The sequence below is a fragment of the Helianthus annuus genome, chromosome 16 (assembly GCF_002127325.2).
Source record: "Helianthus annuus cultivar XRQ/B chromosome 16, HanXRQr2.0-SUNRISE, whole genome shotgun sequence".
Taxonomy (NCBI): Eukaryota; Viridiplantae; Streptophyta; class Magnoliopsida; order Asterales; family Asteraceae; genus Helianthus; species Helianthus annuus.
The window spans coordinates 124,725,128-124,869,306 of NC_035448.2; the positions used below are offsets into that span (position 1 = coordinate 124,725,128).

General features: G+C 38.9%; 7 protein-coding genes and 2 non-coding genes across 10 annotated transcripts; 4 read left to right on the forward strand and 5 right to left on the reverse strand.

Annotated features, from left to right (window-relative positions):
• Window positions 1-17,393: 17,393 nt before the first annotated feature.
• On the reverse strand, window positions 17,394-38,595 carry LOC110919553. The gene is made up of 6 exons (XM_035985498.1): window positions 37,849-38,595; window positions 37,348-37,674; window positions 36,988-37,176; window positions 19,308-20,782; window positions 18,431-19,176; window positions 17,394-18,331 (listed from the first exon to the last, which is right to left on the reverse strand). Exons 1-6 carry the CDS (start codon window positions 38,593-38,595, stop codon window positions 17,394-17,396), a joined length of 4,422 nt encoding a protein of 1,473 aa, XP_035841391.1.
• A 15,455-nt stretch (window positions 38,596-54,050) lies between these two features.
• On the forward strand, window positions 54,051-58,762 carry LOC110917550 (BTB/POZ domain-containing protein NPY2). 2 transcript variants are annotated; one of them, XM_022162076.2, is made up of 6 exons: window positions 54,051-54,502; window positions 54,716-54,817; window positions 56,123-56,293; window positions 56,479-56,548; window positions 56,638-57,828; window positions 57,908-58,762. In XM_022162076.2, exons 3-6 carry the CDS (start codon window positions 56,235-56,237, stop codon window positions 58,463-58,465), a joined length of 1,878 nt encoding a protein of 625 aa, XP_022017768.1. In that variant the 5' UTR covers window positions 54,051-54,502; window positions 54,716-54,817; window positions 56,123-56,234; the 3' UTR covers window positions 58,466-58,762. The 2 variants fall into 2 exon arrangements, with proteins under 2 accessions (XP_022017768.1, XP_022017769.1); XM_022162077.2 differs by having other exon boundaries at window positions 54,061-54,502; window positions 54,796-54,817.
• Window positions 58,763-59,962: 1,200 nt separating this feature from the next.
• LOC110916472 lies at window positions 59,963-62,996 on the reverse strand. Its single transcript, XM_022161203.2, has 5 exons — window positions 62,731-62,996; window positions 61,948-62,106; window positions 61,694-61,866; window positions 60,277-61,603; window positions 59,963-60,185 (listed from the first exon to the last, which is right to left on the reverse strand). The coding sequence occupies exons 1-5, from the start codon at window positions 62,842-62,844 to the stop codon at window positions 60,123-60,125; spliced, it is 1,836 nt and encodes a 611-aa protein (XP_022016895.1). The 5' UTR covers window positions 62,845-62,996; the 3' UTR covers window positions 59,963-60,122.
• Window positions 62,997-98,915: 35,919 nt separating this feature from the next.
• Window positions 98,916-99,443, forward strand: LOC110919554. Its single transcript, XM_022163822.1, has one exon. The coding sequence runs from the start codon at window positions 98,916-98,918 to the stop codon at window positions 99,441-99,443; it is 528 nt and encodes a 175-aa protein (XP_022019514.1).
• Window positions 99,444-104,834: 5,391 nt separating this feature from the next.
• Window positions 104,835-105,629, reverse strand: LOC110919555. The gene has a single exon (XM_022163823.1). It carries the CDS (start codon window positions 105,627-105,629, stop codon window positions 104,835-104,837), a length of 795 nt encoding a protein of 264 aa, XP_022019515.1.
• A 6,057-nt stretch (window positions 105,630-111,686) lies between these two features.
• LOC118488552 lies at window positions 111,687-111,793 on the reverse strand. The gene has a single exon (XR_004885096.1). It is a non-coding gene; the product is annotated as a small nucleolar RNA R71 (small nucleolar RNA).
• A 5,070-nt stretch (window positions 111,794-116,863) lies between these two features.
• On the reverse strand, window positions 116,864-117,436 carry LOC110919556. Its single transcript, XM_022163824.1, has one exon. The coding sequence runs from the start codon at window positions 117,434-117,436 to the stop codon at window positions 116,864-116,866; it is 573 nt and encodes a 190-aa protein (XP_022019516.1).
• Window positions 117,437-129,636: 12,200 nt separating this feature from the next.
• Window positions 129,637-129,743, forward strand: LOC118488637. Its single transcript, XR_004885181.1, has one exon. It is a non-coding gene; the product is annotated as a small nucleolar RNA R71 (small nucleolar RNA).
• An 11,969-nt stretch (window positions 129,744-141,712) lies between these two features.
• On the forward strand, window positions 141,713-142,945 carry LOC110915899. Its single transcript, XM_022160644.2, has 2 exons — window positions 141,713-141,847; window positions 142,165-142,945. Exons 1-2 carry the CDS (start codon window positions 141,801-141,803, stop codon window positions 142,448-142,450), a joined length of 333 nt encoding a protein of 110 aa, XP_022016336.1. The 5' UTR covers window positions 141,713-141,800; the 3' UTR covers window positions 142,451-142,945.
• The last annotated feature ends 1,234 nt before the right edge of the window (window positions 142,946-144,179 follow it).

A 144,179-nucleotide genomic window follows, 5' to 3' on the forward strand; every position in this document is an offset into this window, starting at 1 on the left:
TTCATTTGAAAGACCCTGGCGTTGGTCTTTTTCCCTTCCTCAGCTTTCTTTGCCAGTTTTGGGCAGTTGGTCTTGATATGCCCTTTTTCATTGCAACTATAGCAAGTTGCATCTTTTAGCTTTTTGCAATCAAGGGTCTTGTGCTCAGAGGACTTGCAAATTCCACATGCCTTCAGCTGGGATTGGGATTTCTGCTCATACCTGCACCTCCCAAAATGGTGCTTCTTGCAAATCTTGCACTTGGGTCTATCACCCGATTGTTGATCACCTTTCTTAGATCCTGACCCCTTTTGTGATCCTGATTTCCCTTATGCTTCTTGCTCGACCGACGTGAATTATCATCTTCACGTTTCCTTTTCTCCGCATCTGTATTTCTCAGTGATCTCTGTCTCACTGCGTCCAGTGTGAGGGACAGAGATATATCAGCTGCGGATCTAAATGTAGCGGGCCGAGAGGCCTTCACGCTTGCTTTTATTTATGGGGCCAAACCCCCAATGAAACATGCGATTCTCTTGGGCCTTGACATAGTATTAAAACTTGTGAGATAAGCCTGGCAATCCAGGTTCTTCATGACCAGAGATAGAAAGTCAGACTCTATCTTTTCAACCTCATGCTGAGGGCAGAAATTTTCTTTGATAAGAGCAACAAATTGTTCCCAAGACATGTTGTACAATGGAACTTTTCCCAAAGCTTGAATCCATGATCTCCACCATGCTAAGGCTTCACCCTTAAATGACTGGGATACAAACTTTACAATGTCCCTTTCAGCACAACCACTAATGTCCACAACAGTGTCCATTTCATCCAGCCAAGTCATGCAATCCACAGCGCCCTTCTCCCCAGTAAAATCTCGGGGCTTGCATGAAATAAAGTACTTGTACATGCATCCTTTAGCGCGAGGTGCATTATCGAACACTATCTTCTTGGGTTGAACATTGTTCTCATTTGAAGAATGTCGATCATCATCTTTCTTAGATTTAGGCTGGAAAGAGGGTGGTTTGCTATGAGCCTCGGAATGGGTTTTAGGCTTGGAATGTGGTGTAGACAGGGTTCTACTTTGGGTCTCAGAGGACTCATTGTTCTGCCTATCCAAAGCTTTTGTGATAGCATTATCTACTAGCGCTTGTAGCTCCGCACCAGTTAACTGTATTCTAGTGTTATAGTGGTTTTCACCAGATGACTATTGACTTCATCCGACCCAGCCATGTAGCTTCAATTACTACATATAGGAATAATGGGCAAGGTTTTATTTAGAAGCTTTTACAGTATTTTATATTCTATTAACCATGGTTTTAAATTGCCATTTTAGGTTAATTTGCTACAATTTTAGGATCTTTATTATTACCCTAAATTTTAAATTAATAAATAGCACATAAGGCCTAGTCACAAGGACAATTTAATCTAATTATAAACCAGGATTTTACAGTATCCAGGTATTTAGGTTTGAACCACAGTTCATCACATTTTCTTGACAGGGAGTCGTAAGCTACCACTGTCCTTAGTCCCAGAGGACATTTAATTATTGCCCACAGGCACTTCGTCCACAAGGGGCGGTTATATAATTAAGGGGATTTAAATTAACCCTTTTTAAAGGATGGCCTGTGTGACTTTGACAATTCACAGTTTGCCAAGAATGCTAACATACTTACAGATGTTAATAAGAATTGGAATCTTTTGTGTGGTTTCTACCATTCTTGGCCAGGTCTGCAACGACACATTGGCTAGGTTTTACCTCTAAGATTCTTTTAATAATTAACGTAGAATAGTCCTAGATTGAGATGTTATTATGGATCTTAATCTAATTATGGAACTACCATCTTGGCCTTGCTTTATGATAACATATGGCTAGGTCTTGTCCTTTTTAGATTTTTACCATTTTATTATAATGATAGATCTTGTAATTATTTTCATTTATTTTATGTTTCATGCACATAATTAATAATAAATAAAATGAAAATTTAAATTAAACATCTCATAAATAATTTTTCAAACAAGTACATTTTGCCTTAAACGGGACTTCTACAAAAGACATGCCCACGCAGGGGCGAAACAAACAACAAACCCACGTAGGGGTCAACAAAAGACATGCCTACGCAGGGGTAGAGTACAAAAAGACAAGCCCACGCAGGGGCTGAATACTGAAGCAAAAGTCCACGCAGGGACTTAATTACAACTAAATAAAATAAATAACAAAAGGTTTTCAATGACCCCTTCTCTTGGAGTTCCCTTTGATCAAGTCTGACAACCCCTTGAAGAAGCCTCGAGTGTTACTGCGCTCGGTTTGAATCTCCCGTTCACATCGGTCCAATCTTTCAAGGACCTCTTGCTGGCGCTCTGGCGGGATCAATTGTGGCTGCGGCGGCTGATACAGAGGTTGAGGAGGTGGCGGACGCTGGTATCCATAAGTTGGGTAACCAGTGGTCCACAGACCACCATAAGGTTCCTCTGGGTAACGAGCGTTGTAGTCCCATGCCTCCTGGTATGGGTCCACATTGGCATAGTCATAATGGGTATGAGCTGGCTGCTCAAAAGGGTTATACGCCGCTGAACCGGCGTATGCAGGGATTGGGTTATCAAAACCCAATGGTGGCGCCATAGGCACAGAGTTGATCTCTGGGATGGGGTTTGATGGACCCCCCATCTGTGGGTCTTCTTCTTCTTGGAGTGGCGGATAATGACTGCCACTCGAGGGCTGAGGAGTGCTGATGCAGACTCCTCCTTGCACGGACATCCATGCGTTTGACCTTCTCCGCCTCGGTGGCTCCGGAGGCGCTTGCTGTTCCACTGGTGGTGGTGGTGGCGGAGTGACTGCCAGGAATCGAGAATCCTCGGAAGGATCCTGCTGCTGTTGCGGCTGCTGGTGCTGCTGGTAAGGGGACGAGTGGTGAGAGGGAGTGAAATACCAGTCAAACTGCCTTAACCTCGCCTCGTAGCTGTCAGGACCACGGTAAGGTGATCCATGAAAAGATGACCCATCGGAGATTTCGATGGGGTGGTTCGGGGTCCCAGTGGCAGGCTCCATGGGATCCGTATCTTCATCCATGTCATTCTCACCCGAGAAGTGATCCTCGGGTCCTAGTGGGTTAAAACCCACGGGTTCTTGAATAAAATTAGCCGGGTTGAACCGGCTTTGGAAAGCAGGGGTAGGGTCACCAAAGGAATGGTGCGAGTTTGACCGCTGCAACGGTATGAAGGAAGGCGGAGGGTTGTCGGGCTCGTTTTCGGATTGCGGCCCGAAAGAATGCAAATAGGACGGTGAGGAACTTAAGGAGACTGATCGCCTCCCGGGTTCAACATAAACCCTCCACGGCTCCTGGGGGCTAGTGCTCATTGTGATAGATGGGGTACGCCGGTGTGAAGGCCCGGCTTCATGGTCATGGCCCGTAACTGGGCCCTTGCCTCTTCCTCTCAAAAACCTTGGCGGCATTCTTACATGTAAGCATGGTTAAGATAACAACCAACATATATAGAAATAAAAGACCAAATAAAACAAAAACAAAACAGAGTTTGTCCTATGTTCTTTGTCTAGACTCGGAACTCGAGGAATGTGCAATTTGTGCACTGAGATTAAACACAAAAGGCTAGTGTCTAATTCACTCAGTGTTGGCTCTGATACCAACCTGTCACACCCCTAATTTCCACGTGTCACCGGTGGGCCCAGTGGGGGAGTATCGTGACGTAATTGATGTCATCATAGTCAAATAACACAAATTATAATGCAGAGCGGAAGCAAAAAGATAGATTTATTCCAACCAAATGATTATTGTAATATTTAAGTGTCACAATGTAGTTGAAATAGATCCACAGGCGGATCAAAATAAAAAGGAGAATTGTTCAACAGATTTATTGCATCCAAGCTTGCGAAACTCTAAACGATGCTAAGGAGAGGCCAGCCTATTACGTGTAGAACCTGCACTTAATCTTTTTGGGCAAAATACGTCAGTTTACACTGGTAAATACAATTTAACTGACTCATTTTGAAAACGTTTTAAAAATTGATTTGAATGCACATTGCACAAAACTTTTTATAACTTGGGATAATTAATCAAATTTAAACTTGTAAAAGAATTACATGTTTGTTATGCGTTTAGTCGCCCGGTTCGTGCCGGGTTTAAGATTAATAGACACACCACTTAGTATAAATCCGCGGCGGGAAACCAACGGTTATACCTTAATAAATATGGATACATTATCGGGTGTACGCCTACACCCGCGTGTCATGGTCGTGGCCATTTCATGAATGATGCCAAGGATATCCGGGACATGGTCATTAAACTCCCAAAGGCGTAAAACGAACAAAACAAATTTTTAAACGGGTCATCTTGATAATACTTAACCACTAATCGATTAAGGTCAAATGCCCGACCAAGCGGTATTTTATATACCGTACCCCAAGCCCGTATAAGGGAAAATAAGTTAAAAGTATTTACATGAGCAAGTACAAACCACAACAAGAAAGTGCAAGTTTCTTTTACTGGATCTCCTATTCTGGAACGAAGGTTTATAATAACCTATTAGAATCCTAACGGGTCTTTAAATTAGCCTAAGCTTAGACCGGTTAGTTTCAAGAATTAATACGGTTTAATCGCATGGAAGGCGAAAACCGGTTCAGAATGTGGTTTTCGACTCGACAAGCTTGCATGCTTGTTTAATATGGGCAACTTAAACACATTCTGGGTTTTGAGACAAAAATGATATGGTTTTGACCCGTTTTGGCTAATATGTGTAAACTAGTTACATAAGCCGATCCGAACGCGAAAATCGGTAACGAGTAACCATAATAATTATATACAAGTTCCTTGAGTTAATATGCACTAAATATGTTGTGATATCAGTAAGATATGTCCTATTATGCCCAAAATAATTTTAAACTCAAATTATGCCTCATAAGGGCATTTTGGTCATTTTTAAAAGGGTATAAAAGAGTTAACTAGTAACCTGAGTTACATATCTGAATAAATAAGTAATTATACTTAATTTATTATGTTATAACAGTAGGATATCATATGCATGTGAATTTTATTAATTATAACCATCCTATGCACCGAAAGGGCATTTTGGTAATCTCACATAAGCTTAAAAGGACAAAACTGGAAACCTGAGTTTAAAACTTTAGTTTACTGTTATAATATAAAAATTCACTGAATATATCAGTAAGGTATCAACCTTTATACATATAAACTAGTTTTGATACATACTATGTCGTAAAAATGCCTAAAAAGGCGATTTGGAGCCATTTCCGGGTTTTGTATAAAAAGCTGATATTTTTAATATTCCAGAAGGCTCAACATAATTATTTTAACATAATAAATCAGTAGAAAAAGGTTTGAGGTCAAAAGGATTTATAAAACTCATTTTATAGCCAAAAAGGGTAAAACCGGCAATAACCGAAATAAGCTTAAAACTCTAAGTTATGCTCCGCCTAAAAATAAATAAAAATCTCCAAAAATCCCAAAATATTATTATATATCAGTGGGTATAAAGTTTGGTATTAAAATTTGGGTTTAGATAGGCTATATGCTAATTATGCTAATTAATTACTAAGGAAGCTTCTAATTACGCTAATAAGCATAACTCTTAATTATACCTCAAACTGACGTCAAATTTTGGGTATAAGTTTATAATTCAGTAACTAAGATATCTACACTTTTACATTTTCAAAAATCATATTTTAAGGTCATTTGGGCATAATGGTCAACATATGAGCATTTAACGGAAACTTGCATAATAATTAGACAACTAGTGAACCAAGCCGTATAATCACAGAGGGTTATACTAACATGTAACTAGGTCCAAAAGAAGCTTTAAGGCAATCCTAAACTTGGCCTAAACGGGTCAGAACTGAAAGTCAAAGCGAAAGTCAAACTATGCGACTTTCGGTTCCAAACCGGGTCTAAACTGAAAATTGTCGAGTTGAACATGTTTAGACATGTTCTTGCATTAATTACCAAGTTATATTAATGATCAAACAAGTTGCATATATCCTACATTGCTAATTATGTATTAATTTGAAATTAAGCATCCTGTTGACTTTTTAAAGTAAGCTTTGACTCGACAATTTGCATAGTTAGAGTGGGAATCTGGGAATCCCTATCAAGGGTTCGTTACCCACATAATTACCTACTTATAGATATTTTTAATTCGAGATTTGACTGAGTAATTATTGTTTAATCTCGAAGTCAAACCTTAATTATGACGGTTTGACTTTTAGCTAAATAACTAAGCTAAAATGAATTAAAGAGGATTAGGAACACTTACAAGAGTCCTAAATGAGATTAGGGACCTAAGGGAAATTTAGTTGCTGTCCAGAGATGCTCCAAGATGCTTGAACAAAAATGCAAGTGAGCAAGTACAAATGTTCACATCTACAAGCTCTAATATAGTGAACCTTATTGTCCAAAATCATGCCAAGATAGTCTAGGATGGTTACAAGATCACCCCAGGTGTCCCTAAGGCGCTATATACTGCCTATCATGCCCCTTATTTCGAAAACCATGATAATAAGGCGGTGCAACAGGCTGAACAGGCAGCTGTCCATTTTCTGCTGTCAGCGACAGGCTTACTGTTAGGATCGGAGGCTCTCATGATTGTGTTTGTTTGTATAAATTGATCATTCAGCGAATATAAAACAGTGAAAAGTGCAGCGGAAATGAATACAAACTTTGTAAACACAATCCAAAGAAGAGAATAGTGTGATAAACAATTGCTTCACATCAAGTCAAATGATTGAATTACAAAGCAAATGATTACAAGCATGCTTACAATACTAAGATCCCCCTCAGCCTGATACTCCAAGGTTGGTTGCACAAGATGAAAGGATTGGACTGGAGAAGAAGAATCTACTCAGTCAATCAAATGTAACAGTACAAGGTACTGTTACATTTATAGGCAGTCCAAACCACTGATGCATCACAACTGACGTCACCATGAAAGTGGCATCTAACAAACTAACAACCTGTAACTACTGACTGGTACAAACCTTGCTTACTAAACAACTGATTACAAGATACAAGTTAAACTGCTACTGTTGAATATGCTGTTGATACTAAGCCGCTGTTGTGGTTTGGCAGTGGTTCACCTTTGGTTGATCAGGCCTTTGGTTCAACAGTGCTTGTCTTCGACAGGGCTTTGGACTTCAGTAGTATTTTAAGACATCAGTAGATTGGACATCAGTGCTTTGTCTCCAGCAGTCTTTAGGAATTAGCAATTGTTGTAGATCAACATTTGTTGTAGAATATCAGTACTTTGAGTTGCATCAGATGTTGGAGCCACTGTCAAGGGGAAAGTTTACAGTAAACCGCTGCTTATAATGAATCCACTGTTTTGAACCAGTTTTGGCTTTACATCATCTGTTCCTCTGTAGGGTTCAATCCCAACAATCTCCCCCTGGAACAGATGATGCCAAAACACTTCATTATTCCGGATCTTTATTTCTTATCAATAATTCCCTGACTTGTCCTTTGAATTGTAATTCAAAGTTCATGGAATCTGTGTCATCCTCATCCCTGCACAGTGTAAGCTCAAGGAGATCTTACAAATCTTCAACATTCAGGCCAAGTGTTGTTTCCCTTGATATATGCTTCACTTCACCATTGGACCTGAGCAAAGTCAATACGTGGGTCTTTTGATCAGACATCCACTTTAGTATTTTTGAGTCCAGTGGGTTTTTTGGGAGAGGTTTATTTGAATGATGAGTTTGGAGAATGATGCCTGGTAATGACAACTTTGAGCAGTGTCTTGAGATTTTGCTGTTTCTTGTAGTTCTGCTCTAAGTGTCTGAAGAACCATTTTTATGATATATTTCTCTAAAGCTTGGTCTTCTTTTGGTATTTCTGCATCCATCTGCTTTGTTTCCTTCTTTGATAAAGGATGGTCGCAGGTGGTGTTTGTGATGATGATGATGATGTTTTAGATGTGGCAGTGGTTGATTTAGTAGGGATGGCAGTGGTTGTGGTGTGTGTTAATGGTGGAGGTGGAGGTGCAAGTGATTTTGTGGGAACATGAGTTGTGGTTGAAATAGTAACTGGCTTAGTTTTAGAAGCTGTGGTGGTTGATTGCCTTGTTTTTCTAACAGGACTCTTCTTTAATGAAGTACCAACCTCTTCTTTTTCTTTTTGCAGAACTATCTTTTTCTCAACCAAAGCTCTGCTCTCATCCTTTACCCCTTTTAATATCAGCTGTGGTTTTGAGACCAGCTGAATTGACTTGATTTTGAACGATCCTCATTTGTGTATCTTCATCATCTGCTTGAAATTTCAGGGTTTCATCACCTCCCTTTTCCTTTTCTTTGACAGATGTTTCAGCAAAAGTTACTGAGAGATTTTCCTCAGAGTCATTTTCTCCCCCTTTTTGGCATCATCAACTCTTTCGAAGATAAGTGCAGGGGTTGAAATAAATTCCATAGCTCATTTGCAGCAGGTGCTTGTGGTGGAGCAAGTGCTTGAGTTGGAACAGCACTGGGTTGCACCATTTGTACTTTCAACAACTGACGCAGCATTTCTTAGATTTCTGCAACAGAGGTATCCAGTTTCTCAATTCTATCCGTCAATTCTAGGTACCTTAAACCATCACACAATTTAATGGGATCATCTGATTTCCCATTAGCAGTGGTTTTATCAGTGGTTGAGGTAGGGAGTGTACTCCAAACATTAACCACTGATGCCCCTTTTTCTTGGTACTGGGGTCTTCTTCCTTCAACACTTGACAACCTTTTGATGTTGCCAGTGGTCAAAACAGATCCACTGGTGGATGTCAGAGGTGCTATAGAAGGAATTGCCTCCAAGGAAGTCTTATTGATGTAACCACTGTCCAAATGCAAACCAGTGGGTTCAGCACTTGTAGTAGCTGCTTCACTTGAACTACCACCAAGAGTTACTCGTAACTCAAGGGGTGTAACCTCCTCAATTGTTGCTGGGATAGCAGAGGTATAAGCATCAGGCTCAGTCACTTGTTGTAGTATACTCTCAATGATAGGTGGTTGAGATGAACTGATTTATGTCTGAGTTATATCCAAAGCATGCAACAAGGTCATTATTGATGATGGTATTTGTGAAATGATGATGGGAGTTGAAAGTGAATTTGCCCCGGGCAGTGGACTGTGGATGATGAAATCAAGTGATACCAGAGCATCATAATTTGGTGTCCCTGTCTTTACAACCTGTTCTTTTTTGAGAAGAAGCAGGAGGAGTTTGAGGCATGGGTTGAGACCTTTCTACCATCTGCTGTGAGGAAGTAGCAGCAGTGGTTTCTAGTGACTTTTGTGTTGTCATTGGCAGTTGCTCTGGGAACTCATCTTCTAGAGTTGCCTTTATTGTAGGTTTAGGGGGGGGGGCTTTTGAATTTTCTTTAGTTTTGGTCTTTTGGTGGATTTAGGTGTGGGTTTCACAACAGTTGTTTTGCTGTTGTGATCACCTTGAGCAGTGGGCTCAGCAGCAGATACCTGAGGAGCAGTGGTAGCTGCTAAAATCTGCTCAGGCACCTCTGCTTTTGTTTTGGAAATTTTTGATAGCCTTGTGAATGTTTTAGGTGTAAGGCCATTTATTTGAAAAAGTGATAATGGCAACTGATGCACACAACTGTTGAATAACATCTGTCCACGTGTAACCTCTGTTGTAAATCAGTGTTTTGCACAAGTAGAGGATACACTTTGGCAGTGGATAGATTTTACTATTTAACAGAGTTTTAATGCCATCAGTGCTTTGAACAGACTTTGAGGATTTATTGAAAAATTCAATTTTAAACTATTTTTAAGGTTATTTTTGATTTTCTGAAAACATTTTGACGCTATTTACACATGGAGCACAAGATAACTTGCTTTGATCCATGTTTAGCATTCCAATCCTAGAGATGAAGTTTTCAAAGGTAGATGTATCAAATTCATTGGTTTGTACATCTGCCAACTGATCTTTAGGATGGACATGATGCAGAGAAATCAAACCTTTTTTTATAGCAATCCCCCACAAAGTGGTGTCTGATGTCAAGTGATGATGGATGAATGAGATACTGGATTTTGGTCAAACACTGTTTGTTCATCAGTGGATGAGCTTTAACAGCTGTTTTGTACATCTGCTGCTCTGATGATGGAAGTGATTTTAGTATCACGTCCAACATCTGTTGATGGTGAATGTGAGTTACCTGCAGAATCAAATTCTTGACAAACACATTTTAGATGCTAATTTATCAGAATTAATCACATCAACAGGGTTAACAAGGATTTTTAATGTAGAAAAATTTATGGCCCTTGCATTCAGTTTTTACCACTTATCTATTTCAAGTTTTGAACACTTCTATAGATTTTGACAGTGGTTGAGTATCCCAGATGATTATCACATTTAGCTTTGATCACCCATTTTGTGTTTTAATATTCCTTTTGAGAACTTAGAGTAAAACATGAGCAACCAGATGTTTGAAATTTGTTAGCAATCAACTTTGATATGAGATGGAAACTTGAGCTTGAAATGTCCCTAACTATTTCATCATCTCCTTTTGATTCATTATCAAGGAATATATCACCCTATGCAAAAATAAAAGGATTCTATATCCCAACAGGTGATTGAACTTTTGCTATCAAAAACAAGTAAAAGTGCAAAGTATATCATTCTTAAGGAAAAATAAAGAATGATATATCATGTTTTATTTGAAGAAAACTTTACAGAGAAAAAGAGTAAAAGTTTTCTGATAATAAAACCAATTTGATCTGATGTGTCTCAAGAGTTAAAGTAACTTCGAATAAGGTCAGATCATTTCATTCTCAAGCTTAGGACAATGGTCAGTGGTTTGAACCAAAGTCTTGTAACCACTGTTTGGTACCATTTCCTTGTCAGTTGATTGTTACCATGAGGAGCCCGTTCACCAAGGTTTTGAAAGTTCTTTGTGAACCTTATTACCATGTGAATAATTTATGAGAAATTTGGCCTATTCCTCTTTATTGAAAAATATCTGGAGATACTTTTGTTTCCTGAACTTCCCTGATTCAGTGATTGAGCATGGTTGATTGATGACATTATGTTTGACCAAAAATGCAGATCTATTTTTGGTTTTCCTTTTGTAGGATTAACCTGTGGACTCTTAAGTGTTTTGGGTTTATACTCTTTTCTTTTGAATTCAAAAGTTATGAGATAAACACACTTTTGAGTTTTTGTAATTTTTCTTCTTTCCCTTTTTACCCTTTCCGTTGAAGAGTATTGAAACTTTTACTAGAAGGTTTTCAAGGAAAGAATACTCAATCCAAAATCATTTTCAGCAATGTTTTGAGAGATTTGGACATTTTTGCACTTGCTTATCCCAAATTCCACATTACTCATGATCTGGATATTTTGACTACTGATTTTCTTAATGTATTTTTAACATAGTTGACTTTTGGTCCTTTTAGAGGATTTTCAACCTGTTTTTCAATACATAAGATCTAAAATAGCTAAAGTTTTAATTTTCCTCTTTTTATGCTAACAAAAACACTAATGTTATCATCCGAACATAGATTTTCATTGACATGAGGTAAACACCTTAGCAGCAGTCATGATAAAAACATCACAACTTCATAACAACAATTGAAATCAATTTTGTAAAATAAAGAGTTTACACCATAGTTATCAGACATTTTTTCAGATCTGAGCACTATAGGTGTTTTATGCATGATATCACTTGTTATGTGAAGTTTGTGTGTCATATGACATCTTGGTTGTTTTACAGAGTGTCTGATCCATCATTTTGAACATGATTTCTTGTTGCTCTGTTTTTCAACTAAATACAATCAACCTTAGTATCAATGAATTTTGAGCTGAACTGTTATGTCAAATTGATAGTTAGATCGAATTTGACTGTCCAGGCTCTGATACCAATTGTTAGGATCGGAGGCTCTCATGATTGTGTTTGTTTGTATAAATTGATCATTCAGAGAATATAAAACAGTGAAAAGTGCAGCGGAAATGAATACAAACTTTGTAAACACAATCCAAAGAAGAGAATAGTGTGATAAACAATTGCTTCACATCAAGTTAAATGATTCAATTACAAAGCAAATGATTACAAGCATGCTTACAATACTAAGCTCCCCCTCAGCCTGATACTCCAAGGTTGGTTGCACAAGATGAAAGGATAGGACTGGAGAAGAAGAATCTACTCAGTCAATCAAATGTAACAGTACAAGGTACTGTTACATTTATAGGCAGTCCAAACCACTGATGCATCACAGCTGACGTCACCATGAAAGTGACATCTAACAAAGTAACAACCTGTAACTACTGACTGGTACAAACCTTGCTTACTAAACAACTGATTACAAGATACAAGTTAAACTGCTGCTGTTGAATCTATTGTTGATACTAGCCGCTGTTGTGGTTGGGCAGTGGTTCACCTTTGTTTGATCAGGCCTTTGGTTCAACAGTGCTTGTCTTCGACAGGGCTTTGGACTTCAGTAGTATTTTGAGACATCAGTAGATTGGACATCAGTGCTTTGTCTCCAGCAGTCTTTAGGAATCAGCAATTGTTGTAGGTCAACATTTGTTGTAGAATATCAGTACTTTGAGTTGCATCAGATGTTGGAGCCACTGTCAAGGGGAAAGTTTAGAGTAAACCGCTGCTTATGATGAATCCACTGTTTTGAACCAGTTTTGGCTTTACATCATCTGTTCCTCTGTAGGGTTCAATCCCAACACTTACGGACCGTAAGCCTAAGCTCTTGTGGTCCGTAGGCAGCTCTTACGGATCGTATGCTTGAACGGTTGCGGTCCGTAACCGACCCTTGCTGAAATCGCCCAGATAGGCACCTGACGGACCGTAAGCTTAAAGCCATACGGTCCGTAACCGATGGCCAGAAGCCAAAAATTTTGCAAACTTTAAGCTTTGACCATGCATCTTTTTCCAATTCCGAATCTCATGCATTTCCTTTCAGTTGTGGGACCTATTACTCAGGCCCTTGCATGCCTTGCATGATCTTTCATGTTTTGGCTCCTTGTGGCAAGTTCAAATGACGGAAATTCCAAGAATTCATCTTGAATTCTCTTAAGGGTTGGAGATGAATAATAATTTCAAATGAAATTCTTTTAATTCAGATTTTATTTGCCAAAGGTTGTAGCAACCAATTTATAGAATCCTACCTTCCATAAAAATGGAATTTTATTTATCTTAGACACACTCCGGCTAACATATCAGATGTTTATCAGAACGATTTTATGGATCTTGAGATTTATGATTTGGGTCGCTCAGAGGTGTTTTAATAACATGTCGCCCTTGGGTCGTTCAGAGGTATTTTAATAACATGGCGCCCTTTTTAAATCCTACCATACATCTTTATTTGATCCGGGTTTCTGACACATTTGTCTCACATGACACGTGTCTTTATTTTATTGGACATGAATTTTCGAGGTGTTACAGTTAGGAGGTTAGATGTCACTTTCATGGTGACGTCATCCAAGATGCTTCAGTGGTTTGCTCGTGCCTATAAATAGAACAGTACCCTGTACTGTTCTATTAGCTCTTTCACCACTTGTCTTCCTGTACGAACAAATACTGTGAGCTCAGGCTGAGGGGGAGTTTGTGATACATGATTGCATTGTAATTAAAGCTTGAAATAAATTCAATCATTGGTTCTATGTTAAAATGTGTGTTGAAAGCATTTCTCCTATTTTGATTATGTATGAAAGTTTGTTTCCATTTATATTCCGTTGCACTTGTTCTTATTCATCTTCTTAAATTATCAAACAAAACACAATCATAAGAAACTCAGATCCTAACAGAGTTGTTCAAAATATAGTTTTAAACAACAAGGCTTTGCATCCTATATCTCACTTAAGGATGAGATATATGGATCAAACCCTTTAAAACGGATGACATCGCTATCTTGACAACCATATTCTTCCTGATAACCATTGCACCAAGATCCACTCAATTCCCTGAAATACATGTAAGTTTAAAAACGTCAACAAAAGTTGGTGAATTCATGTGTTTTGAGTTCGTATCAAATGAATCTTAAAAACATTTGAAAGTTCGTTATGTAAAAGTGTGGTATGTAAAACGTCTATGAAATCGTTGACCATAATGTTTTGCAAGGACAATAATATGTGTGACAACATAGGAACCACTCAATCCTTGATGATTTAGCACGGATTCACTTCGGCTGGGACACAAAAGCACTACATGCGGCCACACGGACCCATGAGTGGGGCTCGCCAGTATCCAATAGATCTACCCCTCTTGTTCCTTGGTCTATAAAGGTAAAATGGTGCTTAAGTTCCACCCTATTCGCACATGATCTAGTTGTTCCATTCCTTAGCTTAACCATACCATCGTAACATGTATTTCCCCCCGAGAGTTGTAAAACCGAAAACGTTTAAAAGAAAAGGGGGACATGAACTCACAGTATTGCATCCGTAGAAAGTGAGTGCTAGCAAAGCGGGGTATCCAAATTCGCGTGACAATCTATAAGTGTTCTAACTCATTAGACACTTAGGTCTCTACTAGACCATGTACGCGTTGCTCATCTTGAACATTGTTAAGTTTGTATTTATTATTTGTTTGGAACCCTCGTGTATTGTTAATATGTTGGCATTTTTTTGTATGTTCATTCGTTAGTATATCAATCTATCTATCTATCTATCTATCTATCTATCTATCTATCTATCTATCTATCTATCTATCTATCTATCTATCTATCTATCTATCTATCTATCTATCTATCTATCTATCTATCTATCTATCTATCTATCTATCTATCTATCTATCTATCTAATCTATCTATCTATCTATCTATCTATCTATCTATCTATCTATCTATCTATCTATCTATCTATCTATCTATCTATCTATCTATCTATCTTGTATTCAGTTTGTGTATGAACTGGCCTCGCCCTTCATGAGTATTCGTGCCTAGCACGAGTTTGAGTGGGCCTAGCCCATGAGTGTCTTTGTGCCTTGCACAATTAAGAATGGGCCTAGTCCATTTGAGTCTCCGTGTTCCACACGGTGTAAGTGGGCCTAGCCCATAAGCGTCTCTGTGTCGCGAACAGGCGTAAGTTCGTTATGAGTTATATATATCCTTCAAATGTATATTTTAAGTATAGTGAACCTCATTCACATGTATAAGTATGTTTGGTTCGATTGTATATATTTGTTTCACAAACATATATGTATATCTTTCCTAGATATAATAGTTAAAAATATTTATTTTTAACATCATATTACAATTGATGTACATGTATAATGTCCTTTGTATGTGTACACTCCAACAAGTGTATTTGTGTACATTACTACGTACTTGCGTATTTATACGTATACGTATACCATATATATACTTTACTTGTATATTTTATTGTCAGTATTTATGTCATATTTATACGTATTTGTGTACATGCACATTCTTGTATTCTTGCAATTTCTCCAAGTGTATTAGTGTACGGATTTATACATATTAGTATACTTGTATACTTATGTATTCACACTTAGTGAATATTTATTTTATACTTTCCGGAAATTAGAAGTGTTATATATATTTTCAAAGGTCTAAAAATATATTATTTTTAGAGTTCGTCGTAGTAACTGTTAATATATATTTTTGTATCGAGAGTGCCCAAGTGCTGTCGGTGAGTTATACACGTTCCTCGTCGTGACAATATGGCGATCGTTGTTGGTGACGATGTATTTAATTTATTACCGAACTTGTTTAGTGTCGGTTTAGTATATATATATATATATATATATATATATATATATATATGGGTTGGGCTATATAGAAAACCCTAAAAATTTTAAGAAACCCTAGAAAACCCAACCTCCCGACATTTTTTTTTGAAAAAAATAACACATGTAATATACATGTTTTTAAGAGTTTTGGGCCAAAAAAAACAAAAAAGCGCCGAAGGAATTTTTTTTAAAAAAATAAACAAGTTTCAGCATTTTTTGTCTAACACATGTTAGTCACAAAAGTTGCTGAAATTTGTTTATTTTAAAAAAAATTCCTTCGGCGCTTTTTTGTTTTTTTTGGCCCAAAACTCTTAAAAACATGTATATTACATGTGTTATTTTTTTCAAAAAAAAATGTTGTGAGGTTGGGTTTTTTTTCACAATTTTTTTTCAATTTTTTTTATAAAAATCGCTGGTTTTTATATATGAAAAAAAACTTTTTTTCAAAAAAAAAATTGTAGTACACATGTGTAATAATACACATGTGTAGTACACAAACACATGTGTAGTATTACACATGTGCACTACACAATTTTTTTTTTTTTGAAAATTTTTTTTATATAAAAAAACCTGCGAAAATTATTATGCAAAAAAAAAATTGGGTATGTTTTTTGGCTTTTTTAATTAGTTTTCGAGTTTTCACAATAACTAGTGGTTTTCATTTGAACCTTCCCCAATATATATATATATATATATATATATATATATATATATATATATATATATATATATATATATATATATATGTAACGGTGTAGGATCAGTTTTGACCTCTCGAGTGAGTCAATCAGAGCTAGTGCTTACTGAAAATGTGGTTTTCAGCATGATACAAAGAAAAACGCAACAGAAAGGAGTAGAAACAGAAGATTCACACTTAAAATACTTTTTCTTCACTTTATAACGCTTGTCGTACGGACAGCAATTCGACGTTGAGTTCTCGAAGACGTTACAAATGAAGACTACTACAGGGGTATATATAGGGATCCTGGTCCGCTCATGTGACATGTCCACAAAAGCGGTCCAGACAACTAAGCTGGTTCGCTTTTGCGGACACATGCCACAAAAGCGGACCTACAACATGAAATTCATAAATTTACACTTTTACCCCCTATACTATCACAAAATGACCTATCTGGACCCTATACATTAAACTAGCATTACAAAGACGCAGGCTTTAGACATTGTGCATCAACAAACTCCCCCTTGGATGAAGCCGCAGTCTTTGTCTTGAATGTAGGTCTTCAGATAGCTTTGAATTTCTCTTCCTTTGGTTTTGGCTTTCTGCTCAGAGCAACTCTGATCTTCTCATTCTTGATCTTCCTCGCCTTTTCCTCCTTTTCTTGTTCCTTCATAAACTTTCCTCTATTTTCTTCCATCTTTTGATTTTCACGTTCACGTTCACGCTTTGATTTCTTCCTCATCTTCTCTTCTAAAGACCACCACGAGGATTTCCACTTGTTTTCAGAGATGATTCCTTTCTGAATACACAGTGATACAACACGTTGGAACTGAAGAGCTTGCTCTTTATCTGCTGGAGAGAAGCGAATCTTGTGAATGAATAGACATTCAATATCTTTCGCTGAACAATTAACTAACCACATCGGGTCGTAAACATGAATATCCCTCAGCTCTCCACCAGCTCTGTATGTGATTATAGCTTCAGTCGTTCTGCAACTGTACACCCAGTCAATAAAGCCTTTATAAAAATCCTGTTCCATTTATGGCATCGGAATTGTCTTCATTGTACGTGGAGGTTTCACATTCAGAATGACTTCTACAGCTCCAGTTTCCGGATCAATTCTCTGAACACGTCTTGGACGATGAGGCTTCCACTTTCGAAACGACTTCAATTGTTCATACTTGATGTAGCCCCACATCGCGGTATCATTCTGTCTCACCTTGTACTCCAAGACCCTCACTTTTGCTAATTCATCAACGTCCCACCACGGTAGTGACATTATATCATATAAATGTGCAAAATACTGGACGCCATATTCTCTTCTAATAGCATAAGCGTTGACCTGTGGAAGAAAACCCCAACTAATAATATCGCCAAGCGAAACATTTCTATCACGTTGGAAGAACTTCAGCGGCCTCTTGAATTTTCTTTCATGAGAATCTTTAAACCATTTAGAACGATCAATTTCTTCAGCTTTCGATTGATCTTCTTTATCAGCATTAGATTGATCTTTCTGCTCAGCTTCTTTCCTCAAACATTCAAACACATTATCATTCACTGCTTCAGTCACTTTCTGACATAATTCATCTCTATTTTCAGCAGCAAAGAACTCCATTAACGTTGGAAGTTTAGAAGTATCTTCAGAAACCTCTTCATTATCCGAACACTCTTCAACCTCAACTCTATCGTAGATATCAGCATCCTCAACATAATCATACTTATAGTCTTGCTGTTTATTGATATCAAACGATTCCAAATCAGCTTCAAGATCAATTGGAATCTCGGGATTTACATCTTTTAACATTTCCCTATACACATCTAAACGTAAGAACAAAGGTTCATGATGTTCTACAATCTGAGTCTTACTCGACTCCCCCTTTCTCTCAGCTTCACCACTTTCTTCATTGACTGTGTCGTTTAGCAGATCTTCAACGACTTTTTCATTTGAAGTTTCAGTTACTCTAACACCTGAACCTCCTGCAGCGTCATCATCATCATCACCTTTAGAACTGTGACTGCTCGCAGAATAAACAAACTCATCCTCATCATCATCTTCATCATCCTCTTCATCTTCACCACCAATTAACTTAGGCGTTGGTGATTCTTCTTCGACTATACCAGGAACTGCAGATATAGGCTCAGGATTATCTATTACCATTGAAGGTACAATAGACATTACAGAACTTCCTTCCACCCCTTTACCCTTATCTTTCATCTGCCTTTCTAATTCTGCTTTACGTTCTGCACGAAGGTCTTCTAACTTCAACTCTTCATATTTCTGTTCCACTGATGTCTCTAGCATACTTTCCACAACTCTATTCAGCATGTAGAACTTATGTTCATGTAGCGCTTTAGCAGCCATAAGTTCTTTATTCTTCAACTTATAGTACTCATTTTCACTTTCTCGACGATTCTTCTCTTCTTCTAATTCAGACACTCGAACTTTCAGAACGTCGATTTCTGTCTGATCAACTTCAATTTTCAGTGTCAACACTTTGTTTTCACCCTCCAACCTCTGCACCTTACCAGCAAGAGTTTTTTCTCTATCAGCAATCTTTTTGCATTCAGCCGCCAACTTTTTATTTTCTGCTATCACATCATCAATTCTCTTTTCCAATTTCAATACTTGAGAATTGTTTGCAAAGTCGAAATCAACGTGTAGCAGATTATCTTGTGGTATCGGAAGGCCTCTACTTGAAGAACCAGGTTGTGCTTGGGTGAGTGGAGGTGTGCCAAAGAGATCTTGTGAAGAATAATATGGTTGATGTGGAGGTGGTGTTGATTGAAACAGAGGAGATGGTTGTCGTTGTGGAGTAGGCTGTCTGAGTGGTGTTAGTGTGATGGAGGAGTAGGTTATCTTGGTGATTGTTGTGGTGTTGGTTGTCTGGGAGGAGATTGATGTATTGGAGATTGTGGAGGTGTTGGTTGACGTGGAGGTGTAGAGTGTGTTTGCCTGATCTTCTGAGGGCGCTTCGACACTTTGATCTTTGGTGTAGTTCTCTTTCGACTAGTAGCTTTCTTTTTACCCTTCGGAGAAGATTGTGACACTGAAACATGCTCCGGAGAGGGTTCATAAGGTGCATCTTCTTTCTCTTCCCTCTTTCTCTTTCTAATCAACCTCTCTTGTTCTACTTCTTCTCTCATTCGTCTTTCACGTTCTTTTGCATCAATCACTTCATAATCAGACGAACTAGAAGAACTAGTAGTATCTTTATCAACGTCGTCACCTTCAACATCATCTAACTCCTTCTCTTTTTCATTTTGAACATCAGAAGTACCCGTTTCCACAACATTATCAACAAAATACGCTTCTGTTGTAAACAAATCTGTCTCAATTACAATGTTTTCAGCTCCAGTCGTCTCTTGTTCATTTTCAACATTCAACTCAGGAATTTCTTCATCAGATTCATCAACTAACATTGTTTGCTTTTTCTTCTTTTGTATCTTCTTCGGTTTTGACGAAGAACCTTCACCTTCAGCTACAGGAGTTGCAAATCTACGTCTACGCCCCGACTCCTTTACATACCACTCGTTCTTGGTTAGTTTGAAACTCTGAAGTATTTTCAACTCTACAGCATACAACGCCTCTTTCATTTCTTCTTGATTTCTCCAATTCTGATGATTTTCCGGATCAGGATCCACATAATTCGCATCTCTAAGCAATCCAAAGTTTTCAATCACTAGATCAGGCTCTGGATGATTAGGATGATACTTGACCAGATTCTTTAAAGTGTTGTTAGACATGTGAGCTTGAACAAGAAGATCACCCTTAATGTTTCTATCAATTCTAGGGTATGCACGATCAATCATCATTTGTACAAAACGCGGATATCTCCAGGTTCTAACATCCGACGTGAGATTCTCCACCATATAATGAAAAACTATGTGCGAAAAATTGTATTTCTTATTCAACACCAACGCTGTTAACATGTTCATTTGGTAATCTCTCATCTGATCGAAACTGCCCTTTGTGTGGCTCAATGAAATCAGAATACAATGGATCAAGAACTTGAAAGATTTTTGAAATTTCGACTTCAAATAGTTTCCGGTGTTCAAAGTATTTCTGTATCCTAAACGCAGCATACAACCCTTCACCATACGTTCCGAAAATCTTGTGGGGTAGTTGGCCTCATCAGGAAAATTCATAACTTCACGAACTAAGGCTTCAGTCACCAAAATTGTCTCCAACTTTCCATCCACTTCCACTACTGATGATATCACCTTGCTTTCCTCATCATACTTTGCGTTTGTCCAAAATCGACTAATATGTGATCTATACAATGGTCTTTGGTCAATCATTGCTTTCTTCACTGGAATACGATTCATATAATCCAAAATGCTGCTGAACTCTGACAATAAAGGACATTTCTCCACATCTAAATCAATAAAACTGTTGTGTACTGGATCAAATAACACGTTTGGCGATGCCTGCACAACAACAGCAGAAATCAAGACTTAGAAAAATTTTATATGTTTATTACTGACTAAAAAGCGAACCTGCATGATACATTAAAAGCGAACCAACACTTCACAACCCTATAGGCGAACCACTATAGTGACTAAAAAGCGAACCTACTTAGAAAATGCACAAAAAGCGAACCATCCCTGGCCAAATAAGCGAATCAACATTTTACTGTCTTAAAAGCGGACCTGATATGGTACACATGAGCGGTCCTGAAAGATGTCATAAGAGCGGACCTAAAATGATTCTTATAAGCGGTCCTACAGATGACTTATGAGCGGTCCTGAACTACATGACTGTAAAAGCGGTTCTACAAGGTGTACATAAGAGCGGTCCTAATGGTGAATGTCCACAAAAGCGGTCCTACTACAACACTTGTAAAAACTGCTAAAAACCTAAAATGGATTACAGAAACACAATCTACACAGAATTCCGAGACTAAGGGTGTCTTTGATTTCTACAAACCATGCCTAAATCACCCTAGATCTGAGATTGAAACTATGCATTGCCGACAACACTCATCAATCGCTCAAATCTTAGCAATTAACACACAATACTATACTCGGAATCATCAGACGACACAACTACACTATTCTATTCAATCAAACATGACAGTTAAAAGCTCAAAAAGCGATTCGATTATGCAATCATACTAACAGACATGTTTTTAACATAAAAGAACTAAGATTAAGAGAGGACTTACCTTGCCCATGATGTAATGAACTAGATTCTATCAAGAACAAGTGAAAATCGGGCTCAAACAGCAATGAATCACAATGAACACAGAGGATCGCTCGAAATCGCCTCAGAGAGATTGACGTATAAGCGGTCTGGAAATGGCAACAAAAGCGAACCCCTGTTTTATTTATATGAGGTCTGGACCGCTTATACGACATGTTCTCATAAGCGGACCGGCATGTTACTTTGACAAATAAGCGAACCGATGGTGACAAAAGAGCAAACCTGTTTCTTATTTTTCAAAAATTCATTTTTAAATCATTTTTCCAACTTTTTCGATTTCACACGCTGACCCAGTTGACCAAGTCCAAGTTAATGACCTTGGACAGCTGTTTGACCTACCAAGTCCAAGTTAATGGCCCTGGTTGATCAGTTTTATGAAGTACTCTGTCATTTGTTTTAAAATCAGTTCAAACTAATGAACTTTTCGACATTTCAAACATTTGCACATTTTATCTTTTAAACATCATACTAGATCTTTGTTTGCAATCACAGCTTACCCAACCCTCATCAGGCACTAACATAATCTGCACACGGGCTTTGAACTTCCAATCCCCAATATCAGTTGTCGAAACTAAAATGAGAAAAGAAAATCTTTTTGGGTTTAAAGCTGTACAAACTGAAATATATACACACAATGTTTTTTCGAGCGTGTTAGGGGATCATATCAGCTGCCGACAGAACACAAGCACCGTTAAGCTTATTTCATTTTAACCATTTAAACAATTCGTGTTGATTGTCGGTATATTGATCCATTTTAAATTCTTGCAAAACTTTCAATCTGTTCAGGATATGTGATTAATGTTTTAGAGACTTAAACGTTAACGTGTGTTCCCACCTCAGTATATACTCCCGTATCCGGAAGTATTCAGTCTTACAGGTGAATATACCACGGCTGATATCTGTTGGGGGTAGATGCGAAACCGTGAGAGCTCAAGTCAGAACTTCCGTTCAGCATAGAGATGACGGTTCGACTTTTCGGTGGGTCCCCTTTAGAGGATCTTTTGCATTTCAACAGCAGCGACTATCAATTTTATTGTTTCATCAGCATGCTGAGGGTGAGGCTTATGTTTCAAAGCTTTTTGCGTAAAGTATTATCCGGGGACTAGGTCAGTATTTCCATACAGCAGAAGTCCCGGGATAATACCCCAGATATCACCGAGCATAAAGACCTAGTATCTCAGAATACGGGACCTTTCAAACAGGATTTCAGGGGTTACCTATATATCCTGGAGGTGTTCCCCACGAAAACGCAAGTTAAATTTAGTTTATATCCCAAACTGATCTACTAATTCTGTAAGAACCTACCGGCACATCTTTAGCGAGACTGCTTAATTGCATTTAAACATTACATATCTTTAGCGTACTGTGCCCGTCTAGCTGATGTACTATCATTTCCCCTATATTACACAGCTCTTTTTGGCATTTTTAATGTTTTTGGATTTTTATGATTTTATCATGTTTTTGTATTTTTCTGCGAATATCTCCCCCTAAAACTAAAACATATTTTTGTGTTTTTGTTTTTAACGAAAAGCAGGAAATACAACTATACAAACAAAAATTGACAACTCGATACGGTTCAAGTCAGATCGCCGCCCAATTCGGCTTCACACTCGATAACCCTCCCAGATTGCAGATTTTTCATCCCATTTAACCTTAAAAGATAATAAAATCTCTTTTTATCAAACGGTTTCGTGTAAAAATCAGCTTTCTGATCATCGGTGCCCACATGTTCAATCCGTATTAATTTCTTTTCATGACAATCTCGAATAAAATGGTGACGGATTTCAATGTGTTTTGTTTTCGAATGGTGAATCGGATTTTTAGTAACATTTATGGCCGCTTCATTGTCCACAAATATCGGTGTATCCAAGAATTGCAGACCGAAGTCGCGCATCTGCTGTTAGATCTAGAGGATCTGCGAGCAACAGCTAGAGGCTGAGATGTACTCAGCCTCGCACGTGGAGAGCGCGACTGCAGTTTGCTTCTTGCACTGCCAGGTAACGAGCCGAGTTCCAAAGAACTGGCATCCAGCAGTGGTGGACTTTGCATTCTGCTTACAGCTACCAAAATCTGAATCAGCGAAACTGTCACACCCCCAAAATCCACCTGCGGAGTATCACCGCTTGGGAGCGTGACTGACCAGGATCAAGCCACCAATCATATTGAACATGTAATTAATATTAAGTAAAATAAATGTAAACCATCCATCCAATACGATAGGTGTTCAAAACATAACCATAGTTTCAAAGTGTAGCGGAAGCATAGTAAATAATCCAACAATAGTTAATAGTTTTAAATGTCATAATAGTTCAACATAGAAACCACGATCCTTGTCCACAACGACCCGCTTCTCCAGTGCAAGCTCCAAGTACCTAACGATCTGCAAGGCATGTAACAGAATGATCAACAAACTAGTTGAGCGAGTTCACAGTAAGTAAGTGCGTAACAGTAAGTAACGGGTGGCTCTACTGGGCCAATAGTAAGTTATACAGGTGGGGGCTTCCCATGTTATGTGACCACTAGACTATTCGTATCAACTACTCGTATCATCCCTGTTCTTCATCCGAGAACAGTAGCGCGTATGGGGTGTGCGTAGGTTTTACGCACGTATCCTTCACAACCGAGGATAGAAGTAAGTAATGCGTACACGTAGGTTTTACGTGCGTGCCTGACATCCGAGGCAGTAATTGGCATATGACCACGTAGGTGTTATCCTAACCTACGGAACCGTCCTGACATCCGAGGACCATGGTAGGTGATAGTCTAGGAAAAGCATATATACGTTCTTAGTCAATGGTAACCTTTATCCCATTCCCACGACCCGGGAATCCCATGCCTTAGTAGGAGTGTGAACTCACCTTGGTTTGCTCGGTATGCTAGGTTATGCACTCACAAGTAATTAATCAAGTCCTATTGTATGCACGTATAACAAATCAGTTCATGTTCGAAATGATACGCTAGTAATCTAATATCACATAGTGCTTGATAGCCAATATCATGTATCAATCATGTATCACGTAACAGTTAACCCATTCATACAATTCACGTAATTCATATGAACATTTACAGGATCATGCACCTCTCAAAAACTCAGGCAAGTATGGGGGGGGCCTCCCTGTTCAAAACTCGGATGGTACATGTAATCATCATACAACCTCAGACATATAATCAACATATAAATTCGGGCATGGTTGATCATGTTTTAAACTTGGTCCAATATATATTCATTAAACTCGGTCCAACATAGGGTCATTAAACTCGGTCCACTATCTAACCATTAAACTCGGACCAAGTGTATTTATCAAACTCGGACAAGCATTCCAAGTGATTAAAGTCGGACAATATCAAACATTATATCCGGACCAAAAAGGATCCATTAAACTCGGACCATAAGCAATACATATACTCGGACCAACATTTAAAACAATTATGCTCGGACCATTATAATACATATACTCGGATATTAAGTTAAACTCGGGGGAGGGTCTCCTTCATTAAACTCGGACAAGGGAGCTCCTTGTCCACAAACTCGGACCATTAGGTCTTTAAACAAAGTCGGACACCTAAGGGGGTTTAAACTCGGACCTAGGGTGTGTGTTCATTAAATTCGGACCAAGCATATCAAGATTAAACTCGGTCAAACATGTAAACCTTAAAATCGGACAAACACTTAAAGTCGGACCATGTGAGTTTACTTAAACTCGGTCCATTCATTCATCAAATAAACTCAGGCAGAATTTCATAAACGCTCGGACTAACATATCAGATCAACCTCAGACAAATCAAATGGCAATTGGAACAGTTACACTTTCACATTCAACAGTTACGTTCTTATTGTTCATATGATCTAGGACCCTAATTCATGTATACAGAGTGTAGGTTTCATGAGCAGTCAATTAACGATTACAAAAATCATTCGGTGAACAATCTCATTGCTAATCATTCATCATATCATAATAATCAACCTCAATTGAAAACACAGAACCATCATATGATAAACTAGGGTTTACAAGAAATACAAGAATCAATGATTAATAACAATCAAACAATCATAAGAAATGCTTAAACAATTACCTTGATTCGATTCTAGATGGATTGGTAATCAACTTGATGCAAAATCCAAGAATAATAAGAAGATGGTTGTAGAGAGGATTAGAGGAGATGAAAGTACGTGTTTTGGTTTCTTGTGATGATTAGAGAATGATTAGGGAATGGAATTAGGGTTATTAGTTGTTAAAGTTTCACTATCAACCCTAAGCACCCTTAAGTAATATTTATTACAGTTTCAACACCACATTCCATTATTTGACAAATCCCTCACAAGTAGCACATAACCATGCATAATCACACAATACCATTCGTTGTATCAAAACGTATATCATTCCATAGCAAATAATTGTGCAAATAATCAATTAATAACACAAGAACGTGCAATAAATGCAAAATAGAAATCTTAGAAATTCGAGTTGTCACATTATCCCCAACTTAAAAGAAATTTCGTCCCGAAATTTGGTACGCACTCACTGAGGAAGCTAGGTAAGTTACATCGTTCACTGGTTTTCCTGGGGTGTCACATCATCCCCCCGTTGATTTGGAATTTCGTCCCGAAATTCAGTAGTAGTAGCTTCAGCCTCAGTAGTGGATGTATTGGTTTCGAATAACTGGGGGTACTTTTCTTTCATTTGATCTTCGCGTTCCCAGGTATACTCTGGACCACGCTGGGAGTTCCAACGAACTCGAACAAGAGGGATTCTCTTGTGTTTGAGGACCTTAACATCCCGGTCCGTGATTTCAATTGGTTCCTCGACGAACTGCAACCGCTCGTCGATAGTGAGTTCCTTAAAAGGAATGATGAGGGTTTCATCTGATAAGCACTTCTTTAAGTTCGACACATGAAAGACATTGTGAACTGCTCCGAGTTCAGCTGGTAAGTTCAACCTGTAGGCTACTTTGCCAATCTTTTCTAAGATTTCGAATGGTCCGACGTACCGCGGATTCAGTTTGCCCCTTTTGCCAAAACGTACCACACCCTTCCAGGGTGAGACTTTCAATAATACCCGGTCCCCGACCTGAAATTCCACAGGCTTTCTACGCTTGTCCGCGTAGGCTTTCTGACGGTCGCGTGCTGCCGCCATGCGTTGTCGTATCTGTGCTATCTTTTCTGTGGCGTCCACTACAATCTCTGGACCCGTAATTTGACTATCCCCCACCTCTGCCCAACAGAGAGGTGACCGGCATTTACGTCCGTACAATGCCTCGAATGGAGCGGCTTGAATGCTGGTATGGTAACTGTTATTGTACGAAAACTCCACCAATGGGAGGTGTTTTTCCCAGCCGTTGCCGAAATCGATAACGCATGCCCTAAGCATGTCTTCAAGTGTTTGAATCGTTCGCTCAGACTGCCCATCCGTCTGAGGATGATATGCTGTGCTCATGTCTAATCGTGAGCCGAAGGATTTATGCATTGCTTGCCATAGCTCGGACGTGAATCGTGCATCGCGATCCGAAATAATAGAGGTGGGCACTCCGTGCCTCGAAACAACTTCCTTAAGATAGACGTCTGCGAGAGTGGAGAACTTGTCCGTTTCCTTAATCGGCAGGAAGTGTGCAGACTTGGTGAGTCGATCAACTATGACCCATATTGTATCGTTCCCACGCTGAGATCTAGGTAAGCCTGTAACAAAATCCATGGAAATTTCTTCCCATTTCCATTGCGGTATCTTAGGCTGCTGAATTAGACCAGCTGGTTTCTGATATTCAACCTTGACTCTCGCACAGGTCAAGCACTTGCCAACATAGGTGGCGATGTGGGCTTTCATACTTGGCCACCAGTATGTTGTTTTGATATCGTGGTACATTTTATCCGACCCTGGATGTACCGAATAGCGAGACTTGTGAGCTTCATCCATCACAAGTTCGCGTAGACCGCCATAAAGTGGGACCCAAATACGCCCCGTTACATAGTAGGCGCCGTCTGCCTTCTGTTCCATTTGTTGTCGTGAGCCGCGTAGGGCTTCAGCCTTGACGTTTTCGGGCTTCAGTGCTTCTATCTGAGCAGCTCGGATCTGTGCAGGAAGACTGGACTGAATAGTAAGCTGTAGTGCTCGCACGCGCTTAGGTAGAGTGTCTTTCCGACTGAGGGCGTCGGCCACAACATTGGCCTTGCCTGGATGATACTTGATGGCGCATTCGTAGTCGTTCAGTAGTTCAACCCATCTCCGTTGACGCATATTCAAATCCTTTTGCTTAAGGATATGCTCGAGACTCCTGTGATCGGTGTAAATTGTGCACTTGGTACCGTACAGGTAGTGTCGCCATATCTTAAGCGCGAAAACAACAGCTCCCAGCTCTAAGTCGTGCGTCGTGTAGTTCCGTTCATGAACCTTGAGTTGACGAGAGGCGTAGGCAATAACTTTATCCCGCTGCATCAATACACAACCAAGCCCCTGTATCGATGCGTCACAGTAAACCACGAAGTCATCTGTGCCCTCTGGCAATGAGAGAATAGGTGCGCTGCAAAGCCTATCCTTTAAGTACTGAAAAGCAGTTTCCTGCGTATTACCCCATCTGTAAACGACACCTTTCTGTGTTAGCATAGTAAGCGGCTGCGCGATCTTGGAGAAGTCTTTGATAAACCGCCTGTAGTACCCTGCCAAACCCAAAAATTGGCGTATTTCTGTTGGTGTACGCGGTGCTGGCCAATCCCTGATCGAATCTACCTTGGATGGATCGACATGAATCCCATCCTTGTTCACCACATGGCCTAAGAAATGGACTTCACGAAGCCAGAAGTCGCATTTTGAAAACTTTGCGTACAGTTGCTCCTTTCGAAGAAGTTCCAAGATAAGACGTAAGTGCTGCTCGTGTTCTTCCTGACTCTTTGAGTAGATTAGAATGTCGTCTATGAAGACAATAACGAACTTGTCAAGATAAGGTTTGCACACCCTGTTCATAAGATCCATGAAGACTGCAGGCGCGTTCGTAAGCCCGAATGGCATGACCAGAAACTCGTAATGACCGTAGCGAGTTCTGAAAGCGGTTTTGGAGACGTCCTCATCCCGGACTCTCAGCTGATGATAACCTGACCTCAAGTCTATCTTGGAGTAATAACACGACCCTTGCAACTGATCGAATAAGTCATCTATGCGCGGAAGAGGATAACGGTTCTTCACCGTCACCTTATTGAGTTCACGGTAGTCGATGCACATTCTAAACGTACCGTCTTTCTTCTTTACAAATAACACTGGAGCTCCCCAAGGCGAAGAGCTTGGACGAATAAATCCCTTTTCCAAGAGCTCTTGCAGTTGCTTCGACAGTTCTTTCAGTTCGGTTGGAGCTAAACGATACGGTGCACGAGCTATAGGTGCTGCTCCAGGAGCCAACTCAACCTGAAACTCGACTTGACGATGAGGCGGTAAACCGGGTAAATCTTCAGGAAACACTTGAGGAAAATCACGCACAACTGGTATATCCTCCAGCTTCTTTACCTTTGCTGATGCGTCAGTGACAAGTGCCAGAATGGCAGTATGTCCCTTTCGTAAACATTTCTGCGCCTTTAAGAAAGAGATGATGCCAACCACAGCACCACTCTTGTCACCTTGAACTTCGAGGGGTTCTTGACTGGAGCGAGGAATACGAATAACTTTTTCTTTGCATAAGATCTCCGCGTGATGTTGGGATAACCAATCCATACCGATGACGACGTCGAAACTACCCAAAACTATGGGTATAAGATCAATTGAGAAAGTCTGACCCGCTAGAACAATACTACAACCCTTGACTACATGAGCGGCTTCTACACTTTTACCATTGGCTAGTTCTACGACGTGTTTGGTGTCTAGGGGTGTTGGTGTACGTTTTAACAATTTACTCATTTTCAAGGACATATAACTTGTATCAGCACCCGAATCAAATAAGACAGTAACGTAAATATCGTCGAGAAGGAACTTACCCATAACCACATTGGGATCATTCACTGCATCTCCCCGACCTAGCACAAAAGCACGACCCCGAGCTTCGTTGCCATTGTTGTTGTTGTTTCCCCCGTTATTGTTGTTATTGTTCCCGTTGCCCTGATTGTTGTTGTTGTTGTTCTGGTTCCTGTTTAGCTGAGGGCAGTGTCTCTTGATGTGACCTTCAGCACCACAATTATAGCACCCCTTGTTGCCCTGTTGCTGATTCTGCTGTGCCGGTGGCTGCTGCTGATTCTGATTCGCAGGACGAGGGCTTCTACAGTCTTTGGCCTCGTGACCCATCTTGAGGCATCTTTGACAACGGCCCCTGTTACACTGGCCGCTGTGGTGCCTGTTGCAGTTGTTACACTTTGGGAGGTTTCCGCGATATCCACCCTGCCTGTGGCTACCTGACGACTACTGGTTAGGGCTTTGATAGTTGCCAGTCTTTCGCTGCTGATTCTGGGACTGAACCGAAACTGATGCTTTGCTTGAATCCCCCTCCCATTTCCTCTTGTTGTCATTGAGGGTAACGGGAGTAGCTGAAGGAGTGACTGTAGCAGTAGCGCTGACGCGCTTAGGCAGTTTATTCTGATCCACTGCCTGATCGGTGATGCGATGAGCGAGACGCTGGATTTCCTGGATGTTGTCGAGGTTAGCCGAGGTAACGTAGCTCTGTATTTCTGGTGCCAAACCTTTGAGATATAACTCAATACGCTTGTATGGAGGGTCCACCATAGTTGGACATAACACAGCCAACTCATTTGATCTCTTGGTGTAAGCTTCGATTTCCGAACCAACCATTTTCAGGTTATACAACTCGTCTTCCAACTTGTGAATGTCTTCTCTAGTGCAGTATTCCCTCTTAATCAGTTCTTTGAAATCATTCCAGGGTGTGGCGTTAGCAGCTGCCAACCCTAAGATCTGCACTTGTGCGTTCCACCAAGTGAGCGCAATCCCTTCAAGTGTGCCAGTGGCGAACTTCACCCTGCGAGCCTCAGGGCATTCACACATCTCGAAAACTGACTCGAGCTTTTCAAACCAGTGGAGGAGTCCAACTGCTCCCTCCGTGCCACTGAACGTGTTAGGATGACAATCCATGAAATTCTTGAAGGTGCACACAGGTTGTTGCTGAGCGGGTTGACCTATTGTGTACGAATAGGGCAAAGTTAAATACGAGCGTTAATGTAGGATCTAAAGACCCTAGTATGAGTCTATACTGCAGGATATACTACCTGCTTGAGCGGCTGCAACTGCCGCAGCAATGAGAGCCTCTAGCTGGGCTTGAGTCATGTTAATTCGTGCGGCCATTGATCTTCACATCAAAGACAACATAAGTGAGAAAAGTTCGCGAATAGTGCGATGACAGAAGAGTGTAAGCACGTAAGTGTTCTCAAGCAATAACAAGTAGTGAGCAAAGTAATGTAAGCATACTACGAGCAAAGTTCTATGCAGTTCTAGCAAGCAGGTAACAAACATAAACCTTATTACCTAGGATGTCGAGTCTTGCACGTGGAGCGAAGCGTCGTTGTGGATCGTTGAGAGCACTGTTCTGGTTATAGTCTGGTTTTAATAAAAACGTTTTTCCATATTAAAACCAAGTTCTCTATAACCAATGGCTCTGATACCAATCTGTCACACCCCCAAAATCCACCTGCGGAGTATCACCGCTTGGGAGCGTGACTGACCAGGATCAAGCCACCAATCATATTGAACATGTAATTAATATTAAGTAAAATAAATGTAAACCATCCATCCAATACGATAGGTGTTCAAAACATAACCATAGTTTCAAAGTGTAGCGGAAGCATAGTAAATAATCCAACAATAGTTAATAGTTTTAAATGTCATAATAGTTCAACATAGAAACCACGATCCTTGTCCACAACGACCCGCTTCTCCAGTGCAAGCTCCAAGTACCTAACGATCTGCAAGGCATGTAACAGAATGATCAACAAACTAGTTGAGCGAGTTCACAGTAAGTAAGTGCGTAACAGTAAGTAACGGGTGGCTCTACTGGGCCAATAGTAAGTTATACAGGTGGGGGCTTCCCATGTTATGTGACCACTAGACTATTCGTATCAACTACTCGTATCATCCCTGTTCTTCATCCGAGAACAGTAGCGCGTATGGGGTGTGCGTAGGTTTTACGCACGTATCCTTCACAACCGAGGATAGAAGTAAGTAATGCGTACACGTAGGTTTTACGTGTGTGCCTGACATCCGAGGCAGTAATTGGCATATGACCACGTAGGTGTTATCCTAACCTACGGAACCGTCCTGACATCCGAGGACCATGGTAGGTGATAGTCTAGGAAAAGCATATATACGTTCTTAGTCAATGGTAACCTTTATCCCATTCCCACGACCCGGGAATCCCATGCCTTAGTAGGAGTGTGAACTCACCTTGGTTTGCTCGGTATGCTAGGTTATGCACTCACAAGTAATTAATCAAGTCCTATTGTATGCACGTATAACAAATCAGTTCATGTTCGAAATGATACGCTAGTAATCTAATATCACATAGTGCTTGATAGCCAATATCATGTATCAATCATGTATCACGTAACAGTTAACCCATTCATACAATTCACGTAATTCATATGAACATTTACAGGATCATGCACCTCTCAAAAACTCAGGCAAGTATGGGGGGGGGGGGGCCTCCCTGTTCAAAACTCGGATGGTACATGTAATCATCATACAACCTCAGACATATAATCAACATATAAATTCGGGCATGGTTGATCATGTTTTAAACTTGGTCCAATATATATTCATTAAACTCGGTCCAACATAGGGTCATTAAACTCGGTCCACTATCTAACCATTAAACTCGGACCAAGTGTATTTATCAAACTCGGACAAGCATTCCAAGTGATTAAAGTCGGACAATATCAAACATTATATCCGGACCAAAAAGGATCCATTAAACTCGGACCATAAGCAATACATATACTCGGACCAACATTTAAAACAATTATGCTCGGACCATTATAATACATATACTCGGACATTAAGTTAAACTCGGGGGAGGGTCTCCTTCATTAAACTCGGACAAGGGAGCTCCTTGTCCACAAACTCGGACCATTAGGTCTTTAAACAAAGTCGGACACCTAAGGGGGTTTAAACTCGGACCTAGGGTGTGTGTTCATTAAATTCGGACCAAGCATATCAAGATTAAACTCGGTCAAACATGTAAACATTAAACTCGGACAAACACTTAAAGTCGGACCATGTGAGTTTACTTAAACTCGGTCCATTCATTCATCAAATAAACTCAGGCAGAATTTCATAAACGCTCGGACTAACATATCAGATCAACCTCAGACAAATCAAATGGCAATTGGAACAGTTACACTTTCACATTCAACAGTTACGTTCTTATTGTTCATATGATCTAGGACCCTAATTCATGTATACAGAGTGTAGGTTTCATGAGCAGTCAATTAACGATTACAAAAATCATTCGGTGAACAATCTCATTGCTAATCATTCATCATATCATAATAATCAACCTCAATTGAAAACACAGAACCATCATATGATAAACTAGGGTTTACAAGAAATACAAGAATCAATGATTAATAACAATCAAACAATCATAAGAAATGCTTAAACAATTACCTTGATTCGATTCTAGATGGATTGGTAATCAACTTGATGCAAAATCCAAGAATAATAAGAAGATGGTTGTAGAGAGGATTAGAGGAGATGAAAGTACGTGTTTTGGTTTCTTGTGATGATTAGAGAATGATTAGGGAATGGAATTAGGGTTATTAGTTGTTAAAGTTTCACTATCAACCCTAAGCACCCTTAAGTAATATTTATTACAGTTTCAACACCACATTCCATTATTTGACAAATCCCTCACAAGTAGCACATAACCATGCATAATCACACAATACCATTCGTTGTATCAAAACGTATATCATTCCATAGCAAATAATTGTGCAAATAATCAATTAATAACACAAGAACGTGCAATAAATGCAAAATAGAAATCTTAGAAATTCGAGTTGTCACAGAAACCGGATAAGGTAAAATCACCCGAACGAGGGTACCACAAGCCGATGCTTGGGCAACCCTTCAAATACCGTAAGATGCGTTTGACGATCGTCAGGTGTGATTGCTTCGGATTCGACTGATATCGTGCACACAGACATGTCGGGTACATGATGTCGGGACGGGAAGCTGTGAGATACATTAAAGACCCAATGATCGATCGGTATAACGTTTCATCCATCTTCACTCCCTGTTCATCCGGACAAATATCGTGGTTCTGTGCGAGGGGGGTTGATGCAGGACTGCAATCTGTCATATCAAACTTATCGAGCACGTCCTTTACATACTTTGATTGGTGAATGAAGATTCTGTCGGGCATTTGTTCTACTTGCAACCCGAGGAAGAACTTCATCTCCCCCATTGAACTCATTTCAAATTTCTTCTTCATTACTCTCTCAAACTCTTTACACAAATCGTCGTTGGTGGAACCAAAAATAATGTCATCAACATAGATCTACACGATCAGCAAGTGGCCTGCTTCTTCTTTTATGAACAAGGTGCTGTCTACTGTTCCTCTTGTGAACCCGTTGTCCAGCAAGTAGGTCGAGAGAGTCTCGTACCAGGCTCTCGGGGCCTGGTGTAGACCGTATAATGCTTTATCCAGTAAGTACACCTTATCTTTGTTTAGTGGATCTGCAAACCCCGGTGGTTGCCCCACGTAAACTTCTTCTCGAATCTTGCCATACAGAAATGCAGATTTAACATCGAGTTGATAGACTTTGAAATCTTTCCAGGATGCAAAGGCAAGAAAGATACGAATAGCTTCAAGCCTTGCGACCGGCGCGTAAACCTCTTCATAGTCTATACCTTCCTGTTGACTGAAGCCTTGAACCACTAGACGTGCTTTGTTCCTCACCACGACTCCTCTATCGTCACGTTTACATTTAAACACCCATTTTGTCTTTATCAACTTCTGATTCTTCGGCAGATCGACCAGTCTCCAGACACCCAGTTTCTCAAATTGTTGCAGCTCTTCCTGCATTGCATTAACCCAGCTGTTTTCGGTCAACGCTTCTTTGTAAGTCCTGGGCTCTATCTGCGAAATAAAACATTTGAATGAGACTTCTTTCTGCATATCAGCAATATCTGAATAAAAACATGTAAAAGCTTGGTCTATCTGATTTCTTGTTTTGACACCACTCTGTAAATCGCCGATAATTTGTTCTGAAGGATGGTAAGACAGTGTCCGTGGCATCACACTATCAGGCACCACAACTTCCGATTCCAGATTTGATATGTCAAGATCAACGATTTGATCAACAGCCTCCTCTGATGTCTCATTTGGTTCTTCGTCAAAGGTAGGAGCGGGTTCCTCCTCTGAGTCGTCAGAAACATCAAATGATGGAGCTGGTTCCTCTGGTACCTCTGGCAGTATATGAACTGTTCCACTCGGTCCTGCTTCATCATCGTGAGTACCCACGGTGGGCGTAGGAACATCTAGCGGTCTAGATTCCGGCTCTTGCAACTGACTTTGCTGATACAAGTACATGAGAGCAAGTTCCTCCTCACTCGGCTCGGACGGCAGATGAAACGATTCCCAGAGTTTGTCGTAGTCAAATAGGAATCTTTGTCCGGGAAGTTGTTGCGACGGCGTGTGCTTTTGACAATCCACATGATGGACCTGAATCACCTTCCCCAGACACGGTACAAACACCCTTTTTAACGGGCTGGCATAACCTACGAAAAATCCTTCATTCGCTTTTGCTCCGAATTTACCATCAGCATCTATGAAAGTACACGGAGAGCCAAAAGGTTCCAAGAACTCAAGATTTGGCTTATAGCGATGTAGCAGCTCGAAACAAGTCTTTTTATGTTTCTTCACTGTCAGGACTCTATTCAATGTATAGCAAGCTGCTGACACTGCTTCACTCCAGAAGAAAATCGGAAGCTTTGAATCTGCCAACATAGTACGCGCGGTCTCGATCAGGGTTCTATTCTTTCGTTCAGCCACACCGTTTTGCTGCGGTGTGTACGGCGCACTGAATTCATGTAGTATCCCCTTCTCGTTACAGAACTCGTACATTTTGTTATTCTTGAACTCCGTTCCGTTATCACTCCGAATTCTTCTGATCGGCAGCTTGTACACTGTTTCCATCTTTTTGAATAAAACCATCAAAGCATCGAATGTTTCATCCTTCTTTTCTAAACAAACAACCCATGAAAACCTTGTGTAATCATCCGTAACCACCAAACAATAAGAATCTCCACTAATGCTTTTGACGTTAACCGGCCCAAAGAGATCCATATGCAATCTCTCGAGAGGTAACCGGATAGTGTTGAGCATCTTTAGCGGATGAGACTTCCGTACCTGTTTACCTTTCTTACAAGCAACACAATCGTCAGGTAAATGAAAATTCTTAACATTCACACCTTCTACTAAATCGTTGTGTACAAGAAAATTCATTTTACGAACGTGTATATGACCCATTTTTCTGTGCCACATAATTGACTCTTTCTCAGTTGCTTTAGATTTTGTCACAAAACATTGTTTTTGAGGAGTTGTTGGTGTTGCAGTGCTCATATCTAAAATGTAAAGATCATTAACCCTAGGAGCACGCAACAGCACTAACTCATCAGGGACTTTAAACCCTGGTTTTAAAACCAAACATTCTGTTTTTGTAAAATGTACGCTAAAATCTTTGTCGCAAATTTGTGAAATACTTAACAAATTGTTCGTCAATTCAACAATATAATTCACTTTGTCAAAAGATATGATGTCGTTTGTGAGCTTTCCCTGACCAACAATCCTGCCACCTTGGTTACCAGCAAATCCAACGTAGCTTCCATTAATTGATTTGACATCATATAATAGAGCTAAGGATCCCGTCATATCCCTCGACGCTCCGCTGTCCATTATCCACCTGGATAGCACAGACTTGGGCAGCTCCTGCAATCAGCACACAAACACATCAGTTAAACAATGATGCCCCTGACTTTTTAGCTTCTGACACTGTACCAAAAACTACATTGCATTTCTCACTTGTTTTTGCAAAGTTAAATGTGACATTTGACTCAATTTCCTTTTTATCTTGTTTCACTTTGTTATGAAGTTTGGGAAATTCCGACAAAAACTGATCAATTTCAGACTCAAACACAACAACATCATCTTTCACAAAATGTGACTCATTTTTCAACACACTTTCCATCTTTTTGATCTCACCAGATGGTTTAGATTTCGCGACCCATGACTGATTTTCAAAAGTTTTTGCTTTAGGGTAAAATTTCGAAGTCTTGGGAGATTTAGAAGACTTGCCAAACTCAAAAATCGATTTTGGCTTATCCTCCGGCTTCAATTTTTCACCCCGTTTAAGAATTCGGATCGGTGAAACCAACACTTGTTTATCTCTTGCAACTACCGGTGATTTTGATCGAGGTTTTTGAATGATTTGTTTTGAAACATTTTTGTTTTCAACCTTAGGTTTTTCAACCTTCTGTTTATTAACAGCTTTTACCACAACCGGTTTTTCAATCACTTTCTTACACTGCTTCGCCACATGGCCAACTTCATTGCAGCGATAACACACACGCTTATCATATTCTACAAAAGTGGTTGTGACAGTTTCCACTTTTAGCTTTTGCGCTGCATTGAAGTCGTTCATGGCCTTTTGACTAAAGATATAATCTTTTTCAATTTCAGTGCTAGGACCAGCGACAAACACATCATCCATCCTATCTTTTGGCTTGACCAACTTCTTAGTCATTTTCTTCTCAAAACCAAGACCTTTATTCTTTAACTGAACTTTCTTATTTTGGTTTTTACCCACCCCCTCTACCTTTTCTGGACTAGTAGGACGTGACGAACCAACTGACTTATTCAGTTTTGAAAAGAAATCATTTTTCTTTAACTCATTTACGCTCAGCTCAATCAGCTTAAACATTTTCTGAACATTCTCAAATTTAACATTCTGAATCGGAAACTCGGTGTTGGAGTAAAGTTTGTCAGATCCAACCATAGTGTAAACCACCATAATTGAATCATCATCCGCACTTTTATCCGTTTTTGTCAAATAACGATCTAAAAAGTTTCCGTCCTCCTCAGAATCACTACCGGACTCCACTGATTTTGCCTTCTCAGATTTCTCACTATCCTCGTCCAACACCTGATCAATAACATTTTTGATTACCTGGGATTCGTTGTCAGTGTCAGACGCAGTGAAAGTGATATCAATGTTATCAGGTAAATCATTCTCAAGTGTTTTTAATTTGATGTTTAATGCAGCTTCCACCCCATCTGGATATTTCTGTGTATAATGATTCCACATTGGGGGTGGAACACTGTTGTAGACAGGTGAAGCATGTGGATGTTGTGGCACTATTTGTTCTAACACATACGATGATGCCACATAACTCGTCAATTTCTGATCAATTCTATCATTTTCAATTTTAGTCAACTCAAGCTCTTTTCTCAAAGATGCGATCGTATCTAAATGAAAGTTGACTTCTCGTTGTTTATCAAATAAAGTTGATTGTGCCAACTTTGTTGCTTTATCATTTTCAAGACTCTCTTTTTGGATCATTTTTATTGACCTAGACAATGTGTCGTAAGCCTCTTTTACTTGCTCTAAGTCAAACTTCACCAAATCTGTATGTTGTTTTAATTCCTGATACTTGGTGTCTTTTTCAAGACACCCCGTCCATGGTTGTGAACAACTTAGACACGCTGTATCGGGGATTGAAACTTTTTCAACTATAATCTCATCCTCACAAACAATTTTACCAACAAGATTTGACTCCAACTCAGACGACTTGACCACGTTGACCTCTATTACTCCAGTTTCCTCTCCTAGACCTGACATCTTATCAACTGACTCCTGGAAATCTGTGTCTACCTCTTTCAACTTGCTCATCAATGCTTTATCTGCAATCTCCTTTAGAGCTTCTTCAGTCATCACTTTGGAAACGTCGATCACCTCCTCAACTGCTTCTTTCTCAGCTTCAAATCTCGGACACGTTCCGGTTCTTGGCTCTTCAAAATAATCTGCAAAAGAATCAAAGACGTTAGGAGGCAAAATAGATTTCATTGTATAAACAAATTCCTCCTGCCGTGATTAAAAGTTGAGAACTTCAGTCACAGATTCCTCAGCTTTTGCAGAACTATCTGTAGAAACCTCTTTGACAACCTCTGGAACCACCTGATCAGCAACTTCCATAACCTCTTCGATCACAATTTCAGTAACAGAATCAACAATTTTGGTAACTACTTCCTGAACCACCTCAGAATCAGACTCAACTACACTCTCAGAAACTACTTCACTGACATTCTCAGTAACCACTTCATCGCTAACCTTCGACTCTGCAACTGTCTCGGTAATTTCAACTACCTCAGCCATCATTGCTCGATCATCCTTTCCTGGAACATACTTGTCCCAACTAAACCCAGACGCAACTTTTTCATCATCTTGGTTTACGATAAGTGCCTTCTCTGGTTTGTTTTCAATCTGAGGTCTCTGAACAGCAGATTGTTGATTTGGGCGGTGATATATAGCCTGTCTGTAATAATCATTGGTGAACGGGTTCTGATGATTCTGCACTTCACGATTCGGACACTCACGCTTGAAATGACCTCGTTCTTTGCACTTAAAACAAGTCACCTTTGACTTATCGAACCCTCATTTCTGATCAGGACCTGACAGACTACTTCTACCCGTGATTTCCATAAAGCGTTTTGCTCTTCTAACCAGACTCGCCATGCACCACTTTATATCTATCAGTTCCAGTTCTTCCGGATCGATCTGATCGTAATCCTCTTTAGTCATATCGGGATTACCGATCCTACCAGCGACCAAACCTTCATAAGCTTCCAAAACTGATGCCAGTAACGCGATGTGCTGCTTGGCTGCATTCTCGGTGATTTCATTCCCATTCTTGATGTTAACTGCAATATTACACTGCACACCGGACACAAATGTCTGTTGATTTGACCCTGTAGAACTTTGAGGAGAATTCTGCTCTGAGACTTTAACATTTGGCTCGTAGTTGGCAAATGGAGTCGACTGACTCGACTGATAGGCATTTGGAGCAGCAGATGAAGTGTTGTCTGCACTAAACCCGGTTTGAATCTTCGGACTCTGAACATTAGAAGCTGCCGGATTGTTCTTGTAGTATAAAGACACATCCTGTGGCATATTCGCTGAATTCATCTTCTTGATTTTTACCAACTCCAACTCATGAGCTTCAATTTTCTCTATAAACACGCTCAAACTATAGTTCACGAAATCTGAACTATTTTTCAACATCATCAAGTACGTTCCCCATTCCTCATAGGGAAGCGCATCACATAACTTGTCTATCCACTCCTCATTCGTCTTTTCGATATTCAACCTTCTCATCTCTACCACCAAGTGACAATACCTCTCGATAAGCTACTTTGTCGATTCGCCTTAAATTCCCGTGAATATATCAAATTCTTTCTTTATCAGTGCTTTCTTACTCTTGATCATCGATGCACTGCCTTTGAATTTCTGTTCCAAAGCTTGCCATATCGACTGTGCACTATCATCATGTTGTAGCAGAACTAGAATATCCTCTTTTATCGCTTGCTGCAGAATACTAACCATCTTCTTTTCTGCTTTGAACTCGACCTGTTCCGCCTCTGTAAGACTTGCAATGGTCTTCAACATATTCAACCCGTCTACCGGAGGAACATACTTTCTTTCGATTTTTATCCAGCACTCTAGATGGTTTGCCTGCACCCAGTTTTTGAATCTCCCGGACCATCCTGAATATTCATCCAAACTCATCAACTTAGGAGGTTTCTGCATCATTCCAAGCTCGTTTTCCAGATTCACATTTTGAATGATGCTAGCAGGACTCTGAGTAACTCCTCCACTACCCGCAAACATGTTGTAAAAATATTGGCTTTCCATTTTTAGTCGTAACGGAAAAAAAATTTCAAACAGTCTGAATGAGCGAACCACAATAGTTGAATAAGCGAACCACAATGGCTGAATAAGCGAACCACAACTGTAACTAAGAGCGATCCACAAATTACCCTAAGAGCGAACCAGAAATGAGTACTTCGAGTGGACCAGGAAGTTGACTATCGAGCGAACCACAGATGACAAATGAGCGGACCAGAAACAGCTTAAAATGTACGTTGGAGCGGTCCAGAAAAGCGAACCTGAAGCATGACGTAAGCGCGAACCATTTTCACGAGGGTTTTTGGGTCACTTTTAGGCCGTATTTCGATCCGAATCTTTCAAGGGTTTGTTATTAGTATGTTTTACACCTGTTGTCCAAGTTTCAGTCCATTTCCACCGTTCAAACAGTCCAAATCTACAAAAGTCCGTGTAAAACGCTTCGTATCTAGCAAACTAACTCGCAACTGGCTCTGATACCAATTGTAGGATCAGTTTTGACCTCTCGAGTGAGTCAATCAGAGCTAGTGCTTACTGAAAATGTGGCGGAAACACATTTTCAGCATGATACAAAGAAAAACGCAACAGAAAGGAGTAGAAACAGAAGATTCACACTTAAAATACTTTTTCTTCACTTTATAACGCTTGTCGTACGGACAGCAATTCGACGTTGAGTTCTCGAAGACGTTACAAATGAAGACTACTACAGGGGTATATATAGGGATCCTGGTCCGCTCATGTGACATGTCCACAAAAGCGGTCCAGACAACTAAGCTGGTTCGCTTTTGTGGACACATGCCACAAAAGCGGACCTACAACATGAAAGTCATAAATTTACACTTTTACCCCCTATACTATCACAAAATGACCTATCTGGACCCTATACATTAAACTAGCATTACAAAGACGTAGGCTTTAGACATTGTGCATCAACAAACGGTTTGTCCGATTTCCGTTTTGTTCATTGTCCGCATCCGTGTTTAGGGATATAATATAAGTTTGCTTATATATATCTTCATGTTTTGCCAACTTTCTAAGTATTGAATTTTTGGAGGATAAGTGTATGTATGTATGTATGTATGTATGTATGTATGTATGTATGTATTTATGTATGTATGTATGTATGTATGTATGTATGTATGTATGTATGTATGTATGTATGTATGTATGTATGTATGTATGTATGTATGTATGTATGTATGTATGTATGTATGTATGTATGTATGTATGTATGTATGTATGTATGTATGTATGTATGTATGTATGTATGTATGTATGTATGTATGTATGTATGTATGTATGTATGTATGTATGTATGTATGTATGTATGTATGTATGTATGTATGTATGTATGTATGTATGTATGTATGTATGTATGTATGTATGTATGTATGTATGTATGTATGTATGTATGTATGTATGTATGTATGTATGTATGTATGTATGTATGTATGTATGTATGTATGTATGTATGTATGTATGTATGTATGTATGTATGTATGTATGTATGTATGTATGTATGTATGTATGTATGTATGTATGTATGTATGTATGTATGTATGTATGTATGTATGTATGTATGTATGTATGTATGTATGTATGTATGTATGTATGTATGTATGTATGTATGTATGTATGTATGTTAATGTATGTATGTATGTAGTATGTATGTATGTATGTATGTATGTATGTATGTATGGTAATGTAATGTAAATTGTAATGTATGTATGTATGTATGTATGTATGTATGGTATGTATGTATGTATGTATGTATGGTATGGTATGTATGTATGTATGTATGTATGTATGTATGTATGGTTAATGTATGTATGTAGATGTAATGTATGTATGTATGTAGTATGTATGTATGTATGTATGTATGTATAAATGTTCATATGTCCCATGTTTATACTTTCAAGTATTTAGGAGGTTTTCCATATGTTGTGTATTTGTATTTAGGTAGTCATTTCCTAACTTCTAATACATACACATAAACACCTTTATACATATACACATAAGATGGATTTTCTAAGTTTATATATTTTTCATCCTATATATATATATATTATATATATATATATATATATATATGAATCCATTTTAACTTATGAAAACATACATAAGTGTTTAAGAAAATACTTTGGAGTTTAAGACTTAAACTTTTTCATCAAGATTTGCCTAATCATGATTAAGGTCACTAATCATGTTTAGTCATTTTAATCACCTTTTAACCACACCTCAACCATGATTAGGATTTTATAAAATTTCGCCATAGTTTCCCCTATACTATGGTGTTTTCCACGTTTTTAAAACGTATTTTAAACCATGTTTTAATACACAAAATCACAATCACACATAACCAACTTTGCATGCACATATTACACATAAACACCTTCATTTTTCTCATGAACTTATATATATATTTTCAACAAAAAATTTTAAAAATAATAACACTTTTATTATCATCCACTAGTTTATCCATGTCACATAACCTTGTTCATGCCACTTTTTAAGATCATTATATTATAAATCATGATTTAATCTACTTGTAAAAGTTATATTTGTCAAAAATCATTTCCAAGTTTAGTGTTTAAGTTAACACATCATGAAGGTGATGATCTTGTTAGATCTAAACATCTTGATGTTTAGATCATCATTTTAAGCATGTTCTTACAAGATGATACTAAATAATCAACATACTTTACACTAATCATTAAGTTCATACAAACTGTCTTACACTAATGAACATCAACACATAAACACATCATTTTTTAAGCTTGTTAGTTTATGTTTAGGGTTTTAAGCTTTATTTTTCATGAAGTTCAAGATGATCAAGTTGTACATCTATGATCTACTTAACATAATAAGCATGAAAATGGGTGTGTAAGGGTCTTACTACTAGCAAAAGGCTAGGGTAGCTCTTAGATGTAGAAGATGAGAAGAATATGAAGATGTGAGAGTTCCAAAATGCTTCCTAGTCCACCGCCATGTCTTGAGCTTGCTTAGACCATCTTAAATAGGTTGAAAAGGCTTGATTTTGGGTGTTCATGAGTTGAAAATGGAGGGTTACGGTGGTGGTTTGGGGCCGTAAATGGGAAAAGGAGAAAGGGGTTTTTGGTGTTTGTTTGAATGGTGTAAAAGTGAGTATAATGTATGGATTGTGGTAAGTTATAATCTTCTTGAACCCCTTAGTCAACTTGGAGATCTCATTGCCATACTTACAACCATCACTCACCAAGTAGATATAGGATATACGGGCGGGCCCTACCATGGCCGAAAATGGAGTGGTGGTGGTTAGTTTATATATATATATATATATTTTATAAATTTAGATATGTGCATATATGGTTAAACTTAGATATTTTTACCATTAACCAAGTTCTTGCACCATTAGTGGCTTAATGGTGTTTAAGATGTTAAACAACTTCTAACTAGTTCATTAGACTAGTACATTTGTGTTAGGATATCACTAGTTTGTTTGTTGGCTTGAAACTAGACAATATGTGAAAGATGCGTTATAATACCGGGAACGATGTCTTTGATATTCCATTGATATCATTGGATTTATTTAAGACGGTTAACATCATTTACAAGCTTTGTTGATATTGAAAATGCTGAATTTTTAAGTTGCGGACAAGTATAATTATCATATTATAGTGTGGATCAGAAAGCATTTTTTAAGTTGCGGACAATTTATAAATGATTGCAATTTGTGCCCATCATTAGGGTTTGTATTCATGTATTTATGATGATAGGCTTCCATATCGTTCGTTGGTCATTTCAGAGAGTTTTCAAAACTTGCTGGCATGAATAGTGTGTTGAGGTGAATAGTTTTTTCAACATTTTTCGCCAACATATGAGGACATAGTTAACCGTTTTCTCGTGACGTGATGAATGTAACAATACCAATTTTCAAGTTAAAATATGTCCTACAAATGCTAGATTTGTATGACCTAATCATGCACAAATTAAGCCACAAATGAACATAATTAAACGTATAAATAGTTGTTAAGTTGTATGGAATTACCATTAATTTTGCCGATTTTCACATACTCCCCCCGTTAGAAGAATTTCGTCCCAAAATTCAAGTTGCGTTACCGGTTGCAAGGGAGTCTTGGAACAAATGTGGGTACTTGGGTTTGATTTAGTCTTCACTTTCCCACGTAAACCCGGGACCGTGACGTGAGTTCCAACGAACTTTGACTAGTTTAACGCAACTTTTCCTAGTATTTTGGACCTTCCAGTCTAAAACCTAAACAGGTTCTTCACTGAATTCGATTTTGTCATTGATATGTATCTCATCCGCCGGGATGATAACCATTTCTTGTGTAGGACTCTTTTTAAGATTTGACACATGAAATGTGTCGTGTACACTACTAAGCTCGTCCGGTAACTTCAACTTGTAAGAAACAGTTCCAATCTTTTCCAAGATTTCGAAAGGTCCTACGTATCGTGGGTTCAACTTCCCACGTTTTCCAAATCTGGCTACGCCTTTCCAAGGCGAGACTTTCAGCAAAACTTTATCTCCGACCTCAAAAGATAATGGTTTGCGTCATTTGTCAGCGTAGCTCTTTTGTCTATTGCGAGCCGCCTTGATACGGTCACGTATTTGAAAGATTTTGTCCTTAGTCTCTTGGACTAATTCCGGACCAATAAGTAGCTTGTCTTCAGTCTCTGCCCAACATAGCGGTGATCGACAATTTCGTCCATATAGGGCTTCAAACGGGGCTGCCTGGATGCCAGTGTGATAACTATTATTATATGAGAACTCCACTAAGGGCAAGTGAGTATCCCAATTTCCACCCAAATCCATCACACACGCACGTAACATGTCCTCCCAAGTTTGTATCATTTATTCACTTTGGATGTCCGTTTGAGGGTAAAAGGTCGTACTAAGATCCAATCGCGATCCAAAGGCCTTTTGGAATGATTGCTAAATCCTTGACACGAACCGACCGTCTCGGTCCGTTATGATAGAAACAGGTAGTCCATGTCCTGCCATAATCTCTTTAAGATATAGCTCGGCGAGCTTTTCAGTGCTATCCTTCTCCCGGATAGGCAAGAAAAGTGTGGACTTTGTCAATCGATCAACTATTACCTAAATCATGTCGTGACCTCTCGAGGTCCGGGGTAATTTAGAATGAAGTCCATCGAGATTTGTTCCCATTTCCAAACGAGAATTTTAGGTTGCTGTAACAATCCAGAAGGCTTTTGGTATTCGGCCTTAACCTTGGCGCATGTAAGACATTTTCCGACATAAGTAGCAATGTCGCCCTTAAGGTTAGGCCACCAATAGAATTCTTTTAAGTCTTGGTACATCTTATCCGATCCCGGATGGATAGAGTACCTTGACTTGTGAGCTTCGTCCAAAATGATCGCCCGTAGGTTGCCAAAGAATGGAACCCAGATTCATCCCAAGTATAATGTTCTATCCTACTTTGGCACTAATTATTTCTCCATTCCACGTAAGGCCCCGGCTTGAATATTTTCCGGATTAAGGGCCCTAGTGTGGCTCATGAATTCGAGTAGTAAGGTTCGTTTGTATCGTCATTTATAAGGCTCGCACCCTTAGAGTTTTCTCTCGTTCTTTGCGGCTCAAGGCGTCCGCCACGACGTTCGCTTTGCCCGGGTGATACTTTATATCGCAATCGTAGTGATTCAACAATTCAATCCAACGTCGTTGTTGCATATTTAATTCTTTCTGATTAAATATATGTTGAAGATTTTTGTGATCCGTAAAGATTGTACATTGAGTACCATATAGGTAGTGACGCCAAAATTTTAAAGCGAATACCACCGCACCTAGCTCTAGGTCGTGGGTGGTATAATTTTTCTCATGTACATTCAATTATCGAGATCCTACGCGATGACTTGTCTTGTTGCACCAACATGCAACCAAGACCTTGATGCGATGCATCAGAATAAACCACGAAATCGTCGGTACCGTCGGGTAAAAGATAGGCGCGTCACATAATTTGTCTTTTAGTAGTTGGAAAGCCGCCTCTTGTTGCTCGCCCCAGTCAAACTTCTTATCCTTTTGTGTCAGGGACGTTAGCGGTTGAGCAACTTTTGAAAAGTTCTCTATAAACCTTCGGTAATAGCCCGCTAACCAAAAATTGTCGCACTTCCGTAGGGCAAGTGAATATCCCAGTTTCCACCCAAATCCATCACACACGCACGTAACATGTCCTCCAAAGTTTGTATCGTTCGTTCACTTTGGCCAGTAATTGGCCGAAATTTGGTCGGAACCGCGGATTTTTGGCCAATTAGGACTATCGATGACTGTCTAGTGATTAATTGGCCGATTAGAGTAAAATTACCGATGAACCTCCGAATAGCGATTAATCGACGACTAATCCAATGCTAGTCGAGATTATTACAACCATACTAAATATTGTAAAACTTAATTGGAAAAAAGATTAAATCCATAAGTAAATATAAACTCGGCAAAGTTGCTAAACATGAGAAAGCTTGGCTAGAGAATCAACACGTGTTTATACCCTTTTGCTTTTGATACATTTGGGTATTTTGCCCTCAAAGCAATGGGATTTCTCAACAGAGTCCAACGAGTCGTGCATAGTAATTACTCAATTCCTAAGACCCATAACTTTATTTTTAGTGGATCGATTTTACCATCCAAAAGAAACTACACCATAACATGTTGCCTATTTACATGCCACTTTCTTGTAATTGGATCCTAGAGTTTGATAAATTAAAAAGTCAAAGAAAAAAAATCAAGAACCATAACCATAACTTTGGTAAAACACTACGATTCCTTGCGTATAGAAACATGACCGACATCAACGACGAGTAGTTAAAGATAGCTGAGAAAACAACGTGCAATACCTTGAAGCATTTTTGTCACGGCACATTACAATACTATAAACATTACATGCATTCTTATTTTTTAGTAAGCTTAAAATTATATATGTTTGTTTTTTTAAAAGATATAATAAATCTGTACGGTGCCTGTTACCTACATGGTACGATCTTCAACAAATTTACGAGGTCCATTCTAATCAACATGGTTTATCGGGCATGATTGGGAGCTTAGATTGTCGCCATCGGCGGTGGTATAATTGTCCGACCGCATGGCAAGGTCAACACACACGAGGTCACTAAGACGGACCATCTGTTATTTTTCAGGCGGTTGCCTCACACGACCTTTGGTTTGGTCGGCTTACTTTGGTGTCGCGGGGTCATGCAATGATATAAACGTTTCCGGACAATCTCCATTGGTAGAGGACTTCATTTCTGGTAGAGCTGCAAAAGCATCTTTTTATGCAAACGGAAACTACTACCCGCACGGATACTATTTGTGCGATGGAATTTATCCTAGGTATTAGATTGTCGTGAAGACGTTTGGGGACCCGTACGATGAAAAAAGAGCCACTTTAAAAAAGTACAAGAGTCTTCGCAGAAGGACATTGAGAGATGCCTTGGGGTTCTTCAACAACGGTGACATTATTTGAGAAATCCTTGTCGTGCATGGACCAAAGAAAAAATGAGAGATGCTATGTACGCTTGTATAATCATGCATAATATGATATTGGAGGATGAAAGAAAAAGCAACATGCCAAAACAATGTATCGAAAGCTGTTCAGGAATATCCGCAAGCAACAATGGAAGAAAGAGTGAACAATGCACATGAAATGCGGTCTGAAGCCGCACATTCCGCGTTAGCGGTTGATTTGGTCCAACACGTATGGTCAGTTCGGTATATTCCAAACGAGGGTGAAGAAGAAGTTGATGACACGGAAGACGAAGATGACGAGTATGGTGAAAACGAAGACGACAATTAAGATGAGTAGTAATATTTGTGTATGTTCTATTATTTATGTAATTTTTTTTTGTTAATGAAATATTATTAGTTTTAATTTTAAAAGAAAAACAAAAAGAAATAATTGGTTAATAATTGGATGATATTGTGAAACAACGACCTACTAGCCTAATAGCAAACAATAAGAGAAAGAGATGTAGGGAGAAAAGACTGATATTTCATTGATAGATATGTCTAATACAAGAGATACAATGTAGTATATATAGGAGAAGAAAACTTGGAGAAGAAGTTAGTCTATTTTAGGAGTTGATAACCATAATAATATAATAATATATTTATAACACTCCCCCTTGGTTATCAACTTAATACGCTTTGAGATACTGTCTCGTTAAAAACCTTGCTAGGAAAACCCAGTGGGACAAAACCTCAGCTAAGGGAAAAAGAGTGCGGCGCGTATTTTCTTCTCATGATACTTCTGGATCATGTGTGTTGCCTCATTAAAAACCTTACTAAGAAAACCCAAATGGGACAAAACTTAGTGAGGGAAAAAGAGTGCAACTTGAATAAGTCTCCCCTCATTTTAACATGTATCCTGATGTGTGTCCATCTTCCTTGAAAGTTGTACAAAGCTTTTGCAGCCAATGATTTGTCGCTTGATCCCTTAATGTGCAATCTTTTATGTTGAGCAATGTTGTATAATCTTCTAACGAGACTTTAGGTGTCTCCTTCCAAACAATATCATATGTTCACGACTGTGTTTTGTTACATTCCTGCATCTACAAGACTAACCAAACTTGTTTTGATGAGTTAGTAAAATATAATCAAATATTACCTGAAATATTTGTTTTAACTCATTTCAATGTCTTCTTGGTTGACAAGGGCTATATCATGACAATAAGTTCAAATGAAATATACTATGATCATCCATAGTTAGCAAAACATATTAATGCACATATGCATGTAACAATAGTACTTCTAGAATGAGGATCACTACTTTGGTGTGAGATGATAATAGTCACTACTTATAACAAGTGACTGGATAAGCTTTAACATACATTAATGTTGAGCTTTGTCCATACTAAAATATCCCAACATCATCTTCTAGATGTACTTGAGAGATTGATAAAATATAATTACATATATACTCAAACTGCAGTTCGAGTAATAGTTAGATCGTGCCAAGGTCTTTCAAAAATCCCCCCTCTAAAAGCTCGACAGTTTCTCTCGATGATGCCTAGACATCATCACTGTAAACTGCGATTACAGTGAACTTTTAAAAGTAGAATGTTGATAAAACATAGCTAATTTAATCAAACTTAGTTCCCTCTTTAGGCGAATATCTCGAATTGTAAAACACTCGACCCGACTATTTTAGTCCATACATATTTTGTCAACTTCATATAGTATGTTCTTGAGGTTTTGACATCAACGCTTCTAGCATTATCAATCCATGAGGGAATTCATTCAATCTTATCCCAATATGCATGTGCTTTCACTCTTTAGAAGTTTTACTACATAAATTTGCCCATTTAACACATAGATATCTATATCATATGCAAAAATGTCATGAACATTTGCTTTTATCTCCAAAATCCATATTGTACCATACTTATACATTGTACATTAAGATGCTATAATCACCAGGCACAAGTTTTCTATGTACAATTATTGGTGCACAAGAATTGCATCCTTAAGATGTTTCAACTAACCTTATAAGCACTTAAATGCTTTACGATACTCATCAGGAGTTCCAATTATATTCAACGTATTCAAATATGAATTTGTATACAACGATCATATCGTTCTCGAGAACTCATTTTACATGATTTTTGATAATTAAAATCATTGAGGGACTTTCATGTAAACTTTTAGTATCAAGTGATACATACCATTCATAAGACGCATATCAATTCTCTCTTTATAATACCAAACTAATAAAATATTGGAAAGTCATTACATCCACCACTAGAGAATGTGTCTCATTATAATCAATCATGGGTTTTTGCGAAAATCCTTGTGCACCATTTTTGCCTTATCTCATTTAATTTGATTTTCACATGGTTTGCATAAATGACCCATTAATATCCAACAAACTTTACAAATTCAGTTGTATGGACTGTTGGTCCGAAAACTTTACATTTCATTAGAGAATTTAAATCTGCCATACTTTGCATCTTTTCCATTTTGGCTAATCATTTATGTATTTTCATTCACAGGCTGATCTTAAATCTTGATCCTCGTCATTTCATCATTTCAAGCGCTATATTATATACAATAGTATAACGACGTCGATTTTAATTTCGATTCCATACATTTCTAGACATGATATAACTCATCGAGATCTCTTTATTTTTCAGGTACCTGAGGTTCTTCTTGAACCGTCATGTCTACTGTCTCTTTAGGAGACCTTTTACTACACCTCGACTTGACCAACTTCATAACTTGCTCCAATTTTCGAGGAATTTTATTATTGGAATCAACTAGTCTACCACGCTTTAGGCGTGCAATAGACTCATTACAAAATATGTGGTTGTCCTCTTGGGACACAAATATAACTAGAGCATAAGCAGTTGATTATGTGACTTACTTAGTCACTCTATTTAGGTTAATAAACTTTTCTGGTAATTTGTTCTTTAATATTGGTAAATGAATTATCCTTTGAACTTCGGGTTCACCGTTTATAGTCTGAGGATCAAGATGACATGATAATTCATTCCACTTTTTCACTTTCCAACTGCTGTTATCTCCCCCTAATGTTGGGAACATTCATTCACTAAAGTGAAAAACCAATGAGCTGTAAGCAAATCTCTCATCAATGGCTTTAAGTATTTAATCATAGATAATTTTTTTACCCAACATATATTCTCAACCCTTTTAGAGATCCCAACATTGTGCTAGTGGTGAATCAATATTACATATACCGCACAACCAAAATCTTAGGAGGGATGTATTTGGTTTTTGACCAAAAACCAACTATAACGGGGGGAAGTATGATGACATATTGGCTTGATGTGAATTAATGTTGCACATGTAAAATCACATGTACCCAAATACAAATATGAGTTGTTGCTCTTATGCTAATTGGCTTTGCAATCAATTGTGAGCGTTTAGTGATCGTCTCAACAAAACAATTCTTGCATAAACATAAGCTATATGAAGTTCAATATTTTTTTCTAATAATCATTAATAACTTGTAAATTGAATTCACCATTATTACCAAAATAAATATACCATTCTGGATTAATATGTTTGCTATCACATTAACTAAGCCCCAATCACACAAACTTCAGGTTGTGGATTTGATAACCATTTAGACGATGCATCAATTTAAAACACTAAATAGTATTATGTTGGGATATTTATGTCCTTTAATCACTTCCAGAATATTTAGGAATACACACCCTCCTTTATTTGGAAAATATAAAATTTCCCTTAAGAGCAAACATTACATGCTAATTATAAGCTTGAAGAATCTTCTAGTTCTTCATTATGTTTCACATTATCATTGACTCGGTGTGGTCTAACCGGTCATGCCAACTAACTAAATAATTATGATCCATAAACTTCTAGTTTATGATCGTATGTGTAGTACTTGCTCGTATGTAATACAAAACGTATGATACGAGAGAATATATTATAACTTCAAAGTTCAAACCATCATGTTATATAATCACTCCTTAGTTTACCACTTTTGGTGGTCCATCTCATTATTAACATAACCATCTCATTATTAACATAACCATCATTACAATTATATATGATCGATCTCATCATCATAACTTTCTCAATTATCTCTATGATCACTACCTTTACTATGATCAATATGTAATCGCATTCACTTCAAGGAATGGGATAGAATACGAAAACCTTCATGTAATCTCATTATGTAATCAGTCACATGGGTATGAAATCATTTAAACCATTCATATTTTCTTAATGATACTGCTACTTCGGTAGCATATCTTAGGTGTGACAAATGAAAAAACTTTATCCAGTTTTTCCTTATAAGAATCTTTCTCTTCATATGATATAAAGTGAGAAATAACAAAATGATCGAGTCATATAAGATTTAGCGATCCAAAATTTTATGACCATTTCTAACTAATAATGAGATTTAGAGAGTAATACTCTAGATTTTCATATCTAAGCATATTATACTTTATCATGATAGTGATAATAAACAACAACTTTAGTTTAATTGTTCTATTCATTATTATCTATATAAATCAATGAGAGCATATAAAAGATACTATAATCTTCAATAAATCCCATTATACATAATGCTCTATATCAAGTGCGTGAGTTTCAAAATATTGTTGTTCAAATAAATGACAAAATAAAAGCCCAATGCACTAGCAAAGAAACATAAGTAAATCAACATATATTTTCTCTACTAAATTATAGCAATAATTTGTCATTGCTAGGAGTAAAGTTATATGATAACTTATAGACTTATCATATATAATTATATATTGAAAATAATAAATTAAAGCATATTTTTATATTGTAATAATTTGTACAAAACTAAAGCAACTCTTATATACATCGTATAATCTTATTTACAAAGATCACATCGCATACATAATGTATTAATGTACCAATGACCATGTATGACAAAACAATGGTTGGCATCATCATTGTTTAACACATAATCTCACAAACAAATTAGTTATTCTTCATCAACTAAAGCATATAGAAAACTTAATGAACCAAAAGGTGAATTGATTCTACCAAAACTATAGACAAGTAGATATAAATAAATTTAAGTATTCCTAAAATATGCAGCCTTTACTGTCGTTGACGTTGATGGCATGTTTAGAGAATTAAAGTTGATAATTCTCATCAATCCTATTCCACTTGAAAAGTAAAAGCAACTCGTGCTGATAACGTGTTGTGAAACAACGACCTACTAGCCTAATAGCAAACAATAAGAGAAAGAGATGTAGGGAGAAAAGACTGATATTTCATTGATAGATATGTCTAATACAAGAGATACAATGTAGTATATATAGGAGAAGAAAACTTGGAGAAGAAGTCAGTCTATTTTAGGAGTTGATAACCATAATAATATAATAATATATTTATAACAGATAAGACATTATTAACCATTATACTACTACGCCTATTTTAAACAAATATCTTATAGCGATTGGACCGTCACATGACGGATCATGCTAAGGTAATGCGTAGTGGGCGGTATGCCCAAGCATGGCGCCGGTAAAACGCCGGGCACACCAATACGCGGGGCGCTATGAATCGAAAATGAGGGGGTGGCGCGATGTCTATAGCGGCGTGATGTGTGGGTTTGTTTGAATTTTTTTTTTCCTTTTTTTTCTGCTTTGTTTTTGTGTTTGTGTTTGTGTTGCAGGAAGAAGAAGAAGGAAGACAAGGAAGAGGAAGAATTTTAGGGTTTTTAATTTATGGGCTTTGGGCTAGTTTGTGTTTTTTTTTTATATGGGCTTTGGACTGATTTTGTGTTTTGAGTTAATTAGTGTAAGGTTTTTTTATTTTTTTAGTCCAACTTTTTTTTTTGTGGAACCGTTTTTTTTTAGTGTAATGTTTTTTTTTAGTGTAATGTTTTTTTAATTTAATGAAATGAATTTTAATTTTATAAACTTAGAAAATAATTAAAAAAATTAGAAATTAATAATTGAGTAATGATTAGGCGGGGGCTTTATGACTACGGTCTCAAGTTGCATAACGCCCCATAAAGCTCCTTGCTGACGTGGCATGCCACATGTCGCATAACGTCCTCAAAAGGGCCTTATGACTACGGATGGGCTAAGAGTGAGGAATTATCTTCGCTAACGAGTAGACATGGTCTAATTACGAAAGGGTGTCCACATTTAAGAGGGAGCAAGAAAAGCAGTGTGTCAGCAGCATTGGCGTGCATATCATAGCAACACCAGATTGGCCTCTTCACTCTTCGTCTTAATCACTCCCCTCAATCTGTGCAAAATACAACTCACCCAACACCATATCAAATCAAAAAGATTGCTAATTGAAAGCTGTGTCTCATCTTTTATACCCCCCAATTAAGGCTTGTTTCCAGATTCAACAAAAGCAAAAGCCCAAGATTCTGAACAACAAAAGATAGTGGCTCTTGCTCTGTCCATTTCTTTACAAAGCAATTGAATTTTAATATAAAACTGGTTCTGGTGCTCTGTTATTGGTACTCCAAAATTTCCAATTTTGTTCATGTGGGTGCTCTGTTTTTTCACAGGAAATGCTTGAATTCAACCATATGAACTACAAAGTGTGTTAAAGTTGCTGTCTTGATGCCATTTTGAGGTGGGTTTTATGAGTTGTGTGATCATAACTTATGGGGGTTTTGTTTCTTGATTCTTGAAGTCAAGTGGGATATATTGGTAGTTTTTTATTTGATTATTGTTAGGATGCATATGGGTTTGATCTAGTTGGTTAATTAACTGTTTTTTGTGATCTTGATTGCTCTCAATTTATTATTATTATTATATTTAATTGGGTTTACTTGTACTAAAACAGAGTAATAGATGCTTGTTGTCTGCCGTTTCCATGGCGTATTGCAACTGATTCCAAGATGCTGTTTTCCATATGTTTTGCAGGGGTTCTTGATCTTCTTCAACGGTAATTTTATTTCTTTAAATTTGGGCTTCAAAATGGAATTTAAGTTTGAAGCTTTTTTTTTTCAAGATTTATTAAAAAAGAGACAAGAAAAAAGCAGAGGGTTTTTTTTTTTTTTTTGAGAAGTTATGTAAAAAAGGAAGATTAATATCTTTAAACTAGGTCTTGAAAATTAGAAATTAGAGTTTGAAGCCTTTTTTTATTAAATTTGTTTTCAAGATGTATTAAAAAAGAGAAGAAAAACAGAGTGTTAGTTTATAGAGAGAAACTATAGAAAAACAGGAATATTAATTAATTTCTTAAATTAGGGCTTGAAATTAGAATAAAAGTTAAAGGTTTTTTTTTTAATTTGTTTTCAAGATTTATTAAAAAAAAGAGACAAGAAAAGGCAAGAATGTTAGTTTGTAGATAGAAATTATAGAAAAAACATGAAGATTGGAATTAAAGTTTGACTTTTTTTTATTAATTTGTTTTCAAGACTTATAAAAATTAAAAAAAGAGACAAGAAAAGGCAAGAATGTTAGTTTGTAGATAGAAATTATACAAAAACATTAAGATTGGAATTAAAGTTTGACTTCTTTTTTATTAAATTTGTTTTCAAGACTTATAAAAATTAAAAAAAGAGACAAGAAAAGGCAAGAATGTTAGTTTGTAGTTGTAGATAGAAATTATACAAAAAACAGGAAGATTGGAATTAAAGTTTGACTTTTTTTTTTTATTAAATTTGTTTTCAAGACTTATAAAAAAAGCAGACAAAAAAAAGGCAAGAATGTTAGCTTATGCCTTTTAGAGAGAAATTATTCAAAAAACAGAAAGATTAATTTCTTAAATTAGGGCTTGAAAATTGGAAATTAAAGTTTGAAGCTTTTTTTTTTCTTTTCTTTAAATTTATCTTCAAGATTTATACACAACCATTTGTTATCTTCTCTCTCTACTGGTTTTCTAGAGAGAGAAAGAGTTAGGATTGTGTGTTACTGTTGTGTTTGTCTCCTAAGTAAGTGGGTTCGCCCGGAGTCCATGGGCTTTGCCCCTGAACCAGGACACAACCCTCATTATCCCATTCTCTCTTCTTCATCTTCAAGTCATCACCAAATTACATAACCACCCCCTCTCTCTCTCTACACTTTCTCTCTCTTCTGCTCTTCAAGATTCTCAGCAAACTCATATATATTTCCACCCTCTACCCAGATCTCATTTCTTCTTCCCCATTTCAAAAATACCCACAAAAGTTTCCCTATTTAAGAAATCTTGTAATAAAAATCCCATCTTCATCTTGTTCTTGAAGTTGGTTTTGTTTTGTATTTCTAGGGTTTGATGGTTATAAAGTTTGGGGATTATTTCAATGATAAAGTTTTGAGTTGAAAACAAGATAATTAGTTTCTGGTGTGAAGGCAAATTTGGGCTTCAGAAGGTGTGCAATATGAAGTTTATGAAACTTGGATCCAAACCTGATTCTTTTCAGACTGAGAACAATGTTTGGTGAGTTTCTGTTAATCATCTTGTTTGATTTGTCAACTATAAATGAACCCTAATTTCTAATCTTTATTCAATAAGGATGCCATTAGATGATTGTATTAACATCGATTTCTTGCTTAAATAATCGGGTTAATTTCATGATCTGTTCATTATTAATGTCGATGTTCTTTTTTCGGTTTGATATGCAGGTATGTAGCTTCCGAGTTGGCAACCGATATGGTCATTAATATCGGAAATGCAAGGTTCTATCTTCATAAGGTAAAACCGGACCTTTCGTCCCGTTAAACTAGTTGTATCATGTATGTTGTCCCGATATGGTCATTAATAATCGATAATTATCTTTGCAGTTTCCATTGTTGTCGAAGAGTGCTCGATTACAGAAGTTGGTGGCAAGCACCAACGAAGGGGTTGGAAACGGGGACGAGATCGATATTCATGACATTCCTGGTGGTCCGGCTGCTTTCGAGATATGTGCTAAATTCTGCTATGGTATGACCGTAACGTTAAACGCGTACAATGTTGTCAACGCGCGTTGTGCAGCCGAGTATCTCGAGATGCATGAAACAATGGAGAAAGGGAATCTAATTTATAAAATCGATGTTTTTCTAAGCTCGAGCATTTTCCGAAGCTGGAAAGATTCAATCATCGTACTACAAACCACCAAATCGGTTATGATGTTGTCGGAGGAACTAAAGCTAGTCAGCCATTGTGTTGATGCTATAGCTTGTAAGGTATCGACCGATGTTTCTAAGGTTGACTGGTCTTATACTTATAACCGCAAAAAGCTTCCGGAAGAAAACAATAACCACATGTTAAACGGAGGTATTAGGAGCATGACCGTTCCGGCAGATTGGTGGGTGGAGGATCTTGCTGAGCTGGAGCTTGACTTATACAAACGGGTTCTCGTGAGTATTAAAAACAAGGGTTTAGTACACGGTGAAGTGATCGGAGAAGCTTTAAAAGCGTTTGCTTCTAGAAGGTTGCCGGGGTTTAACAAAGGTGTGATACCGAGTGGTGATACGATGAAAACTAAGTCGATAGTTGACGCAATCGTTAGGCTTTTGCCATCCGAGAAAGGTAGCGTGCCGTGTAGTTTCTTGCTAAAGCTTTTAAAAATGGCGATGTTGGTGGACTTGGGGGAAATCGGGGAGATGGAGTTGGTCAAACGGATTGGTCAACAGCTCGAGGAGGCTTCGGTTCAAGATCTTTTGATTAGAGCGAAAGATGGCGAGCCAACGATTTATGATGTGAAAACGGTTCAGAAAATAGTTGAGGAGTTTATGGTTCGGGATCAAGTCCGCAACGGTGAGTTTGAAGTGGACGGAAACGAGATTCAAGAAGTGAGGCGCTCAACCGGAGGGATATTGTCGGAAGCTTCAAAGTTAATGGTAGCTAAACTTGTTGATTCGTACCTTGCCGAGATCGCAAAGGACCCGAACCTACCTTTATCAATGTTTACCGATCTTGCCGAGACGGTGTCTGGTTTTTCAAGACCGGCCCATGATGGGATATATCGAGCCATAGATATGTATCTAAAGGTACAAATACAGAACCACTCGTAACTGAACGATCTTATAAAACACGATTATTACAATATTACAACTTTGTAACATGCAGGCACATCCGGGGATCAGTAAGAGCGACAGGAAGAGAATATGCAGGCTAATGGATTGTAAGAAGCTTTCGGTCGAGGCGTGCATGCACGCGGTTCAAAACGAGAGGCTCCCGTTGCGTGTTGTGGTTCAAGTCCTCTTCTTCGAACAGGTTCGAGCCGCAGCGTCATCCGGCAGTAGCACACCGGATCTACCTAAAGCAATCAAGGACCTCAACAGTGCGTCCCACGGCAGCTCGAGATCAACCACAACTAACACCGAAGAAGAATGGGATGCGGTGGCTACGGCTGACGAACTCCGGGCGTTGAGGGGTGAGCTCGCGTCGTTGAGGCTGGAACGCAACGGTAGTCATGCAAAGAGCCCGCTAGCCGAAAAGGGTCCGGTTCATAAAGTCAAAGGTCTATTAGCGACGAAGAGAATATTGACGAAAATATGGTCAAGCAAAGGTGGGACCGCGGAGAACAGCGAGACGGATTCATCAGGAAGTGGGTCTGGTAACCACCCTGATGATGTGAAACCGACATCGACACCGTCGAGAAGAGGGCGGCATTCGGTATCTTAAAGGTCTGATTTTTACAATCTTTTTGTTGATGGGATTATGGTAGCAATGATAAAGATCCTAGAAGGGTAGGTATGTGTTACTTTAAACTTAGGAGATCATAAGTTTAGTATTATTTTCTGAAAGTGGTGGATGTTGTATGTTAGGGTCAAGTTTAGGGATATATTGGGGAAAAAGAAAGAACCCTATAAGTTGATGAAATCTAACAAAAAAATGAGGTTTAAGTCTTTGATTGTATCAACATTTAAGTGCACTGTATGATGGTTAATATAACATATATCAGCCTTGTCATGTTTGCTATTGCTGCATTGGTTTATTCGTTTCGTACTTTAGCTACTTTATAACGTACATGCGATAAGTAACTTCGATCCACTCCACTCCAAATGTCGTGACAATGCTTGTCAAAATGGATTATCGAAAATGGGCAAATGCCGACAACCTGCGTATGTTGATTAGTATTCGTTATGTTTGCAAGTGTTTTTTGGACATGTGCGGTGTTATAAAAGTTGTAACCGAGTTTCTGACCCTGAATTTAATCATGATTAGACCGACCAAAGGACTTGCAGCCTTAGCGGTATTAAGGTGTGAACAGCGCTAAATTCGCAACTAATGGTCTTAACGTAACATGGCTCAGGGTAACACCCTAAATTTTACAACAGATTTTTAGAAAGAACTCAACCAGTATTTCAGTTTAGGCCATCCGTAGTCATAAAGCCCCTTTGTGGGCGTTATGCGACACGTGTCGTGCCACGTCACACAGGGGCTTTATGGGGCGTTATGTCACTAGAGCCAGTAGTCATAAAGCCCCTACCTCATCATTACTCAATTAATTAATTTTCAATTTTTTTTAATTAATTTCTAACTTTTTTAAATTAAAATTAAATAAAAAATTGCCAGATTTTTAATGTTAAAAATAAGAGAAAAACAAGTTTAAAACCAATTTTAGATATTTGATAAAATGCAGGGACCAAATGTGTAAAACTTTAAAACTAAAATAGGCGCCTCCTTCCCTGTCTTCTTCTCCGGCCGACTTTCCGGCTGAAATTCTGTCTTCTTCTCGGTCTTCTTCTCCGATTTGCAGGACCAATACTGCCTCCTCTGTCTTCTTCTCCGATTTGCAGGGATCAAATATGTATAAACCAAAAACTTTAAACAATCATCACGCCGCTATAGAGGTCGCGCCCCACCTCTTTTTCTCCTTCATACCGCCCCTTGTGGCGGTGTTGGGCAGCGCGATGGGGCGCTATGCCCCTTCATACCGCCCCACTGCAGAGGCTCTTATATAGAAAATGAACTTCAAATAAAACAGGAAAGTCAATTGACTTTCCAAACCTGATAGATACTTGCAGAGGACTTTCAAAATATATATCAACACACTTTCACATCCTAGGCTTACAACATCAACAATTTTCAAATGTGCAGTGTCAATAATTCAAACTGAAACCACATAGCATACTCGCTTAGCAAGTTGCTAAGCGAACATGCATAGGGAATTATGGATGGATTAAATTTAACGGATATGGAAGACGGAAAAGTATATATAGACAAGGATGCCAGGATCATATTTCTTGACCCAGAAACGGTAAATAGTTACATTGACGGTTCACTGACACTTGAGTTCATCAAAACTTGGAACATTAAAACACAGATTCGATTGTTCTTAAACCACCCTTGACTCTTCAGTCGCTCTCCTTTCCGCTTCCTCAGCTTTAATCCAAGCATCCTGCATAAAAAATATAAAATTTGTTTTCAAGATCAATTACAATCAAATAGAAGATGGATACGAAAAACAAGTGAATAAATAAGAAACTTGCCTTGTCTCTTTGAAGTCTAGAGACGCGTGGACATATCGAGTTTCCAAAACTCATGCCTCCCCACGCTTCCTGCAGCTCTCTCTCCCTCGCTTCCCGCTTAGCCGCCAACGGATTCTTAATCTGGTCATCAGATTCCACCACATCAGCAACCACCTTTTCCTTCTCGAGTCTCGACTTATGTTTGACCAAAATTTGGTCCAACCCACCTTCACCATGCTCCAAATCCAACTTTCTCTCCCTCTTATTCACCTTCACTTCATCCTTCAACCCGAAAGCCATTTTCTCTTTCTCAAGCCTCGAAACATGCTTTACCAAAACACTATCCAGACTCTCAACAACGTTATCATCGTTTAAAAACTTTTCTTTACTCCTTTTCTCTTTGTTTATATTAACATTTTCTTTTTCTCTTGCTTCTTGTACCTCCTTTTCAAGGCGTGACATACGCTTTACCAGAACCTCACCGAGGCTCGGTATATTGTTATTCGTATCGTGTTTCAGTCTTTCAGATGGTTTCCCCTTCGGGACGGGCTCGTATTCATTCCCTCGCTTCTTTTTAATCTCTTCTATGTCTTTCTCGAGCTTCGAAGTGTGCTTGGTTAGCATACTTCCCAAATCCGGAACAACAACGTTAGACGGTTTTGTAGTGTTGTCTTTATGTAACGGTTCTTTAGTTTTAGCGGTTTTCGCATCGTGTATCTCTCTTTCGAGTCTCGTCATACGTTTAACCAGTAACTTGTCCAGGCCTGGAAGCGATTCTTCGGAAGACACACGCCCACCACCATTAGCAACACGAGAACCGTTTTCGGCTTCGGCTAAAGCAGCATTTAGACCACATGTTGCAACGATAGTCGCAAGAGACGCAAGTTCTTCTTCGCGTAAACATCTTAGCCTTTGCAACATCACGTCCACAAGGTTTTCCTTATTCGATTCCACCTCGTTACATGATTTCGATTCAGAATGAAGACCAGCATCGGATTCACATTCTGACGACAATTCACATTCTAAATCGGGATTTTGACTAATTTTTTTCAAGATTTGTTTAAATTCTTGTTCGCCGATGGACGCACAAGTTGAGAGCCTGACGAACGCAGCCTTCACAGCAGCTGCCACTTGTTTATCAACCTCGAACGCTGTGTCGAATGATGTTGTAACCGTATGAGTTGGGGATTCGCCTCCGTTTCCGGCTGATGTTTCTATTTTGCAATGCTTTCTCGGGCAATCTTGTATGTCGTACATGATCACTCCTATTTCTTTTGCAGATTCAAAAGCTTCCGTCGCGTTTTTTTCTGCTTGCACCAAAACATCTTCAGCTTCTTTACTGTCAATCCTGTTGGTACAAATATGATTAACTAAAATGGAAAATTAAAACAATAAAAAAGTTCGTTTAATAGAACGAATTTGCAGAATTGCAGATTACCCGGATGCCCGAAGTATACGACACCAGGATGCTTCAACCAATGCAGCCTTTCGTGCCTCTATTGCCTTATTGACAGCTTCTCGAACAGCGATTTTTTCCCGAAGAACTCTTGAAAAATGGGGATTTGTGTCACTGAGAGTCTCATCTAGTGTTGAGCTCATGCCATCTACCTCCTGAGATTGAAACTCTTTAAGAACATATTATTCGAATCGAACAAAATGTTTTGACAAGAAAGGATGAATATGTTGTATTACCTGAAGTAGCCTTAGCTTTCGTTTTAAGTAAGAATCGCCTTTCTTGCGTGGAAACCAGCTTAGCGGTGAAGTTTTACGTCTAGGCGGCTTTTTAATTTGTGCTGTCGGTCTGTTAAGAGCACGGGGGCTTGGTTGATTTCCTTGTTTTGATGCCTTATTCTGTATTTTTTCCATAATATAAGATACAAATGAGAAATGAGACACATTTATTGACACATGATGTAGCAATAACCAACTTCTTCATGATCACATTGGCCTTTTTACACTAACTTCTGGCAGGGCCGGCCCTGAGAATTCATATACCCTGTTCGAGCTACAAAAAAAACGTGCACTTACGCCTTAACGAAATTGGGTATTGGGCTCATTAAAAGTTTAAACCTAATGGCAATGGGCTAATAACTAATCTAAACCATAAAAATAGTTTTATTTATTTTTACATTTACATATCGGATTTTTTTTTAAATAACGGCCAGTTGTCCTCCCCGCCCACCCTAAGGGCCGGCCATGACTTCTGGCTATATAATCTGGTTACAACATTTTACAATTTTTTTAAATATCTACACACAGTGTAAAGATAAAATTGGGAAAAATCAAGCAAAATACACAATGAAACCAACACTAACACAGAACACAAATTACTAAAGTAACAGTCAAAGATCAGAAACATTGGTACCGAAACCCTAACCGGATAAATTAGGGTTTCATCTTGACAGTTAAACAAAATCAGAAAACTAGCAAAACAAAAGACCGAAAAAACTCGATAAATAACAGAAAGATACACACCTTCGAAGGCTTCGAATTTGACGGCAAAGAGTCATTAGGGTTTGCATCGGAATCCAGAGAGATCTGACTGATTTGCTTTTCAATACAACCCAAATCCAAGCAGCCCAAATCCATTATTTTCCTTGAATTCGGAAATGATGAGCGAATAAAGCGAGATGACGTTGGAACCGATTAGTTGATTATATGCGTATAGTGAAGATTAGAGGATGATGAATATGATGTTGAAGAAACAAGTGAGAATTTGGGTGAAGTGTATATAGATAGATGTATATTTTATAATTTATATTAATGGAGGTATCCGTTACATTATTTTGTGAGGGCTAAACATTTTGAAATGGATTGTATGGAACAGCGGTGCAGGGGCCTTACTGTGTTTCTCCAACGGTTGCCTTTCGCTTTCAAGATTTGGAGATTATTTTGGGTAAAGGGTTATTAAAGCACATTATATGTTATTAAATTATTGAGTTAACTTCGTTTTTACTCCCTTTGTTTTGGTCATTTTAACGGTTTTGCTCCAATAGTTTAAAAAGTATTATTTTGCTCCAATAGTTTACTATGTTTTTCCAATTTGCTCCCCGCCTTTAACTTTATCCAAAATGATTGTAAAAAGTAAGGGTACTTTAGTAACTTTTTTTTTTTAATAAAATTTAAACTATTTAATCATTAATCAAAGGATTATATTTACTTGAGTAAAAGTATGAACTTTAACAATCATTTTCAATTTTCGTTCCCCACCCTACAACAAAGAAAAAGACCCCCAATCCCTTCTTCTCCATTTTCATTTTTCAAACCTGCAACACCATCACTAACCAGATCGTTTACCTGGGCCTAACCGCCCTGCAAATCACCGTGAAAACCATCTGCAAACTGCGAACCCAAGCCGTCGTCCAAACCAGAACCCTAGTCGCTCTGAACTTGAAAGTTGAAATCAAATATGAACTCGAGCACAACCGTCAACCATCAAAGTGGTGGTCGGGTAGGGTTGGTGGTGGTGGTCCGATGGAGCTGGTTCAAGGTGGTGGTCAGGCGGGTGGGGCCGTGCACAGTGCTGGTGAGGTGGTGACGGTTGGTGGTGGTGGTTGTTGGTGATGGAGAAGAGAGAGATTGTAAAGAGAGAAAAAAGATGATTATGTTTATGGGTTATTATTATTATATATAACACAATCTTTTTTGGTGTTTTACTAAAATACCTTTAGTTTTATATTTGAAGTTACCAAAATACCCTTTCAGTTAACAAACAATATGGATGGAATTATAGGCGGAGAGCAAAATGGGGAAAACATAGTAAACTATTGGAGGAAAATGGCTGTTTTTAAATGATTGGGGCAAAACTCTTAAAACGACCAAACCATAGGGAGCAAAACAGAAGTTTACTCTAAATATTATATTTTAATGGATGAAACGTTAAGTCGACAGAACATATGGTTATTGACTGGTTGTGATGTTTGGTTTAGAGGAATTTTTGAAAATTAAATGAGTATTGAACCGATTATACTTCTAGTTTATTGGTTGGTCTGGTTTATGAACTCAAAAACCGAATGTTATAACAATTTTTGAAAAGTGTATAAGTTTAACATAAACATTATACAGCAAGAGCCCTGAAACTTTTTGTGCACTTTACCCCCTCGTGGTTTCTATCTTTCACAGTCTACACCCCCTCTCTAACAGTTGAAGCATATTCTGTTTATGAAGTTAACAGTCCATGCGTAATTAGGTAATTTTACATTGAAGAAAACTCTAACCACCCCCAGCGGCCAGCATACACTCGATCACACTTAGGGGGTGTTTGTTTTTTCAGAAAAACCTCTTCTAACCTCTTATGTCTGCGCCGCGCAGACGTTAAGCTCTGCAGACCGTTTGTTTTTTAGAAGACATTTCATTAAAAAATGTCTTCAAACCTCTGCGCGTCATCTTCCCCACGCAGACATGGTGCAATGTCTTCCCATTACTTCCAACCTCTTCCAACCCTTCTAACCTCTTCTTCTTTCTCAAAACACAAAACACAGACATATCTTCCACCCATCTCCTCCTCCCAGTCGTTCTTGAAAAAAAAATCAAAACTTTCAGACAAAAATACATGTTGGTGCATATTTCGTATGTCCGCCACCGTGCGAATAGGCTAGATAGAGCGTGTGTTGAATATTGTATAGAATAGTGAAAACGGACAAGGTTTTGTAGTGAAAATGTACATTCATACGAATGGAATCCATCCGTACGAATGGACATCATATTAGCCCGAGTACATTCGCACAAATCTGTAGATTCGTACGAATGGGCCCTTGATTCATCCCTATAGGTTCGTTCGTAGTTATAAGTCCATTCGTACGAATGGACATTGTCTTGGTTCGTACGGATCAACACTCCTAGGTTCGTACGAATGGACATGGTCTATATATAGGGATGAGGGGTTTCTCATTTGGACAAGTTTTGGTTCCCTGAGGGGAGATGTTGTCCAACTAGTTTCGCGGGTATGTAACTTCAAATCATTGAATAGAAACCAATTTATATTAACTTGTTCGGTGTCGATTCTACTTCTACTCCTTTCTTATCACCGAACCGGTTATCTCGGGACCAAAACTCCGTTAAACCTGCCGGATCCTGGAATCTCAATTGGTATCTGAGCTACGGTACTGATTCAGTCGATCTAGCAGTTGATTGAATCACTTACGCCTATAAGTCTTGGATTTTGAGGAAGTTTTGACGTTAAACATCAAATAAACATCAAATTGAAGGTCAATTCACGGATGGAATTTGAAATTGAAGACATCATTATGTTCGTGATTGATTTTCGCACAATCCTGTGAAGTTTCATCATGAAATTCGCAGAAATAAAGATTCTGGATCGAAAAATGTGATTGGAAATGTTCTTGAGAAGATCAGCTTCTCTAGTACGGATGGACAGGTTACGGATCGACTTTCCTGATTCGTACGAATCAACCATGGTGCAAAAATGTCATTTGATCCAGAATTAGCCCATTCGCATGGATGGACCTACTCCATTCGTACGAACGAGCAAATGCCTAAAAAAGGCATTTTTTGATCGTAGTGACGAGATGAGTCTCTAGAGAAAATTTGGTGATTGAAAAATTTTTCAAGTTTTTAACTACCGAGCTGGGTTGTTTGAAGACACCATCCGGGGCTTCAGCAAACAAATTTAATTATGCGATCACAGATTATGGAAATTAGTGGGGTACTCATGATACTGGTGCAGAATGATTATCATCTGGGTTATCTGACTACTAATGGGCCGTAACGAAAAATCCGCAAAGATGAAAAACTGACGTTTTGGGGTAAAATTGTCACATTTTCGGCATAGTCGAGTTTTTCAGAGATAAAAAGAGAACTGAATTGCTCAATTTGAGAGGGATTTAATTGATAAGATGTTAGAATTTGCAAAAATGGGGGGGGGGGAATAAAAATTTCATAGAATATATTGAAATTACGGCATTTTTTGAAATTCGTGACAATGCAACAGTATTCGGGTAGTTCCGACTTTAGATTGTCCGGGAATGTGAATTTGATCGTAGATGAAAGCTTCTGAGATCTGGTTTATCCGGGAAGGTGAATCTTATCATGGATGAAAGCTTTGGAGATCTGAATGCGTTACCAGATAATTTGTTATCCAATGAAGATTTGTTGATTGTGGAGATTACCGTTTATACGGATCTATCATTCTGGAAGGTGCGTAAAGGGATCACGAAAAACGGGATTTCAGATTTTCGTGGGTAATCACAAATTTGGCGTTAACCAGTGTGGTGTTTGAAGTTTCTATCAATTGCCGGTTGGGTTTTTGAAATTTAAAAGATCAAGAAGGCGGAATTCGCGATCAATGGCGCTGAAATGGTATATCAAAAACCGAACATGGATGTGGCTAAAGCCGATATAGAGAAGCTGCATTGATTAGTTTCAAGTTGGTGATTATTCGTGAAGATTGCAGTTTAGCAAGTCAGAGGAGGAGTCGTGAACTGTGCAAACAAAGACCTGAAGATTCATTTCAGGGGGAATTTGTTCATAACGAAAAGAATGCAAACCCGAATCATCAATCAAGGGGGAATCTATTGAAGACTTCAAGATGCCTGGTTGAAGTTGTAGAATATTCAAAACACGGCTCTAGATTTTCAAAGACACAATTCGACAGTGACGGCCAAGGGGGAATCTGTTGGTGTATATTTCATATGTCCGCCACTGTGCGAATAGGCTAGATAGAGCGTGTGTTGAATATTGTATAGAATAGAATAGTGAAAATGGACAAGGTTTTGTAGTGAAAATGTACATTCGTACGAATGGACATCATATTAGTCTGAGTACATTCGCACGAATATGTAGATTCATACGAATGGGCCCTGGATTCATCCATATAGGTTCGTTCGTAGTTATAAGTCCATTCGTACGAATGGACATTGTCTTGGTTCGTACGGACCAACACTCCTAGGTTCGTACGAATGGACGTGGTCTATATATAGGGATGGGGGGTTTCTCATTTGGACAAGCTTTGGTTCCCTGAGGGGAGATGTTGTCCAATTGGTTTCGCGGGTATGTAACTTCAAATCATTGAATAGAAACCAATTTATATTAACTTTTTTGGTGTCGATTCTACTTCTACTCCTTTCTTATCACCGAACCGGTTATCTCGGGACCAAAACTCAGTCAAACCTGCCCGATCCTGGAATCTCAATACAATATTGAAAATTGGGGAAAACAAAAACAATTACATTGGTTTGATTGATGGAATCTGTGAGTTTTTCACCACAAGGCAATATTTCTTCAAACACCCACATCTTCACTTCATCTGAAGGTTCAAGATTAAACATAATTTTCCACGAACCCATTAAAAAAACAAGAAATGCAAATGAATCCAATATCAACAAACCATGAAAAGATGAGAGCTTTAAGGTGTTGGAGGCAATGAGTTTAAAAGCAACACTGCCCCAATTGCCACTTCCGACGATTGTGACCTTGAATCTTGGTGGGTGTTCATCATTATTGTTAACAGGGGCCATGAGGGAATGTAGAGAGAGAAAGGGTGGATTGGAATGAATGGGAAATTGGAGATATAATAACGAAGAAGAAGGTGGAAACTTGGCGGAGAAGACAGGGGGCCATGAGGGTTTCGGTGGAGGTGGTTGTGGGCGGTGGCTTGCAGATGTGGGGTTTATAAAAGAGGAGACATAATCAAACACTCTTTTTATTACACTCTGCAGACATTTGCTCCACCTCTTCTCGTGTAGACGTTTGCAGATGTGGTGCGCAGACTGCAGAGCTTTTACATCTGAAAAAAACAAACACCACCTTAGCCTCCCCATACTTTAGTTCTTGTTGAGCTTCCACGTCTCCTACTACCATCCGATCACCACAACGCTCCCCCGCCACCATCAACTGCCACAACGCTACCCACCACCATTTGACCACCCAACTAGCCACACTAACTGTCCGATCGGCTCCCCTGCCACCATCCGACCATATTAACAGTTCGATCCACCACACCGAACCCAAAATGGTTTTCGAGGTTGAAATGGTGATGCAATCACCGACGGTCAATGGTAAATTGTTCGGTTTTACTTGATTTCACTTACATTTGAATTGATTTTGGTTAGTGTAAATTGTTCGATCCACCACACTTACATTAACGGTAAATTGTTCGATTTGTAGCCAAGATTATGATGAATGGTAATGACACTCATCATCTCGGAGTCCACGTGAGGGTGGTTCCCTAGTTCCTCAAAGACTGGACGTTTGATTTCCGCTTCTAATGCTTTGAACGGTGAAGGCAAGTAGAGTAGAGTAGTATGCTTTGGTAATTATGGGCAGTAGCTAATTTTGTGTAGATGGTTTTGTATTGGATAGAAATAACATCTAATTAAGTAATTATGTTGGTTATTCTTTGGTTTGTTTTGGTGTGCTTTTGTAAATACAACTAAATATTATGCCAGATTATGATAAATTATGTAGGTTATGTTTTGGCAGAATGCATATGTTGATATAGGTCTAATTATGCAAAATATGTAGGTTCGGAATGCACACGTTATGGTTTGTTCATTGTGTTCATGTGATAGAAATGCATACATATGGTTTGGGAATGTGATTGGTTTGGAACAGAAATGCATATGCTTGGTTTTAAGCTTCAATCACTCACAAATTGATGATTATTTATTGCTTTCAGAAACCCACACCTCGATTTCATTAGACAAAGCAAATATATATACATAGACCATGCGTACGTGATGATTGAAATGCACCCACGTTTTGACCCACTACAAACTAACTAATCCTAAAACTTTGCGTCTATGACTCCACTACTTAGACTCAATCAAACACATAAAATGTGTGACTAAATACCAACTTCTCTGCTGACCCGTTTGACTCGTATCCTATTACGAAGCTCCATTAATTGTACTTAATGACACGGTTTAGAACCCATCAAGATTAGCCAACATTCACCCCCATAATCTTGACCTGTTTCTTCCTTCTTTCTTGCTGGAAAAAAAATTTATTCTTTCTAAGTCTCTTGCTTGATCGGTTCACAAAAAATCTGACCCGTTTCTTGCCCTCGCTTCTTGCTAGGTCATTTGTGTCTTTCTTGTTTCTTTCCATTGTTTTTCTAGATCATTGTAGCTGTCGAGTCCTCAAGTCCCGGTTAACGGTCAATGGGCCTCGTCAACGTTGTAAATGTGTTGCCTTGTCGTCCTACAAGAGAGAAAACCGTTAGCCTCGTCACGGAGGACCCCCAGGGGGGGGGGGACCAAGCTTCGGCGTGAGAGTAAGTAAACTTGCTGGAGAAAGTGAGAAGCTTATTCTGACGAGGACAATCACTGGAATATTCTCCTTGGTGTGAATTCAGGATAATGTGGGGAGTAAATGAGGTCCGAGGTTGTCGGAATGAATAAAGTGATCTGTGTATTTAAATCAAAAAGGTCTTGAATGCTTACCTTCATTGAGTATATCACCTTCCTTATATAATGGAGGTTGCTTATCTCCCTTGGATATGCCACCAGGACCATCTAACAGTTTCTTGGAGGCTTTGGGAGACCCAGACACGTGTATGAGTCCCAACGGGTAGATTACGGACTTCACTAATGAAGCCATCTGCTTGTACCTCTTTCCGCCAAGACCCTTTCTCTCTCTTCGTCATGCATTAATTACTTAGCAGAGCTTTGGATCCTCTTCTGGTTTCCCGCCTTTTCTGTAGCCCCTTTTTAAGAGAAAGAGTTTGATGTGGGCTCGTGAATCGGCCCAAATGATGGAAGCCCAAGACGGGTTCACTGGACTGCCAGTGGGCCCCGTCATCAAGTCATCTCCAGTCCCTGGTCGTGAGGCCCGAGTCTCATGATCATGGGCTGAATCTAAGTGGCTCTGAATTTACGGCGATATTCAATTGGGCAAGGAGGGTGGGGCCCCTCTTAATGATGGCAGTTTTATGATGGTTCTCGAGAACCGAATGGATCACAAAGATCAATGGTTGGAGATTGTTGCCACTATCCACATGCTTCTAATCAACATTTAATTTTTAAACACTTGATTTGACGGTTATCGCTTACACCTTGTGCCCCCATTAAAATCCAAGAGCAACCCTTCATTTCTCCATATTTTTCTCCTCACTTTTCTTCGAAAATTTCTCTCAGTCCTTTTTTAACAATGAGTCGCACCGGCCGATCGTCGATACGTTCAGTGTTGATGAAGAAAGATCTTAAAATTTTTGTGGATACATACCAGATCCCTGAGCAGTTTTCCCCGACTCTTCCCAGTCCTGATGATCTAGCATTATGCACGCCGGAGAGGATCGTCCTTTATACTTTGGCGTTTTCTTCTTGTGGGGTACGTTATCCTTTGTCGACCTTTAAAGTAGAACTCTTGAAACATTTCAGCATTCACTTTTCCTAGTTACACTCTCTTGCCTTTATGAGGGTAGTACACATTGAGCTGTCCTGTGTGACGGTCTCCGGCGAGCCGTCGGTGCCCTTTTTCTGCATGTTTTACAAGCTTGTATCTGATGGAGATTGGTTCACCTTCGCTAAACAGAAAGATAGCATCTCTCCGCCTTGTTACTCGTTCATGCCCACATCCACCTATCCAAAGGAGTGGAAAAACAGGTTCATCTTCGTTTTTGCTGCAATGCTCCCGGAGTCCCCTCCTTTGAGGGATCCAAAAGCGCCCATCGAGGATAGCGTCCCTGTTCTATCTGCAGATGAGATTGTTCAATGGAAAAGGATGCACGAAAATCTAACTAGGGCCTTCGCTTTTCCTGAGGAGGTTTTGGCCATGGGAGGTCCGAGTCCTTTATTCTATCCGCCCGAAGGCTTACTTTGGGAAGAAAGGTATTCCTTCTCTTCAATTTTCTACTTAGGATGTCAGTTTATCGTATCTTGGTTTGCAATTTTTTGGTTTCTTGTCCAGTCATCTCTGGTGTCTGTTTTATGCAGAGATGATGTTGTGGGGTTTGCTTCAGGGAGACTATAGAGATATCAAGTTCATGGTTGGAGATAAGGTTAACCCAGATATGTGGCGTGTTTTGGAGAGGAAAGCTCCTGGAAAGGGGAGGCTTGTTTCTGTTGCTACAGGGAAGGGAGAGGAGGCTCCTTCCAACGAGGAGGGTTCTTCCGGAGAGGCTGACAACTCCCAGGGCTCCCCTCGGGCAGAGGGTTCGAGTGGTGATGAAGACGAGGACCTGGAGATTTGTCTGGCCCAGAAACGGAAGGTCAATCCGGCGGTTACCCCCAAGACGACGATCCTCGAATCCCGGAGCATCCGTCAAAGACTCAGGAGTGCAAGTGGGCAGAAGGCCTTTCCTGTAACCAAAGCTGCGTCCGAAATCGCTTCTACTGGTGTTAAAGGTTCCTTATCTAAACACTTGAAGTCCTCCAGCCTGATCAGTGAGCCCCTGCTGGTAAATTTTTTTTTGTTTGCATATACATGCTTGTGTGCTCCGGCTTTTTACTCTTCCCTTCCTTCCCCTTTTTGCTTTTTATTTGAAACAGGGGAGCTCGAAGGCTCCGATCATGATTTCTGCTGCTCATGCGTCCTCTCGGATTAAAGACAAGGCTCCGGAGATCAGTGTTGCCCGTGTTACCCCTGATTTCGACGTTTCTCCTCTTTGGGCTATCGGTACCAGCAAGCCTACGCAGCATGAAGATCCTTTCCCTCGGTCCCCTTTGGCTCCCTTGTTTGCCGAGGCTCTCCCTGTTCCATATGCTCCTAAGTGGAAGAGAACTCCTTCCACTGTTGTGGGAACCCCTGAGACTGCCCGAGATTTCTTGAATCATGTCGTCCCCCCCCCCATAGGTTTATGAACTTTGCTTTGGACCCTGACCTTTTTGATGACCAATACAACATCTCCATTTGCGAAGGGTTTTTTAGGGGGGCTGGCATGTTGCAGAGGGTGAACGAGTTGAGGGATACAAATGAGGGATTACGGGTTGAGATGAAGATGTTGGTGCAGTCATCTGTCGTCTTCATCTAATGTCGAGTCCGGGTTGCGTTGCGAATCTAATCAAGCATGATGTCATCATGTTTAATGATGACATCATACTTGTGTCATCATCATCATATGGTTATCATAAAAAAAGCAAGTAAACGACAAAGTCATTTTAGCCATTAAAAGTGAATGGTGGCCGATTGATATTACTGGACCATATGAGGGTCCAATGGCATGAAAGGTCCAATGAAATGATCTTATTTGAAGGTCCAATCAATGAAGGATTTCACATGAAGACAAAAGTCAACAGGGAGGTTCGCTTATACGGTAGATGTCACTATAAGCGGACCAGGTTTAGTATAAATAGGTTCATTGTCATTTCATTTGTAACGTTGTTCAGATCTGATACCGAGGTATTGCCGGTTTCCCTTGTAAACGTAAACGTTGTAAAATCAATCTACAAGAGGTTTAAAGTGTGATTCTAGCTGTGTACACGTCCGTTTCTTTGTTTCCGCCGCTGAAACGGATTTGAGCTCTTCCGAACGACTCGTTTTAGGTCGAAATCGATTCTACAGAAGACTTCTCAAACCGTTGCTGCCGAGCTTCGGTGCTGGGTAGCTGATGCTGAAAGGAAGTTGCTAGAGGAGAAGGTAACACCTCCTTCACTCTCCCCTCCTCTTTTTTATATATATACACCTGAGTAAATGCTTTATCTTCCAGAATGCTGGGGCCCTGTTAGAGCAAAGGGAGCGAGCCTGGGAGAAGGAGCGGATAGCTTGGATGGAGGAGAAGGAAGAACTAGTTGCAGAGTTGAAGCACCACAAAGAGGCTGACTCCGTGTCCGGAGCAGATTTGGAGACCATGTACCCCGAGTGGGGGATGGCTATGGATGATAATCAGAGGTTGGCTCAGGAACGTTATTGGCTTATTTCTTAGGGATTTGGGCTATTCCTTTCTGCTGTCTACGAGTCCGAAGAGTTCAAGGGTAGTCTCGAGAGGATAAATAGGGCGTATAGGGATGTGGGGTATCAAGCAGGTTTGAAGGATGGGTATACTCATTCTTCTCAAGGGATGAAGAGGAAATAAAAAACCCCCCCTTTATAACTCGAAGGCCAAAAAGCAATTGTCCAAGTTGGACATGGAGTTTGGCGAAAAGACCCCTACCCTACTTGAGAAGATCCTGTTGATGCACAATGTCTAAAGCCTGCGTCTTTGTAATGCTAGTTTAATGTATAGGGTCCAGATAGGTTATTTTGTATAAGTTTAGGGGGTTAAAGTGTAATTTTATGAAGTTTATGTTGTAGGTCCGCTTTTGTGGCATGTGTCCACAAAAGCGAATCAGCTTTGTTGTCTGGACCGCTCTTGTGGACATGTCACATGAGCGGACCGCGTGGCCTATAAATACCCCCATTGTCATTTCATTTGTAACGTTGTCTGGAACTCCACGTCGAACTGCTGTCTGTACGGCAAGCGTTATCAAGTGAAGAAAAAGTATTTTAAGTGTGAATTCTCTGTTTCTACTCCATTCTTTTACGGTTTTCTTTGTATCATGCTGAAAATGTGTTTCCGCCACATTTTCAGTAAGCACTAGCTCTGATGGACTCACTCGAGAGGTCAAAACTGATCCTACAATTGGTATCAGAGCCAGTTGCGAGTTAGTTTGCTAGATACGAAGCTTTTTACACGGACTTTTGTAGATTTAGACTGTTTAAACAGTGGAAATGGACTGAAATTTGGACAACAGGTGTGAAATACACTAATAACAAACCCTTGAAAGATTCGGATCAAAATACGGCCTAAAAGTGACATAAAAACCCTCGTGAAGTAGGTTCGCGTATTTGTCAGTCTTGTGGTTCGCTTTTCTGGTTCGCTCCAACGTACAAGTTGTGCTGGTTCGCTCCTGATTTTAGTTCTGGTCCGCTCGAAATGTCTATTTTCGTTGCTGGTTCGCTCGTCTGGTCCGCTTGAACGACAAATTCTGGTCCGCTCCAGTGTACATTTCCTGGTTCGCTCAAAAGTAAATTGACTGGTCCGCTCCAAGTGCAACATTCAGGTCCGCTCTTTGTGCACTTTCTGGTTTGCTCAAAGTTCAGTGGTGGGTTCGCTCATTGTTACAGTTGTGGTTCGCTCCAAGATCACTGTGGTTCGCTTATTCAGCCAGTGTGGTTCGCTTATTCAGACTGTTTGAAAAATTCTTTCGTTACGACTGAAAATGGAAAGCCAAGATTTTTACAACATGTTTGCGGGTAGTGGTGGAGTTACTTAGAGTCCTGCTAGCATCATGCAGAATGTAAATCTGGAAAACGAGCTTGGAACGATGCAGAAACCTCCTAAATTGATGAGTTTGGATGAATATCAGGATGGTCCGGGAGATTCAAAAATTGGGTGCAGGCAAACCATCTAGAATGCTGGATAAAAATCATAAGGAAGTATGTTCCTCCGGTAGACGGGTTGAATATGTTGAAGACCATTGCCAGTCTTACAGATGCGGAACAGGTCGAGTTCAAAGCAGAAAAGAAGATGGTTAGCATCCTGCAGCAAGCGATAAAAGAGGATATTCTAGTTCTGCTACAGCACGATGATAGTGCACAGTCGATATGGCAAGCTTTGGAATAGAAATTCAAAGGCAGTGCGTCGATGATCAAGAGTAAGAAAGCACTGATAAAGAAAGAATTTGATATATTCACGGGAATTAAAGGTGAATCGATAAAGCAGCTTATCGAGAGGTATTGTCACTTGGTGGTAGAGATGAGAAGGTTGAATATCGAAAAGACGAATGAGGAGTGGATAGACAAGTTATGTGATGCGCTTCCCTATGAGGAATGGGGAACGTACTTGTTGATGTTGAAAAATAGTTCAGATTTCGTGAACTATAGTTTGAGCGTGTTTATAGAGAAAATTGAAGCTCATGAGTTGGAGTTGGTAAAAATCAAGAAGATGAATTCAGCGAATATGCCACAGGATGTGTCTTTGTATTACAAGAATAGTCCGGCAGCTACTAATGTTCAGAGTCCAAAGATTCAAACCGGGTTTAGTGCAGACAACACTTCATCTGCTGCTCCAAATGCCTATCAGTCGAGTCAGTCGACTCCATTTGCCAACTACGAGCCAAATGTCAAAGTTTCAGAGCAGAATTCTCCTCAAAGTTCTACAGGGTCAAATCAACAGACGTTTGTGTCCGGTGTGCAGTGTAACATTGCGGTTAACATCAAGAATGGGAATGAAATCACCGAGAATGCAGCCAAGCAGCACATCGCGTTACTGGCATCAGTTCTGGAAGCTTATGAAGGTTTGGTCGCTGGTAGGATCGGTAATCCCGATATGACTAAAGAGGATTACGATCAGATCGATCCGGAAGAACTGGAACTAATAGATATAAAGTGGTGTATGGCGAGTCTAGTTAGAAGAGCTCAACGCTTTATGGAGATCACGGGTAGAAGCAGTCTGTCAAGTCCTGATCAGAAATTAGGGTTCGATAAGTCAAAGGTGACCTGTTTTAAGTGCAAAGAACGAGGTCATTTCAAGCGTGAGTGTCCGAATCGTGAAGTGCAGAATCATCAGAACCCGTTCACCAATGACTATTACAGACAGGCTATATATCACCGTCCAAATCAACAATCTGCTGTTCAGAGACCTCAGATTGAGAACAAACCAGAGAAGGCACTTATCGTAAACCAAGATGATGAAAAAGTTGCGTCTGGGTTTAGTTGGGACAAGTATGTTCCAGGAAAGGATGATCGAGCAATGATGGCTGAGGTAGTTGAAATTACCGAGACAGTTGCAGAGTCGAAGGTTAGCGATGAGGTGGTTACTGAGAATGTCGGTGAAGTAATTTCTGAGAGTGTTGTTGAGTCTGATTCTGAGTTGGTTGAGGAAGTAGTTACTAAGATGGTTGATTCTGTTACTGAAATTGTGATCGAAGAGGTTATGGAAGTTGCTGATCAGGTGGTTCCAGAGGTTGTTAAAGAGGTTTCTACAGATAGTTCTGCAAAAGCTGAGGAATCAGTGACTGAAGTTCTCAACTTTCAATCACGACAGGAGGAATTTGTTTATACAATGAAATCTATTCTGCCTCCTAACGTTTTTGATTCTTTTGCAGATTATTTTGAAGAGCCAAGAACTGGAACATGTCCGAGATTTGAAGTAGAGAAAGAAGAAGTCGAGGAGGTGATCGACGTTTCCAAAGAGATGACTGAAGAAGCTCTAAAGGAGATTGCAGATAAAGCATTGATGAGCAAGTTGAAAGAGGTAGACACAGATTTCCAGGAGTCAGTTGATAAAGGGTCAGGTCTAGGAGAGGAAACTGGAGTCATAGAGGTCAACGTGGTCAAGTCGTCTGAGTCGGAGTCAGATCTTGTTGGTAAAATTGTTTGTGAGGATGAGATTAAAGTTGAAAAAGTTTCAATCCCCGATACACCGTGTCTAAGTTGTTCACAACCATGCACGGGGTGTCTTGAAAAAGACACCAAGTATCAGGAATTGAAACAACATGCAGATTTGGTGAAGTTTGATTTAGAGCAAGTAAAAGAGGCATACGACACATTGTCTAGGTCAATAAAAATGATCCAAAAAGAGAGTCTTGAAAATGATAAAGCAACAAAGTTGGCTCAATCCACATTGTATGATAAACAAAGAGAAGTTAATTTTCATCTTGACACGATCGCATCTTTGAGAAAAGAGCTTGAGTTGACTAAAATTGAAAATGATAGAATTGATCAGAAATTGATGAGTTATGTGGCGTCATCGTATGTGTTAGAGCAAATAGTACCACAACAGCCACATGCTTCACCTGCCTTTAACAGTGTTCCACCCCCAATGTGGAATCATTATACACAGAAATATCCAGATGGGTTGGAAGCTGCATTAAAGCTTAAATTGAAAACTATTGAAAGTGATTTGCCTGATAATATTGATATCACTTTCATTGCGTCTGACACTGATAACGAATCCCAGGTTATCAAAAATGTTATTGATCAGGTGTTGGACGATGAGAGTGAGAAATCTGAGAAGGCAAAATAAGTGGAGTTCGGTAGTGATTCTGAGGAGGACGGAAACTTTTTAGATCGTTATTTGTCAAAAACGGATAAAAGTGCGGATGATGATTCGATTATGGTGGCTTACACTATGGTTGGATCTGACAAACTTTACTCCAACACCGAGTTTCCGCTTCAGAACGTCAAATTCGAGAATGTTGAGAAAGTTTTTAAGTTGGTTGAACTAAGTGTTAACGAAATCAAGAAAAATGATTTCTTTTTGAAACTGAAAAAATCAGTTGGTTCTTCATGTCCCACTAGTTCAGAAAAGATAGATGGGGTGGGTAAAAGCCAAAACAAGAAAAATCAGTTAAAGAATAAAGGTATTGGTTTTGAGAAGAAAATGACTAAGCAGGTAGTCAAACCGAAAGATAGAATTGATGATGTGTTTGTCGCTGGTCCTAGCACTGATGCTGAAAAAGATTATATCTTTAGTCAAAAGGCCGTGGACGACTTCAATGCAGCGCAAAAGCTAAAAGTGGAAACTGTCACAACCACTTTTGTAGAATATGATAAGCGTGTGTGTTATCGCTGCAATGAAGTCGGCCACATGGCGAAGCAGTGTAAGAAAGTGATTGAAAAACCGGTTGTGGTAAAAGCTGTTAATAAACAAATGGGTGAGAAACCGAAGGTTGAGAAACCGAAGGTTGAGAAACCTAAGGTTGAAAACAAAAATGTTTCAAAACAAATCATTCAAAAACCTCGACCAAAATCACCGGTCGTTGTAAAAGATAAACAAGTGTTGGTTTCGCCGATCCGAATTCTTAAACGGGGTGAAAAGTTGAAGTCGGAAGATAAGCCAAAATCGACTTTCGAGATTGGCGAGTCTTCTAAATCTCCCAAGACTTCGAAATTTTACCCTAAAGCTAAAACTTTTCAAAATCAGTCATGGGTCGCGAAATCTAAACCATCTGGTGAAATCAAAAAGATGGAAAGTGTGTTGAAAAATGAGTCACAGTTTGTGAAAGATGATGTTGCTGTGTTTGAGTCTGAAATTGATCAGTTTTTGTCGGAATTTCCTAAACTTCATAACAAAGTGAAACAAGATAAAAGGGAAATTGAGTCAAATGTCACATTTAACTTTCCGAAAACAACTGAGAAATGCAATGTAGTTTTTGGTTCAGTGTCGGAAGTTAAAAAGTCGTGGGCATCATTGTTTAACTGATGTGTTTGTGTGCTGATTGCAGGAGCTGCCCAAGTCTGTGCTATCCAGGTGGATAATGGACAGCGGAGCGTCGCGACATATGACGGGATCCTTAGCTCTATTATATGATGTCAAAGCAATTAATGGAAGCTACGTTGGATTTGCTGGTAACCAAGGTGGCAGGATTGTTGGTCAGGGAAAGCTCACAAACGGCATCATATCTTTTGACAAAGTGAATTATATTGTTGAATTGACGAACAATTTGTTAAGTATTTCACAAATTTGCGACAAAGACTTTAGCGTACATTTTACAAAAACAGAGTGTTTGGTTTTAAAGCCAGGGTTTAAAGTCCCTGATGAGTTGGTGCTGTTGTGTGCTCCTAGGGTTAATGATCTTTACATTTTAGACATGAGCACAGCAACACCAACAACTCCTCAAAAACAATGTTTTGTAACAAAGTCAAAAGCAACTGAGAAAGAGTCAATTATGTGGCACAGAAAAATGGGTCATATACACGTTCGTAAAATGAATTTTCTTGTGCACAACGATTTGGTAGAAGGTGTAAATGTTAAGAATTTTCATTTACCTGACGATTGTGTTGCATGTAAGAAAGGTAAACAGGTACGGAAGTCTCATCTGCTAAAGATGCTCAACACCATCCGGTTACCTCTCGAGAGATTGCATATGGATCTCTTCGGGCCGGTCAACGTCAAAAGCATCAGTGGAGATTCTTACTGTTTGGTGGTTACGGATGATTATACAAGGTTTTCATGGGTTGTTTATTTGGAGAAGAAGGACGAAACATTCGATGCTTTGATGGTTTTATTCAAAAAGATGGAAACGGTGTACAAGCTGCCGATCAGAAGAATTCGGAGTGATAACGGAACGGAGTTTAAGAATAACAAAATGTACGAGTTCTGCAACGAGAAGGGGATACTACATGAATTCAGTGCACCGTACACACCACAACAGAACGGCGTGGCTGAACGAAAGAATAGAACCCTGATCGAGACTGCACGTACTATGTTGGCCGATTCTAAGCTTCCGATTTTCTTCTGGAGTGAAGCAGTGTCAGCGGCTTGTTATACATTGAATAGAGTTCTGACAGTGAAGAAATATAAAAAGACTTGTTTCGAGCTGCTGCATCGCTATAAGCCAAATCTTGAGTTCTTAGAACCTTTTGGCTCTCCGTGTACTTTCATAGATGCTGATGGTAAATTCGGAGCGAAAGCGAATGAAGGATTTTTCGTAGGTTACGCCAGCCCGTTAAAAAGGGTGTTTGTACCATGTCTGGGGAAAGTGATTCAGGTCCATCATGTGGATTGTCAGAAGCACACGCCGTCGCAACAACTTCCCGGACAAAGATTCCTTTTCGACTACGACAAACTCTGGGAATCGTTTCATCTGCCGTCCGAGCCGAGTGAGGAGGAACTTGCTCTCATGTACTTGTATCAACAAAGTCAATTGCAAGAGCCGGAATCTAGACCGCTAGATGTTCCTACACCCACCGTGGGTACTCACGATTATGAAGCTGGACCAAGTGGAACCGTTCATATACCGCCAGAGGAACCAGAGGAACCAGCTCCGTCGTTTGACGTTTCTGACGACTCAGAGGAGGAACCCGCTCCTACCTTTGACGAGGAACCAAATGAGACATCAGAGGAGGCTGTTGATCAAATCGTTGATCTTGACATTTCAAATATGGAATCGGAAGTTGTGGTGCCTGATACTGTAATGCCACGGACACTGTCTTACCACCCTTCAGAACGAATTATCGGCGATCTACAGAGTGGTGTCAAGACAAGACATCAGATAGACCAAGCTTTTACATGTTTTTATTCAAATATTGCTGATATGCAGAAAGAAGTCTCACTTAAATGTTTTATTTCGCAGATAGAGCCCAGGACCTACAAAGAAGCATTGACCGAAGACAGTTGGGTGAATGCTATGCAGGAGGAACTGCAACAGTTTGAGAAATTGGGCGTCTGGAGACTTGTTGATCTGCCAAAGAATCAGAAGTTGATAAAAACGAAATGGGTGTTCAAATGTAAAAGAGATGATAGAGGAGTCGTGGTGAGGAATAAAGCACGTCCAGTGGTCCAAGGCTTCAGCCAGCAGGAGGGAATAGACCATGAGGAGGTTTACGCACCAGTTGCAAGGCTTGAAGCAATTCGCATATTTCTAGCCTTTGCATCATGGAAAGATTTCAAAGTCTATCAACTCGACGTTAAATCCGCATTCCTGTATGGCAAGATTCGAGAAGAAGTTTACGTGGGGCAACCACCGGGGTTTGCAGATCCATTAAACAAAGACAAGGTGTACTTATTGGATAAAGCATTATACGGTCTACACCAGGCCTCGAGAGCCTGGTACGAGACTCTCTCGACTTACTTGCTGGACAACGGGTTCACAAGAGGAACAGTAGACAACACCTTGTTCACAAAAGAAGAAGTAGGCCACTTGCTGATTGTGCAGATCTACGTTGATGATATAATTTTTGGTTCCACCAACGACGATTTGTGTAAAGAGTTTGAGAGAGTAATGAAGAAGAAGTTCGAAATGAGTTCGATGGGGGAGATGAAGTTCTTCCTCGGGCTGCAGGTAGAACAAATGCCCGACGGAATCTTCATTCACCAGTCAAAGTATGTAAAGGACGTGCTAGACAAGTTTGATATGACAGATTGCAGTTCTGGATCAACCCCCCTCGCACAGAACCATGGTATTTGTCCGGATGAACAGGGAGTGAAGATGGATGAAACGTTATACCGATTGATCATTGGGTCTTTAATGTACCTCACAGCTTCCCGTCCCGACATCATGTACCCGACATGTCTGTGTGCACGATATCAGTCGAATCCGAAGCAATCACACCTGACGATCGTCAAACGCATCGTACGGTATTTGAAGGGTTGCCCAAGCATCGGCTTGTGGTACCCTCGTTCGGGTGATTTTACCTTATCCGGTTTCGCTGATTCAGATTTTGGTAGCTGTAAACAGAATGCAAAGTCCACCACTGCTGGGTGCCAGTTCTTTGGAACCCGGCTCGTTACCTGGCAGTGCAAGAAGCAAACTGCAGTCGCGCTCTCCACGTGTGAGGCTGAGTATGTCTCAGCCTCCAGCTGTTGCTCACAGATCCTCTGGATCCAACAGCAGATGCGCGACTTCGGTCTGCAATTCTTGGATACGCCGATATTTGTGGACAATGAAGCGGCCATAAATGTTACTAAAAATCCGGTTCATCATTTGAAAACAAAACACATTGAAATCCGTCACCATTTTATTCGAGATTGTCACAAAAAGAAATTAATACGGATTGAACATGTGGGCACCGATGATCAGAAAGCTGATTTTTACACGAAACCGTTTGATAAAAAGAGATTTTATTATCTTTTAAGGTTAAATGGGATGAAAAATCTGCAATCTGGGAGGGTAATCGAGTGTGAAGCCGAGCTGGGCGGCGATCTGACATGAACCGTTTCGAGTTGTCAATTTTTGTTTGTACAGTTGTATTTTTTTTCTGCTTTTCGTTAAAAACAAAAACACAAAAATATATTTTAGTTTTAGGGGGAGATATTCGCAGAAAAATACAAAAACATGATAAAACCATAAAAATCCAAAAACATTAAAAAAAATGCAAAAAGAGCTGTGTAGTATAGGGGAAATGATAGTACATCAGCTAGACGGGCACAGTACGCTAAAGAATTGCAATGTATAAATGCAATTAAGCAGTCTCGCTAAAGATGTGCCGGTAGGTTCTTACAGAATTAGTAGACCAGTTTGGGATATAAACTAAATTTAACTTGCGTTTTCGTGGGGAACACCTCCAGGATATATAGGTAACCCCTGAAATCCTGTTTGAAAGGTCCCGTATTCTGAGATACTAGGTCTTTATGCTCGGTGATATCTGGGGTATTATCCCGGGACTTCTGCTGTATGGAAATACTGACCTAGTCCCCGGATAATACTTTACGCAAAAAGCTTTGAAACATAAGCTTCACCCTCAGCATGCTGATGAAACAATAAAATTGATAGTCGCTGCTGTTGAAATGCAAAAGATCCTCTAAAGGGGACCCACCGAAAAGTCGAGCCGTCATCTCTCTGCTGAACGGAAGTTCTGACCTGAGCTCTCACGGTTTCGCATCTACCCCCAACAGATATCAGTTGTGGTATATTCACCTGTAAGACTGAATACTGGGATCCGGATACGGGAGTACATACTGAGGTGGGAACACATGTTAACGTTTAAGTCTCTAAAACACTAATCACGTATCCCGAACAGATTGAAAGTTTTGCGAGAATTTAAAATGGATCAATATACCGATAATTAACGCGAATTGCTTAATGCTTAAAATGAAATAAGCTTAACGGTGCTTGTGTTCTGTCGGCAGCTGATATGATCCCCTAACACGCTCGCAAAAATATTGTGTGTATATATTTCAGTTTGTACAGCTTTAAACCCAAAAAGATTTTCTTTTCTCATTTTATTTTCGACAACTGATACTGGGAATTGGAAGATCAAAGCCCGTGTGCAGATCATGTCAGTATCTGATGAGGGTTGGGTAAGCTGTGATTGCAAACAAAGATCTGGTATGATGTTTGAAAGATAAAATATGCAAATGTTTGAAACGTTGAAAAGTTCATTAATTTGAACTATTTTTGAAACAAAACGACAGAGTACTTCATAAAACTGATCATCCAGGGCCATTAACTTGGACTTGGTAGGTCAAACAGTTGTCCAGGGTCATTAACTTGGACTTGGTCAACTAGGTGTCAGCGTGTGAAATCGAAAAAGTTGAAAAAATGAATAAAAAATGAATTTCTTGAAAAATAAAGTTGGTTCGCTTTTATGTCACCATCGGTTCGCTTTTCTGTCAAAAGTAACATGTTGGTCCGCTCATGAGAACATGTCGAATAAGCGGTCCAGACCTCATATAAATAGAACAGGGGTCCGCTTTTGTTGTCATTTCATGGTGCTTATACGTCGTCTTCTCTGTGCGATTTCGAGCGATCTCATCTGTTCATCGTGATTTCTTGCTGTTGAAGCCTGTTTTTCTTCGATTCTTGATAGATTCTAGTTCATTACATCATGGGCAAGGTAAGTCCTCTCTCAATCTTAGTTCTTTCGTGTTAAAAATATGTCTGTCGGAATGTTTGCATGAACGGATCGTGTTTTTGAGTTTTAACTGTCATATTTGTCTGAATTGGTAGTATGATTGTTGTCATCTGAGGTTATTGAGAGGTGTATTACTTGTTAATAGATGTAATTTGAGTGTTCGATGTGTGTTGTCGGTAAAGAGTGTTTTCAGTTTCAGATCTAGGGAGTTTTAGGCATATTTGTAGGAATCAAAAGACACCCTTAGTCTCGGAATGATGTGTATAGTCTGATTTTAGAATCAATTTTAGGTTTTAAGCAGTTTTTACAAGTGTTGTAGTAGGACCGCTTTTGCAGACATTCACCATTAGGACCGCTCTTAGGAACACCTTGTAGGTTCGCTTATAAGAACAATCTAGGTCCGCTTTTATGTCATCTGTAGGACCGCTCATAGTTACCATTTTAGGTCCGCCTTTAGGAACACTTTCAGGTCCGCTCATCTATACCATAGCAGGATCGCTTTTAAGGCAGTAATTTTAGGGCATCGCTTATTGGTACCAGGGACGGTTCGCTTTTTGTGTTATTTTTAAATAGGTCCGCTTTTTAGTCATATATTGGGTTCGCTTGTATGGTTATACACTTCATGGTTCGCTTTTATTGTATATTGTTGGTTCGCTTTTTGGTCAGTATTCAAAATGTAAAATTTTTCTAAGTCTTTGATTGTCTTGTTGTTTTGCAGGCGTCACCAAATGTGTTATTCGACCCAGTACACAACAGCTGCATTGATTTAGATGTGGAGAAGTGTCCGTTATTGTCAGAATTTAGCAGTATCTTGGACTACATGAATCGTATTCCAGTGAAGAAAGCGATGACTGACCAGAGGCCGTTGTACGGATCACATATTAGTCGGTTTTGGATGAATGCAAAGTATGACGAGGCAAGCAAGGTGATATCGTCAGTGGTGGAAGTAGATGGAAAGTTGGAGACTATTCTGGTGACTGAAGCATTAGTTCGAGAAGTTATGAACTTTCCTGATGAGGCCAACTACCCCACAAGATTTCCGGAAAATATGGTGAAGGGTTGTATGCTACGTTTGGGATACAGAAATACTTTGAATACCGGGAACTACTTGAAGTCGAAATTTCAGAAATCATTCAAGTTCTTAATTCATTGTATTTTGATTACACTGAGCCACACAAAGGGCAGTTATGACCAGATGAGGGATTACCAAATGAACATGTTGACAGCGTTGGTGTTGAATAAGAAATACAACTTTTCGCACATAGTTTTTCATTATATGGTGGAGAATCTCACGTCGGATGTTAGAACCTGGAGGTATCCACGTTTTGTACAAATGATGATTGATCGTGCATATCCTGGAATTGATAGAAACATTCAGGGTGATCTTCTTGTTCAAGCTCACATGTCTAATAACACTTTGAAGAACCTGGTCAAATATCATCCTAATCATCCAGAGCCTGATCTAGTGATTGAAAACTTCGGATTGCTTAGAGATGCGAACTATGTGGATCCTGATCCGGAAAATCATCAAAAGATGGAAGAAAATAGAGGAAAGTTTATGAAGCAACAAGAAAAGGAAGAAAAAGCGAGGAAGATAAAGAATGAGAAGATCAGGGTTGCGCTGGGAAGAAAGCCAAAACCGAAGGAAGAGAAATTCAAAGCTATCTGAAGACCTATATTCAAGACAAAGACTGCGGCTTCATCCAAGGGGGAGTTTGTTGATGCACAATGTCTAAAGCCTGCGTCTTTTTAATGCTAGTTTAATGTATAGGGTCCAGATAGGTTATTTTGTATAAGTTCAGGGGGTTAAAGTGTAATTTTATGAAGTTTATGTTGTAGGTCCGCTTTTGTGGCATGTGTCCACAAAAGCGAACCAGCTTTGTTGTCTGGACCGCTCTTGTGGACATGTCACATGAGCGGACCGCATGGCCTATAAATACCCCCGGTTGTCATTTCATTTGTAACGTTGTCTGGAACTCCACGTCGAACTGCTGTCCGTACGGCAAGCGTTATCAAGTGAAGAAAAAGTATTTTAAGTGTGAATTCTCTGTTTCTACTCCATTCTTTTACGGTTTTCTTTGTATCATGCTGAAAATGTGTTTCCGCCACATTTTCAGTAAGCACTAGCTCTGATTGACTCACTCGAGAGGTCAAAACTGATCCTACAGATCCTTTAGAGACCCTTAATGTCCCTTGATGAGCTCAAAGCTCTGCTTGTCCCTGCTGGCCCTTCCTCAACCAAGTTGCTATCTGGAGATGCCTCTCCAATACTGTCCTTTGAAACAATAATCTTCGATATGGTTGTACTTTAACACTTGACATGATGCACCCAAGACACTCTTGCTTTTGGTTGGGGGGGGGGGGGCTTCGTGTTGGTGCCTTCCTAATGTTTTACTATACCATACTCGGTAGTTTAACTATGTCTTTGTGGACCTTGCTTTTGCTTGTTCGTTGTGTGTTGTTTTTCTTTTTTGCAGGGATATTTTGCAATTGTGATCTGTCACAGATGGCTCAGGAGCTGCCAGCCGTTGTGTCTTTGTTTTGGGTGCCTTTTTCCTCCGGGGCTTATCAAAACACATAAGTTGGTCCCCACTTGTAGCTTTCTTCATAAATTCCCATTGGGGGGTGTCTCCTGCTTTTGTTTCGTTGTAGAACTTTTGACGTGTTATTGTACACTTTTTTCTGTAACCTTTATAAAAACTCCTTGGTGCATTTTTGCATGCTTGGCTTGTTAGATTCCTTTCAAGTATTTTAGTGTGTTTTAGTACACTTAGTTTGTAGTTTGTTTACAAATATTTTAGTGTGTTCTCGTACACCTGATTTGTAGTTTGCTTACAAATTCGTGTTGCTTGTAAGGGAGTAGTTTATAGACAAGCTTACAACCATTTATTATGATAGTCGACTGTTTGTCTGTTTCCCTGAAACGAGTCGACTTCGTCCTGCCCCACGGCCGGGCGTTTAGGATCAGTATGCTTGCTATACCGATTTACACGTGTGTACGTCATTCATTGTGGTGGGTTTGCAGTTATTAGGCACGTCTGCCTTAATGCATTACCCGTTTGCTAGACCTCGTTTTTTATCGGTCCTGAGGTGTTAGAATAATTTGTAAACAAGGAAATCATTCATTACCACATGTGTTGAGAAAATGATATCCTTAGTACATAGTTTTACAAAAGGGTTAAGAAAAAATTTAGCCATAAGTCGTTTTACAAAAGTGGCTCTAAAGCCGTTCTTACAAGTTTCTTCTTGGGGGGGGGGGGGTTGTTTCTTACATGAAGTATTTCCGGAGTTTCTCACTAAACCAAACTCTTGCTTGCTTCTTGTCACACCCCAACCGATGGCGGAAACATCGGGGCGCGGCACTGAGCGAAACAGATTGTCCATGACAAATTCCATAACAACTAAATTACCAGATAGTTAATATTATGTCCCATACCATAACCCATCAAGTAAAAATAATTATTACAGACATCGATATCTCAAAGGCAAATAACATGTTCCGACAACTCAGATTTAAATAAATAATTTGTCTTTGTTTCTAGACTCCATCCTAACATGATTTCCAGCAAGTAACTTGCAAAGCATCCTAAGCACCTGTCACATACGTTAAAATAGAGGTAAATACACATAGTGTAAAGGTGAGCATACAAGTTTAATAGTAATCGTAGAGTTTGAAATCGTTTACGCATAACCAGCATGTAACATGTAATAAAGTGAAGGCTAGTAGGTTATCGACAGAGAGATATGCACAGACGTGACTGCGAGTTGTAGAATGCGCAACACATATCCCCACCGGGACACGTGAAGTAAAGCCCTTAACAACCCCTATCCACGACAGGCGCTGAGTCCAAACTATAGTACTATCGTTGCTAAGGTGTTAGGCAACAATCACTGTGTTAACATAACATACAAGCATTCATCGAATAACACGTAGCATGCAATAACGGTCAGCGTATAAATAGTGTTTGCGTTGTGTGTCGATTGTGATTTGAATAAGTAACGTATGTAACACCCAAAAGTGCGTAAAGCAAAAAGGGTTCGAGTATACTCACTGATAGCGTTTAAGTTAATAAACACTGTCTTGGATTGAAGGGAGCGCAAAGAGATTAGCCTGAACAGTTAACGATAGCATAAGCGATGAACGATGCGTAAATCGGTGAAAGTGACTAAGTGTCAAATGGCAATCCGTTCGGATGGTCATCCGATCGGATGGCCATTCGGTCGGATTGACAATCGTTTGGTAAGGATGTGTTTGTGTATGATGGCTTTGAAGTTTTCGTTGTAGCATTTTAAAAACAGAGAAGTATCTCTACCCTTCAGTCGATCGATCGAACGGTTGTTTGATCGAATAGTGATCCGACGAGCGAGACATTTCAGTCGAGAACATGTTCACAGTAGGATTGTCACTCGATCGGATAGAAATCTGTTAGAAACTGATGTTCTTTGAAAACTATGAAAATGTTTAAGTGTTGGAACCAAGTGTAATCCGATCGGATAGCAGTTCGGTCGGATGGCTATCCGATCGGATTACACTTGGTTCCAACACTTAAACATTTTCATAGTCGGATGGCAATCCGATCGGATGGCTATCCGATCGGACGGCAATCCGTCCCAACGAAACCTGCTCGTCTTACACTTGATTATTTTTGAAAGTTTTGCAGTTTGATCGAGATGGTGTGATAACGTGCTAAACAACGGAACCTCGGCAAGTCCTAAGTCATTCGATCGAACATGAATCATCCTAATCCGACCAGTTGACCATTCCTTAACGGTTGTTCATGTTTAACCCGAAATCGATTGTCTTTTCGATAGAAACTAGATCTCAGACTGGCACTTCATAAGAAATGAGTAGAAGACCTGCACGAGCTCCGATTCCATCAATTTTGAGTGCATTGAGTGTAAAAGAGTTGAAAGAAAGTTGTGCTGGGATCGTAATCTGACTTTTATAGGTTCTAGAATCGTGACCTGGCTCACACTCTGCTCAGGTTTAGACATGGGGATCTACACAAATCTCTACCACAAAATAAATTTCACTAATTTAAAATTTGACAAATTTAATCTATGCTCACCACTTGTAGAAACAAACGCAAAACATCATTTGTTATAATATAACATTTCAAAAACTACAGGCTTTGAATCGAGAACCTGGCTCTTTTAAATATTTTATCTTTTCTTTTCATCTCGAACAAACTTTCCCAAATCTGTTCATCATGTTTAGCACTTGGAATTTTGAAAATCAGCTTTTCATCATCAGTTGTCGAAAATCTTTTTGTATTTTCAAAAATTTATGCTAAAACACACTGAAAATCTTTTTGGATTTTAGTTTTTTTTAAATGCAGTTAAAGAAATATTTACATACAATATTTTTGTGAGTTTGTGTAAGAGGATCATATCAGTTTATGAGATAAATCACTAACAACGTTAAGCTTTAAACATTTTAAGTTCTAAACGATTCACCTAGATTGTCAGTATACTGATCCACTTAAATTTTCACAAAAAGTTCAATTGTTTCGAGATACGAGATTAATGTTTTAAGCACTTAAACTTATTCGCGTGTACCACCTCAGAATATACTCCCGTATCCAGACTTCTATATTCAGTCTTACAGGTGAATGTACACTGATGATATCTGTAAACGGGTAATGCGAGACCATGAGAGCTCAGGTTAGAACTTCCGTTCAGACAAAGAGATGATGACTCGACTTTAGGTGTGTCCCGTTTGGGGATCTTTTCTTCAACAACACATGATTAGCATTTTTCAATGTTTCGTCATTTTTTTATGCTGAGGGTGGGCTTTATGATTAAAGCAGTGTAGAGAATTATACAAGGACTAGGCTATTGCTCCCGCAAAATCAGAAGTCCTGGTATAATACCCCAGATATCATCACGCACAAAGACCTAGTATGTCAGAAATAGAAAGTCTTTCAAACAAAATTTCGGGGGTTACCCATATATCCGATAGATGTTCCCCATGAGATAAGTAAGTAATGATATTTAGGTTTATATCTCTAAAATAATCTACTGAATGTGTAAAAACCTACTGGCATATCATCCATGAGATCGTTTATCACATTTGACTTTTCATTTCTTTAGCGTGTTGTGATAGTCCACTGATGTACTATCATTTCCTCTTTTCCACAACAAAACTCGTTTTTAATTTTTCGATGTTTTTGGCTTTTTAGATTATATCATGTTTTTGAATTTTTCAAATTTTCGAAATTTCTAAAATTTTACTCCCCCTAAAATCAAAATTATGTTTCAAATTTTGATTTTTAAGGAAAATTTGAAAAACAAACTATACAAATAAACTGACAACTGTTGTGAATTGCTTCAGTTCGCCATTCTTTTGGCATAAACAATCAGAACTCCCCCTTACAACAAACTATTTTCCCATTATGATTTCAAAACACTTAAGTTTGTTTTAATCAAAATGGTTTTTCCGGAAAATAAATTTTGTTGATTTTCACAAACCATTTGTAGGTTAGGGGATAAACTCATCACTTTGTTTTTCAAAAACTCTTGAAAGAAAGTTAAGTCAAGTTCAACTTAATGACCTTGATTAACCACTTGTAGGTGAAACCTCTTTTACAACCACTTGAAGATTCAACCAAATATGACAATTTTTAACAAAACTACCACTTGTAAAACGAAATTTCACAAATGTGAATTTCTCAAGAAAGATGCCGATTCCTACTCCCCAATTACCAACCTGGGAGTTCCGGCAAGTCAGGATTTTTACATACGGAAAACAGACATCCAAGCCTGACCAAACTTGGATGTGACCTTTTCAACTTCTCCTAGGGTTTCAACATTTTTTTTTCTTCATAAAAATCTTTCACCCCTTTGGCCATTCCCTCGACCATTTTCCCAAAAATCTTTTTTCACTTTTCCATTGAAAACCTTTTCGACATCAAATTCATTCTTTTCAGAATAGAATTGATTCGAAATTTCAACTTTTCCAACTTTTGATTTTAAATTTTCAGCCCGCAATGGTGGAAAGTTAACATCATCCATTGGTGGTACTGAGTTTTCACTTTTTACCTCAACTTGTGGCTCCTCTGACTTTGACGAGTCAGATTCATTGCCAGATTTCACATCTGTTTTCTTAGCAACCCATGTTTGGTTGCTAAGATTTACCCTTCTTTTGTAAAACCTTTTCGAACATTCACCAACTTCATATGTTGAGTTTTTAAACACTTTGAACTTTTCAGTTGGTGTTTCAGTTTTATTAACAACTTTTTCTTTGAGTTTAGAAGACACTTCCTATTTTGTGTTGGTTGCCTTTGGACAGTTCTAGGCAATGTGACCAACTTCTTGACATCGGTAACAGGTTCTTGTCTCTTTTCTTAGATGAACTCCATTCTTCTCATGTTTCTGTTTTTCAGCAAAGAACGCTTTGTTCGATAGCTTTCAGAATGAGCTCTTTGCTTCTTCCTCAGAACTTGACCCTGAAACAAATACTGTTTTTGTTTTAGAAATTTGTTCATTTTTATGATTTTCTGGTAAAGTAAAACCTAAGCCTTTCTTTTTGAAGTTACTGTTATGGTTTGGTTTCTTTTGAAAACAAGAACCAGAACCGTAACCTTTTTTCTTGTTTAATCTTTGTTGAACTCTTGAAGTGTATTTTTTAGGTTTTTCAGTAAGATTTACATCTTTTATTTCGGAAATATTATTTTCTGTTAATTTGAAAACCTTTTTGATCATTTCAGTTTTTACACCTCTTATTGGAAATTCCTCATCAGAATATAATTTGTCTGAATCATTCAAAGTATATGCCACTTTGATTGGTTCGTCATTCAAATTAGATTTTGATAACAGAAATTCTTTATTGTAAACCCTTTTGACCAACGATTTTGGACTGTCAACTGATGAACTCAAACTCTCAGATTCGGATTTTGACTCTGACTCCTCATCTCTATCCAACACCTGATCGACCACCTTTTTTATTAACTCAGACTCATGATCAGTGTCAGACGATGTGAATGTGACATCAATATTTTCTGGTAACTCATCAGTTGTTTCAGACTTTAATTTTATATTGACTGCCTTTTTGACTTGCTCCTCATTTGGTTTTTTGGGAGAATAACCTTCCCAAATCAGAGGCAGACACTTGTTGTAACTGACACTTTGTTTCTTACCAGTATCCTTCTCTTTTGGCTTCTCATCTTGAAATGCTTCAAAACCTGCAACAGTAGGATAAATTCTGTTAATCAAATAATCAAAACTTGAATAACTTTGCAGCAATCGTCTGATTCTCTCATTTTCTATCTTTTCTGTCTCCAGCTCCTACTTCAACTTTGCACATTCTTCAATATAGTGATTGATAGCCTTCTGCTTAGACATCATCACTGCATTCATCATGGTTAAGGCATCTTCTCTTTCAGAATTTGTCTTTTGCAAACTATTCACTGTTTTATTCAACACATCATATGATTCTTTCACATAATTGACATCGAATAACAATTTTTCTTTCATCTTGTCCAACTCACTATATTTCTCATCTTTTTCTTCACAAAGTTTGCATGGTTCCAAACACTTTAGACATGGTTTGGAGACTTCAACAATCTTTTCAACTTCGATTAACTTTTCAACTTCAACTATCTTTTCAATTTCAACCACCTTCTCAACATCTTTAACTTGTTCAGATTTCTCCTCCTGAGCAACATTCTCACATTTCACCTTTTTCTATTCTTTTGCTGCTCGTTTCTCCTTCAGCTTCTCCAATCTATCTGCAAAATAAAATTTAAAACTTTCAGGAGATAATTGAGTTTTTCCAATGTTTATTTGAATTTCTTCTTCATTATCACTGTTATCAGTTGATGATTGATTAAACACTTGTGTCTATTCTGAATTGTCATCTGAAGAAACAAACTCTCCAACTTGATTTTTCTCAACCCTATCAAACATATCCATCCATTCTTTCATCAAATCTGGTTCTTGAACTATTTGTGCAATAAATGCTCCAAGCTTTGAATCAGGTGGAATGTATTTATCCCAGCTAAAACCTTCTGCCACTTTTTCATCATCTTGATCTATTATACCATAAAGAGCTCTCTTTGATGACTCTTCGATCTCCTTCTTAGCATGTGCAGTTTGTGATTCTTGTTGTTGATACGGTTGTTGAGCAACTTGTTGATAAATTGCTTTCCGATAGTAATCATTATTCCCGAACGGATTCTGAGCTCGTCCTGCTTCTCGATTAGTACATTCCCTCTTGAAATGTCCTTTTTCCCTGCATCGAAAACAAGTAACTTTAGATTTATCAAAACCCAAAGTAGAAACATTTGCATCAACACACTTGCTAAACACCACTTAATATCCATAAGCTCCATTTCCTTAGCATCGATCTGATCATAATCCTCTTTTGTCAACATAGGATTTCCGACCCTTCCTGCAATCAAACCCTCATATGATTCTAACACTGTAGCAAGTAATGCCATGTGACCTTTAGCTACTTCTTCAGAGAAATTTTGACCATTCTGAAGATGCAATGCGATGTTGCAATGTAATACATGACCAGTACTGCTGTTTGAGCTTTGGAACTGATGACTTGAGGTTGAAACATTCGGACTAACACTCGAGTATGAAGAAAATCCACTGCTGCTGTTTGGACTTTGATTGATTGATCCAGATGAGTTTTCTGCGCTGAAAGCGGTTTGAACCTTCGGACTTGCTTCAACATTCTGAACATTCCCTTTGTAATACATCTTGATGTCTTGTTGACCACTTGGATTGTTCATTCTAGCAATCTTCTGTTGTTCAAGATCTTGTCCTTCAAGCTTTTCAATGAACTGAGAAATTGTCAATTTATCATATTCTCCAGTATTCTTTAAGATCATCAAATATGTACCCCATTCTTTCTGAGTTAAAGCATCAGCTAATTTGTCAACCCATTCTTCTCGATCTTTGCTTATATCCAACAAAGACATTGATCGAACCAAATGACAATATCTTTCAATCAGCATCTTTGTAGTTTCACCTGGCAAACTCGTAAACAAGTCAAATTCTTTCTTTAACAATGAGTTCTTACTCCTGATCATATCTGTACTTCCCTCAAACTTAATTCGAAGTGCTTCCCAAATCAATCGTGAAGTATTATCGTGTTGAAGTAATATGAAGATGTCTTCTTTCACAGCTTGCTGAAGTAGACTGATCATCATCTTTTCTGCTTTGTACATGTCTTGTTCTTTGTCCGACAATTCAGAAATTGTTTTATTAACTCCCACATCTGTACGAGGTTTAACATACTTTTTCTCAATACATTCCCAAGACCTCAAATGATTATCTTGAACCCAATTTTCAAAACGATCTTTCCAACCATAGTATTCTTTAATGCCCATTAGCTTCGGGGGTTTTTGCAACGTTCCTGTTTCATTTTCCATGTTCACGCTCTGAGCAATGGTAACAGGAGTACTCGGGGCAGTAGCAAATGCGTTGTAAAACTCTTCTTCCATGTTTCGGTAAAAAAATTCACAAACACAGCTTTCAAACGAAATGCACTCTTCAAGCGAAATGAACTCTTCACACGATATGACTCCTTCACACGAAATGAACCCTTGATACGAAATGGCTCCTTCAAACGAAATAAGCGATTTCATGCGAAATGGATGATTTCGTACGAAATGACTAACTTCAAACGAAATGAATGATTTCGTGTGAAATGACCTGATCTCAAGCGAAATGATGATTTCATGCGAAATGAATCAAATCTCAAACGAAATGATGATTTCGTGCGAAATGGAAGAATCAATTCGCGTGAAATGATGCTGATGTCATACTTTCGGCCATGTTTTTGTCAAATTGATCAACTATTAGGTCGATTTTATGTCTAATTCTTTCAAGGCTTTGTTAAAACAGACTTTCGCTTATAATGTGTGAAATTCAATCCATTTTAACCGTAAAATTTTGTTAATTTTGAAAAAGAAGGTGTAGAAGTCAAAATTTTGATGAAGCCAAGCTGAATTCGGTAAGAACTGTTCCTCCTGTGCTCTGATACCACTTGTAGGATCGTTTTCACGACCAAAACAAGTCGTTCAGAAGGGTTCCGATCAATACGAGAGGCAGAAACTAACGTATCGACTTTGAAACAGCTTGATTTACACTCTAAATGTCTTTTTGATTGATGTAACAGCTTTTTATAGCGAGTAGACACTTCAGCAGCACTTCGGCTCTGGAATCGAAAAGTTACAAATGAAATCACCAAGGCTACTATTTATAGGTAGAGCCATTTCGCACGGAACCACTCATGCGAAATGATCATTTCGTACGAAATGGCTTCACCATTTCATGCGAAATGGACTTTCAACACTAAAACCCTATTTTCTCGAACAACGTGCCCTGATCTTTCTAATCTATTACAAGACTCGATACAAGACGAAGTCGACAGACATATGCACCAACAAGAGTCAAAGGTGAAAATGATAAGTGTGTGTAGATCATAGAAGTACAAGATTTGAGTTGGAAACTTACAAGAATCGCGAGAAATCGAGAGAAAAGAGGGCTTGTGTGCAGCTGGTCGAATGAGAGAGCTGTCACATCACTTGTGATGTGACATGGGGTATTTATAGGTTGCCAAAGAGGGAAAGTGCATAGGTGTCGGATAGGATGGCACCGATCGGATGGCAATCCGATCGAATGGCAATTCCGATCGGATGGACATTCGATCGATTGGCCATTCGATCGAGTGGCTCCGACGTGTTGCGTTTCAGCGTTTCGTTTCGCGTGTTGGACGTTGCGATGCGTTTAAGCGAGGGGGCGATGCGATTACATTACCGACCCTCACATAAATACTATATCTAACATATAATCATCATAAATAACTTGCGTTTAGCATTTGCGATTAAGGTTGCATTGCAGTAGAGTTGCGATTGCGCTTCGATTAATCACCACAAACATAAAGTAAACATGCACAAGTAACACACACACGTAAAACAATATTCAGAATCTATTGATCAAGGCGCAAATGCGATTGCGATGCGATTAGCGAATAAAGCGATAAAGCGATAAAACATGCGATAAACATCGATTAAACATCGATTATTAATAGATACTCCACATAATACAACTAAAGCGATTAAAATATAGAGTTCGATTACGAGTCAAAGAAGTCAAAGCAGTAGATAAGCAAGGAGTGACAGATCGCAAGTAGCAATCTTTTCTTCCTTTGACTTTGACTTTGATTTTGATTTTGACTTTCGGAACACGGGGTGTTACACTTCTTCATGTTTACATTAGTTGTACGGTACAACTAGCATGTCATTTTTTTCTTTCTTTTGCCTTCTCGCACAACCAGAAAACCCACAAACCCACAGTTTGACTTTGTAATTGCATGTAATAAGCGTATAAAGTCACGTCAAAATGACCAAATCCGTCGTTTCTTCTTACCAACAGGTGGTCTTCTTTTTCCTTGTACGTACCAGCCGACACACCCTTTTGTTCACATTGAACTTCTCGATTGACACCAATGGATCACATAGATTCTTTTGTTCACGTAGAACACTTCTTCTCTCGCTTTTCCTCTTCTCAATTGATTCACATAGAATTCCTCTTTAATCGGACTTAACGAATCACACAGATTCTTTTAAGGCTCTCACAGAACCTTTGCACCACAAACACTGATTTCTTCTTGATCACACACCATCCGGTTCACCCAGAACCCTTTCTGATCTTGATTTCATCTTCTCTGCGATCACATAGAGCTCGGTACATCTCGGTTCACATAGAACAATCTTGGTCGCACAAATCTTCTTCTTTGTTTTATTTTCCCGGCTCACTCAAAACCTCCGCTGCTACTGCTATTTTTTATTAGAATTAATGTATCTTTCCTTATTCTTCTACGACTTCTTGTTCACCTAGTATTACTCACACAGAACCAATTCTTCTCTCTTGGTCTCTTGATGGTAATCAACGGAACATAATACATTTATCTCAATCTTTCTTCCTCTTCAATGATCTTTATCTCTTTTTTCAGCCCAGTAGCAAACCAGGGTCGCTTCCCTCTCATCGAAAATGACTCTAAAACCTGCCAATCCCTTCGTACGAGCTTATAGATCTGAAACCAAATGTTGGATTTTAAACTTCAATCACTCACAAACAAACTCACAAATTGATGATTGTTTATTGCTTTCGAAAACCCACACCTCAATTTCATTAGACAATGCAAATATATACATAGACCATGCATACGTGATGACTGAAGTGCACCCACGTTTTGATCCACTACAAACTAATCCTAAAGATTTGCATCTATAAATTCACTACTTAGACTCAATCAAACACATAAAACATGTGACTAAATACAACCTTCTCTGTTGACCCGTTTGACCTGTATCCTATTACGAAGGTCCATTAATTGTACCTGATAACCCGATTTAGAACCCGTCAAGATTAACTAACAACATACATATGCATTAGGAACAGGCTTGCATTTATTGGGACAATATTAGGACATTGCATTCATTTGTTAACATATGCATTTTGCATGTTTGTGTCTGGTTTGGAACAGAAAAGCATACATATGCATTTGTTATAGAAAATGCATACATATGCATTAGGAACATGTTTGCATTCATTTGGATAGTATTAGGACTTTTCATTCATTTGTTAACATGCGCATTTTGCATGCTTGTTAACATATAGCATTTTGCATGCTTGTTAACATATAGCATTTTGCATTTGGAACAGAATTGCATACATATACATATGTATTTGGAATAGGTTGGCAGCATGATATGGGTCAATGAGTTAGGTGTTGGATATAATGTTCAATTGTCGAATAAGATTCAACGTTGCCGTCAAGGTACGACCCAAAGAGTTACACTTTGGGACAACGAACATTTAAAGGTGTTTTAATCGTTAATCACCGGATCACGAAATAATAAGCGGAATAAAAGAAATGGGTAATTATTTAGAATAATTACGGAAAGTAGGTTTAAATATTATAATTAATTTGTTAATTATAATAAATTACATATATATAGATATATATTGTTAATTATCTAGATAATTAAAAAGAGAAATAATTGTTTTAATTGTGAGATAATTATGAAGGAGTTGTGTTCAGAATACAATTGGTTTAAAATAAAAGATATATCTTTTATATATTAGCTCTCATAAAAATCTCAAAATTAAAAACTCTCAATTAAAAATATACATATGGAACTTTTAGTTGAAATTGGAATGCTTTCAAAAGTCCAAAAGAAACAGAACAAAAATAGGATACGAAAAACTTCAATTTTTGGTTGTTTCTTGGCCGTCGCAAAGAGAAAAGGAAGAGAAGGAGCGCTTGTGAAATTTTAATTGGCTAGTAAAACAAACCTTTTTGTTTCTTCGATTACGCATAAGGTAAAGTTTTGAACTTTATTTTCTTCAGATTAAGGTTTCGTTTGAAATCGTTTTAAACATACAAATTCGATTTCGTGGTTAACGATCATCTAGCGAGATCGTTCGTTGAACCAATATGTCTTTCTTGGTAGTCACGATTCTTTATTTTATTTTAACCTATTTTGATTGTAAGGAGATCGCTGGTGGAATCGGATTAGAACCGAACCTCGTGTACATGTTTTCCGATGCGTTTAGTTTGTTTGACAAATTACTAAAATTATTTTCTAAAAGTTACACGAAAATTCCAACATTAGGATGCAGGATATGGTAATGGGTCATGGTGATATGGTTTACAGGTTTGTATGATATGGGACTGGGTCATGGAACAGGTTTGTATGATATGGTAATAGGTCATGGAAAAGGTTTGTATGATATGGTTTGCAGGTCTGGGAAGATACATGGAACAAGTTTGCTAGGATATTGTAATGGATCAATCAGTTTGGATGGGTCAAACCATCGCAAAATGGGTAATGGGTTTGGATTTTGGAGGGTTAATTAGTTTGTTTAAAGGGTGTTGGAATATTAAAACCATAGGGGTGCATACTGTAACGATAAAAGGGTAGTTTAGTCTTTTCACGGGATTTTTAAATGAGAGATAACAGTTATGTGACGGCAGATGTGCGGACTATGAAAGATAGAAACCACGAGGGGGCAAAGTGCAAAAATAAGCTTCAGGGAGGTATCTTGCTCCCGTCATCAAACCACAAGGAGGCAAAATGCATTTAACTCAAACATTTAATTTAACCATCCAAAAATATAATGTTTTCATACATGTAAGAGAGATTTTAGGTTCAAATCTCCTTATCTACATAACCTTTTTTTTAAATAAAAGTCTTAGTCGATAAGATTTCCATATATTTGATTTATGTAACAGTGTGTAATTGTGTATATTTTCCATAGTTAGTTACCCTTGTTTAGGAATGATAGCTGTAAATCAGTGGTATTCTCCACTATATATTCTGTAACATTTTCCTTGAAGAATGACAAAAACATTTACAAGTTTTCATGGTATCAGAGCTCATACCATCACCTCCGCCTTTTTTTGTCTTCTTTTTTCGCCGCAGACCACGGTCGTTCTGGCCTCTTCCTTCTGTTCAGTAATGATGGGAGACAAATCCATCGACCAAATCAATGCCAAACCTAATGAAAAACTTGTTATAGCCCTTCATCCTGCATACACAGTTACAAACATTCAGACTAAGGTCCGGATCCTTGACGGGACAAAGGTCACTTATTCCTCATGGGTCAAACTTTTCACCTTACACGCCCGGGGGTATAAGGTCCTTCGTCACATCGATGGTACGCCATCACCACCAAAAGAAGATCCAACCTATGAAGCCTGGGAAGAACTTGATGCTGTGGTTTTACAATGGATATACGAAACTGTGTCTGATGAACTGTTCGTTCGGGTACTTAAAACCGAATCTAATGCCCGAGAGGCATGGGTCCGCATCTCTAAGTTGTTCCTCAACAACAAGGGTTCTAGAGTCGCGACTCTAGAACATGAATTCTCCAATTTGAAACTGAAGGCCATGCCTTCCCTTGAGGCTTACTGTCAACGCCTTAGGGAATTGGCTGATATGCTAGATGATGTCGAAAGCCCAGTCCCAGAAAGTCGACTCATCATCTAGCTTGTTCGCGGACTACCACCGGAGTACTACACCACTGCCTCTCTCATCAATCAGAACCTCCCCTCCTGGGAGGATGTTATCGGGATGCTACAGCTTGACCACCAAAGACAAATGGCTCGTGACTCTCTTAGTGATGCAAACGCTAACACTGCCCTAGCAGTAGTGTATTCTGAACCAATTGTTGCAGCCACCTATGTGCCTCCCCAGCGCCGCCCCAATTCCTCCTCTGCTCCCAGAGGTAATTATCATGGTGGATCCAACAACAGACATAGGTCAGGTAAGTCCACTCGGCCCAACAACCAAAACAACCAGACTCGTGGTGCTTGGCCCAACTACTACGACCCACCCAACACTCAAAGCTACTGGCCCAATTGGACACCACCACCCTGCCCATACCCGACCTAGGCTGGCTGGGCTTTGCCTTGGACACCTCGTGGACAGCAGCCACACTCAGGCCCACCTAACACAACTACCGTTGGACCCTCACAACCACAACATGCCCATGTCACTACCATTAATGCTATGGAACCCACCCAGTTGCAACACGCTTTCTCTCCCATGACTATGCAACCTCCTGATGATCCATGGGTGATGGATACTGGTGCCTCCTCTCATCTCATACCAGATGAAGGTAGGATTTCTCCACTGAAACGTTGCCACTTAAAATCTATATATGTCGGTAATGGCCAAAGCATTCCAATTATTGGATCTGGGAACACTTCACTCCCATCCACCACACCTAACATTTCACCCCTACCAAAATCTCACATAACTGCCTTCCATAATCCACATTGGAATGCCGCCATGAATGACGAATATAGAGTATTAATTGACAATAAGACGTGGGATCTTGTACCAAGACCACCAAATGCCAATATCATTCAGTGCATGTGGCTATTTCGCCACAAATATCATTCGAATGGCACTTTACAATGGTACACGGCTCGTCTAGTTGTTAATGGCAAAAGCCAACAGGTGGGCATCGACTGTGACGAAACCTTTAGCCCGGTGGTAAAACTCACCACTATCCGGACGGTCCTTAGTTTAGCAGTTTCACGCTCTTGGCCTATCCATCAATTGGATGTCAAAAACGTGTTCTTACATGGAGATTTACAAGAAACAGTCTATATGTTTCAACCGTCGGGTTTCATTGACAAAACTAACCCAAATCATGTCTGCTTATTACGTAAGTCGCTATATGGTTTGAAGCAGGCACCACGGGCATGGTACCCACGGTTTGCTAATTATATCATCAATGCGGGTTCAAAAGTTCAATTTGTGATAACTCCCTCTTTGTCTACAGAAACGGCCCTCACATGGCATACTTATTGTTATATGTAGACGATATCATACTCACGACATCAGATCCCTCTCTTTTGCATAAATTTATTTCATCCATGTCTTGGGAATTTGTAATGACCGACCTCGGCCCTTTGCATCATTTTTTTGGGGATCTCTATTCGACAACAAGGCCGCGGTTTGTTCTTGTCACAGGAAATATATGCAATAGACATCATATTTAGAGCAAACATGGAAAATTGCAATGCCGTGTTCAACTTCGGTTGACACTCACACAAAGCTGAGTGCCACGAAAGGTGAACTTCTTATTGATGGAACCTTATATCGCAGCCTAGCTGGAGCATTACAATACCTAACCTTTACGAGGCCCAAATGACTATCATTTTCAATTCCTTAAATGGGTGCTTCGATATATCAAGGAAACCATCAATCATGGCCTTCACATTACACCCTCCAAATCACATACACTTATCGCATACTCTGATGCTGATTGGGGACGGTGCCCAGATTCGCGACAATCCACCTCTGGTTATTGCGTTTTCCTAGGAGACAATCTGATCTCCCGGTCATCTAAACGCCAACCTATTTTCACTCGTTCCAGTGCCGAGGCCGAATATCGAGCTGTTGCAAACACCGTCGCCGAAGCAAGCTGGCTACGAAACCTCCTTCTCGAACTATACGTTCCCACTAAACAGGCAACCATAGTTTATTGCGACAATATTTCTGCTGTTTACCTTTCAGGGAACCCCGTGCAACATCAACGTACCAAACATATGGAAATTGACATTCACTTTGTTTGAAAGCAAGTTCGAGTTGGAGTTGTCCGCGTCTTACATATTCCTACTGATTACCAGTGCGCGGATATTTTCACAAAAGGTCTTCCCCGCCAACTCTTTCAACGCTTTAAATCCAGTCTAAGCATCCGTCCTACTACAGCTCAGACTGCAGGGAAGATTTCTATCTATTTGATTTATGTAACAACTGTGTAATTGTGTATATCTTCCATAGTTAGTTGCCCTTATTTAGGAATGATAGCTGTAAATCAGTGGTATTCTCCACTATATATTCTGTAACATTTTCCTTGAAGAATGACAAAAACATTTACCAGTTTTCAAAAAGACGTTAATGTAGTTTGATATTTAAATTATGTGTCGAAAAATAAGAAGATTACTTGGACGCTAAGTCCAAGCTCAAATTTATGATCTAACAGAGCATGTTTTCAACTTTTTTTTTAACTCAAAACCGATCCAAACATAAATTTGAGTAATTGGTTCAAGTGTTCAACCGCCAGTCATAAAAAAATCCCTTAGTTCAACCACTGATATTTTTTTGAATGACAAATTTTTTTAGTTCCTATCATCTCTTGGATTTGAACTCAAAACCTCCCCTTCCAAACCCATGTATTTAGATGTTTTATCTTTACCAACGGATCACCACTCCATTGTAATCTAGTGATATTTTAACCCATATGAACTGAACCGACAAGGCTTTAATCCGGTTTTAGTAACGATTGTTTACAAATGAACATGAGTTAGTAGTATCATTAAATAACGATGGTTGTAGGATGTTTGAATTTTTTTTTTCAAGATTCCATTTTCAAGTTTTAAAATTAATCTTTCAAATCAAACTTTCATCAACGTATAGTAGAAGGTAGGCAACATCATGACCATGATGATAAATAAATAAGGAGTTATCCATCTTGCATTGAGAAAACCCATGTTGAAGCACAAAATCCGTAAACCGTTGATACCAAGCCCGGGGGGCCTGTTTAAGCCCGTAAAGAGATTTTTTTAGACGACAAACATGGTCGGGAAAATCACGTTGACGAAATCCCATAGGTTGATGCATATAGACGATCTCATGCAGGTGACCATGTAAAAAGGCATTCGTGACATCTAACTGGTGAATCGGCCAAGATTGAGAGAGGGCCAAAGTAAGAGCAGTCCAAATAGTGGTTAGTTTAACCACCGGACTGAATGTTTCACCACAATCAACTCCAACCTGTTGGCTACGACCATCACAAACCAACCTTGCTTTGTAGCATTCCAAAGTTCCGTCAGAGCGGAATTTTTGCTTAAATAACCACATACTGCGAATGATATTCATGTGCGGGGACCGAGGTACCAGTTTCCAGGTCTCATTTTTAATAAGTGCACTAAACTCGTTATTCATGGCATCGTACCATTCCGGAATGGACAAGGCAAGGTGTGGGTTTTTGGGAATTGGGACAAGGGTGGTAGCGTTAAGGTTGAAGAGTTGCTTGGTTTGGTGATGCCGTCCATGGCTCGAGTACGCATGGTACAGGTCAGTGGTTGGGTAGGAGGGGGTTGTATTGGATGCTGAGAGGTGGGGAAATAAGATGAAATTGGGTCGATGGGTGGTGGGTCCGTAGGTGAGCCAGGTGGGGAGGATTGAGGTACGGGTTGGGTTTGAGTAGGAATCATTGGGCCGATGGTTGGGGTTGGGCTGGTGAAAGAAATGAGGGGGCGGAGTGGGCCGGTAGAGGGGGCTGGGCCGGTGAAAGAGGTGAGGGGGTGAGATGGGCTAGACGAGTGGGTAGTGGGCAGTGAGCAGTGGGCCGGTGTGTGGGCTGTTAGATTCATGGGGATCAGAGGTGGGCGAGTGTGAGGGGGAGGGGTTGGGATGTATGTGGTTCCACAACAGTGGGGATATGGGAGGAGAAAGGAAGGTATAATTGTGGGGTGTGGTGGGGTGTTGGATGGAATATGGATAAATGGATTCCTTGAAATGGACATGACGAGAAATAAAGGTACGGTTAGTGGTGAGATCAAAGCATTTAAAGCCGCGATGATTTAAAGGGTAGCCGAGAAATAAACAAGGTTGGGAGCGGTTGGCAAGTTTATGTATGGTAGTAGATGGAAGGATGGGGAAGCAGAGACAACCAAACACACATAGGTGCGCGTAGGTTGGGAGGACATTGTAGAGGAGGGTTGTGGGGGATGAAAAATTGTGCGTTTTCTTTGGGAGAATATTAAGAAGGTAGGTGGCGGTTTCAAGAGCATGGTGCCAAAAATTGGATGGGAGGGAGGCTTGAGCTAAAAGGGTGCGAATCATATTATTAATGGTGCGAATTTTCCTTTCCGCTTTCCCATTTTGGGATGAGGTATGCGGATAGGAAAAACGAAAATACATGCCATTGATTTGGCAAAATTGTTTGAAATTATTGTTGGTATATTCTGTGCCATTATCACACTGAAACTGTTTAATTTTACGTTCAAACTGAGTGTGGATAAGGTTATAAAAGTGGGTGAATGTATTGTAAACTTGAGATTTATTTGTGAGTAGGTTTGTCCATAGAAAATCTGTATGATCATCAAGAAATAATATGTAATATCGATGTCCACCGGTACTTAAGACCGGGGAGGTCCACAAATCACTGTGAATAATATCAAAAGGTAAAGAAGTTTTATTAATAGAGTCATAAAACGAAAGTTTAACGCTCTTACCAAAAACGCAATACTGACAAAGTGTATTGTTTGGTTTACTAAAATTAATAAAGGAACTAGACTTTAATGATTGCAAAAGAGAGCGGTCCGGGTGCCTAAGGCGTTGATGCCAACGCTCTTGAGAGATAGCGGCCAAAGCGGTAGGTGAGGTAGGAGACTTGATAAAGTTGGTGGTGAGAGGATAGAGGTCGCCCGAGCTATTGCATCGTAGGATAGGTTCCTTGGTCTTGAGATCCTTCACAAGAAAACCAAACGGGTCAAATTTAATTGAAAGTAAGTTGTCCGTCGTTAGACGTCGAACGGATATGAGGTTCTTAATGAGATTAGGGGCATATAAGACATTGTTAAGTTTGAATGGTGGAAAGGGTGGTGGGAGAGTTTGGTTGCCTTGTCCAACTAGGTCAGATGGTTGGCTCAAAGAGAGAGTATAAAGTGCCTGAGCAATATCAGTCGGCGTCGGGTTGTATGTGGCCGTATGGGCCTGATCAGGTCGAGGGCCCAGTATGCCTAGACTTCCATTGGGCCGCGGCACAGAAGGGTAAGGGCAAGGTGGGGTTGGGCTAGTTTGTGGGCTGAATGTGTTTGCTTGACCAAGAAGAGAGGCCCACTGACTATTGGCCCAATTTTAGGGGAAGACAATGTAGGGGTGTGGTGATTGACCGGTGTAGGAGGTTGAGCCGCGAGTCCGACCCGGCTGGGAGAAGTTGCAGCGGCCTCTGCCACGTCCGCGAGTACGTCCTCGGCCACGGTGGGAGTCCGACCGGGCCTCAGATGGAGCCTGGGGAGCGGAGTTGGTCGACGGAGAGGACCGACTTTGGCTTTGAGTGTGTAGGGCAGTAGCGGCTTGGGAGGCAGAGTGCATAGCTTGGTTGGCTTTGGCGGTCTCGTTCATGCATAACTGTGAACGGACGTCGAAGAAGGAGGGAAGGGGCTTGGTGTTCTGAAGAATAGTAGCCACGGTCTCGTATTGTTCGGTGAGGCCAGCCAAGGTTTGAAGGACGAGGGACTGTTCGTCGACCGGCGCGTCAACTTTGCTGAGTTGATCTGCCAAGACTTTGATCTCATGGCAGTAGGCGTTCATGTTAGGAAAATTCTCTAGACGGATGGTGGCGAATTTTTGTTTTAGGTAGAGGGCACGAGTAGCTTTGTTGTCTTGGAAAAGGGATTCAATGGCTTTCCAGGCATCATAGGCGGTGATTTTGGTTTTTATGACCGTTTTGAGTAGGCTCGTGGAGATGGTGCCATATATCCATTGAAGGACTATGGCATCGAGGCGTTCCCACGAGTCGGTAGGAGAAGCGATGGGTCTGGTTGTTTGTCCTTGTCGGTTGAGGAGGAGGGAGTAGTGGGTGGTGGGCGAGGGGCGAGGTGGTCGGAGACGAGATATCCCGTACAGTGGAGGCGAAAAAGTTCCGACCATGTATTATAATCGGCGGCCTTGTGATTGAGGGTTACCGGGATGAAGGTTTTTATGTTGGAGACGGTGACGGCTGGATGAAGCTTGTTATTGGCCATGGCGAAGTGCAGGGGAAAAATTGAGAGGGAAGAGTAGTAAGGGGCGACGGCAGGCTGAGAAGAAAGAAGAGAGGATCAGGGTTAGGCTGATACCATGTAAGATTATGGTTTGTCAAGCTTGATCTCTTTCATTCACAATTACTCAACATATACAGTTACAATGAGATCTCCTATTTTTGGAGATAAATAATACAATAATAACTATACAATCCCTAGCGTAATTAGCGTAGTCTATTAAAAACCATATCTACACTTTCAAATCAAACTTGATCTATCGTTTTCTCATTTCTAAGCCTAAGTAGAGGTGTTTACGGATTTATTTTAACGTTTTTTAGAGTCAAACTGTGAGTCAGACTGTTAGCTTTTTAAAGGTGTTTACGGTTTTGGCTTATTTAGCTTTTATAAAAAGCATATTGAATGAAAAAAGTTGTGTAGAATGCATAAACCGAGCTGTCTAAAATAAAAGAAGCCATCAAATACAAACAGAAAAACAGTCCAAAAAGTAGATAAATGAATTCTTCTGCTTTTCTTTATAAAAAGCATATAATATTGAATGAAAAAGTGTGGACTGCATAATAAACCCATGTTCAACTAATTCTTCTGCTTTTCTCCATTGCCAAGTTGGTTTTAACATGATTTTAGACGTTATTGACTTGGAGGCCCATCACACATTAAGCAAGCAAAAACCCTCTTGGATTGGGTCTTTCTTTCTTTTTTTCATTAACGGTTAAAGATTTTCTTTTTCCTTGGATTGGGTTGCACTTCTAAGCTAACACTTCCATTTTATTAAAACCCAATAGAAGATATAAATAATCCAATATATCTAATGTGAAAGTGTATCGTACATTTTGCCTTAACGTACGGGCGTACGTAATTTCAAATTCACAAGTTATAACAAAAGGTTGCATGTTGTAAAAACAAAAGTTCACATGTTAAAAAAAATCACATGTGTATTAAAAAAATAAAAATCGCATGTTGTTCAAAAAACCAAACTCGCATGTTATAAACCATTTTTCACACGTTGATACTGAATCTCGTATGCTTCGTACGTTAAGACAATTTGTACAATAGCTGGCCCTATATCTAACATAACATAATTAGAAAATTATTTTCATCTCTTACGGTAAGGTGGTTTTATATGATTTTGAGAATTCAAAACCGTAAATCAAACTTTTCAACATGGTTGAAAGTTTTTAAACCGACCGATCGAAAGTTAATAAAAAAACCGACCATGAAACCAAACTAATGAGCGGCTTGAGCAGCTTTTTTGTTTAAAACAAAACCGTGAACACCCCTAAGCCCAATCTAAGGCCATGGGATGAACATTTGGGGTGTTAAAGGTGACATGACATGTTAGCCGGCATTACACACCGCTTTCTCCTCCTTGTGTAAAGGGGCGTTAAAAAGATTATTTGTAAACATGTTAACGATTCAAGAGATTGAGTTAATTATTCTTTTATTTTTAAACCAAAAGCCACTAAAAATATGGTTAGATGAATTTAATAGGATTAAATAATTTCCTTAAAGTGGGACGGAGTGAAATAGGAAAAAGTGGATAGTGTTACACTTATGTAAAATTAAAAAGAATTAAAGTATACCTAATACATCAAATTAAATATATGAACATAAATAGTACTAGATCAATTTATTTGGCCCACTAATTCGATAGTGATTAATTGTGTACAGCATTTAAATGATTAATTATGTACAGCATTTAAATGATTAATTATGTAGTTTTATTATTTATTAGTAACTGTGCACTTATTCACACACCCTCACCTTTTTTTAACACCCACCCCCACTTATAATCCTCGTATAACTTATAATCCTCGTATAGTTTTATATAGGAACATTCATGAACTTTTTGTGAATTTGTTCGGCGAAAAATTCATTTAAGTTTGTTTATTTAATAAATGAACGAACATAAACAAATTTTTTCGTCCATTTAATTAAATGAACAAACATGAAAACATGTTTTGTTCGTTTATTTATGTTCGTAAACATTCATTTATTTTCGTTCACTTACGTTCATTTATGTTCGTTTAAGCTTTATTATAAGTAGTTATATTTATATAAATATAAACTTAAAAGTGGATTTATAACTACCTACGTAAATAAAATTAAATAATTGGTAATTTTTTTTTTGAAAGATCAATTTCATTCAAAACGCCAATGCCAGCGGCAACCTGAAACAAGACGAAACTGGAAGCCGCAGCCGCAAACAAACAGCCAATTACATCAAGTTAAAAGTACACCAACTATTCCAATCGACACTTTTCTTTTTGAACCTATGTTTGAACCACAAAAAACTGATAGACTTCACATCCGCCACTATGTCCACCACGTTGCTATCCCGCTGAGAAAAAACCCGATCATTCCTGGTTTTCCAAATCTTCCAACACGTCACAATAACCACTCCTCGAATAACCTCAGCCTTAATCTTTGAGCTTCCAACGTACTTATGAATATCCAAAAGATCCCGAATAGAAAAAGCAAAAATTTGGGGGATCTGACACCACGCCGAGATCGCCTGCCACACTCCGGTTGTTATGCTACAAGCGGTAAACAAATGTTCAGTCGTTTCCTCCTGATCACCACACAAACTACACTCCGCGCTTTCCAAAGCAATGTTCCTCTTCCTAATCGCAACTTTCGTAGGAAGACGATCACGCTCAGCCCGCCACATAAAGATATTACACTTTATAGGAATCCATTTACACCAAACAAACTCGTCTTCATTAAGGACTAGATCATCTTGCATCATTAAACGCTTAACAGCCGCTACAGAGAACTCCTCGTCCTTTATCCCCAACCATCGCCAACCATCTGTAGCTTCTGTCATAACCGCCTGATCAATAACCGCACAACAGTCTTCGAACTGCTGTAGTTCTTCCACAGACATCACCTGATGCCTCCACTTCCAGCTAAAACCGCCCTGTATCCTCCGCTCCTTTATCCTATCAAAGACACTGCATTTTTTTTCTGTTTCCAGGAGAAACAACAAAGGGAACAAGTTTTTTAACGGTTCCGTTCCGACCCAAACATCTAGCCAGAAACGAACTTCTTTACCATCACCAATTTGTCCTTTGATTCTTTCAGTAACACGTTTCCCACCCAGCTTTAGCGATTTTTCCATCCTAACAATCGTGTTCCAATGCGATGATAAGCGTGTATTAGTCGGAAACACCTCCCACCGTCTCTTCCCCCCATGGATAGCATCAACCACAATTTTCCACAACGCGTCTTTATCAGTACGATACCTCCATATCCACTTAGCCAAAAGCGACTATTTGCACCAATCTAACCGAGATAGCCCCAACCCCCCATGACTTTTTGGATACGTAACTTTCTCCCACGCCACCCAATGAACCTTCTTAACTCTGATGTGTGTAAAATGCAACATATAAATTACATCAAATAAGGCATAAAACTAACCCTTTTTAAGTACTAATGTTGGAAAAAGAGTGTTTTTGTCTTCCTTTTGTATTTTCAGGATGAAATGAGCTCAAATTCACAAAAGTAGCAAAAAGACAGCTAAATCTAACATAAATACAAGAAAAGGAACAAAAGTGGATTGCCCGACCCCTCACGGCATCCTCCCAAGCAAGAATAGAGAAGTCAGAAGACTGAACACGCCCCGTGCTCAGCCAGCACGGGGCCGTGCCCAAGAAGCAGCAGAAAAGACAAATCTATAGAAGCTTCTATTGCCCACCACGGGGCCGTGTCTAGTGAGCACGGGGGCGTGGCGAAAGTACAGCAGGCGCATTAATTGTAATTGCGAATTACAATTAATGAAGAGAGATAGTGTCAGACGGGCACGGGGGCGTGTCCAGCGGACACGGGGCCGTGCCCAGCCTTCTGTTTAGCCTATAAATAGGAGTGCTTGGCTTCATTTCAACTCATCCCTTGGCACACCACCTCTCTCACACTTCTCCACCACCCACCACCATCACAACACCATCATCCACCACCATCATCCATTGTCCATCATAGAGTGTGTGAGTCGTCTCGGGATCCAAGATTGATCGTAAGAGTTCTTGACAATCAAGGCCATGTTTGCCTAAGTCTCTTACATCACTTGGTGAAGACAAGTGTTTAGTATAATACTTTTTATTTTTAATCTTTTGCACTTTTTATTTGGTTTTGTATTAATGACTTTAATAACTAGTTACTTATGTTGAATGTGATCTTTCCTTATCGTTTGTCCGTGGTGTTTTGGCGTTATTTTACTGTCTATATAAAATAAAGGATTTTCACCATTCATATCTCCACGGTCTATATGGAGGTATGTTGGCTACCTGGTCGGGGGTTAAGGGAACGGTTTGGTAAGGGTCTTGCCCTTGTTCAGCGTTTAGAGGTCCAGCAAGGGACCTGGGTCAAATTTAGTAGGATCTCCTTCAATGCCCATAGGTATTGGATGGCGGGGATCCAAACTCTTTGACCCCCTCATAAGTTAACTACTATTAATACTATAACCCGGCTATTTAGGACTGTATCCCTGCCGACTCAGACTACTTAGCCGAGGGTAAGGTCACCGCCAAAAGCGGGGCCTACTATAATTTGCATTAATAACTTAATTCATTATCTTTCAATAATCCGACCCTTTAGGATTGTATCCTTGCTGACTCAAACTACTGGGTTGAGGGTAACGTCACCTTCAAAAGAGGGGCCTACTACAATAACTAAGATAATCTCTTAAACAAGTGCAAAAGTGCGAAAATAATCAAAGGTTATACTAATACACGAGTCGGATCCAAGTGATTCATCTTGTCTATCTGTTTTTATTTTTATTTTATTTTTCAGCATTTAGTTAGTTTTTATTTTCTTAGTTTAAAAACCTTTTCTAACTTTTTGATTTGATTAGACGTTGAGGATAAACCGGTACTAAAAGCTCTTGTGTCCTTGGACGACCTCGGTATCTTACCAACACTATACTACGTCCACGATGGGTGCACTTGCCCATATGTGTGTTTAGTGTTAGTAAATATCGTGTTTTATAAATTTAAAACTTGGCTAAAAGTGTAAAAAGGGCTTAAATATACATCTAAAAATATATTACACTACACACGCATCAAGTTTTTGGCGCCGTTGCCGGGGACACAAGGATTTTAAGAAAGTTAGGAATCAACGGCCTAATCATATTTTTATTTTTCTTTTTATTTTTTTAGGATTTTCTTAGTTTTTCAGCTTCTGCAGAGCTCAGCACGGCCGTGCCTGGTCGGACACGGGCCGTGCCCAGCATCGTTACTGGCAGTTTTTAGTTTTCCAAGTTACAGAAGGCTGAACACGGGGCCGTGTCGGTGCAACACGGGGTCGTGTCCAACTTTCCAGTAACTGGGATCTGGAAAACAATCACTGTAACTCCGACCACGGGCTGTGTTCGTTGAGCACGGGGCCGTGGTGAACCTTCTGACCAGCATTCTTTTCTGTTTTTATTGCAGGACTTGGAACCAGACGCCATCCTACGTAGTGTATGAGCTCCAGTTCTAATAAGGACATAAAAGAACCTCTAGAAGAACCCGAACGCTTTCTCAGAAAAAGACTAAAAGCTAAAAACCAAGAGAAAGTTTCGGGGAATCCACCCATGGCGGACCAACGTACCCTCATGGATTATCTACGACCCACCGTAGGTAACCTAGGTGCCGCTATCAATGCACCGAATGTTGAAGCCAATAACTTCGAACTTCGGCCGCATTTGATACAAATGCTCCAAAACTCCGCAACCTTCCATGGGCTTGCGGACGAGGATCCCCATCTACATATTACTAATTTCTTAGAAATATGTGACACCTTTCGGATCAATGGAGCATCAAATGACGCCATCCGCCTCCGAATGTTTCCTTTTTCACTAAAAGACCGAGCGAAAGCTTGGCTCAACGCCCTCCCAGCTGGATCGGTAAACACCTGGGATGAACTAGCCCAAAAATTTCTATATAAGTATTTCCCTCACGCTAAAACGGCTAAATTAATGACTGAAATTAATACATATTCATAAGAGGACGGGGAATCCTTATATGAAACTTGGGAAAGGTTCAAGGAACTATTATGCAAGTGTCCCCATCATGGCCTTGCGATATGGCAACAAGTATCCACTTTCTATAATGGATTGTTGCCACACACAAGGCAGACACTTGACTCTAGCTCCGGGGGACTTTTAGGTAATCGCCGCCCGCATGAAATATATAACCAAATTGAGGAAATTGCTCAAACCAATTTTCAGTGGCACACTCCCCGAGGAAATAAATCTATTGTCCCGGGCGCCCATAAGGTTGATGAAAGCACTTCTTTGCAAGCCCAAATCGAAGCCCTTTCTTCAAAAATAAAAAAATTAGAAATGACAAAAACAGTCTCGGTTATGGCTTGTGAAGGGTGTGGTGGGACACATGAAAATTGGAGTTGTATGAAAGAAACGGAAGATCAACAAGAGTCGGTAAGCTACATTGATAATAGACCTAGGCCGTCGGGTCCTCCAACGGGCACCTACAACCAAGGATGGCGAAGCCACCCAAACCTTGGTTGGAGAGAGCCCGGCAATAGTAGTAACCAACAAACCCAACGAACAAACTTTCAACAACCAAGAAACGAGTCACAAAATTTCACTCAACAAGGTGGACGAGAAAGGCTTGAAGATACTGTATCTCGCCTCATCTCCGACACTGAAAAGAAAAACTCGGAAAGGTTTCTACAATTAGAGTCAAATTTTAGAAATCAACAAGCTAGTATTCAAAACATAGAAAAACAATTAAATCAACTAGCTCAAAATTTTTCCGAGAGACCACAAGGTGCATTACCAAGCAATACCGAAACAAACCCAAAAGCACAAGTTCATCTCATTACGTTACGAAACCGAACCGTGGGGCCTGCGGAGGCGCCACCGCCAACAGAAGAAATTATACCCCCGCCTCTGCAGGAAAAGAACTCCCCTCCGTCATCAGAGCCTGCCAAGGCTCCTCGAGTTCCGTACCCCGGTAGGTTAATTCGTCAAAAGACCAATGAGCAATTCGCAAAATTCGAAAGTCTGTTAAAACAATTGCGTGTCAATATTCCTTTTATTGATGTCCTAACCCAAATGCCCAAATACTCTAAGTTCATGAGGGACTTCCTCACTCATAAAAAGAAAATTGAAACTTTGCAATTAGTTAACTTAGGCGAAGAATGCTCTGCTCTCGTACTCAACAAACTTCCCCAAAAGAAAATCGATCCCGGAAGCTTCACGATTCCCTGCTCAATCGGGGATTCCCCCGTTCGTAATGCACTAGCCGATCTTGGGGCTAGCATTAACCTCATGCCCTCATCAATGTTTAAAAGACTCGGCCTAGGAACAATGAGCCCTACAAAAATGAGCATACAACTTGCTGATCGATCCGTCAAATTCCCGCAAGGTGTCATCGAAAATGTCCTGGTAAAGGTAAGCAAATTCGTCTATCCGGCCGACTTTGTCATACTCGATATGGAGGAAGACACCGAGGTCCCCCTCATACTAGGGAGACTATTTCTTGCCACCGCACAAGCAGTGGTAGATATGAATGATGGAACGCTCACCTTGAGGTACGGGGATGATGAAGTAAAATTCGGAGTTGGGAAGAGAATAGAAGACGACGACCCGGTCAACTACATGAAGGTTATTGATTCAAGTTTGGATGCGGCTCTCCGACGGTGTAACATGGGATGCCAAACATCCCACTCAGAAAACATATAACCTCACATTGGGTCTAGCCAAGGACCCTTATAAACGTGGCGCACCACGGAGGCATTCCGCGGAACTATCTTTAGTTTAGTTTAATATTTTAGTTTTATTTTGCAGGAATAAAACACACTCATGGTGGTAAAGGATGAAAAGGGAAACGAGAAAAATGGCTCCATGCACAAGAACAAGGCAACCCGACATAAATATCTCCATTACAGAAGGCTCAACACGGGCCGTGTCCAACCAACAAGACCCCGTGCTGAACCCCCTGCAGAAAATTGCCCAGTTCAGGTAACTGGACACGGGCCGTGCTCACCAGACACGCCCCCGTGTCCAGGCTTCTGTCTCATTTCTTTAATTTTTGTTACTGGCACCTGAACACGGGACCGTGTCCGGTCCCCACGGGGCCGTGTCCAGACTGCCAGTAACATAAATCTTTGCTTTTTAACACCGTATTACACATCCAATCAACCTAAAAATTTATTTTTGGGACACATTGAGGACAATGTGTAATTTAAGTGTGGGGGGAAGCTAAAACCTTGAAATTTTGCAAGTCCTATTAACAAGCCTTACACAAAACTCTATTGTAACCGCTAAACACCCCAAATTTTTCAAAATTTTTCATTTTTTTTATTTGTCTAAAGTTTAAGTTGGAATCCTAAGATCAATAAGGTTATATTTTTACAAATTTACAACTGAAGAGCGTCGTGATAACAAGAACCAACATAAGAAAATTATGAAACGGCATGACAAACTTAGTTAAAATTTGATTCTATATACTTGATCACATAAAAATCCATTCCCACAAAAGTGAGTTTTGAGCCTTTATTGAGCATACAAAATTTACATCTTTTGACTAAATGCTCATTTTTCGTTTCTTGTGTGAATAGCCGCTTGGTTCTTACGACTCTAGAACTTGCCACGACGATTCATTCCCGGTCCTTACCAACTTAAACCCAAGTAAGTAAATGATGGAGGCATTAGGACTAACCCATTTTTTTTCTACACCATTATTTTTCAATTTTTTTACCACCTACCCAAAATCCCCCTAGTTAACCCCCTTTGAGCCTAAACCTTTCATTTCTTTACCCTAAAAAACCCTTTTTACCCACCAAAAACCCTTTTCATTTTCACCCTTTATTTTAGTAACAAGCTCGGTTTTTTCGTGTGAAAAAAAAATTTGATGATGAAGTTAGAAATAAACAAACAAAGCTATCAAAACAAAAAGCTTGTTTGGAGAAATACTTCGAAATAAAAAGTCAATAAAACAAAGTGTTTTACGAAAACCGACGCTTTTTACACCTTTTTCGCCCTTTTACTAACCACTAACCCAACCACCCACCTTTAGCCCAAGCCTAACCCTTCACCCAAAAAGCCCTCTTGATATTTACAAAGGTATAAAGTTAAAAAGGAGGAGGATTGATTGCTTGGCAAGCTTATGGTAGGAATAAGTTCCATGCCGCTCTCGAGTGATTCACTAAAAATACACCTTCGGCCGAGTGTTGAGTGATCCCCCGTGAGGTATGTGAACTTGTATATAGATGAAATTTTAAAAAGGCATGCTATGCCCAAATAAGTAATTTCTCTTATGAAACGTTCTAAATAAATCATAACGAATAGGATTGTAAATAAATAAAAATAAAACCCAAAAAGATCTTGGATTCCCGACACTCTATGACAAGCCAAAAACCTTCTCTTCTACCCATTCCATTTGGGAGTGTAAGCCACATATTAAAGAGTTTTGCTTGAGGACAAGCAAAAGTTCAAGTGTGGGGGTATTTGATGTGTGTAAAATGCAACATATAAATTACATCAAATAAGGCATAAAACTAACCCTTTTTAAGTACTAATGTTGGAAAAAGAGTGTTTTTGTCTTCCTTTTGTATTTTCAGGATGAAATGAGCTCAAATTCACAAAAGAAGCAAAAAGACAGCTAAATCTAACATAAATACAAGAAAAGGAACAAAAGTGGATTGCCTGACCCCTCACGGCATCCTCCCAAGCAAGAATAGAGAAGTCAGAAGACTGAACACGCCGTGCTCAGCCAGCACGGGGCCGTGCCCAAGAAGCAGCAGAAAAAACAAATCTATAGAAGCTTCTATTGCCCACCATGGGGCCGTGTCCAGTGAGCACGGGGGCGTGGCGAAAGTACAGCAGGCGCATTAATTGTAATTGCGAATTACAATTAATGAAGAGAGATAGTGTCAGACAGGCATGGGGGCGTGTCCAGCGGACACGGGGCCGTGCACAGCCTTCTGTTCAGCCTATAAATAGGAGTTCTTGGCTTCATTTCAACTCATCCCTTGGCACACCACCTGTCTCACACTTCATCCACCACCCACTACCATCACAACACCATCATCCACCACCATCATCCATTGTCCATCATAGAGTGTGTGAGTCGTCTCGGGATCCAAGATTGATCGTAAGACTTCTTGATAATCAAGGCCATGTTTGCCTAAGTCTCTTAAATCACTTGGTTTAGACAAGTGTTTAGTATAATACTTTTTATTTTTAATCTTTTGCACTTTTTATTTGGTTTTGTATTAATGACTTTAATAACTAGTTACTTATGTTGAAGGTGATCTTTCCTTATCGTTTGTCCGTGGTGTCTTGGCATTATTTTACTGTCTATATAAAATAAAGGATTTTCACCATTCATATCTCCACGGTCTATATGGAGGTATGTTGGCTACCTGGTCGGGGGTTAAGGGAACGGTTTGGTAAGGGTCTTGCCCTTGTTCAGCGTTTAGAGGTCCTGCAAGGGACCTGGGTCAAATTTAGTAGGATCTCCTTCAATGCCCATAGGTATTGGATGGCGGGGATCCAAACTCTTTGACCCCCTCATAAGTTAACTACTATTAATACTATAACCCGGCTATTTAGGACTGTATCCCTGCTCACTCAGACTACTTAGCCGAGGGTAACGTCACCGCCAAAAGCGGGGCCTACCATAATTTGCATTAATAACTTAATTCATTATCTTTCAATGATCCGACCCTTTAGGATTGTATCCTTGCTGACTCAAAGTACTGGGTTGAGGGTAACGTCACCTTCAAAAGAGGGGCCTACTACAATAACTAAGATAATCTCTTAAACAAGTGCATAAGTGCGAAAATAATCAAAGGTTATACTAATACACGAGTCGGATCCAAGTGATTCATCTTGTCTATCTGTTTTTATTTTTATTTTATTTTTCAGCATTTAGTTAGTTTTATTTTCTTAGTTTAAAAATCTTTTCTAACTTTTTGATTTGATTAGACGTTGAGGATAAACCGGTACTAAAAGCTCTTGTGTCCTTGGACGACCTCGGTATCTTACCAACACTATACTACGTCCACGATGGGTGCACTTGCCCATATGTGTGTTTAGTGTTAGTAAATATCGTGTTTTATAAATTTAAAACTTGGCTAAAAGTGTAAAAAGAGCTTAAATATACATCTAAAAATATATTACACTACACACGCATCAACTCCATCAACATAACCCCATAAAAATCGCTTTATCATTCCTTCTATATCTCTCAAAACTTTAGCCGGAGCTTTAAACAACGAAAAACAGTACGTAGGAAGGCTTTCTAAAACAGATTTGATTAACGTGTACCTTCCTCCAATAGACAGCGCCGATGCTTTCCATTTAGACAACCGATTCTTCACCACCTCAATGACCGAATCCCAGTTACTCACTTTATTCATATTTGCCCCCACCTTGATACCCAAATACACGAAAGGAACCGTACCCGTCTTACAACCCAAAACTTCCGACATGCCTTCCACCTCCGCGTTTGACACTCCCAACCCAAAAAGATTAGACTTCAATAAATTAATCTTCAACCCAGAACAAACGTTAAAAACTCTTAAGAGTCTTGTGACCGTTCTAACATTTTCCAACGACCAACTCCCCATCATCAAGGCATCATCTGCGTACAGAAGATGTGAAATATCGAATCCTCCATTTGGAAGTTTTACACCCTTCAAAATTTTCAAGGACACCGCCTTATTAATCATACTAGCAAACGCTTCCATGACGATGATGTAAAGAAATGGCGAGATAGGATCCCCTTGTCTAATTCCTTTCGAACAATTAAACATAAACGTAGGCAAGCCATTTGTAACGCCCCAAAAATTAGAATGTAAATATTTGTCGTGTGTTCATATATGACACGTTATGAAATTAATAACTAGGCTATTTAACCTAGTTAAGGGTGTGGTCAAAAGTATTAAATGATGAAGGTAGTGTCGGTTATGTTTTAAAGGCAAACCCGAGGGGTTAAAGTGGAACAAGATGGAAGTTGTGTTATTAAAAGAAAATATCTAACACACACAAACACACACATACGTGTGTTCGAGAGAGAGAGAGCAGGAGGCTCCCATGGAGCCTCAAACCCTAGTTCCATCTTTATGCTCAAATCGGAAGGCAAGATGAAGCTCAAATCCATAACCGAGCGTGGATTAATGATCTTCAACACGAGGGGATCATAAGGTATGTCGAAAATCTAAGATTGGTGATCATGTGTAAAATGGGTTATGTTCTAATCCGTGAGTTCAAGTGAAATTGAGCATTGGTATGTGTTATAATCATCATATAGAACATGGATTATGCATGGTTTAGGTTAATTTGATGTTTAAGGGTGAAACCCGTTTGTTATGGTGAAGATGATGACATGGATAAATCATCTATGTCTAAATTCTTGCTTAAAATTGATGTATTTTGATTTGTAAGATGGATTCTTATGAGGGGAATTGAAAGAAATGTGATACTAGTATGTTTGATGTTTATGCATGTATGATTCATGTTGATTAGAAGGAAGAAATTGATGAATTATGTATGTGATTAGAAGGATATGCATGAACTAGTTGTACACTATGCTTACAAGGTAGTACACATATCAAAAGCATGATGAAATTATGAAGAAATTAAGATTAGATCACTTGTAAGTGATTAATAAGTAGTTATGAAGTGGGTTTTAAATGATGTAATGTAAATTGATGATTTACTTATGTTAACAATGTTTGGAATCATACATGCGTGTGAGTGTTTAAAGAAATTGGATAAGAAATGGTGAATTGTTGTTAGATGAAGTGGACAAAATGTGATGATAATATGTATGATGTTTAATTTTAAATACCACATGTTGATTAGTAGAAGGATTTGATGAACTATGTATGAATTTAGAAGATTGTGCATGAATTAGTTGTACGTTATGCTTAAAAGATGGTACGCACCCCAATCGCATGATAAAATGTATGTATTGTCGTCCGTATAGTCGATTATGATGTTGCGGGTATATAATGATAAGTCGAAAGTTAAACTAAATGAACCGTTGACTTCTAAAAGTCAACCGTGTATAAGAAGGATGGTTAGGCGGGTTGTCCTAATTGTAAGATTAAGGTAAGTTATATGGAGCGCGTTTGACGAATGTGTGTTTAATGCGATGACATGATGGTTTACATGAGTTTGAAATGATATGAATTTGGTCACATGTATTATGCTTGCTAGAAGTAACTAATGAAAGTCAAATAGGAATTGTGCGATCGATATGATCGTTAACATGTACAATTATGTATGCTAATAAGAATGTGATTTCGATGACATGGAAGTATAGGAATCATGTCGAGACGGAATCAAGCACGGAAGGCTAACGGGTCAAAAGTGGCGAGGAAACGAGTATGAACATGGACGCACGAGGTAAGTGATTTCTTTGTAATCACTTCTTAGTTGTTTATGGAAAGTTATGTGCAATTTAATTAAGTATGGTGATCGAGGTCAAGTAGGAAAGAATTGTATGAGACCGATGAAGTATTAAACGGATCTCCGAGCGAGGTATATGTGATTAAGAACTGTAGCTAAGTAGTAGGATTGGTTACTTATGCAAGGGAGTCCTTTGTTGTTAAGGATAGAGCAAAGTTGACAAAAACGCCCTTGATGGGTAAAACGAGCAAATGGTCTTAAAAGTTGATTACAAACAAGCTATTTGATTAAATGAATGTTTTGAAAAAACAAGAAAGCGAGAAGTATGGTTGTCGTAAGCTAAAGACCTTAAAATGCGCAAATACCCTTAACGGTTCAAAATAAGCTCTTGAGCGAAAATGGGTCAAGAGGATGCAAGGCATCCGATAACTTAATCTTGTATGATATACAATGTGGACATTATTAAGTTCATAAGAAGTCTTGGTCAAACAAACTAGTTTTGTGGATGAAGGCATGAACGGGTCGAATAAATCATAAATGAATAACAAGGCGATAGCGTGTAAGTTATGAATTTCCTTAATCCGGATATGGGATTTTAGGTTCATATGATAGAATGTGAATTTACAAGCATGTAGGAAGAAACGGGAGGTCAAACGGGTAAACGGTTCAAAAGTTACGTGCGTTTTAGTGCGTACGGACGACGAAACGAACCTGCAGAAAACTGCAAAAACTAGAGGGCGTCGCCGACGGGTAGGGTACCTAAATGTGGGATCCTAAAGAATATGTAGTAATAAGGTACCTAAATGTGGGATCCTAAAGAATATGTAGTAATATGGTACCTAAAGGTGGGATCCTAAAGAATATGTAGTAATATGGTACCTAAAGGTGGGATCCTAAAGAATATGTAGTAATATGGTACCTAAAGGTGGGATCCTAAAGGATATGTAGTAATATGGTACCTAAAGGTGGGATCCTAAAGGATATGTAGTAATATGGTACCTAAAGGTGGGATCCTAAAGAATATGTAGTAATAAGGTACCTAAAGGTGGGATCCTAAAGAATATGTAGTAATAAGGTACCTAAATGTGGGATCCTAAAGAATATGTAGTAATATGGTACCTAAAGGTGGGATCCTAAAGAATATGTAGTAATATGGTACCTAAAGGTGGGATCCTAAAGAATATGTAGTAATATGGTACCTAAATGTGGGATCCTAAAGAATATGTAGTAATATGGTACCTAAATGTGGGATTCTAAGCTAAGAATTTCCTTTACGTATGTAGAAGCGTATTTATGTATATATGAAGATACGTATGATAGTATGTATATATATGAAGGCGTAGAAATGTATGTATGTATGTATGCAAATGTGTATTTGTGTATGTATGCGAGTACGTGTGATCGTAGGCATGAAGGTAGAGACGTATAAATGTAGGTACATATGTAGAAGTGTATTTATGAATATATGAAGATACGTATGGGTGTAGGCATGTATGTGTTGAGATATGGATGTATGCACGAGTATATGAAGTATGATTTTGGATACGTTCAGTGTTAATGATATTAATTAGGTACCTGGAAAACGAAGATTTATGCAGGCACATTATTGAAGACTCACCAGGGAATGGATACGCTAATGATATGCTTAAAGTTAGAGAGAAAGCTGAATGGAAAGTGTACATGTATTGAGTCTTGTTTATGTATTGTATACTAATGTGATGAATGTATGTGGTGAGTGCAGGTTGTACGAATCACGGGTGGTTATCACGAGGAATAGAGCTCGAAGAGCGAGCCACAAGCTAGATTGTACGGGAATGTTTACATATGTAATTTAGTGATGATAAGTTATGTTTTTATATTTTAAAGTGGACTTTCAAGTAAGACAAAACGTTTATAATGAATGAAATTTTAGGGTACGTATTTCCGCTGCGACTTATGGTCAAATGTGATTTAGGGTCTTACACCATTTATCAAAATAGATGATGACGCCGACGCTAGCACCCCTTTTATCCACCTACACCATTTTTCTGGAAACCCCATCTGTCTTTTAATATCCAAGAGAAAATCTCAATTGACGTTATCATAGGCCTTTTCAAAGTCTATCTTCATCAAGAAAATTCGTTTGTTATTCTTCTTTGCCCAAGCCATAATCTCATTAATAATCAATGGGCCATCTAAAATGTATCTACCCGATAGAAACGCCGACTGAGTTACTGACGTAATACTACTCATTACCACTCTGAGCCGATTTGCCAACACTTTCGAAATTACTTTGCTAATAACCCCTATTAGGTTGATTGGCCTATACTCCCCCACCCCCACTGGATTCTTGCATTTAGGAATAAGGGTAATAAATGACGCTCCTACCCCTTTGTTAATCAACCCTTCATCATAAAACTTCACCATTATATCCCGAAAATCTTTGGCAAAAAACGACCAATATCGCTTAATAAAACGAAAATTAAAACCATCCGGACCTGGCATCATCACCACAGCTGAAGACATCATCTTTAATCTCTCTTTCTGAAAAATTCGCCATTAACATGTCCTTATCATTCTGCGACACCTGTTTAATGTCGAAACATGTTAACTTCGGTCGAGCTTTCACCTTCTCTTGAAACCGCTCCCAAAAAAATTGAAAATATTTTTCTTGAGCTCCTTAGGTTTCGACACCCAAACATCATTAATCAATAATCCCGGAATGTTGTTACAAACTCTTCTTTTATTAATGATACCATGAAAGTACCTAGAGTTATCATCGCCCAATTCTGCCCATCTGTTCCTCGCTTTTTGACACAAGTCTTTACATTTAAAATTATCCATTTCATACATCCATCTTTTACATTCAGCCAACACCCAGTTCTCTTCCTCACTTAAGCTACATTCTTCCACTTGTTGATCCAACTTTTGAAATTCTGTCTTTTTCGAAATCTCCTCCTCCATTTCCTTTCTCTTGTTTTCCTCTTTCCACCTCTTTCCTCCATTTAATTGGTAATTAGGCTTTCTAGTAATCAAAAAATAAGCTTTACAATGGAACTTATTGTAATTAATCACTAATTTACATATAAAAATACTAATTTTGGTTCGTTTGACTCCGTTTTGATTTGGTCAATTATGTTCATTTGTGTTCGTTTTTGTTTCCTAAATTATGTTCGTTTAAGTTTGTTTGTTTGTTTATGTTCGTTTACGTTCGTGAACTGTTCATTTAGTTTTAAACAAACACGAACATACCCATTTTCTTAATGAACGAACATGAACACGAAAAGTTGTTTGATTATATGTTCGTGTTCGTTTCTGATTAAAGTTAAATGAACGAACACGAACACAAACATGTCACTGTTCGTGGAGATTATCTCATGGTTATCTTCATCTTTGGGGGCAAAATCATAAGAGTAATGGTAAGAAACATCATGAGATAAGTTTATGCGAAATTGTAAGGAGATAAGTTTATGCTAAGTTTTCACAACCAATTAAAATGAAATAAGTTCATGATAAAATTATAACATATAATTTAAATCTTGCATATTATTAGAGAAAATTATAACATATAATTTAAATCTTGCATATTATTAGAGATGAGCCTACAGCAACCCATACGCATAAGTGTAAAGTATTATACATAGATGTGCCATAAAATAAAATAAGTGTTATCAAACAACACAATAAAGTTGGTAATGTAAAACAAAGGTATACCGTATACTAATCAAATTTCAAGATAATGCTTACAATGATTTGTGAAGTTATCACAACTTGTCATCAACGTTAACCACCATGATTTTTTTTTTTTTAAGTTTACTATTAAACATCTAAGCAAGATAGTATTGATAAATAACTTTGGACCATTAGCATGCTAATTTATAGTTGCTTAATTTGTAAACAAGTTATCACATTAGTTTTTTGACAACTATTTTATCATGTTGATTGTTGAGTATATAGTTGTTTCATTCATAAGTAGATATTATGACACTAGTTGTAATTATTCTCACAACATTTCACTGAAGTCTAAAGGAGATTCTTTGTGAGCGGTGGCGGATCTAGCTTGTAAGAGATGAGGCCCCCCGTATGGAGACGGAAAAAGAGAAGAATAAACGATGTTAAGAAAAGAAGGAAAAGAATGAAAATTCTCATTTTGCATGTGAGTTTGGAACAGTGGGGCCCACCTGCATGAAATCAGACAAAAAAATTGTTTTTATCGTTTAAAAGTTTTGTAATAAGTTTCACTTCTATCAACATTTATGTATTTTTTCATGGATATCAACATTTCTTTCATTATATCCTTTAAGAAAACAGAAAGTGTTAAAACACCTTTCATATTTCATGAATTATATGTATTTTTTTTAATATCATATACCAACTCTATTTTGTGTAAAAATAATAAGAATAATTTATAATTCGTCACATGTCATCCCTTTAATTTACGTATCAAAAGCATTTTTGTATTCTAGCTTAAAGTTGGTTTCTAAGAGTTTTAAATTCATGTGCTGATTATACAAATTGTTGTGCTGGTTATACAAGTTCATGTGTTGCTCGTATATGTGTTGGTTATACAAACTCATGTGTTGCTTATATTAGTTATGTGTTAGTTATAATTGTGTACGTATGTGTTAGTATATATACTGATTATAATTATATGTATGTGTTGATTATATAAATTCATTTGTTGTTTGTATATGTACTGGTTATAATTATCAGCACATTTATAAAACACTATTTTGTTTAATGTCATTTAAAGAGATATATATAACAATATTATACTTATTTTAAAGATAAAAAAAATCTTGTTTTTATGGTATAATCTTTTTAATAAAACACCAAAGTATACAAAAGTTATTTTAGTTTTAAAAATGGGGTGAATAAATTCCTAAAATCATGGAAGTAGTCGATAAAAAAATGAGAAAATGACTAAGATACCCTTGAATATCATTAAATAATATAGTTATTATTAATAATGATTTCTAATTGATCTTAGCCCTTAATTGCCTCGTATGTAGCACATATGTAAGAAGATATAATTTCTCTATGTCACACCCTGACTTTTACGGAAGCGTGATTATTGGTGTGACTTTCTTAATACCATAGCATTCAATCATAACAACGCTATATGATAAAAACCATAAGATGTTCATCCATTAATTAAGTTTGAAAATAACTTAAATTGTTTGAAACATCGACACCAAATTTAAGTTACAAACCATAACATGTTTAAATATGTTCATAGAGACTCAACAAAATATCTTTAATTAAAACCAAGTTTAGAAACATGTATCCCGTCCAGGAACAGGATACATCTCCTAAACTCTACGACCACGGATGACATCCGTTACTTATTACGCAGCTTGACAAACATGCACACCTGCCAGATCCACTCAGTTCCCTGAAATACATGAAATTTGAAAACATCAACAAAAGTTGAGCGAGTTCATGCATATGTGATGCGTGCTAGTGTGTATATGTTTTAAGTATATATTTTAAGCTCTTTTTACACTTAAGCCAAGTTTTAAATTTATAAAACACGATATTTACTAACACTAAACACACATATGGGCAAGTGCACCCATCGTGGACGTAGTATAGTGTTGGTAAGATATCGAGGTCGTCCAAGGACACAAGAACTTTTAGTACCGGTTTATTCTCAACGTCTAATCAAATCAAAATGTTAGAAAAAGATTTTTAAACTAAGAAAATAAAACTAACTAAATGCTGAAAAATAAAATAAAAATAAAAATAGATAGACAAGATGAATCACTTGGATCTGACTCGTGTGTTAGTATAACCTTTGATTATTTCCGGACTTTTGCACTTGTTTAAGAGATTATCTTAGTTATTGTAGTAGGCCCCTCTTTTGAAGGCGACGTTACCCTCAACCCAGTAGTTTGAGTCAGCAAGGATACAATCCTAAAGGGTCGGATTATTGAAAGATAATTAATTAAGTTATTGATGCAAATTATGGTAGGCCCCTCTTTTGGAGGTGACGTTACCCTCGGCTAAGTAGTCTGAGTCAGCAGGGATACAGTCCTAAATAGCCGGGTTATAGTATTAATTAGTAGTTAACTTATGAGGGGATCAAAGAGTTGGGACCCCCGCCATCCAATACCTTTGGGTATTGAAGGAGGTCCTACTAAATTTGACCCAGGTCCCTTGCAGGACCTCTAAACGCTGAACAAGGGCAAGACCCTTTCCAAACCGTTCCCTTAACCCCCGACCAGGTAGCCAACATACCTCCATATAGACCGCGGAGATATGAATGGTGAAAATCTTTTATTTTATATAGACAGTAAAATAATGCCAAGACACCACGGACAAACGATAAGGAAGAATCACCTTCAACATAAGAAACTAGTTATTAAAGTCATTAATACAAAACCAATTAAGAAGTGCAAAAGATTAAAAATAAAAAATATTATACTAAACACTTGTCTTCACCAAGTGATGTAAGAGACTTAGGCAAACATGGCCTTGATTGTCAAGAACTCTTACGATCAATCTTGGATCCCGAGACGACTCACACACTCTATGATGGACAATGGATGATGGTGGTGGATGATGGTGTTGTGATGGTGGTCGGTGGTGGATGAAGTGTGAGAGAGGTGGTGTGCCAAGGGATGAGTTACAATGGCTCCAAGCACTCCTATTTATAGGCTGAGCAGAAGCCTGGGCACGGCCCCGTGTCCGCTGGGCACGGCCCTGTGCCCGTCTGAAACTATCTCTCTTCATTAATTGTAATTCGCAATTACAATTAATGCGCCTGCAGTACTTTGGGCACGCCCCCGTGTTCACTGGGCACGGCCCCGTGGTGAGCAATAGAAGCTTCTATAGGTTTGTCTTTTCTGCTACTTCTTGGGCACGGCCCCGTGCTGGCTGAGCACGGGGCGTGTTCAGTCTTCTGCCTTCTCTGTTTTGCTTGGGAGGATGCTGTCGAGGGTCGAGCAGTCCACTTTTGTTCCCTTTCTTGTATTTATGTTAGATTTAGCTGTCTTTTTGCTTCTTTTGTTAATTTGAGCTCATTTAATCCCGAAAATACAAAAGGAAGACAAAAACACATTTTTTCCAACATTAGTACTTAAAAAGGGTTAGTTTTATGCCTCATTTGATGTAATTTATATGTTGCATTTTACACACATCAAATATCCCCACACTTGAATTTTTGCTTCTCCTCAAGCAAAACTCTTTAATATGTGGCTTACACTCTCAAATGGAATGGGTAGAAGAGAAGGTTTTGGGCTTGTCATAGAGTGTCGGGATTTTCCAAGATTGTTTAGGTTTTATTTTTATTTATTTACAATCCTATTCGTCATGATTTATTAAAAATTTTTCATAAGATAAATTACTTATTAAGACATAACATACCTTTCTAAAATTCCATTTATATAAAAGTTCACATCCCTCACGGGAGAAATCACTCACACTCGGCCGAAGGTGTATTTTTAGTAAATCACTAGAGAGCGGCATGGAACTTATTCCTACCATAAGCTTGCCAAGCAATCAATCCTCCTCCTTTTTAACTTTATACCTTTGTAAATATCAAGAGGATTTTTGGGGTGAAGGGTTAGGATTGGGCTAAAGGTGGGTGGTTGGGTTAGTGGTTAGTAAAAAGGGCGAAAGGCGTAAAAAGCGTCGGTTTTCATAAAACATTTTGTTTTTGTGACTTTTTATTTTTAATGAAGTATTTCTTCAAACAAGCTTTTGTTTGAGGAGCTTTGTTTGTTTATTTCCCACTTCATTGTAAATTTTTTTTTTGTCACACGAAGACCGAGCTTGTTACTAAAATAAAAGGTAAAAATAAAAAGGGTTTTTGGTGGGTAAAAAGGGTTTTGGGTTAAGAAATGAAAAGGTTTAGGCTCAAAGGGGCTAACTAGGGGGAATTTTTGGGTAGGTGAAAAGAAAAATAAAAATAATGGTGTTGAAAGAAAAAGGGTTAGTCCTAATGCCTCCATCATTTACTTACTTGGGTTTAAGTTGGTAAGGATCGGGAATGAATTGTCGTGGCAAGTTCTAGAGTCGTAAGAACCAAGCGGCTATTCACACAAGAAACGAAAAATGAGCATTTAACGTAAAGATGTATATTTGTATGCTCAAGAAAGGCTCAAAACTCACTTTTATGAGAATGAGTTTTTTTTATGTGATCAAGTATATATAATCAAATTTTAACTAAGCTTGTTATGCCGTTTCATAATTTTCTTATGTTGGTTCTTTTTATCACGACGCTATCGGTTGTAAACTTATAAAAATATAACCTTGTTAGTCTTAGAATTCCCAACTTAAACTTAGATAAGTAAAAAAAATGAAAATTTTTGAAAAAATTTGGGGTGATTTACGGTTCCAATAGAGTTTTGTGTAAGGCTTGTTATTAGGACTTGCAAAATTCAAGGTTTTAGCATCCCCCCACACTTAAATTACACATTGTCCTCAATGTGTCCCAAAAATAAATTTTTAGGTTAATTGAATGTGCAAAATGGTGTTAAAAGCAAAATTTTTACATTACTGGCAGTCTGGACACGGCCCCGTGGTGACCGGGCACGGCCCCGTGTTCAGGTGCCAGTAACAATAATTAAAAAAAAGAAACAGAAGCCTGGACACGGGGGCGTGTTTGGTGAACACGACCCGTGTCCAGTTACATGAACTGGGCATTTGTCTGCAGGATGTTCAGCACGGGGCCGTGTTGGCTGGGCACGGCCCGTGCTGAGCTTACTGTAATGGAGAAATTGTTGTCGGATGGCCTTGTTTTTGTGCATGGGGCTATGTTTCTCATTTCCCTTGTTATCCTTGACCACCATGAGTGTGTTTTATTCCTGCAAATTAAAACTAAAAGATTAAACTTAAACTAAGGATAGTTCCGCGGATTGCCTTCGTGGTGCGCCACGTTTATAAGGGTCCTTGGCTAGACCCAAGGCAAGGTTATATATTTTCTGAGCGGGATGTTTTGCATTCCATGTTGCACCGTCGGAGAGCATCATCCAAACTCGAATCAATAACCTTCATGTAGTTGACCGGGTCATCGTCCTCTATTTTCTTCCCAACCCCGAACTTTACTTCATTATCCCCATATTTTAAAGTGAGTGTTCCGTCATTCATGTCTACCACTGCTTGTGCGGTGGCAAGAAATGGTCTCCCTAGTATAAGGGGGACTTCGGTGTCTTCTTCCATATCAAGTACGACAAAGTCGGCCGGGTAGACGAAATTGTCGACCTTGACTAGGAGATTTTCAATGACACCTTGCGGGAATTTGACGGATCGATCAGCAAGTTGTATGCTCATTTTTGTAGGACTCGTTTTTCCTAGGCCGAGTCTTTTGAACATTGATGAGGGCATGAGGTTAATGCTAGCCCCAAGGTCGGCTAGTGCATTACGAATGGGGGAGTCCCCGATCGAGCAAGGAATTGTGAAGCTTCCGGGATCAATTTTCTTTTGGGGGAGTTTGTTGAGTACGAGGGCAGAGCATTCTTCGCCTAAGTTAATTAATTGCAATGTTTCAATTTTCCTTTTATGAGTGAGGAAGTCCCTCATGAACTTAGAGTATTTAGGCATTTGGGTTAGGACGTCAATGAAAGGAATGTTGACATGCAATTGTTTTAGTAGACTTTCGAATTTTGCGAATTGCTCATTGGTCTTTTGACGGATTAACCTACCGGGGTACGGAACTCGAGGAGCCTTGGTAGGCTCTGGTGAGGGAGGGGAACCCTTCTCTTGTAGGGGCGGTGTTACGGTCTCCTCGGTAGGCGGCGGGCCTTCCGTAAGACCCACGGTGCGGTTCCGTAGTGTTATGAGATGAACTTGCGCCTTTGGGTTTGTTTCGGTATTGCTTGGTAACGCGCCTTGTGGTCTCTCGGAGAAATTTTGTGCTAGTTGACTTATTTGTTTTTCGATGTTTTGAATACTAGCTTGTTGATTTCTAAAATTTGATTCTAATTGTAGAGACCTATCCGAGTTTTTCTTTTCAGTGTCGGAGATGACGCGAGATATAGTATCTTCAAGCCTTTCTCGTCCTCCTTGTTGTTGAGGGAAATTTTGTGACTCATTTCATGGTTGTTGAAAGTTTGTTTGTTGGTTTACGCTTTGTTGGTTACTACCATTGTCGGGTTCTCTCCAACCAAGGTCAGGGTGATTTCGCCATCCTTGGTTGTAGGTGCCCGTTGGAGGACCCGACGGCCTAGGTTTATTATCAATGTAGTTTACCGATTCTTGTTGATCGTCTGTTTCTTTCATACAACTCCAATTTTCATGTGGCCCACCACACCCTTCACAAGCCATAACCGAGACCGTTTTTGTCATTTCCAATTTTTTTATTTTTGAAGAAAGGGCCTCGATTTGGGCTTGTAAAGAAGTGCTTTCATCAACCTTATGGGCGCCCGGGGCAATGGATTTATTGCCTCGGGGAGTGTGCCACTGAAAATTGGTTTGAGCAATTTCCTCAATTTGATTATATATTTCATGCGGGCGGCGATTACCTAAAAGTCCCCCGGAGCTAGAGTCAAGTGTTTGCCTTGTGTGTGGCAACAACCCATTATAGAAAGTGGATACTTGTTGCCATATCGCAACGCCGTGATGTGGACACTTTCGCAATAGCTCCTTGAACCTTTCCCAAGTTTCATATAAGGATTCCCCGTCCTCTTGTGAATATGTATTAATTTCAGTCATTAATTTAGCCGTTTTAGCGGGAGGGAAATACTTATATAGAAATTTTTGGGCTAGTTCATCCCAGGTGTTTACCGATCTAGCTGGGAGGGCGTTAAGCCAAGCTTTTGCTCGGTCTTTTAGTGAAAAAGGAAACATTCGGAGGCGGATGGCGTCATTTGATGCTCCATTGATCCGAAAGGTATCACATATTTCTAAGAAATTAGTAATATGTAGATGGGGATCCTCGTCCGCAAGCCCATGGAAGGTTGCAGAGTTTTGAAGCATCTGTATCAAATGCGGCCGAAGTTCGAAGTTATTGGCTTCAACATTCGATGCATTGATAACGGCGCCGAGATTACCTACGGTGGGTCGTAGATAATCCATGAGGGTACGTTGGTCCGCCATTGGGAGTGGGTTCCCCGAAACTTTCTCTTGGGTTTTAGCTTTTAGCCTTTTTCTGAGAAAGCGTTCGGGTTCTTCTAGAGGTTCTTTTATGTCTTTATTAGAACTGGAACTCATACACTACGTAGAGGTGGCGTCTGGTTCCAAGTCCTGCAACAAAAACAGAAAAGAATGTTGGTCAGAAGGTTCACCACGGCCCCGTGCTCAGTGAACACGGCCCGTGGTTGGAGTTACAGTGATTGTTTTCCGGATCGCTGTTACTAGAGAGTTGGACACGGCCCCGTGTTGCACCGACACGGCCCCGTGGTCAGCCTTCTGTAACTCGGAAAACTAAAAACTGCCAGTAACACTGCTGGGCACGACCCGTGTCCGACCAGGCACGGCCCGTGCTGAGCTCTGCAGAAGCTGAAAATTTAAGAAAATCCTAAAAATTAAAAAGAGAAAATAAAAAAAAAATGATTAGGACGTTGATTCCTAACTTTCTTAAAATCCTTGTGTCCCCGGCAACGGCGTCAAAAACTTGATGCGTGCTAGTGTGTATATGTTTAAGTATATATTTTAAGCTCTTTTTACACTTTAGCCAAGTTTTAAATTTATAAAACACGATATTTACTAACACTAAGCACACATATGGGCAAGTGCACCCACCGTGGACGTAGTATAGTGTTGGTAAGATACCGAGGTCGTCCAAGGACACAAGAGCTTTTAGTAACGGTTTATCCTCAACGTCTAATCAAATCAAAATCTTAGAAAAAGATTTTTAAACTAAGAAAATAAAACTAACTAAATGCTGAAAAATAAAATAAAAATAAAAATAGATAGACAAGATGAATCACTTGGATCCGACTCGTGTGTTAGTATAAACTTTGATTATTTTCGCACTTTTGCACTTGTTTAAGAGATTATCTTAGTTATTGTAGTAGGCCCCTCTTTTGAAGGCGACGTTACCCTTAACCCAGTAGTTTGAGTCAGCAAGGATACAATCCTAAAGGGTCGGATTATTGAAAGATAATTAATTAAGTTATTAATGCAAATTATGGTTGGCCCCTCTTTTGGAGGTGACGTTACCCTCGACTAAGTAGTCTGAGTCAGCAGGGATACAGTCCTAAATAGCCGGGTTATAGTATTAATAGTAGTTAACTTATGAGGGGATCAAAGAGTTTGGACCCCCGCCATCCAATACCTTTGGGTATTGAAGGAGGTCCTACTAAATTTGACCCAGGTCCCTTGCAGGACCTCTAAACGCTGAACAAGGGCAAGACCCTTACCAAACCGTTCCCTTAACCCCCGACCAGGTAGCCAACATACCTCCATATAGACCGTGGAGATATGAATGGTGAAAATCTTTTATTTTATATAGACAGTAAAATAATGCCAAGACACCACGGACAAACGATAAGGAAGAATCACCTTCAACATAAGAAACTAGTTATTAAAGTCATTAATACAAAACCAATTAAGAAGTGCAAAAGATTAAAAATATAAAGTATTATGCTAAACACTTGTCTTCACCAAGTGATGTAAGAGACTTAGGCAAACATGGCCTTGATTGTCAAGAACTCTTACGATCAATCTTGGATCCCGAGACGACTCACACACTCTATGATGCACAATGGATGATGGTGGTGGATGATGGTGTTGTGATGGTGGTGGGTGGTGGATGAAGTGTGAGAGAGGTGGTGTGCCAAGGGATGAGTTGCAATGGCTCCAAGCACTCCTATTTGTAGGCTGAATAGAAGCCTGTGCACGGCCCCGTGTCCGCTGGGCACGGCCCCGTGCCCGTCTGACACTATCTCTCTTCATTAATTGTAATTCGCAATTACAATTAATGCGCCTGCAGTACTTTGGGCACGCCCCCGTGTTCACTGGGCACGGCCCCGTGGTGAGCAATAGAAGCTTCTATAGGTTTGTCTTTTCTGCTGCTTCTTGGGCACGGCCCCGTGCTCGCTGAGCACGGGGCGTGTTCAGTCTTCTGCCTTCTCTGTTTTGCTTGGGAGGATGCTGTCGAGGGGTCGGGCAGTCCACTTTTGTTCCCTTTCTTGTATTTATGTTAGATTTAGCTGTCTTTTTGCTTCTTTTGTTAATTTGAGCTCATTTAATCCTGAAAATACAAAAGGAAGACAAAAACACACTTTTTCCAACATTAGTACTTAAAAAGGGTTAGTTATATGCCTCATTTGATGTAATTTATATGTTGCATTTTACATACATCAATATGTGTATGAATAAACCTTTAAAGTATGTATGTATGTATGTATGTCCCTGTTATGTAGCAATAAGGAAAAACAGATCACCAATGGTTTGAAGGCCAATGGTATGTGTGAAATGGTGCAGGAAAACTCAAACCTAGCAGAATTTTGCCAAGGCATTAGTATGTGGACATAGTCACCACATGGGCCACCCTGGTCCTCATGGGTGTGGGCTCGCTACACTCAAATAGATCTATCACTCATGTCACTCGGTCCTACTACGAGGATTAATGGCCTTAAGTGCTATACCCACCTTTCACATGATCAAGCAGTAACCCTCCTTAGCTAATCATACCATGTATAAAAGTTGTAAACAGTTGTAACATGTATATCACTCCCGAAGTTATAAAACTGAAAACAGTTAGAAGAAAAGGAGGACATGAACTCACTGTTTTGCGTCTTCAGAATCGTAACCCAAATCTCCTCAGCGAACACGACTCCCTACATGTACTAATGTCTATTAGACTAACGGGCCGTGCCTTGCCTTTGTATTTACGTCTTTGAGTTACGTTCCTTATGTTCCCAATATTATTCCAACTTATAATTACTTGTTAAAATAAATTATTTTAACTTTAAATTATATTCAGTTTTGGAATAATTGTTTAAACAATACTTTGTAATAATACTTCTCAAGTATTTATTTTCGTATTTCCTTCCCAAGGATGGGGGTATTTCATACATGTATTTTCGTATTCTTGTATTTGTAGTTCAAAATAATATCTTTCCAAAACAATATATTTTCAAGTCTCACTTTAGAAAATATATATATTGATGTGCGTGTGGTGTGCTATATATTTTAGGTATATATTTTAAGCCCTTTTACACTTTTTAGCCAAGTTTTTAAATTTATAAAACACAATATTTACTAACACTAAACACACATATGGGCAAGTGCACCCATCGTGGACGTAGTATAGTGTTGGTAAGATACCGAGGTCGTCCAAGAACACAAGATCTTTTAGTACCGGTTTATCCTCAACGTCTAATCAAATCAAAAAGTTAGAAAAAGGTTTTAAACTAGAAAAATAAAACTAACTAAAATACTGAAAAGTAAAATAAAAGTAAAAACAGATAGACAAGATGAATCACTTAGATCCGACTCGTGTGTAGTGTAACCTTTGATTATTTCCGCACTTTTGCACTGTTTAAGAGATTATCTTAGTTATTGTAGTAGGCCCCTCTTTTGAAGGTGACGTTACCCTCAACCCAGTAGTTTGAGTCAGCAAGGATACAATCCTAAAGGGTCAGATTATTGAAAGATAATTAATTAAGTTATTAATGCATAATGTGGTAGGCCCCTCTTTTGAAGGTGACGTTACCCTCGGCTAAGTACTCTGAGTCAGCAGAGATACAGTCCTAAGTAGCCGAGTTAAAGTTTTAATAGTAGTTTAACTTATGAGGAGATCAAAGAGTTTGGACCCCCGCCATCCAATACCGGTGGGTATTGAAGGAGGTCCTACTAAATTTGACCTAGGTCCTTTGCAGGATCTATACACTAAGCAATGGCAAGACTCTTACCAAACCGTTCCCTTAACCCCCGACCAGGTAGCCAACATATCTCCATATAGACCGTGGAGATATGAATGGTGAAAATCTTTTATTTTAAATAGACAGTAAAATAATGCCAAGAAACCACGGACAAACGATAAGGAAGAATCACTTTCAACATAAGAAACTAGTTATTAAAGTCATTAATACATAACCAAATAAAAAGTGCGAAAAGATTAAAAATAAAAAGTATTACACTAAACACTTGTCTTCACCAAGTGATGTAAGAGACTTAGGCAAACATGGCCTTTGATTGGCAAGAACTCTTACGATCAATCTTGGATCCCGAGACGACTCACACACTCTATGTTGGACAATGGATGATGGTGGTGGATGATGGTGTTGTGATGGTGGTGGGTGGTTGGTGAAGTGTGAGAGAGGTGGTGTGCCATGGGATGAGTTGCAAGTGATCCAAGCACTCCTATTTATAGGCTGAACAGAAGCTCGGACATGGCCCCGTGTCCATTGGGCACGGCCCCGTGTCCATCCTCTTCTTTTTCTTCATTAATTGTAGTTTGTATGCATTAGTTGACCACGCCCCCGTGTCCGCTGGGCGCGACCCCGTGTGCAGAAGCGTATTTGTACTATCAAGATTTCCCTAGATCCTGCGAATCTTAGAGTTGACCACGACCCCGTATCCGCTGAGCACGGCCCCGTGGTGGGCGATAGAAGCTTCTACAACTTTGTCTTTTCTGCTGACACTTGGGCACGTCCCCGTGCTCATTGAGCACGGGGCGTGTTCAGCCTTCTGTTCTCTTATTTTGCTTGGAAAGATGCTATCGGGGAGGTCGGGCATGCCACGTTTGTTCCTTTTCTTGTATTTATGTTAGATTTAGTTGCCTTTTTGCTTCTTTTGTTTATTTGAGCTCATTTAATCCTGAAAATACAAAAGGAAGACAAAAACACACTTTTTCCAACATTAGTACTAAAAAAGGGTTAGTTTTATGCCACAATTGATGTAATTTATATGTTGCATTTTGTGCACATCATATATACTTATTTTGTCCCAAAAGTAATGTATTTCAAGAAAATATATATTTTTCCCAAAAAATCATATATCTTCTAAATATTCTAAGAAAATATATTTTTATTTCCCAAAAATAATATATTTTTCTCCTTGTCAAAATATGATATAACTTTGTAATATTTACAAAAATCATATTTTCATTTCTTGTATCCAAAATAATAGTTACCAAACATATATTATAACGGTATTTTCCGGGATATTTTGTAAGTTACGTTCTTGTGTTCGGTTTCTCAATATTTAAGTGCGTAACTTATATATTTATTCCTTGTGATTTTTGGTATTGTTTTGGATTGTAAATTCTTGGTATTATGTTAAGTTATATTACTTTAAATCCTAAAATAACATAACTATTACACCAAGTATACAAATATTCACACAAGTATCTTAATATACATATATATTCTAAATATATATTTACCCATTTTTATTTATAAAAACCAACCTCCAATACTTGTATTTTGTAACAAAATCTATGGCAAAGTTTATATTGAAAACCAGGGTTAAAACTCACTTGTACATACTTGTTTAGAAAATATTTTTCTAAGTATTTGTATTTTTAGAAACTTTCGCCATAGTTTCCCCTAAAAATGGAGGTGTCCATGTTTTTTAAGCATATCATTTTCGTTTCAAAAATCATCATAAGCAATCAACAATCAACCCTAAACAACTTTCACTTACCAAGTGCCAAAATATTGCATTTTACATAATAGTCATGAACTTGAGTTTTCATAAAAACTTGTAGTAACTTGGTAGTATGTTTAGTAGACTTAGTTACCCTTTAAAGTGTGTTTATTACTTTAAAAATCTCATTCTTGGAAGGTTTGGGTGTTTACAACTTGTAAACATATTTTACAAAAAAACGTTTCTTTGTGAAATCTTCTTGTTTCTCAAGTGTTTCTACACTTGTTTTATTACCAAAAATAGTGTATATTTAAGTGAGAACCAAGATCTTCTAAAAGTCATATTTTGAACTTGGTTCTTTTGGAAAACTACTCATGAATCTTAGATCCATGAGATTACTAACTCACTTTGTTTATTATTTTTCAAGAAATCACTTTATTCTTCAAGTTCATGCTTATATATGAGGATGATCATCTTGTTTTATCACATAATCATCCTCTCTCTTGCTAGATTATGTGTTTAATCACAATCTAGCAAGCTCCTTATGACGATCAACATCATAATCTCAAGTAAATAACAATCAAAGATCATACATTCACTAAACAACATAGTTTCATCAATATTTCATCATATGTTAAGCTTATGTTAGAGATTTATGATTATGTCTTTTAGTGTTCATCAAGATAATCAATATATCATCTTTTAACCAATCAAAATTAGAAGTAACAAAGGTTATGAGAGTCTTACAACTAGCACAAGGCTAGGGGTGAACTCTTGAAGATGAAGGTGACAAAGATGGTGGATAAAAGCAAGCAAAAGAGGTCCTTCAAGATCCAAGACCACCAAACCTTCTTATATGGCTCCTTACACCTTGAGTACCACTTGGAATGAACAAATGATGATGATGGTGGTGTGTTTGGGGTTCGACCGAGAAGAAGGAGGGAGGAGAGGGAGAAAGTTGTGGTGAAGTGTGGTGATGAGAATGATGGTGATGGTTTCTTATACCCACCTTATAGATTTATCCATTGGTTCATGTGTTCTCAAAAGTACAAGCAAGATCCTAAGCATATCCAAGCAAGATCAAATAAGATTATGAGAAGATTAAGCAAATCTTGAGAGTGGGCCACCTAGTGGCCGATTACTAGCATGGGGGGGGGGTTAAGTATAATGTTTAGTGTTTAAGTGTAACATGTGGCATATAGTATGTTAGGGTGTTCGGGGATCATAACTAGCTTAGAAATAATAAAACAATGCTTCTAGTATAATTTTGGTGTTTCAGGTAGTGTCCGATTATTCGGTTAGATACCGGTTCGTTAATGTGTCAAACTATTCCGTTTAGTGATCTTTAAGTACCCTTTTGTGATACTTTTGATTCCCGACACTTAGGAAAGCATTCAGGACCATTTTGCCATATTTTTGCATGTAACTAGCTTGTTAAATTACTGAATTTTGCTGAAATATGCAGAATTCTGCACTTTAAGTGGTTTTTAGGCACTTACCGGCACTTTAACTATCACCTAGTGAAGCAGTTTTGTGATCCTTACTTTCCTACACACCATACTAGTGTAGAACTTGGTTTCTGGCTCATACTGGGTCTCAAACATAATCTGTCTATGTACTGAACATCGTCAGAAATTTTCTGAGTTATCCGCTAACTGTGCTAACCGTGCTTTGTGCATCGTTTATGTCACTAAAGTTTGCATGTAAAAATGATGTAACAATATGTAATATGTGATACACATGTAAGAATGATACAGTAATCAGAAAGTAGTTTAAGTCATCAGTTGTAATTTAGCACAGTTATTAAGCACTAAACATCATTTAATAATTGTACGGATGCATGCAAATTTGACAGTTGTCACACTCTACACCTTAGCATTACTAGACTACAAACCCTTTGGTTTGAAATTATTTTCTAAACATAATTTTATACTAGTTTTTTAAAGTTGCGCATTATGGTGAAATCGAGCAAAGCAAATGATAGTATTAAACAAACGTGATTTGAAAATAAAGCATTTTGTTTAGAAAGACAAACCATTAGAGCGGTTTACTTTATCATCGTACCATTTATGATTACAAATAAATACTTTATTTTGAGTACAAATTTGTTTTTAACAAAACTTATAATGGAATGTCGAGGGAAAAAAATTAAGCACAACTATGTACTTAAGTTTTTAGAAAAAAAGTTATAAAAATAAATTATTAAAGAAGTATCAAATTAATTGATAAATTAATACATGTTCTTAAAAAAGAAAAAAAAATATTATTAAAAGAATGGTAAAGGAAATATATGGTTTTAAAAAACGAAAAAACTAAAATATATGTTATTAAAAGTAAATACAATAATAAACTATTAAATAAAAAATAACAAAAAATTATATATTATTATAAAAATAAAGTTACAATTTATCGTTTAAATATATATATAATATAATATAATATAATATAATGTTTTTACAAGTTTAAAGACAAATGAACTTCAAACAAAGCTATATTCTGATAGTAATTGATAGGAGCTAGTGTGGTGTGATATGTCCTTTTTTTGGGGTTGGGGGTTGTTTGAGGGTTAAGGGTGGAAGGAGCGTAATCTGAAAGTGGTTGCAGGGTGTTGGGTTGCCGCACGATGAGGGGCTGCCATCCTCAAATCGGTGAGCAGTGAGTGATGTTTGTGGTGAGTACTCACCAATGTGGGAAGAGAAGATAGAGAGGAGAAAAAGGAGGTTAATGGTGGGCCCCAATCCCTTTTAACTAATCACACTTTTTAAGAGAAATTGTTTACCACTCTCCATGTGTTTGAGCACCCCTAGTGATTGAGTGCAAAATAGGAAGTGAAGAGGAGAGTTGACATGACATAAGATTATTGGATAATAAAAGTATTTACCACTCCCTATTTGAGAAGCACTCCTTCCACCCTAAATAGGCTTTATTTTGCATGTTCAAATGTTTTTGCTAAACTTCTTTGGTAGAGATTACTTTTTACACATTTTTTTCTCATATGATAGAGACCACCAATATAGTCTTCTTATTTTTATCAGGAACCGGTAAGTTTTTATGTTTTTAAATGGTAAGATTGGATTTGTAATTTTATGTTAAAAAGACAAAAGCTATTTAAAAAGTATGGTTTTGTGGCTTTGCTAAACAGTTTTTTTTAACTTATTGGCTTTTTGAAAAAACCAATAAGTCAATAAATCATTTTTAAACTAAACCCAACACCCTCTAAGGTGGTGTTTATTTTTTCAGACCCAAAAGGTTTGCAGTCTGCAGACCACATCTACAAGCATCTGTATGAGAAGAGGTGGACCAAAAGTTTGCAGTCTGTAAGGAGAAGAGGGTTTGTTTTTTCTACTTCTACAAAAACCGCTTCACAACACACACAGAACACTCCTCTCTCTCTCTGCCTTCATCTACAACCACCACCACAACCATCTGCCACCACCTCCTCCACCGTCCACCTGCCACCACCACAACCAACAACCACCGTCAAGCACCACTACCCCCTGTCTCCTGTCGCGAAGCTAAGCACCACCGCAAACCCTAGCCCCCACTCCAAGAACCCACCCCCCTAATCTCCTTCTTTCACCTTGGTCCCCCACCAGAACAGAGTACAACCGGCCACCCCCTTTGTTGGTGGCATACAGCGTATGAAGAATGAGAGAGGGAGTAGAACAGACGAGGAGAAAAGGATAGGAGAGAACCGTCACACGCGGCGGCGGCACAGTTGTTTGACCCGACAAGTCTCACCGGTAAACCCCCGTCTCTTTCATCTTTTTTTTTTTTTTCAGAAAAATTGATGTTGATGGTGACTCACTGTTGATGAAGATGATGATTCTGTGGCTGTTGATGTTGAAGATGGTGGAGGTGGTTCGCGGGTTCGAGTTTTAGATCGGAAATTTTGGGAGTTTCGAGTATTGGTGGAGGTGGTGGCGGAGATGTGGTGGTGGAGGTGGTGGCGGAGATGTGGTGGTGGAGGTGGTGGCGGGGATGTGGTGGTGGAGGTGGTGGCGGAGATGTGGCAGTGGAGAGTGGTCTGTGTTTTGAAAGAGAGAAGAGGTGAGAAGAGGTGGGCTTATGTCTGCGTGGGAACGAGGTGGGGAAGAGGTAAAAGGTGAGAAGTACTTCTGGAAAATAAACAAGCTGCAGGACTCAAAGGTCTGCGCGACACAGACATAAGTGACCAGAAGTGCTTTTGGCCAAAAAACAAACAGCACCTAAGCAATCATGCATGTATTGCACCTCGATGTTTCCGCCATATATTGATTGGTTTCATTTTAATTTATTAATTTTTGTTGAAACTAGATTTTTGAAATCCCTTTAAACCTTGTTACACAAATGAATTTTGTATTCTTGTCTAGAGAATGCCCACTTCATTCGACCTAAAGTTATTACCTTCAACAATACATCATACTATTATATTGTTAAATCGGATTAATATTTCTAGAAGGGTGCTGGAGAAGTTTAGATCATTGGGGTTTCTTTGAATAGAGAAGAGATCCCTTTTAAGAGCTTACAGTGAAAGGATTGATGTAAATTTATGTTGTTAGTGCTTTAGCGTCTTGCTTGCTAGTTATGCTTTTGCTCTAATGATATTTGTCGTTAAAAAATGGTTATTTGCTTTCATCATTAACTTTGACTCATTCAAGTTATGATAAATAGCATTGGATTACATGATAATTTTATGTCATTCTTGATGCATGAAACCCATAAATTAGGTATTTGATTTATCGATACCATCGTATACAAATAAATTTTTTTTTTGAACGGCAGATTTGGATCACTGACGGACCACTAGAGTGTCATCGTGCCACTAGCGGAACCACCCGATCATATCCATCTCCACTAGGCAATAACGCCTATACACCAATTCAGGAGGAAACCCAATAAATCTGGGAAAACCCCCTTGTGGGAATCGAACCCATGACCTATTGATCATAAGCCTTATCCCACTAGGCTTTTGAAAGACAAATTTTATTAGAAAAAAAAACAATAATAATACGTGGAGAAATTACATGTAAGAGTGTTTTTTTTTGTTTTTTTTTTTATTTTTATAATCATTGGTAATCAAAACATAAGAATTTGGCCAATGACCATTGTTGGAGTGGTAAGGGAGAGACTTGGGTTTCTAAGAGACCCAAGTTCAATTCCTGCTTCTCCCCATTAGTTTTCAGTGGCACTTGATGATGGGAGACTAGGCGAGTAGGCGGCGATCGTTAATTCGATCTTTGAACTGAATGAGTTTTACCTCACCGCACTGTCGTGCCTTTGGGCGAGTGTTCACGGGCTTCTGCCCTAGGTGAGGGTCTTCCCCAGTTCGGAGACGAGTGTATCCCAATGTGGTGAATTTCGTCAGTAGCCTATTTAGAGGATTCGTTTTCCGTTAAAAAATACATAAGAATTTGAAACGAAAACCTAGGACTAGACTTCTTGATTCTTTAAAAGAAAAAAGAACGATTAATAATCAAAGTGCTTTTCGGAAAACCAAAAGGTGAAACATATATCTTCTTTGAATGAGATCGATGAGATAAAATCTAGGACTAGATTTCTTGATTCCCTTTAAATGACTGATCAATAATCAAAGTTTATTTTGACACAAAACCAGTGATGAAAACCATAAAATATATAAAAGAGTCAATTACTTTTTGAGTCCATGTGTTTTAGTGGTTTTAACCATTTGAGTTCAACATCAAAACGTTTAACGCCCTGAGTCCATAGTCATTTATTTTATAACGTTTTGAGTCCAATTTCGTTCATTCTATAACGGTTTGAGTCCAATTTTGTTAAAAAAATTGGACTCAAAAGGTTAAAATTTGGACTCAAAAGTATTCAGATGGTTAATAAAAAACGTCTAGAGACTCAGAGCGTTAAACATTTTGATTTTAAACTCAAATGTTTAAAACGAATAAAACACAAGAACTAAAAAGGTAATTTACTCTATGTAAAATAAAACAAAAAACATTATGCACATATCCATTTATCCCAGCAGAATATAATAAACACCCCCTAAGATTATACATTCCTTCACGTTAACCCGTTCCAAAGAGTGTCCACATATAATGGAAGCAAAACTACATGTGCTATATTCTTGAACTTGTAGAATTATGATAACTAAAAATGAGAATTTGTTCTTTATGTTCCATCCGTACACTTTTCCTTTATATAAGAAGGTTTGATTAAACCTTTTCGTCCATCATCCCTAGTTACTCATACTAGTTTCTTCATCGGTTTCCAACCTTCTGAACCATGACAAAAGGCGGACTTGCAACGACCATAAAGACTTTACTCCTTAGGTTTGGCTCAATCTCGTTCTTACTTTAGTGTTCAGTCGTTATCTTATCTATCAAGTGTATCCGTGAGGGGATCAATCATGTTCTTTCATTTTGGGTGCTAACGATTAGCGTTTTCAATTTACTTTACTCTCGCTGTCTAACTAGCGCCCACAAACGAAATTTACAACCATCTTTATAATTTTAAAAATTGTCAGATTGATTTTTTTGAACGGCTAATTTTCCCCTTAAATACTTACACCTCCTAAGGATTGAACCTAAGTAAGTTTATCGTTTTTCTTTATTATCAAATAACGAGACTCTGGTTTTATCACATGCAGGAGGAGGACTAATAGTATGACTCCCAAAGGTGTTGTGGTACGTTGCATGAACAAGGTGGCTAGATGGGACGAATGTTATGATGATGAACATGAAGTACAATCATTAGAACCTAAGGTACAACCACAAGATAAAAGTTGCAAGGAACATGAAGAAAGCTGCTGGATCCCACATCCTCGTACAGGAATATATTATCCTAAAGGTCACGAATGGGTGATGAAAGATGTTCCTGATGGTGCGGCTATATTCGATTACAATTATTGGTTAAGAAATGGTGATGGATTTTGATTTGTGTGATAATATATTTCATACATTAGTCATAATAAAATGCATATGTACGAATTGAATGTACTTTATCATAGTGGTATTAGTTCCCAAGGATATAATAATAATAGGACAGCTGATAATATGTGTCGAAATTATATATGTTAGATAGAGGGCCGTTCCAATGTTTTTGGAGGCGCTAAACGAACTAAAAAGTCAGGACTCTATTTAATTGGTATAAAGGAATTAAGATTGAGATTTGAGACATTGAATAACCATAGCGATGATTTTTCCTAATCTTGGCCCTAATTTCGCTCAATCCGCAATCAGTTTCACATTGGTTACTCAAACGACGCCGCAAGTAACGAGGGTTGATGTGTTGTGTGCGTGGACAATGCAGACTCCTAGGGTAAATCCTAAATCTTGGGCCTAGAAACGTTGTTTAAATGGCAAAAAACAAGTCTAATATATGAAATGAAATAAAATTGGAGGCCCTTGTTTTTTGGTGGCTTTAGGCCTTAGCCTAGGTTGATAAGTCTTATGGGCCGGTCCTACTGTTGGTGCACTGAATGTCTGTTAACTACGTCTGTATCGAGTCTTAGGTCTAGATAGATTGTACGGAGTCGAAAAACAGAAATTAGGGTTTAAGATGTTAATTTCGCTCCAAATGACATGTGAGTCATTTGAAGCGAAATCAGATACATGTAATGTAGCTCCTGAGTGTTTGTTTGTTGATTTTGCCCGAAACGTGATCATGGGGTTTCGCTCCTGTCATCTGGAGCGAAATCAGGCTCAGTATAAATACCCCATTGTGTGATCTCATTTGGTATCGGTTGGAGCGAAATCTAAGCTAAGGTGCTGCCGGATTTTTGTCAGAATACATTGTAAAAGCTTGGATTTCAGTAATATAAGAGGAAATTAAGAGGAAAAGCTGTTGTTACTTTGTTTACACTGATTCCGCCTTTGTACACAAAGATGAACTGCCTTAACTGACTATTTAGGGTCATACAACGGTCCAACAAGCGGTATCAGAGCTCAGGACGAGGAGTTCATACTACTACAGCTTGATTCTACCAGATTCTCTTACTTCTACTTACTTCTTCTCATACTTTTCTGATTTGAACTGGTTCCTACGGTTGAAATGGGCTGATTTTCAAGTATAACGTGTAAAACATACAATTAACAAACCCAAGAAAGAATCAGGTTAAAATTCGGCTTAAAAATGGTAAAAACTACCTAAAAACCTGATTTCGCTCGTAACTGACATCGAAGGGTTTCGCCTGAAACTGTTGATTTCGCTCGAAAACATATTGATCATTTAGAGCGAAATACCTAATTTCGCTCGTAGGGACATAACTTTGCTAATTTCGCTCGTGTGATACAAGCTGATTTCGCTCGAAATCTGTCAAAATCTGATTTCGCCCGAAACGTATTTCTTGATTTCGCTTGTAATCAGATTATATCTGATTTCGCTCGAGAGTACATCTTGATTTCGCTCGAAATTGCTAATTTCGCTCGAAATCACTGTTTTTTCAAGATTTCGAAAATTTTTCTAAGTATTTGCTGATTTTTCAGGTACGTTCAAGATGGATGACATTTTCATGAACCCGTTTAGCGACATGTACGCATTTGCTGGAAATTCGGGAGACGATACATCTTCAAGCAACAACAATGAGAACCCGCCAAATGCGAAGAAGAAATTATCGGATGTTTTGGAAGTTGAAAGTGCTTTCGGAACTTACAACAAACCACC

Bases quoted from the DNA above. Each gene is read 5' to 3' on its own strand.
- LOC110919553 (XM_035985498.1), bottom strand. From the start codon at position 38,595: ATGAAATCTATTTTGCCTCCTAACGTCTTTGATTCTTTTGCAGATTAT. The intron at 37,675-37,848 runs GTTCCACCCCCA...GTTATTGATCAG, and splicing joins CTTCACCTGTCTACAACAGT to GTGTTGGACGAGGATAGTGA. The intron at 20,783-36,987 runs GTTGAAAACAAA...GTTGTTGTGCAG, and splicing joins AGAAGGTTGAAAAACCTAAG to GCATCGCCAAACGTGTTATT.
- LOC110917550 (XM_022162076.2), top strand. From the start codon at position 56,235: ATGAAGTTTATGAAACTTGGATCCAAACCTGATTCTTTTCAGACTGAG. The intron at 56,549-56,637 runs GTAAAACCGGAC...TTATCTTTGCAG, and splicing joins CAAGGTTCTATCTTCATAAG to TTTCCATTGTTGTCGAAGAG. The intron at 57,829-57,907 runs GTACAAATACAG...TGTAACATGCAG, and splicing joins CCATAGATATGTATCTAAAG to GCACATCCGGGGATCAGTAA.
- LOC110916472 (XM_022161203.2), bottom strand. From the start codon at position 62,844: ATGGATTTGGGCTGCTTGGATTTGGGTTGTATTGAAAAGCAAATCAGT. The intron at 61,604-61,693 runs GTAATCTGCAAT...TTGTACCAACAG, and splicing joins CGTATACTTCGGGCATCCGG to GATTGACAGTAAAGAAGCTG. The intron at 60,186-60,276 runs GCAAGTTTCTTA...TTTTTTATGCAG, and splicing joins CTAGACTTCAAAGAGACAAG to GATGCTTGGATTAAAGCTGA.
- LOC110919554 (XM_022163822.1), top strand. From the start codon at position 98,916: ATGGGAGACAAATCCATCGACCAAATCAATGCCAAACCTAATGAAAAA.
- LOC110919555 (XM_022163823.1), bottom strand. From the start codon at position 105,629: ATGGTCGGAACTTTTTCGCCTCCACTGTACGGGATATCTCGTCTCCGA.
- LOC110919556 (XM_022163824.1), bottom strand. From the start codon at position 117,436: ATGGAAGCGTTTGCTAGTATGATTAATAAGGCGGTGTCCTTGAAAATT.
- LOC110915899 (XM_022160644.2), top strand. From the start codon at position 141,801: ATGACAAAAGGCGGACTTGCAACGACCATAAAGACTTTACTCCTTAG. The intron at 141,848-142,164 runs GTTTGGCTCAAT...TATCACATGCAG, and splicing joins ATAAAGACTTTACTCCTTAG to GAGGAGGACTAATAGTATGA.